At 37.7% G+C, this 120,589-nt stretch overlaps 1 protein-coding gene across 3 annotated transcripts; it reads left to right on the plus strand.

Moving 5' to 3' along the window:
- The first annotated feature begins 10,899 nt into the window (after positions 1 to 10,899).
- creb5b (cAMP responsive element binding protein 5b) lies at positions 10,900 to 118,178 on the plus strand. Of its 3 annotated transcripts, none has more exons than XM_049480423.1 (12): positions 10,900 to 10,972; positions 24,896 to 24,973; positions 26,017 to 26,052; positions 27,236 to 27,329; positions 31,538 to 31,659; positions 38,398 to 38,555; positions 64,280 to 64,406; positions 68,436 to 68,546; positions 99,954 to 100,268; positions 103,954 to 104,181; positions 110,557 to 110,665; positions 111,984 to 118,178. In XM_049480423.1, exons 2-12 carry the CDS (start codon positions 24,920 to 24,922, stop codon positions 112,106 to 112,108), a joined length of 1,479 nt encoding a protein of 492 aa, XP_049336380.1. In that variant the 5' UTR covers positions 10,900 to 10,972; positions 24,896 to 24,919; the 3' UTR covers positions 112,109 to 118,178. The 3 variants fall into 3 exon arrangements, with proteins under 3 accessions (XP_049336380.1, XP_049336382.1, XP_049336381.1); XM_049480425.1 differs by having other exon boundaries at positions 110,557 to 110,697; positions 111,984 to 112,072; XM_049480424.1 differs by lacking the exon at positions 26,017 to 26,052.
- Positions 118,179 to 120,589: the final 2,411 nt, after the last annotated feature.

Consider the following 120,589-nt stretch of genomic DNA (forward strand, 5'->3'; position numbering starts at 1 on the left):
TAAGTAAATCTTTTTAGCATTCCAACTAAATTATTGCGATAAACAAAATTATTTTATAAATTTTAAGACCATTAAATGACACTAACAGTATGAGAATAAAATTGCATTACAACATACTTTTAAAGAAAAAAAATGTAATTAATCATAGTTTGAGAAATATATTCTTTTTTCTTTGACTACTGCATGGAGTCACAGTTATTAAAGCACGGGTCATTGCACAACTAGCTAAAATATTGTTTACTGTTATATATGTCAACAAACATCAAACATCATGATTGTCAAATATTATTAAGGTCATGTCCATTTATTGTATGATAAATCGATAAATGCCTGACATAGATATAGTCAACATTCCTTAACTTGTCGTGGTAACTCATAGTAATCATTTCAGAAATTACCTTAGACTCTGCGCCTTAAAAATCACAACCTAAATTTGTATGTCTGTGTGTGCCTGAAAGATTTAAAGGCAGAGGCCATACTAACATATATGGTCATGTTTGTGTCACACCAACAAGTCTCTGACAAGTATCATACAAATTTTTGAGTTGCTCACAGTAGATTTATTCACTTCATTCCTTAAAAACATAAAATATGTGATCAAACCACAAGATTTTCTGTTTTTCACAAAGCTATGTACACTGCATATCCAAAGATATCATAATATCTTTTATAAGTAGTCAATTCAGCTACTTTAAGGTGCACTCTCTGCTGACACATGCTCTCAGCTGTGTAATCACAGCATGTATAACCTCCCTAGAAAAGCATTACTAGAATGTGATGCTCTGGAACAGCCGCACATGAGTATAAAATCACAATGCCAGTTGCCAAACATTAGCTAAGGGGGTGTAAAGCCTTCCCACACTCTAGACAAAAAAGGTTCCATACAGTATTTGACTACTGAACCGGTGGTAGAAACCTTTTGATGGCATATAAAACCAAATCTCATATTTTATGCGCACCATATGAACAAAAGTATTGGGACACCAGTTAATGTGTTGTTTCATTGTTCCATTGCCTTATACTTCAATGCTGGCTGTTCTTTATACCCCTTTAGCTCAAGTCATTGCTGAGTTCATTTATTCGAAGCAATGCCAACAAACATTAGGACAAATATTGTTGAAATACTACCTTTATCTTTGATTGTCCTTACTAAAGGACCCAGAGGAACTACTTTTTGATTGTTGCAGCACTGTGATGTGTCCAGCCAAGAGTGACTGAGCTTCATCCAATAGCTTGTCATGTATTGGAATGCTGTGTGTGATGCAGAACTAATCATCCAACATTAATACATGACTTCATTACTGCTCATGTGGCTAATTGCAATTGAATCCAGAGAGCGATGGTTCAACATTTGTGTATTTGCTGTAAAAGCAGAAGAGAGGGTGGCAGACTCTTTATTTACACTTGGTTTCTGTTACCCCAGGAAAGCTTGAGAATGGCCACATCTCTATAAGTTGTGAGGTGTTATCTTTTGAGTCAGGATAAGCTCTGGCCATGGATGGACAGAGGGATGGATGTTATTGTTTCTATATATGTTATATGTTTTTATTTATAAAGTTGCAGTGTAAGGCTGTTTTGTGCTTCTATATCAAGTCAACCTGTTGTCTGCGGGGCGCGTTTATACTTCTGTGTTTGTGTGTCTGCAACATTGCGTCATTCTGCAGTTTAAACAGTGAAGGCGGGAGTGTGTAGGCGGGAACAAAAGGCTCAGCGGACCTATCACAGCAGAGGCCAAATTCTATCTGTATACAACACAAGTTAAATATTGTAGTTTTGTCCCATTTTCTCCTTAATTTATATGGGCAATTACCCAACCCAGTCATTAGGACTCCATTTATCACTAGTGATGCCCCTACACCAGGAGGGTGAAGACCAGCACAAACCTCCTCTGATACATGTGAAGTCAGCCACCGCCTCTTTTCGAACTGCTGCTGATGCAGCATTGCTGAGTAGCATCATAGCGCGCTCAGAGAACACCGCAGCGGTTCTGATATATCAGCTCACAGACAGCTCATGCTGATCGACATCACCCTTTGGAATGATGTGGGGAGAAAGCACCATCTACCCACCCAGAGAGGGCAAGGCCAATTGTGCTCTCTCAGGGCTCCAGTAGCCGATGGCAAGCTACATAAACAGGATTCGAACCAATGATCTCCTGATCATGATGGCAGTTTTGTCAAAAAATATATATATATATATTTTACATTTTTGCTTTTATCCCTGCAATCAGCAGTTCTACTGTTCATGCTGTATAATAATATTCTATTAAATACTAGTCAGGTTAAGTACAAATGCCAGTTTCAGAGTGTTAAAAACACATGAGTAATCACCATACTTATTCAGCTCTGGATTCTCTTTAGTGTATTAGCTCTAATCTGCCCAGCGGCCACAGAGAGCTGGAGTTTGTGCTGAGCTGAGTGATAGCAGAAAGATATTGGGCTTAAATCCTGAACGTGTTAAAGAGGTCCACTGGTGCAATCTGATCCTTCAGCACAGCCAAAAGCAAACCCTCAGACCCCATTAAGGACTTAAATGACTTCATAATGTTCGTTCACACAACCATTACACGCACTGGTCCTCCTTCTCTGGCTGTGTGGAGGGATTCATGCCCCCACCATGTTAAATACTCATACTTCAATCTCTCAGAGCTCTCAGAGTAAAATGCTGTCACTTATTTTTTTATGCTTTGAGTCTGCCTGTTTAATAATTGTTCCACACTTTACAACTTTCACAATCGTAATGACCTGCTGGTGGAAATCTGGTGGGATGGGAGAGTTTTCCTAAGCACCGGCGAGCACTACCCTTTTGGGATCATGTTTATTTTGGAAAAACTAACCCTTGGATTTTGTTTTGGCTAAGAACTGTTTGCTTATGGAATTTAAGGCTGCATGGAATTTGAGCTTGTACAAATGCTGTAGGTGGCTCACTCATATGTGAATAGTGCACTTGTTTCACTATTACACCACAGTTTATTTTCCGGTTTATATTTTTGTAAAAGACTAGTGTTTGTCTTGTTGCCATTATCCTTGATCATTTCAATAACTGAGTGGAAGGTGGAGGATCTTGTCTCTGGTGAACTGTTTGCTGTTTTTCAATTTTGATATAAGACCTGAGCAACTTTATCTTTACTATTATTATAGTCAGGCGACTGGTTCAGAGCATTTTAAAATGGTAAGACTTGTGCTATGTTTCCTGGAAGCTTTGGTGTGTTTCTACGAATGCTGTTTTTTTTTTCAGTTTTTGACATAATTCAAAATCTGGCAGTTGTTCTTTACATTTTCCCTAAATTTTATGCTAAATTGACCAATAGAAATTCTCCTAAATTAATTGAAACAAAATCTTTTTACCTTAATATTATTAACAGTAAAGAATAAGTTTACCTTGTCTTGGAAAGCTGCCATTTAAGAAAAACTATACATGGTGTGTGTACTTCAATCAAACGCATGTATCTTTGGCTTTCTTATGATATGCTGTGGAGAAAGGGCATGTAGCATTACATAAATCCTTGCCCTTTCAACATTTCCATTCCTGCAGGCATTTCAAGACATGGAAATAAATCCAGAGAGTGAGAGTGGAACATTCCGTTAACAAGATCAAACAGACAGACAGACAGACAGACTATCAGCTGCTCTACCCTCAAACCACTCTCTGCTGGAAACATCCAGTAGACCTAATCCACAAACCCAAAGTTAAGTATAAGGTGTTAATAGACTGAGTCAAGAACTCATTGGAGCATTGTCAAAATTTGTCCTAGTTCTATAGAACTCTTTAGAATTACTATTTATTTTACAAAAGAACCCTGGTGAACTCTTTTTTTAAAGAGTGGAGCAATGGAATGTGTTCTCTGTCAGCGACCTCTCTAATGCTTTTGTGATTGAATGCAATCAAATCCATACTGTGATTTTCCAACATCTACTGTATATATATATATATATATATATATATATATATATATATATATATATATATATATATAGTTATATAAGGTGTACACTGTTACCATCTTTTTCATTTACAATATTACATTGTTTAAACAGACCAGCTGCAATTGATATTGTAGGAACATTGAGTTCTATTTATAAAAAATTTGAACGTTTTTGTCTTCTGCTGTAAGTGTTTTCTGAGCGACAATAATATACATTATTACATATGATAAGCTGAAACATTGGGACTTCTCACAGATAAGGTAAAAACAATGGCACATGTACAGGTCTGGGATCTTTCATCATCTTAATTATTTTCTTTTCTGTTTGGTCCAAATCAGGGTTGTGTTTATAATAGGGTTAGCACAGAAGCATATGTGTCCCTGTCCTTAACACATTCCATCAGCTACTGCTGGTAGATACCTAAGCACTCCCAGACCAGCTGGAGGGAGATAGAATCCCTCCAGCAGGGTCTTGGGTGTTCCCCTGGGTCTTCTCCCAGTTGCTCATGCCTGGTACACCTCCAAAGGGAAGTGTCATCTTTATCAGAAGCCTGAACCGCCTCAGCTGCCTCCTCTCTATTAAAAAAGAACATTGGCTTACTCTGATGCTCCCAAAGAAAGATAACAGAGTTCCTTACTCTATCAAGAAGATTGAGCCCATGTACTAGACGGAGAAAACTCATTTCAGTCACTTGTATCTCATATGTTTAGTTAGTACCCACACTACCTGAACGTAGGTGAGGGTAGAGATGTAGATTGATGGATAAATGCCAAACCTTTCTATATGCCTTAGCTTGCCTTGCTTCAACACTGCGCTCAGGTGCAGTGACAGAATCATCTGGCCTTTATTATCTCTGTAGTCTCAGCAAGCTTCTCCGAGACACGCTAACCTCTCCTGTGCATTAGAGACGAAATTCTCTAAAGTGTGGGGTCAGTGACCCACCACTGCCTGTGCACTTATGCCACTTATCGCACAGCTCTCCCGCCAAATGATGTTTGGATCGGTGGGGGAAATATATAGGCCATAAAGGCACAAAAGACTGTCATAAAGCTTTGATTAAGGCCTGGGTTAAAAGACAGAGGCAAGGGAGGAGGCTGAGTTATGGCAGAGGATGGGGCCGCTGTTATTGTTCCCGTGACGGGGCTCTTAGCGCGGACGGCTCGCTGTAAACAGCCCCCCTCTCCTCTGGAGCAGACAGTCATTAATTGCTGCAGCCGTCCTAGACTCCTCCAACGAGCCTCCAGCCTCAGAAATCACCCGCGCTGCCACCAGCAGAGCCACTAAAGCGCTAAAGGGCAGCGACTCTGTCTCCTGCCTCATGGGTGGGCCTCTTCTTCATTTTTTACCTGCAAATGGCTGGAGTATCCGTTTTATAGCTGTGATGAGCCACATGGCCATTGTCTCTGTTCTTGCATGCTAGGCTAAATTCTGCTCAAGTAAATATGCACAAGACATGGGAGAATATGACCTAGGACAGTATCTCACATTTACTTTGATATAATCACAGACAGTGAAGCATTTACCACTTGCATTGTTGCCCTTTCTTGCTCATTGTCACTGATGATACCAAGCGATAAAGTGTTTCACATGTTATTTTGTCCCATTCTTCCTGCAAGCACCTCTTAAAATGTACAGGGTTATCACTGTCGCATTTTTGTCTTTCAGAAATCTTCAAATCTTCTCTATTAGTGACGTTGGGACTGCAAGCAGACTAGTCAGTATCCATATAGCATTCGCTTCTTCCACATTCATGCCTCTGTAATGTGTACTGCATGTGGTTTTGCATTTGTCTTGTTGAAAAATGCATGGTAGTCCCTGTAAAAAGTATCACATTGAAGGCATCATATGTTGCTTTAAGATATCAATGTACATTTCCACATTAGTGCTGCATCACAGAAGTCCACTGAGCTTGGGCTTGTTGCTGATAACAGTCTGGATGGTTCTCAGAGCCTAGAGAATTTGAGGCCGCTTCTAAACATGGTTAACATAAATCTTCTGGTTTGCACAGTATGGTTTAAAGTGCCTTTTGGGAACATGTAACTCTGTATTGTATTGCTTCACAACGAGTTGTCTAAGCAATACCTTGACATTGCATGACTATTGTTGTTCATTTACAATTCTGGATGCAGTGCCATCTGAGGGATCAAAGCTCAGTTAGATTCAGTATAGACTTGTGCCCTTGCCCTTTACACATTGAAATTTCTCATGATTGATTGAATCATGCAATGGTATTATGCACTGCAGAGGAAGAAATCTTCAGATCTCTTCCAGTATGTCTAGGGAAATGTTGTTTTTAAACATTTCAATACTCTTTTTATGCATTTGTTACAATTTGGAGATCCTTTGCCTATATTTGCTCCTCAAAGAGCAAACAGCTCTTTGTGGATACTGCTTTCCTACTAAATCTTGATTATAATCTCCTGTTTACATCACCTGATTGAAACCACATAATTAGTTAGTTTTTCTTCTTTACTATACCCCAATTTCTCCGGTTCCAACTTTTTTTGGAGTGTGTTTCAGGCCTAAAGAGCAGGAAGGGGTGTATATTAACAAATAAAATGAAGCTGAACAGACAAAATAAAAGTAAGATAAAAACTGTAAATGTGCAATTTTATTAGAACTGTTCATAGTTAACGTTCTCAATGCATTTAAGCAGGACCCTGAATCCACTGTTGAATGGTGAAGGGTGAAGATTTTGCCTTTTTTATTCCACGGTAACAGTGATATCCTTTCTTTAACCTTGTGCAAAGCAAACCTGTGCCAGTTAAAAAGAGCTACAGACTGTTTTTTACATTATCAAGTTACAGCAGTATCACTATTGCGGTGACCTTGAAGATCAGTATCAAAACTTGCCATATTACTTTACCTCTCTACACTATGGGTATTTAGACCTTTGTGTAATATGAATAAGGTAAGAAATGTATCATTATTTTATTTATTAACATTGGTTCTACTGTCAGCTTCAGGTGCGTGCTCTATTCATATTTATTTATTGTTATATATTGTATTTTAATTAGCACAGATTATCTTCATACATCTTCAGCTCAGCACATAATATATTTAACATATACAACAGGTAAATTAGATGTGGTATAGTTCTGTGATTAAATGTTTATTAATTATTTTAAAAGTGTAACTGTCATAATTTGTCTAATAACGTAGATGTGTACACTGTATGTATAGTGCAGTGTATAGTGATTAATAAACATTATTATTGGGTATTCTTACCTTTAAACAGAGAACACATGTTTTTAAAGGTATGATAAAGCACTTCCTTTTCATAAATAAGGTACCGTGTGGTACGACTGTGTTACGATGTTACCTGCATCATATTACGTCTGCTTGGAAATTATCTCAGGGCAAAGAAGTCACAGCTTTGATTCTGTAACACCATCTTCTAAATCCAACACTTGCGGGCAGACATAATCCTGCCAATAATTTATTTACCCACTGGCACTTCCATTATTTAGTATGAACTGAGACACTGGTGAGCCTGGCACAATTAGTCACGCTGGCCTGCTGACCAGGGGATGAAACCAAAAATGCCCCAAGTGCAAGAGTGTACCAGTGTGTGTGTGTGTGTGTGTGTGTGTGTGTGTGTGTGTGTGTGTGTGTCAGATAAACTGGAGACAGCATCATTTAAAGTAATTCTAGTACTATTGCTGCATAACACACTATAACAGTGGTCCTCCTTACAGATAAAAAGATGATGTTTTCTACAAGTAGAGCAATGATCCTAAATGACCTAAACCCTATTTTTTTTTCTCTTGTTCTTGTGGTCAGAACTTGATCATCAATAGAAGGACTAAAAGTTGTGCATGGCAACACATGGGTTAGAATTTATAAATCTCGCAGCATCTACTTTTTGTTCTGACAGTCAATCCCAAAAAAGTTTTTCAATTAAAAAAATCAAGACATAGGAAAGAATCACAGTTCATGTCAGTTATGTAGTTCTCTTTGAAAGTTTTCTTGCTCTTCCATACTTGTACTTTTTGGTGTTTTTATATATTTATAATCCTTTTCTAGTTTTGTGTACATATTTCCATCATCATATTTCCATCATTGTCATATTTCCAACAGTTATTGTGTATAAACCACCACTCTTAACAAGTTAACCCACATGGTGCTCCTTTCTTATAATAAAAGTAATGAACAAATCTTATTAAAAATGTCAAGAAGAATATTTCTTCGCAATCTTTATGCTATTTGGAGATCAGCTCACCTTTATGTCACTGAATTATTTCCAGTAACTCGAATTTTGACCATGGGGAGTCCAAATATTTGCAGACCATTGTGGCTAGACTGCGTCTAATACTTCTGTCAGTTCCTTTAGAAGAGTAAACGTTTCAGCACTTGTGACATTATATTGTTAGCCACTGTTGTACTTTTATGCTCTGCCCAAGGTTAAATATAGCCAATTTATTGATATGTGTGTTGTGGAAGGACGCGTTTTCAGACAGGCTGTCTAGACAGTGGCAGTGAAAACGGCTCTGTGTGTGAGTACAGCTCTCTTGGTGGAATCGTGTTTAAAGCTCTAGAGTTGAATGTCGATTCCCAAATGCCTGGAATCAAAGAACTGGCTTTTTGGTGAATTTGTTCCCAGCCCATTAAATTGATAGGACATTATAACAACTACAGTAGTTAACTACACAAACAAACCAGTTAGCCATAATATTAAAACCACTACTTAGTATGTGTTTGTCACTTTTTTTGGGTAGTGTGAACACTGCATACAGGGATCAGCCCACAAGACCTGCCTGGTGTTTTGGAGATGCTCTAACCAAGTTTTGTAGCCATCACAATAAATGCACAGTGGCTCAGATCATTATGATGATCCTTATGATTGCCCTGCTTCTAACACAACTACCTAATATATCCCTCCCCTAGAAAGGTACAGCAATAAAATCCATTTATTCATCTGTAATCAGACTAAGACAGTACTGGAATATAATTATCTATTATAATATTGTAAATCAAATGTATTATATACTTATATATTTTATTAAATACTTATCTCATTACTACATGGTTTAGAGTTCCAGTGACAGAAATATGTGCTTTAACAGGAATGCAGTTGGAGGTGTATGACTATTGTATTAATTTGCTATGTCTTTCAATTTTTTTTTTGATTAGTGCTCAAAATGTGCCGGTACTAACCAGTTAATAATAGGCATCTCTTGCTTAGATGACAACTTTGCACATCTTGATATTTTCTCAGTCAGGTTTATGAGGTTGTCACCTGGAATGGCTTTCAGGTAACAGCTGTGCTTTGTCAAGGGTTAATTATATTAACTCTTTAGGTAATTTAAATAACTACTTGAGGAGGCCACATAAAAGCTTCACAGAGTATTTGGTTTTGTTTAACACATTAAGTTTGCTACATGGTTCATTATGTGTTCCTTCATAGTATGGATGAGTTTAATATTAATTTACAATGTAGGAAAAAAAACATTGAATAAGAAGGTGTGGAAACTTTTGACTTGTACTGTACATAAGTTTATAATAAAACATAGCACAAAATTAAGGAAATTTGTGTTTGTTAGATTATTTCTTTGTTGTAACAATGCTTCTTATGCTTCTTCCATATCATTGAAAATACTGTTAATTATAAATTTAAATGCTGCCACATTTGTAAGAAACATGCATTTGTGAGATGAACAGCAGAGCTGAGTATGTGGGTTTGAGATTAAGAAAAATTTGCCAAATCTTCTCTGCCATTGCCAAACAGCTTATATTGCTGTTGCTTTTGACACTTATTTTGAGCTTCTGGTACAGCCTGATTGGCACCTTATTGGCAGCACCAGTGAGCCTGGGCACTGCTATAGTGGTCAGTAGGTATCTGCTCCAAGAATCAGCTTGCTACGTTTGACAGATGTGGATAGGACCAGTGCAATAGGGCTTCAACTTCAAACTGGTGTTCCGCAAAAACAAGTTGCAGCATTATTTGAAGTGATCCCTGGTAGCATTTTCAAACTGAAGGCCAGGTTCCATATAATAAGGGGTTTCAGGGACAGACAGAAAAGTTTGCATCCCAAGTAGAGACTAACATGCATGAAATTAACATGCTTTCCAATGAAATAATCTACCAAACACAAATTTTCTCACTTTTTATGCTATGATTATATTATTTTGCTCTGGTTTAAATCACTTGATAATTTGGTGTCACGGTTGGGAGCAGGAATGAGACATGCAAGTATTTATTAAAATCAAAGGAATAAAGAAATAAAAAAACAGAAACTAAAGGAAACACTGATCACATAGATAACATAGGACCACGAAACCTGAATGACATTAGATGTACAACCAAAGACAAATAACACTGGGACAAGGGAGACTATAAATGCAAATGGACAAAAAATACAAATAAAAAACACCTGGGACCGGGTAACAAGGGGGCAGAGCTAAAAAACGAAAAATGAACATGTGAGCAACAGGGGCGGAGACACAGAATAAAGACAGGGCATGTGCAGAGGAGGGTAAATAAACCAGAGAGACGCAAAACCAGACGAGAAGGTGACACTTGGAGCATTTTGGAGTCCAGTTAAACTTGAGTAAAAAGTGCTAACACCCATTACAGACAGTACAGGTCCTAATGACAATAATACAAACTTTAATGTTTTTTTTAATGTAAAAATGTTTGCAGTATTTGCATTAAGACATTTTATTATAATTATTATTCTTTCTTTATTTTTTATCATTTAATTAATTGTTTGATCCGTAAGTGATATGAGTCGTCTATTTTTCACTTTAAAGTACTTTAAAACTCAATGTCCTGCAAGAAGTATCCTACTATCTCCAGCCTGAACTCAGCCAGCTGTGAGCTGTGAGTGTTGCGGCTCCTCCTCGACCCCGCCCACATCCCTCAACCCCCGCCCCGTTTCCACGAAGCCCCTCCTCGCGGACCGCAATGATTTAGAAGTTCAGGAATCCCACGTGACGTCACCGGAGGGTGATGTAATGCTTCTGTAAATAGCTCGTATTGTAATCTCTCCTCAGTCCAGCGTGGTTCCTTCAGAAAGGCGCTGCATCTTCTCCGCGCTGCTGTGGTAAGTCTCCAGGCTGCTGCTGTGAACTGTGTGTAGACTTTTCTGCTGCAGGAGAAACAGAGAGAAAGAGAGAAAGAAAGAGGGGAAAGAAAAGAAGAGAAAAAACAAACGCACGCTCGCGGGCTGCGTGAACTTGAGCTCGTGCCGTTGGCGGTGATGATGGCCGTCCGTGCTCTGGAGCTCGAGCGCGGGTGACAAGTTGCTTTTGTGCTTTGATGCGTCCCGGGGATGTTTTTTTCCCTGACGTTGTCGTTTGGTGCTCCGAGTTTTTTGAACGTTTGAAAACGTTCCTTTGTGAAGTTTAGCTGCAAGTAACAGGTTTGTGTTCGCTCGCGCGTGTTTGTTTGCATGAGGAGCAACAGCAGAAACAGCAGGAGCTCGTGCCGTGATCTCCAACCGGCATTTCTGCGTTTATCAACGTTGAATAAACGTCAGCGTCATATTAAGTTCATATCACCGTTTTGATTCTGAAACATAAATCAGTGTTGGTGCTGAAACATTGTTTTGACATCTTATCTTTTTTTTTAAACATTAACTAAACTCTAGCCAAAAAAAACTTTCCCTATTCTTTCCAAAAGTATGGTGGTTCGATAGAAGGTTTACTAAAAACAGTAGTTCTGTATGTACAGAACAATGAACACCATGAAAAACTGTGCATGTTGATGAAAAGGTTCCTCAGATGGAAGCAGAACAAGTAAAAAAAAACGTTGACAAGTTTGTTCACACACTTTATTTACTTTCTAGTTGGAGTTTAAATATTTTATCTTGTGATCAAAATGTAATAAAGTGGTGATACAGTCATAATAATGATCATATTTACAAGATACATACATCACGTTGAGTGATGTTCCAAGTTAAAATTTCAACATTGATTTATGTCACTTATTAACCTTTTCATAGAAATTATTTTAAACATGTTCTCTATTTTTTAAAACTCTTGAATGTAGATATTTTCTTTCTATTAAGTCATACAGTCAAAATATAACAATAAGATGTTAAAAACATAATAATGATCATATTGATACGACAAAAACATTCCACTAATAACAAGTTGATACAGCTGACATTATTTTAACTATTTCAACTTTGAAGGTCGGTCATGTGCCAGCTGGCTAAACTTTGCTTTGTTGTTTTGAAGTTTATGTCACTGAAGTTCTTGCTGCTGCCCTCGTCAGAGAACCGGTGCCCAGATAGTTAACATGCATATGTGGTGGTCTGTATGGGTAGCTTAATGGACCCGGCAAGTTTTGTTCGTAGGCTTTTTTTTTTCATACTGGCTCATGAACATTGGATGTGGATGTCAGTGATGGGACCTGTAGGGGTTGGTTAAACGTGGGCTTAATCTGGGTTGTACATTGGGTTGCATGCACATGGAGCGTGGATGAGACCCATATGACACTAAGGTGGTCGGACTGTGTGATATGGCCCATTTGGGAACAAAGTAGCCCAAAACACGTGCTGCTACAAACTTATTTCTAGCCCATGCCCACATGAAAGCCACCTAGCCCATGTTGCACCAATATGAGCACGCTCACTCGCGTGCTTGTTTGTTTGTGTCTGTCCCGGTCGGCCGGGCTCGCGCTCTTGCTCTTTTCCTGCGCGCGCGTGGTGACAGCAGCTGCATGCACGCTTCTGCCGCTGCTGCTGCATATTGTGGTGTTCCGTGCAGGCACATGCAACTGGTGCGCGCGGGTTCTCTGGGACCTGTACCCATTCATTGATCCGCGCCGCGCGTGCACATGCTTCCTTGCCTTCACTGTGTGCTCGTGCCGCCTTTGATATGAAAGACCCCCCGGGTTTTGCTGCTCTGTCCCGCAGGAGGGGCAGACACAGCGCGAGCTGACAGCCAGCAGTCTAGCAACCCACTGTCTGTCTGTCTGTTTGTCTGCATGCATGCATGTCTTCCTGTCTGTCCCACTGCGTTTAGATCTGCGTCGCTTTGAATCTCGCTCGCTCTACAGTATAGTTATCTTATCGCGTTTGTAAATTTCTTTGTTTTTTTTTCAGTAAAAACACGCGCTCTGCAACAGAGCATGACGTCATGCTGCAGGCCAGCCCGTGTGTTTGATTAAGCGCTGAGATACTGAAGGATTGAGGGTCTTTAGTGCTGAGCCAGCACACCGGGGGGTTTCAAAAGCCCACAGGCTGAAACACTGTTTATAATCTACAGTCCCACTCACTAATGACGTCTAGACTCACTAGCACGAGCAACAAATCAAGTGACTAATTAATGGTATTAACACTATTATTGTTGATTTCAGCTCTTATCATAATTAACCAATAAGAGCCCAGACCCATTTCTGAATATTGATGCCAAATTCAAAATTAAATCAGATAAATTCAGTGAGCAGCTCATTCATGTTTTTTCTTATGGTGGCCACATAACATGACTGTTAATATTTTAAGCTTAAAACCTTGATGTTGCACAAATTACACTTAACAGCATTTTCATAACTTTTTATTTTAACATTTTGTTCTAGCAAGCATATCAGAACTAGTTATACGAAACATAAAACTAACATTCATTTAAAACATTTGTATTGTTAAATGTTTAGAACAGATCAGTAACAATAAAAAGTACACTTTAAAAAAAGAGAGCTACTTTTATCTCAAATACTAACCAGGCACACCTACATTTTGTAGCTAACTAAATAAGGTCAGATAAATGAACGCACATTAACACACTGCCCTGTAGTGATGCTGTCAGGATGTTCAGTAGCTATATGTCGCTTAGAAACTTCATGAGTTCAAAGTGAAGGACCTTAGCTTTTAAAGGGTGTTAAATTAACAGCGTTTATGTTCATTTCACACTGCGGGTGTTAAATTGTAAGAACCACAGTGTTAATCTAACACGAACAGTATTAATTTAACACTAGCAAATTAACCGTGTGCTACTGGCAACTACTACTATGTTTATAATATCTGTGCATATCAGATTTTTTATTTACAGCTGTATTAACTTATTAAAACTACTAAATGTAAAATTAAGATTTTTTATTATAAAATTTTGGATTTTGTTTAAAAGGAGCATCACATCATTCATTTCTAGTCTAAATTGCTCTAAGACAATATGCTATTTTTTAGAGTATAGTAAGTATACAAAAAAATAATAATACAGACAGTAGATTATTTTATTTTATTATTAGGTTACATCATGTTTAAAATAAAGGGTATTTATGACATATCTCTTTTAGAGTTTAGTCATTGTGTAAATACAATTTTGTTTCTTCAATTTCTTAAATCTTATATTTGTTTGTATTTTTATTAATTTTATCACCTACAAATGACTGTAAAAAGTTGAAAAAATAGATTATCCTCATTCTCTTACAAAAACCTCACATCTCCAAAACAGCAGCTTTACAGGAGGAGAACAAAAAACCTTCATAAATTTCAGTTAATACCAAAAAATATAATAAAAAAAAATGGAAATAATATGAGAAAAAATACAAAACATAAATACCACATGCAGAGTATCATTAGATTTTAAACAAATGTCAGATGTCAAACATTTCTTTACTTGGTAAGGCTACATGTTTTTCATGTTTTTATAAGGTGTCATTATGTGACAGTTTTTAAGATTTATGTATGCATAACATCATTATGATAATAAATAAAAAAGTATTGCTGCCAACCACATGCAGTAAGACACAGATGTGACTAATGGACAATAAATATTAGGGAATACTTGGCAGCTGAAAATATTCAACAGAAAATTGCAAAAGAGATCTAACCATACAGGTGATAATTGCATTTTCTTTGACAAAAATATATATTTAGGCAGTTTTATAAATGCAATGGTGAAAAAAGTGTCAACATTAATCAGGACCTGAGAAAGCTGTGTTTGGCCTTTGGCCAAATGTTTAATTTTGTTCGGCTTGATTTTGGCCAAACATTTTAATTTCCGTGCTTCACTAATAAATATACTGTAAATATCACAATTGCACAAATCAAATTTTTTTTTCTAAACTAAAGTTTTAGAAATTTTGTAAAAGTAATAAAACCGAACAGGGCCTCATTCTTTCTGTCTTGCTCGCTGCTGCATGCTGTAGTTGTAGCTGAACTGGAAGTGTAACTGCCTTCAGCTGTAGAAGAGTGACATCTTTCAACATCAGCACTGTAGCCGAAGGCCGCTCTCACACATTCCTCCTCCAGCTTCGCCTTAAAACTGTGCAGATCGTGATTTTCTGCAGCTGTGTTCAAACATAATGCTGTAATGCTGTGAGTATTTACAGCTCTGTAAACTGTAAAGTCTGTCCGGTTTGTCCTGCAGACTTTTGTGCTAATTTTTAGTTCCAGGTTCCACTTGTTCTCATTAGGTAAAAGCTTCAGGACTGATACGAGTTCTCTGCATTAAGACTTTAAGTTTGCCTGTGAGCAGGAGGTGCTGTGATTGGCAATAGTTGAAGGTTGCCTGTGCGGGGCCCCCTCGTCTGTTCATTATGAGGGGTTCATGACATTCAGTGCATTGTCTGTTTGAGCCTTATTCCTCGCCTCGGGCCTGCACTGATCCAACCTTGAACTTGTGCTGTCAAGGGCCCAGGGATCAGTGTGTGTGTGTATATGTGTATGTGTGTGTGAGTGTGTTGGGGGGACTTGAATTGCAGCGCAAGTTTGTGCTTGCCGTAACCTCCGCTCGCCTCCTCCCTTACCATACTGTTTGAATTCTCTGCCGAAGCTGGAGAGACATGAGTTCCTGATGAAACTGTACTCTGCTCCTCTAACCCTCGCGCGCTCGAACACATCGGGACCCACTTACTGCCAAATGTAACCGAATTTCCTCTGTTAAATGAAAACATATCAGCGAAAGGAAAGTCAAGTGCTCTTTTTTTTTGTTCTGATCGGTGCAGTCGAGCCGCCAGCGTCCGTGCATCACTTACAGACCTGTGCTGTGCTGTGCTGAGGTCAGACTGTCTAGACTCCTAAAGAATTGAGATTGTTAGCCTATAAAGGAAGTTTCTCACTATCATGCAGAAATCTTAAATTATATATATTTTTTTTACTTTTTGAGAATGAGAATGTGAATCTGGTGGATTTTTCTTTTTATATTGTGTAAAATTTTAATGATAAATACATAAATGGATTAAAAAAATACAAAAATTCTCAAAAATTACTTGAGAAAAATGTTTTTAAGTAAAGAATTTTTTCCCCTTTATTTTTAAGTTGACATTTTGGAGATCCGAAGTTTTTGCATGACAGCGATGGCTTGGTATTTGGTCAGCATCAAACTTTAACCTCTTTTCACATTCACACATCACACATTTATGTAGACTATAGGCTGCATTATTATGTTTACTTTATTACATGTTAACGAATATGCCAGTTATGATGTAACTTTAATGTGTCTTTCACTTTCACTAAATTGTCTTTTTTATTTTTTTAGTATTTTTAGTGTTCATTATTTAATCTGGTATAAATATTAAAAATACTTAAATAATAATAAAGCTGAAATTTAAAATACTACATTTTAGACAGTGTTGTTCAACATACTTATTTTTAACCCTTGTGTGGTGTTCATATTTTTGTTACTCATTTACTTTGTTACTTGTATTTAATTCAGCAAAATTAAGCAGTTTTACATTAAAATGCTTTACACATGCTTGCTTCACCTAAATTGCAAGCAATATAAACAGCTTACATGGTTAATATTTGCCCTTTACCTTTCTTATGTTACATTTCTTTCAGAAAGTGCTACTCTTTTTTTATTAGTTTTTAATAAAATGTAAAAGAAAATGAATTAAACTCAAGATATGAGTAGAAAATTTGTTTAGTTTCAAATTTTCAAATGAAGCAATGTTTATTAGCCCTTGGCCAAACATACTGCATGTAATATAAATGTGTAGGGGGGTGTACAGTGTGTGTTTATTGAAAATGTGTTTTGATATATGTTTCTCACAAAAAATGAGCCAATGCCAATGAGTTTGAGTAATAAAAAATATTTTTTTAGTATCATTTGATGAAAAATGAAAACGGGTCCCACAGACCTGAACACCACACAAGGGTTAAATAGATGCTCAGTTGCTCTGTAATATTTATTATACATTGTGAGTAAGCCATACAAAATGAAATGGATTGGCATGTTAGTGTAAAATAAACTTATCTGACACAGAGAGAGTTGGCTAAGTTTGATTCTCAATTTCAGAATCATCTCTGTACTAAAATGCTTTCAGGAATCTCAGCCATGGTAGTTTTAATGTTTTACACATTTAGTTTAGTGTTAACTAATAAACAATGGCAGATTGAGAGGCAAGTTAGGATGAAAATGTTGCAGTTGCAGTTTATTTTTTTTTTGTTATTAAAGTTTCTGCGAACTTTTTTTATACGTTTTAAAAGTCTCTTCTTCTTTCATTATTATGTTTTATTTTGTGCACTTCAAAAATGAAATATTGAACTTGCATAAAAGAAGTTCCACACAGCTGTTAAGCAGCTTTTGAGATACTGTAATCTAAAACATTATTTATGGCATTTGTAAATAAAATCTAATATGGAAAGTTAATTAAACATAAAAAAAATAGTTTGTGAACTTTATTTCAAATGATGAATTAATCCAAATTAAAACAGGTTTGTACTTTATGAAAGTATACTTTTGCATCAGTGCAAAACACCGGAAACTTTCTGAGCCGTGAGAACAAAGACAGGGTCTATACCGGGCCTTTAAAAAAGGATTTTGCATACAAATCTTTTACTGTTAGACTAACTGTAGTCACGCTTAACTGTACACATCTTTAAGTTGAGACAATTTGGCAGTCAGTCTGTCACCATTGTCAAATTGAAAGTGATTCGAATGATGTGGCCTTTCATTAAAGCTTCGTTAAAGTGTTGAAATCATCGTAGTGGAGTAGAGAGAGTGTTTGGTTTAAAGCTCACTCGCTCATTTAAGACTCATCTGTGTACTATGATGCTGTGATGCTGTCAGGAAACTGAGTGCTGGTGCTTTTTATGTCTTACATGTTCAGCTTAATACAGATGTGTTCCACTAATAACAGTGGAAGAAGATGCTGCTGTACAAGTCAAATAATTTAAGTTCGATTAAAATAATTTAGTTCATTAGCATCATTTAATATACATGCAGCAACAAAACACATGTGAGCTGGTTATTATACATATAGTGAATGTTATGTCTTGGTAGAAAGTTACCCAAAAAGTAAATGAAACACACACACATAAAAACACACACAAAAGAAATTAGTCAGAGGAGAAAAAACTGCACATAAAGGGTTAAATAAGTCAAATGATCTGGTGGTAGATGGATTCAGGAGCCAATGGGATTTAATTTTTTGGTGTATAGGGTCAGTTCCCTCGGACAGTGATTAACTCTAGTCATATATTATGTTTTTCTTTTAATGAAGACTCTCTATCTGTAGTAAAACACTAGGCCTAATCCATTTCTAAAAACCTGACCATAGAGTTTTCTATTTATATTCAAATAAAATGTTCCTTCCATTAACAGAACTATAAGTTAACTGCTTCTGTAGGGAACCAAAGTGGCTCCTCAGCCAGTTCTAGTACCCCTTTTTCGGGTAAGAGAATTTGTAAAATATGTAAAAGAAGAGCGCCTTCATTTCAGAGGATAAATAATAGTAACATAGCACACACTCATACGCCAGCCTGAGCAGCTGTGATGACAGGCTTCGGAGTGTATGCAGGATGTGCTGGGTTTGTGGCCACACACACGAGAGAGTGCAAGGGCATGTGAACCGTGTGTGTGTGTGAGTGTGTATGTGTGGTGTGGACCGCAGGGGTCTGATCAGGTTGCGCTCTGAGTTCTGCTGTTTGAATTAGGCCGGCCGTGATATATCAGCACCAGAATAACCAGCAGAGGCTCCTTTACGTCACCTCAGAACGCTTTGGACCACATTCTACGGTATGCTTGATTGTGGTTGTGTTTGTGTATTTGCTGATGAATTAATATTAACATACTGATTGTTATACAAGCAGCCGTGAAACATATTTAGAGACCACTTACGTTTCTGAATGAGTTTCTCTGATTTTGCTATTTACAGGTATATGTTTGAGTAAAATGAACATTGTTGTTTTATTCTATAAATTACGGACAACATTTCTCACAAATTCCAAATAATAATATGGTCATTTAGAGCATTTAGTTGCAGAAAATGAGAAATGGACCTCAAATAATGCAAAGAAAACAAGTTAATATTCATAAAGTTTTAAGAGTTCAGGAATCAATATTTGGTGGAATAACGCTGGTTTTTAATCACAGTTTTCATGCATCTTGGCATGATCTCCTCCACCAGTCTTACACACTGCTTTTGGATCACTTTATTTCACTCCTGTTGCAAAAAATGAAGCAGTTCAGCTTGGTTTGATGGCTTGTGATCATCTTTATTCCTCTTGATTATATTCCAGAGGTTTTCAGTTTGGTAAAATCAAAGAAACTCATAATTTTTAGGTGGTCTCTTATATTTTTTCCAGAGCTGTAGATGTAATAAAACAACACCTTAATTCATAGTTAATTACACTCAGTTTTTCTACTTTCTATTAAAAATCTACATAAAATGCTGCATAGTCCAAGACTAGGCCTAATCCCTAGGTTTGGGAAAACGCTCTATAGATGTATAAGTTTAAGTGTGTGAAGAAGCTTTTAGAAGCTAAGATAAACAGCAATTCTATGTCGCTGTTAAGTAGCTTTTTAGATACTATACTTAGGTACATACATAAAACTTAAGGTCAATTTGTGAGTCCAACCAAATAAAAAAATATATATTTTAAATAGATGCACCATTTTATGTTTACTGAATGCATGATTTGGCATCATCTCAACCACAGACACATTCTGAATTTGTGTCAGTGACAATGTTTGAGCCCTCAGAACAAACAAAGGAAGTATACTAGATCTACGTAAAAAATATGTTATTATGTGCATGCATCTTTTTAAGTAATTCTAACTAGAATGCTGTCAAGTAAAAGATATGATGCATTCATTGTTAGACACACTCTGCCTCTGTCTGCACCTTTGAGTTAAATCAGCTTATAACATTTGAGTTAAGTCTGATTTCTAGATGTAAAGTTTCTGTAAAAAAATGTAAGGTTCTTTACACGAGAGATGTAAAAAGTACCAGAGATCCAGACTTGAGTAAAAGTTGAGGAACTTGAGTAACGTGAGTAAAGGTCTCTATCAAAAAGTGATTTGAGTAGTAACTAAGTACATAACTATTCAAAATGTATTGTACCTAAGTATATAAATAGTTTATTGTAAATTTATTACTGAAGTATTGGAAGTAAAAGTTCAGAACTGTTTTGTGTTGTTATTACAGAAAGCAGTGAAAAGTTCTGGTGAGAGTGCATAGCATCTACCGCTCTAGCTTTAGTGATAATGTGGGTTTGGAATGATTCCTAACATTTTCATAATTGTAAAGAGTAATGATGCAGAACATAAATAATTTAGTGAAGTAAAAGTGGAAGTAGAAAACTAAGCTCTACTTCATTACTATACATCTCTGCTTTACACTCACATCTCTATAACATAAAATATCTTTATGAGAACCGAATATGTTTTTTTATTTGGCATCACTCAAAAACGTTTTGTGGCACTTTTGTTTTTAGAAATGTATGAATGATCTTCAGTGTAAAATTTGTCTCTGACCACCTCCTTACATTTAAAACATTTAAAACTCGTGAGAGATGAGTTCACTGCTAAAGCTTCTAATAAGAATAATGCTGCATTGAGTGGAAGGATATATATTAATAGACACATACAGACACATACGTGTCTCATCATCTCTATCACCAGTAATAAACTGATAATAACCGAATGCCTTGCAAGTGTTCTCTGCTAGCTATCTAATCTAATCTGACCTAACATTAGCTTATCAGCTAAGCCCTTGTCAAGACTGCATGGGTTTGCCAAAATGTTTGCCAAAAAGCTGCGTTTTCCCACATGTAGAATAGCTGGACCTGCTGCGTATCAGACGTGTTCTCACTACAGAAAATATTTTGTGTGGTTTAGGCAAGAGATGGTTCCTGTGTAGCACATACAGGAGTTACAGCCAGACCCATTATGACCCATTATGAATTCTCAAAAAAATACCTGCACAATTCAAAGTCCAGGTAATGTACAGTACAAATGATTTAAGCCATTGCTTATCTGGATAATAGAAAAGTGCATGTGTAAAAGGGCGTTTAGACCACACATCTTTCAGCCTAAAGGCATGATAAAAAATGATGCTTATTGATTATTAAATTGATTACTCTAGGGTTTGGCTAGTTTAATAACTCTGTAGCTGTAAAACTGCACATTACTAATCAAAGCAACAACACAATACAACTACTGGTGATGTATTTGCTCTTACAATTGATTTTAGAAGTACAACCTTTGTAAATGTGCTTGTTATTTTTATTTCTGTAATTCAGATTATTAATGTGTTATAATTCTGTAACACAAGAATGTCTGATTAGTCTGATCACTTTCTCTGGTTATTTGGTTGTACATGTGTTACAACAAAGTTATTAAAGGCACAGATAAAATAATAATAAAAATATTCACTTAATTTTAGAGCATATTTTTGGGTATATTTGGCTGCCCCAGAACAGTCACCAAGGTCACCTACAGTATATGTTATATCAGGCCATGTTTCTTGGCAAGTGATAGACAAGTGCATGAAAGAGCCGTAGTGGGTGAAGATGTACAGTCAGTCAGACATAAGAGCAAGTGCATAATGGGTTGGTACTCTGCCAAAGGAGTAATTAGAAAGGATGACATGGTGTAGAGGTTCAGGCAGGAGAAGATACAGGGAACTCCTGAAAGAGGCGAGAGAATAAGAGTTTTTTTTTTCTTATTGCTGGTTCTCATTGCTCTGGTTCTCTGCTGGAGTCGCCCTGTCCAGACCAGACCAATGTGTCCCAGAAGGCCGTGTGCTGGGGCCTGGCTGGAGGCCTTCTGCCCAATGGCCTGTCAGTGGGGAAAAAGTGCTCTGGCTAACGTAACGCCAAATTTGAATGTTTTGACTGCACGAGAGGAAACAGTTGGCTAGACCGAATCCTGAGGGGGGAAAAATATTGCATGCAAATTGTGTATGAAAGCGTTCATGCAGTGGAGCTTGTGTGCCTCTAGAGAGAGCTAACCTGAAGAGGTCTGAAGAGAGCTCTATGTGCCTCGTTTTTCATCTCTCAAAGCTCCTAATATGTTTATTTTCCACGTTTTTTGGAAAGGGAGGTGTTTGTTAGCTGTCTAACCAGCGTGTCAATACATACCGTAGCCCATGGCCATTAGTCTGGCTGCGCTGCTGTTGTATATGGAGGACTCGACTCGGGCTTTCATGCGCTATTAAGCCAGCTACTCATTAAGACTTGTAGACCGCAGGACTTTCGTACTTTTGCATTTTTACAGTGACATGGGGCTAAAAGAACTCCATTATAATGCCTGGACTGCAACAGTATTGCAACAGTAACTTTATTTTTGTCTTTTTTATGGGTCTGACAATACTGTGTGAATAAGTGACATTATGTGTCACACTGCAGTGTGACATCAGGAACTCTATGGTGGGTTGGGATTCTAAAACTCCTTAAAAGTACTGGTGGTTTCTGCTTCGTTCCCTTATCATCATAACTAGAAAAACTCAGTTCTTAGCAGGTCTTAGCATTGCTGCAAGTAATTACTGTTTAGTAATCACAATCACATTATGATAGCAGCATTTTCTACTATGTAATCTAAATTATCAAAAGTTACAGATTTATGTTTATAGGTTTACTTTGCAGCAGTAACTTTATTTTAGCTTTTTTTATTAGACCTGACATTACTGTGTGAATAAGTGCCATTAAATATCACACTGCAGCGTGATTAATTCATATTCACATCCAGGAACTGTATAATGGGTTGGGCTACCTCAGCTCAACCCCAGCATGAACTTAACCTCAGGATCTAATCATAGATGTGTAGTCACTGAGTTACATAAGGCCGCACAGGCCTGAACTGGGCCAGGCAATCGGAGATACACACCAAGTGCCTTTGATATCATCATCTCTGGAAATAGAAGTAACCTCTGGAGCCATGTGCACATGCTGGCGGGCCTGGATGTATGTTCCACAGCCTGCGGGCCTGATCCCCAAACATGACAGCTGTGGAAAACTAGCAAACTGCAAACCAGCTCCCATCAACACCAGTGCCAAGGCCCAGTTACACAGTGCGTGAGGGGAAACGGAATAGCTGGCATACCATTCCATTGTCGGGCTGTCACTAGTGGCATTTAGCAGCATCATGGCACTGAGCAAGGGATCTCGCTGGAAAGAAAGAGAGAGATAGTTACAGATAAAGAGAGAGCTGGAAAGAGAGAGAGAGATTCTTCACCATTGATGAGAAGGAAACATATTGACTACTTGTGAGATGAACACTAGAAATAGTTGGAAGTTTTGCCAGTGTTTTGAGACATGTTTTGCCTCCATGTCCCGGGTTATAAATTATTGCTGTGTCCATCTGATGCTCGCCCGCTCGTTATCATCCTCATAAACATAGCCTCTATTATTTGCCATTATTAGCAGTGCATCTCAAAACTGACCTCATCCTGCGGCTAGAACCATAGCCCTTTCTCAGTGTGTGATCTTGGGTGTTTTTGCAGCCTTTTTGCTTGATGTTCTTGGATGTGATCTTACTCTGCCCTAAAAACTGAGGATTCATTGGTTGGTGATCTACCGAGGAAAACAAGTGGAAATACCCAGAATTCATTGTAAATTGAACATTGATGTGATGATTTTTTTAGTAGAAATAGGTTGTGGAGTTGTCAAATCTTAATTCATTTGATATAAAGAATTATTGTTTATTCTGTTATTTTGTGAGGTTTGTATACCCTGCTGTGTTAGCATTAGCTTGCTCAGCTGGTTAACTCCATATAGTATTCACTAAACTGATAAGTGGATTTTATAATCTACAAATCTACATTTAATATAATAAGAGGGCAAATACTCCTCAATAGGTCTTCCATTCTTGCTAGCTGCCAAGTACATTTGTCCATCTTGGTATTGAGATTATAATGTAATATAAAAATTTATTATTTTGTTACTTGTAAGTTAAGTACAACATTTGGGATCACTTTTTGGTCATCTTTAAATCCACTAGTCTATTCCCATTGGCAGTTTAGTTTTGGCTGCCGGCATAATCTCTTAGCACAATGGAGGTGTCCTCAATACACTGACACTCACTGTCAGTGTGTAGTCATTCTCCCCCAGGCTACATTTAGTAAACTTATAGGCCATATTTAGTGGTTAACTGCTTGGCTGTAAAAGCAAATCATGATTTTCTAAGCTGCTAACTCATGCTAATTCAACATTTTCTGTCTTGTAACAGAATTATGCCCCCAATAGTTGACTCTTATTATTAAGAATAAAATTTTGTTTGTAGGTAAAATTACTGTAAAATAATTGTGCAAAGAAAGTAATATAAAACAGTTCTGGGTAAACACGACTCAATAATTTTGATCAAATTATTTAAGTGAATTCAGCTCACTCAGGCTTACAGTGCGTGATTGGCTGGATACTGGGAGGACAGCAGGGTTGAGGGGTCAAGGCAGTGGCCGGTGAATGGCAGTTTGTTGACTCCCAGCCTGTTCAACCGTCACCCTGTTGTGTGCTGGAGAGCTAGTGGGTAATTTACACCTCGCACTGTGGTCAGCGGCAGCACCATGGAGACACAGAGGCAGGGTGACACCTCAGGCCAGTAAATACACCCCATCCCACACACACCTCCTCTCAGTGCTACCCCAACACAAACTTAACCCCAGCCGCTCCCACAGAGTACCAGCGACTGAACACCCAGCCCCTCTCCCTGAGATTCCAAAACAGTCTCGCCACAGGTAGCCCTTCTGAGCATCAGCGGCACACGATCCAGACGCAACACAATGCCAAACAGAACATCTGCCCTCGTGTCCTGCAGGCGAAGCAGTCAGGAATTCTCTGTCTGTGTGTCTTTGTGTGCAGGTTTATGAGGAGCCGGTGACAGTGATGAACTCCGAGCAGGAACGGCCGTTCGTGTGCAGCGCTCCGGGCTGCTCTCAGGTGAGTCCAGCAAGACAAAGGCGGGGATGAACGCATCGGTAACTCGAGAGAAACGCTCTCAAAGGGAAACGCTGCTGCACAGAAAACAGTGAAATGGTACCCTGCTAAGAAAACTGTTAGCCCTCTGGGACTGCAGTCCACAAAAGCTTTCCAAAGACAGAAAAGATGATCATACAAATGATCATACGACAAAGTCTGAGCACACAGGAATGTTCAAAAACTGAACAAAATCTCTACGAAATTCAAAACTCTAACTCTTCGGAACCACCGATAGTTCCTGATTTTTTCCCTCATGCTGGTTATATATAAGTACAATCAAAATGGTTTGCATTGCTATGCATGTAGTTACCAATTAGTAATCCTTAATCATGGAACAAAATTGGTTAAGAAAGTCTTATCAAATTGTGAAAGCTGTAGGTCATTTTCATTCTAAACAACTAGAATGAAATTAATTGGTCAGTCTTCAAAGAACTGATGAGATGTTTTTTCTCCTTTTCTGGCCCAATGAGGACAAATTAGTTTAAATGATTAGAAGCTACAGCTTGAGAGGTTTCATCTCGTCCTACCAGGTATGTGCTTGCATATGACATGTTTGTTCCTAAAATGAGATTAAGAAGAATATCGAAATTATGTGTTAAAAACAGTTCTTAAATAGTAAATAGTGACGGTAGTGAATAGTGAGGAAAATAGTGAGAAAACATTTTTTTTAGGAAGAAGAATGTGTTGTTCTTATTTCTGTCCATCATTTCTTTCTATTAAGTAATTTTACACATATATAACATGACATTCCTACTTTATATAAATGCATTTGATGAGCATCAGAATAAATCTATTTATAGACATTTACACACACAATTAGTTATAATATTAAAATATTATATTATTATATTATATTTAATTAAAACATGTTTATTCATTATTTATAATGGCACTTGTGAGATGGGATATAAATATTAGGCAGCAAGTAAACTGTCAGTTCTTGTTGAGGTGCTCAGAACTGAAAAAACAAGAAACATTGACAAGAACCAAATTGTGTTGTTTAGATGGCTGGGTTGGAGCATCTTCAAAATGAAAGGCAGGTCAGTACCTCCACAATATTAGGAATGTGCTTTTAATGTTTTGGCTAAAGTATTTTTTTAAGTAGTTAAAAACCTTCAAAAATATTTAAAACATGTTTCAAACATAATTTACATTGTTTAATATATGTATAACTTCAAAACGAAATCTAAAAGACTGCTTGAATGCTGGAAGAAACATTAGACAGGGTATTGTATCACAAATAAGACCCAAATGACCTTCATGGGACATGAACAGCAAGGCTAGCAGACCTTTCACAAAGTTTTTAAGGCCGTGGTCAGTTTGGGTCAGCTTACCAAGTCAGGTGGTGTGACCGCAGAAAGACCATTAAATGTGTTTTTTATAATGGTGATGCTATTATGTTTGTTTGATTTTAAATTGCTGTCTGTTCATAAGTTAATGCATGCAAGTTTCTGTATAATTCTTTTGATATTTAAAATGTGTTTATTTAATTAAGAACTAATAATCATATAGAAATCATAATTTGGAAACTTTTGGCCAAATTTAAAATATGTTAAAAAGCATATTTAAGAAGATTTTACTTGGGTTATTTATAGTTTGTAAAGCTGTCTCCTGGTCTTTGCATGTTTTGAATCCACTTGGTCACTGTGTTCTTTTTACTTAAAGATGTTTAACATGCTAAAAATGTCACGTAGCAGTAGTTCATGCGCTGTGTACTGTGCTTTTTGCAGTTCATGTTTTGTGCATGTTTACTTTACTTTACTAAAAGTATTACATTAATATAAAGAGCTGTGCATTAGGCAAGTCTAATGGGATTGTCAGCTTTTAGAATTAAAGCCGGCTCTAAATGTTATCTGCTGCAGTTAACAAGGCGTTGCGTCCTACAGGCACATTCTAGTGCTATAGATGATAGTGCGTGATAAGAACAGAGCGAAACCATCTGCCTTCAATTTACTGAGACTGTATCAGCTAGAAGTGAGATTGGATGTTTGCACATTGACCAGTCTGAGACCCTTTGCACACTGAAGTTTCAGATCGTTCGTACTCTGCGCTCTCTGAAGCTCAAGCAATGTTTTGAATGTTCCTTTTTAAGAATCCGTAGCGTTTCCGGTTATTGCGATGGCTTCGGCCAAACTATAAAAAAGCAAACAAAACCTGCTTGCTGTTTTTAATCATGACTCTGACCACAACTGCTCTCAGATCCACTGTTTCTGTGTCCAACAGCGTTTCCCCACAGAGGACCATTTAATGATTCACCGCCACAAGCATGAGATGACCCTTAAATTCCCCTCCATTAAAAACGACAACATGCTCTCAGGTGAGCGGGGTCTGTGACCCATCACACATGCATGGATAAAGACACACTGACACGTAGTACAGTCTTTATACATAGCATATTGCTTTAAATGGTTGTCAAACCCATTTTTGACAGTAATTCTATGAGATTCAATCTGTGGTATGGGTATCGCCGGTGGTATGAGGAAAAACTCAAGGGGGTATGTCCATTTCCATAAAAAAAATCTTTATTTACAATACTGTCTAGCACAGCGCTAGGCTTAATCCCTGTGTGGGAAACTACTAAAATATTTGTTTGTATTTAGAACGTAGCCCAATAGACCCTCTATATAAGCAAAGGAACTGAGGAACTGCACAATTCCACAACACTTCTGCTTTGTGATTAATTGTTGAATAATTAACCAAGATTTCAAGAGAATTACTTATAAAAGTTAGGTTGTCAGTTCTTAGGTTCTTCACACTCACTAATCTCTATTATTATTTATAATATCATATATTGATATAAACAGTATAAAAGCCACCCTCTGTGGTGTATGTAATCTCACATTTATAGAGTTTTTCATGATATACTGTTTATAGCAATATTTTAGCATACAAAAAAATGTCTTAAAGTCTTAAAAAACTGCTATTGAAATACTCTCATTTATAGCACAGTTTTTTATTCGTTTTTTTGCTGCAAATTACCCAATTAAAAATATACTTTTTACCCTCCCTGTAATGAAATATACAGTTGGATCAGTGTTCTTTAAGAACCGATGATATATTTTTTAAGCTAAAAAAACATATTGTCAATGCAAAAATATTGCCCACCTCTAAGTCAAAAGTGGTTCTTTTGGCAGTAGTCTTTAAATCTGGACTTAAATCCAGTTTTCGCTCCAGGAATGTGTAGTCCTTAGGTGGGGTGATACTACTGGTGATACTATTGATTTGTAAAAAGCTGCGTGACAGAAACTGCTATCTGATGACTAATGTTCCATGACTTTTGTCACATCCTATGGAAGCTAAAAATGCTGCACTGTCCGTCTTATAGGGATATGAATGTAGGGTCTGCATTGGTTATATGGAATGTGTGACGCTCTAGCCAGACTTCCTTGGTAGCAATCATGTTTATCCACTGTGCTGTCCACTGCATGTGGTAATTACTTGTATGATGTATTCCTTGTATACGCATGGTACTGTGTAAATGGCAAAGGAAATGATATTAGCTGTTCCTTTCAGTGATTTCTGGTAATTACAAAAAAAGAGGACTGAAAACTGATTTAATCTAAATTTTTAGACCTGGGGTTTGTGGCATTGGCCAAAGGATCGTATAAATCATATTTTGAAGAGTGCTTAAAAATAAAGGTGTTATTGTCTCTATGGGGGGGGGGGGGGGGTTTCCAGTGAGCTGTTTTTATTTAGGTGTTCTCTTATGACTATATCTGACTCTAACCCAAACCCTCGCCTTCGTGACCAGAAGGAAGTTCTTGGCTTAGTTGGTTTTTCAAAATAAAGCCATTTCTGTGGAAGGATGAGTTTGACGTGGACACTAGCAGCATTTCCAGCTCATTGTGTCACTTAGGGGATATTTTTGGTTCTTCATGGAGATACACGCAGTGTATGAAAAGTGGATGTTTTTATTAAAAGTATATATAAAAGTATATAATAAATATTTGAAGGTAGAACATTGTGTTGTATATTATTGACATAATCTACAATATTGATAGATTGTATATTAGTGACATACAATGATGTGACACGTTATTGTAACATGCCTAACCTTATGTGAATTTTTTATATAATGTTTTTTTTAATTGCAAAATTTGTTATTTGTTATATATAAAGCATTCAATTTAGCCCCTTATTGATTTAAGAATAAGATCAATTCTTAAGGTTACTGAAGTTTTGCTGTTGTTTTTAATGCATACAAGCACCCAAAGCTCCAGAGACCATCTGAGTCTAAGGCATCTGAGGTCTGTCTTTGATTAGAAAGCATTAGACTGGCCATTATGGGCTGGGAGTGTGTAGATGAAGTTTAAAACGCAGAACTTTGTGGTTAAAATAATATTTGCGCTGCCCTCTAGCTCACTCCTCTAATCCCCCATATCACTCGTGCTCACTCGGCCCCATATCAATTAGAGGGCTGGCCGTCTCCGGACAAAACCAAACAAACCCCAAAACCACAATCGGCACGATGAAAACGGGGAGAACTCCAGAGTGCAAATTTAGAGGCAGATTCCACATCGGACGCCAACCATGCACACATTACGCTGTTTTAGCAGAAGAAATGCAAACACTGTGCATGAGCAGTTCCCAACACTCACCTTAGATAACTTTGTGGAATTTCAGAATTGCAAAAGTGAAAATATTTGTCATGCAGTTTTGAAAAGCTGTAGAGACTGCAGTATCAGAGAGAGAGAGAGAGAATGAGAGAGAGTGGGGTATTAAAGCGTGTCTCTTTGAGATCTGTCTGCATTTAAGGGTATTAAAAGTGAGTAAATTATTTGAGGTGGTGTAAGAGGACTGGATGGTGTGCTGCAGTAAAATGTGTATGATTGTGTGTGTGTGTGTGTGTGTGTGTGTGTGTGTGCGTGGGTGGGTTAGACGTGTGTGTGTGTGTGTGTGTGTCTGCAGCAGCGCAGTGATTCTCTCCTTTTCATTATTTACCCTTGTCAGGGTAGCGGATCGTGTTTCTGGGCAGAGCAGCCGTGTAGCTTTAGGTTTCTCACTGGGAGCACATTCATTTACACTCCCTCCATCTCTTCAGTCCCATACTTACACACTCCTTCACTCGCTCGCTTACTCACTCAGTCCCTCTATTCCACACTCCCTTACTCACTTATTAACAGGCTTTCATTTACAACCTCACATACTCACAGTTCTTCACTTTTTCACTCCCCCAACCCCTCATGGGCTCACATCCTCAGTTACTTACTAACTCATCCGCTTACTCCCTCCCTTATTTTCACACAAACTCACTTATTCACTCACTTTCACGCTGTCATTCACTCACTTCCGCACTTGTTTACTTACTCACTCACTCCCTCCTCCCTAACTGCCACACCAACTCACTTACTTACTTCTTCACTCCATCACATATGCGTTCCTTCACTCACTCTCTCACCAATTCACTCACTTGCTCACTCACATACCCCTCCCTCACTTTCACTCTAACTCACTCATTTACACATTCTTTCACTGAGTCACTACTTTACTCCTCTGCCCTAAGCCCTTCTTGAAGTGCACACTTGTGGTGTTGTAAAGGGACCCCAGACTTCAAGTAATGGAAGCGAGCCTCTCACTCCCTTACTCACCCCACTTCTTCACTAATTCACTCACTCATTCACTCCCTCTTTTACTCACTTCCTCATTCACACCGTCCCTCACTCAGGCATTTATCCACTCTTTTCCTCACTTACTCATATTATTCTATCCCTTGCTCACTTACACTCACTAGCTTTATAATTCCTTTAGTTCTCATTCCTCATGGCTTTATTCATTCCCTGTTTTACTCACTCACTCACTTACACACTCATTTACTCCCTTTCTCACTTACACACTCACTCATATTCACTCATTCAATCACTTTCTATTATACTCACAGTCAGACGATCAGACATAAACACCTAAAAATCAACATCAGCCTCTTTGAGCTTGTTAAAGATTTCTAACCACCATCAAAACCACACAGGTGATTATCATACACTTTAACTTTCCCACAATGAAAATTACAGTCTCAGCCTCACCGCATTTTAAGGGCTCATTGAGTTTGATAATGGTTTAGATTAAGAGATTTCTTCTGACTTCTGAGTCATAACATCCACATTTCTGTAAGATATTTGAGCATTGGAAACATTTAGAGTATAATCTAAGTATTATGGTAAAATAAAAGATTTTGTTGCAAATTTATTCATTTACACAATTAATAATATTAAAGTTGATTAATGGTTGTGAAATTTATTCTAACAGAAGTTCACAAACATGCCTGACAATTTTTTTTCTAGGAGAGTGAATGCATAAATTAATCTGTAGATGATGATTCAACATTAACTGAATCATTAGAAATGTTTTTAACTATATAATGTTATTTAATCAAGTATGTGCTCATTTTAGCTATTTACCAAATTAAAATCCCAACAAACGTGCTTAGAGAATTGTACCCAGAGAATGGTGTGGTAAATCATTTTATAAATAATTCCATTGAAGTGAAACCCTTGCGATGTCACGTATTTAAATGCCTGTTGTCTGCAGACCAGACGCCGACGCCGACACGTTTCCTGAAGAACTGTGAGGAGGTGGGACTTTTCAGTGAGCTGGACTGTTCCATCGAGCAGGAGTTCTGCAAAGCTCAGGAGGAGGAGGACAGTAAACAGGTCAGTGAATAGGGCCTGTTGTGCAGCTGCACCATGGGACTCATCCCACAATAACCACTATCACCACATCTATAACTCCAAAACAGATCTGAATCTGAAGCACTTACACAAACACACGCACAGACACGCACAGACACTTAAAACCAGGATATTACCTTATCTTATCTGTACCAGTAATTTGGGGTTTTACTCACCACTGAATGTACTGTTGATAAACAACATGACGATAGGAAGCAGGTTGAATCTCCTTAATTAAGCTTTCTTTCCTATCTGGTATTCATGTTGCCAGTGATTATTTAGGCCATGGCCAGGCAAACTCAGTGGTTGCAGATAATACTTTTCATATAAGCATTTGTACATAGCCAAGAACAGAACTTCACCACCTCGTTCAGAAGATTCATTTTTAAGGAGATTCATTTTTGTGTAAAGTGGCAGTTGCTGGGACACTGATCTGTCATAGGCAGCAGTGATGGGTGGAAAGAGTTAATGTCATCTGTATAAGTTATGATGACACAACTGAGGGCTGATAAAGAATGTTGCATTTTTTTTGTTGTTTTCAAAATTATGTTTCTTATAAAATATAAATTATTAAAAAAATACACTACTGCACGATACTATATGTATCCAGGATTAAAGTTTAAATGAACAATAAGGGACAGATATAATCTGTCTCTAGTAGATATATAATGTAAAAGGAGACAAGTGTGATTTTTTTCTTTTGCTAAGAATATTCAAAATGTTGACAATATTTTTGCATACGTTAGGATTTGGCTCACCTTTAATTTACTCCCACTATACGTTTCCTTGTCAAAAGGAAAACAAAAGCGTTTCAAAAATGTTACACACTGAAGAAAATGTACGTTTTAAATCAACATGATTAAAACAACAATAACAATTTGCGACAATTAAACAAATGTTCATGTTCATTCAAAGGAACGCGTTTTAGTGCAGTTTGTGCCCTCACTGTAATTCCTGGTAATGTATCTGCTTCTCTTTATACATGAGCTCTCCCTGCAATTACTCAGGTGTTGTAGTAGATCTTGTGCAGGTAAATTGTCGGGTCAACTGAACAAGGATTTCCACTCTGGGTTGTGTTCACACTTAACCCCATCTGGTTTAATTACAGTTACAATCAAACAGTTGGAAATTGTTAAGGTGTTTGTAATTTATATAAATTTACCACATTGCCATATAATCTACTAATCATTGTTTCTTCTGAAATCAAGGCTATTAAAAATAGTTATGCTTTTGTCAATCATGCTTCCGTTGAAGTAAGTGTCTCTGCTGTCCAGGAAATGTTTTGTTCTAGATTAAAGAGCATTGCTGTGAGGATTTGATTGCATTTAGTGAAAAGAGCATTAGCTTTTGACAGACACCAGTATCTGTTTTAATCAAAGAACACTAGGAGTTGAAGTAGAGAAGCATACAATAAAGGGGTTATTTGAGTTTTCTTTTAATAAAGGCAACAACTCTATACACTATAGATGACCACCATGACTGATAGTGGATGCCAGATGAATGGAACGTTCCATTTCAGTAGTTTTAACATTCTTTGATCTAGTCTCATGTGTGTGACATGAATACATAATCAAAGCATTACCACCTACCGTGGACAGCATCTGATTGGTGGCATCAGGCTAGAATTGTCTGTGTAAAAAGAATCACATCCTAAATTAATGCAAGAAGCTCCAAAAATATTTCCCACAGGTCAGTGCAGCAACCTTTAGCTCCCGTTACATGGCAAAAGTTATGAGACACGATACTAGTTCCTGTCTCAAAATATGTGGCATGTCAGTATAACACCAAAAACTGTTTAACTATTTTTTGTAGTCAAAAAACAATTTAAAAGGGGCAAGTACAAAGTTGTGTGCTCGTCAGGCACAACAGCAACGGCTGCCCACTGCTCCAGGCACATGTGCTCACAATATCCCTGTATGTGTCTTCTGACTGTGCTCACAAGTGTGTATGGGGGTGTGTGTGTTTGCCTTGTCTTACACTGCTATATAAAATCAATTTTTTACCATTGCTGTCACTCAGAAATGAGATTTTTTCAGGACAAGGTAAAAAAATCAACTGCAGTGGATGTCAATGGAATTTCATGTAATTTCAGATCATTTCCATTGGTCTATTGGTCCTTTCCTCATAAAATTATGACCTAATGTAAAGAACAAATTAAAGATTATGAAAAAAAAAAGAAAACTGAAATGTGGATAGGTTTTTGCGTAACAGCAAGATTATAGGTTTAATATAGTATTCTTTGAAATGCCACAACCAGTTGTATTATAAGCACTTGAGGTTTTCAAAAGGTGGTCACACTCACACTCTACACCTAAACTTTAAATAGTTGACCAACCTCAGTGGTGCACACACACACACCCACACCCACACACACTCTTATTCAAGCGCTCACACGATTTATAGCTGGAAGCAATGGCTGCCAGCTTGCAAAAGCAGACAACCAGATCAATACAGTCTGTCTGAGTGTGGCGCATGCCAAGACACAGAGTTTGTTCACTAAATTAGATTTAGTGTGGCATTTAAACCACAGCGTGGATCCCTCACACTCAGGCATATTTCATCATCGTCTGTGTCTCACACGCTGCAAAGTGATTATTTTGATGTCTGTAGAATAATCGCACACTTGTGGTCAAGAGTCGTGTCTGCTTCACACCGTTAGCATTCTGTGGACAAGACTAGCATTAGCTGAACCCAGTGTGCTCCCATCACCCAGAGCCTGTAGCCACAGCAGGGGCTGGCCAACTCCTCGGCTGTCTTCCTCTCCGGCTTGCTGGTAGATCAGCTGATGTCTGGGTGGTGTTGTGGGAAGTTTACCTATGTGGTTGACAGTTAGCGCTCCATGCTGAGTCAGCAGTCCGCTTGTAGCAGGTTGTAGCAGGATTCTGCTGAGCTAAGTAAAGTCTTGGAGCTATATGTTAAGAACTGAGACTTATGAAACAGCTCAGCTATTGCCCATGGCTGTGGAGGGGAATATAAAGTGTGGACTCCACGCTTATCTGGATTCCCCTAATCTAAAACAGCAGGAAAAAGCTTTTCTCAGGTAATTTAGGAGCACAACTTCAGTAAATCACCCAGAAAGTAGAAGATCTAGTCTGCTTGAGCAATCATTTCCAAGATATTAGTTGTTTTTTTCTCTAGAAGGCTCAGGGGTGTTGTATGAGTGCATACAGTGTATTATCATCATAGATTGTAGATTGTAGAAAATACAGGATTACTATACAGTAAATTGAAATATCCACTGATAAAGCAGTATGGACAGTGATAAGACTTGTTGATATGTTTCAAAGGAAGCTGTACTTGCTTTACCTGAATGCTGTAAAAACTGACCACTTTTCTTAATAACTTAAAGCTGATGTTGGTACATTTTAGGGCCCTTTCTGGTGAGAATGGGTTATTGCACCGAGCATGCGGGAGATTAATTTAAAACTGGGTGGGTACGTCCGATTCCAAGTTATGTTCAGTCAGAAAGCTTAGTCAGAAAATTCACTCCTTCGCTTCTTTGGTTTTACTGAATGAGCTACTGAGGCCTGGGTTTCCTCTTCCGATGTCTCCATTGCTCCACCAACCACTCACATTCAGTAATACTGAGGCAGATCCTCTTTTAGAGGCTGTACGTGTAATGTAAGTACGTAAAGACACGGGATGTGGCCAGAAGAACCCCTTGCAAAAAGCGACCCAACAGCTTAGCAGAGAAGGTCGTACTGGTACCATTAAACACAATATTTTGTGCCTTCTCCAGGAATGCTTCGGCTTTCAGTTTAGAAACAAAATAACATGGACTGCCACTTTAATAATCAATTGAGTTCACATGAGCTGATTAAATGATTAAGCCCAAATAAAACTTATTGTTGAGATGCACACTTAGCTAATTTGTGTGTGATAAACTTCATGGCTTATACTGACTGAGTAGTATGTGACCTTTAGGCAGTGCGTAATCATTCCACACAGGCTACCCTCTCATGAGTGTATTTTTTTTCTTGGTTAATTTTTTTGATCTCAAGTACTTATGTACTGCTCAGTGTGACTTTCTACTAGTTAGATCCTGCAGTGTTAATTCTTGCATTGCTATAGGTTTAACATACCAGTGGTTATGGCAGAATAATAATATTCATTTAAGAAATGAAAGATCAAAACATTATTTGTAAAACCAATAACTACATAAAAAATAGTTAAGGTTTTGTGTTAAGTCAATTCAAATGGTGCAATTAAAGTTTTAATTCTTTAACCTAATATATTGGAGTTCATATGACATACAGTGTTTGGTATCTTTGGTAAATTCAACTTTAACATAACTTAATCCCTGTCAGGGAAATTGCCCCTGTAAATTACAATGTAGATTATCTTAAGTTTTTGATGCAGAGCTGAGATTTGAAGAAGCAGCCTCTTCTTTCCATGGGAGTGTCCCTCTGTGGACCACAGCTCTGCTAACTTCTCTATTCCCACTCCCACTTCTCAGATTGATGCTGTAGCGAGAAATAAAAACTCTGTGCTACTTCTCAGGAAAGGGGAAAGATTTAAGTTCTACATTTATCTATGACGTCAATTAAAAACTATCACAAAATGATTTAATGTATACATAAATGTTTAATGTATACATAAAACATGTATAACATTATAATTTTTGATTGGTTATATGCATATTTAGCAGCATTTATGTTTATTGTGGGTGCTACCAAAATAAGTTGTATCTATTTGTCAAGAAATGTGCTAATATTATATGTGTATGACATATTAAAAGGAAGCCCATGAGATAGAAAGATAAAAGAGTAAAATAAAAAGGCAGTTATGGAAGTTTTTTGGTTCCTTTTGAAAAAAGGAAATACATATGCACTACGCATGAAAAGATTTTCAGGAGAATCTAAAACCTGCTGTATTAAAGAGTGTCTGTGTGTACACATCTGACCAGACATGATGTAATCATCAACATTAATCATTCTTCAGATAATCTGTCAGTCAATTCAAGATGAGTGTAGACATGTTCATAACAATAAATGAAAGAAACCAAGTTCTTAGTTTGCTTCATTTAGTTCAGTTTAAAAGTACTGTTGGAGAAGTATTGTTCAGTATCATATTGTAACATTTTGGGACAGTATTAGTTTGATATTTTTTCTGTTTATTTCACCAATAAAAAAGTCATGTGCCACATTGACCTTTGTAAAACAGACACACCCACACATTTCTTATGAACTTCAAAATGATCCAAATGTTTGTGGGCACTATTTCTCTAGTAACTGCATTTTATGCAAATGATCACACACAGCTTGTTTAATCCCTGTATTGTAAAAAATAGTATTTTGTGGAGCAGATAAACTTAAAGATTTTTTTTTCTGCATAACATTTTTAATACCTGTGATTTTGGTAGGAACAACAAATGAGCAGGTGTCCATACAGAGTAAGTTTATTTTGTAGCAAGGAACTCACCTCTCTGATAGAAATCCATAGGTTTGGACACCTGTTTAAGTCCACTGGTCCAATTATCCTGACAATTACAGGCATCAGCATTAAACTGCCATAAAAATATATATATATAGTTTGGTTGTTTTTAATGTTTTTAACTTAATGTGAATGTGTCGTATTTGTATTTATATTGTCTCAGAATGTTATGAGAAGTGGTCCTATAGAAATGCTCCAAATTACTCTTTTACACTGACTTCACAGATTTTATCTTTTACTGTAACGTTGTATCATTCTAATGATATGAGGTCTTGAGCGACCTCATTTCGTTCTAGCGAGTAGCAATACACATTTATATAAAACTATATATATATATATATGTATATATATATATATATATATATATATATATACATATATATATATATATATATATATATATATATATATATATATATATATATATATAAGAGCGAGAGAGAAGAAGTAGCCAGGGAAGTGCCAGAAGGAAGTTGGTTTTGGTGTGCTAGTGTTATTTGGGGGATTGTTCTTTTTTAAAAGGTGGTTTGAAACCATTTTACATATTTAGAGACATGTATTATATATAAAATGTTTCTCAATCCAGTCTAAACCCAACTGTTAGATACAGTTATCATTATTTAGATAATCTGTCAGTCAATTCAAAGCTAAACTTAATACATTCATAAGCATCTTTAATGGAATATATAATCCTAATATGTAATCCTGTAAAGACCATTACTATTCGAAAATATTTAATACCATCTTGTAAAGTATATGACAATATTTTGCAATTATTTACTATTAAAATAAGGAATAATTTTTATTTTATTTTAACCCTTTTCAGTTGTTAGTTTGCTTTTTTCAGTTCAATTAAAATTACTATTGACATATGATGTGTGTTACCATATCATAACATTTGTGACAGTAATTTTCTCTTATTTTCTATTGAAAAAGAACAAAAAATATAGATATGTTTAAATAATTTCATTTGTTACCAAATACAGATTGCCACACTGTTCCTTGATGAATTACACACCCACACACACTTCTTGTGAACACTGTTAAATATAGCCATACTGTATAACCAGTTCAACCATGTTTATCTCTACAACTTTTAGAATGTTCTGCTTTGTTTTCTATAAAATACATGATTTACTTTACAACTTTCAGAATTTTTACCTCACAAAAACTTATATTTTCCCTTTAAGATATAGATATTTTTATGTTGAGCAACTCTCGTGTGTTAATTCTATGCTGAAACTTTAGCTGCGGATTAATGAGCCTTTTTTCTTCTCTTCTTTACAGAATATCGCTCTTCACGGACAGCAAGGCCCCAACCAGCACCAGCAATCACACCCCAGAATGGCCAACCATGAGAACAGCATAGTGATCCAGCAGGCCCTGCCCTCACCCCAGTCCAGCTCAGTCATCACTCAGGCGCCCTCCACCAACAGACAGATCGGGTGAGTGGGACACAAGTGCATTCTCATTCCAGAGCCTCCGCTGCTGCTCTGCCTGAGGCTACTCACTGATCACTGATACTTGCTTTGTGCTCTGTCACAAAGATCTGACTTAGCACTTAGTGCAGCCTGGTCTCAAGTGGAATTCATACATATGGGGCTATGTGACCCTTTCAGGGTTCAAACACTGTATATTAAATATAGATCAACCCTCATATATATATACACATATCACTGGGACAACCTAGACAAGCAAAAAAAAAAAATAACATATTAGAACTGAGAATGTTACAAAACAAAAAGTGTAAATTTATTAGCTGAACCTAAACCTCAGCCTAAATTTAAGTTGACCTATTAGATCTACATTAAACCCAAAATTCTTCCTAAACCTAAACTTTACCTACACCAAAACTTAAACCCACACTTAATATACACCTCAATGTTAAGATAAACTTAACCTACACCTAAACTTAACCAACACCTCAACTTAAACCCAAGCTAACCTATACCTCAATATTAAGATAAACTTAACCTACACCTAAACTTAACCAACACCTCAACTTAAACCCAAACTTAACCTACACCTCAATTTAACCCAAGCTTTACCTATACCTCAATGTTAAGATAAACTTAACCTACACCTAAACTTAACCTGCATCTCAACTTAATCCCACAACTTAACTGACACCTTAACTTAAAACTAAATGTAACCTACACCTCATTATTAAGATATTCTTAACCTACTCCTAAACTTAACCTGCATCTCAACTTAAACTCAAACCTAACCTACACCTCAATTTAAACCCAAGCTTAACCTATACCTCAATGTTAAGATAAAGTTAACCTACATCTCAACTTGAACCTAAACCTAACCTACACCTTAAACCTAAACCTAGGCTTAACCTACATCTCAACCTAAACATATATTTAACCCATTTCTCTTCCTCAGGCTAAATTTAACCTACAAATACTTCAGTTGGTTTTAATGTAATAGCTGATCAGTGTATCATTTAAACAGTGAAGATGTGACTATGTCCTGACGCTACTACTGGAGTAAAGCGCAGTAGTTACACAGGCGTGACTGTGTTAGAGGCTATTACAGGCATCCCTGGATATCCTTTGGCTGGATTCCATTTACACTTTAAAATGTGTTAAATGTGGTGAGATGTCTCTGACCACCTCCTAATGTGGTTTAAGTGATCCAATCATAATCATCTACCTAATATAGATACACAATATATCCTGGGTGTGTGTGGTTTTTTGTGGCTAAGTTTAACACATTAATGTGATCCGATCTCCAACAATGCATGTTAAAGGTTGAAATGTTATACTGTTATACTGACTACAAAGCATTTTTTAGTTACCTCAACTTAGCTTGGTAAAAAAATCAATCAAATCCAACATCAGTAATGTTTTGTATGTGTGATTGCTTAAATATATTATAATCCTGTTAGCCTGGCTCCTCCCCACATTATTTATTTTATTATTATTTATTATTACATTATTATTTATTTCAGTGAAGGCAGTGTTAGTGAGACCATTGTGCCACTTTCTATCTAGAGCTGTGAAATTACGCCAAATAAAAGCATTTTTGTTTAAATTAGATAAATAACAAATAGTGGCATAGTTCTTTTTTTTTAACTGATGTTGTTGGAAAGCAGTTTTACAGAAACTACTAATGAGGAAATAAATGATCAGAGTACGGCTAATGACTCCAGCAGGACTGACTTGAACAGTCTAAATAAAAAGAGAGAGCCAGAAGGTAACATAGACACAGGAGTATTCTAAGAAAGCATATTACATCCCAAAGCAAACAAAAAATTGCATTTTTTTTTACTCCAGATAGCTGGAGCGATTGTTTTCTCTTGATGCTAATATCTCATGTAATAGACTTTAAGGTACTGATGCTCTTTTGACAGACTGCAGGGAAATCTATATTTTATTTAACTCTTCTGGTCGTCATGGCTATTGCACGTTGTTCTGCACTTCCTCATGTGTTGTGGAAGGGTTCAACCTCAGTTTGTCAATGAAAGCCTTTGAGGAATCTCCAAGAAGCGTTTGTCTTTTCTCAGTGTTGTTGTGACACTGATTTTTTCCAGTTGTGTTTTCTGTCAGCACATCACATTCTGTATTAATTGGGCCTCTGTAGCAGTAGTGGGGCAGTGTGTGTGTGTCTGTGTGTGTTAGGGAGATTGAACCTTATGCATTGTTTTCTGTTGTGTGAGGTAATCCTTGCACCACTGTGCGTGCTATATATGTGTGTGCATGTGTGAGTGAGTGAGTGTCTTGTGGTAGCAAGCCATTGTCACACAGCGCTGCATGTCAGGGGTCTCCCTGGTGAAAGGTTTAGGTCACTGTGAAGATGTTAAGCACACATTCACAATACACTCACACACAGTGCACAGCAATGTTTTATGGCCCAAACAGAAGAAAACATGTAGCTTTAGTCTGCATGACACAAAGTTAATCAAATACACTAAAATAGTATGCATTTAGAGGATTTATTATGATGACATATAAAGATGCACCAAATATTTTGCAAATATTGTGCCAAAAATGGCCAGAAAAACATTTTATACAGAACAATGACTAATTTATTCTGCAATAAATCAGATTGCAGTGTTTCCCATTTTTTTAGTAACTGTATGAGAAGAATAGCAGTACTAAAGAAAAAGTATGGCTATGAAAGCAATGCTGATGTAAGTGTATGATTAAAATTGCATTGCAAAAGAGATCTAGCTAAATGTATGACTAAATAGCATAGCAAAATTAATTAAATTAATTATTAAGTCATTTTATAATTGAAATAGCACTCCTAAAGTAAATGTGTTCTGTTTTGCTGGTTTGTCTGCCGGGACATTAAAAATATAAAGTGCTCAATAAAAATAAATAAAATAAAATTGAAATAAAAAAGTTCAAAAAGTAGAATTGTTTTAGTAGTTTTCAGTTGGCTTTGCTTTCATTTTTAGGCTATTTAATTCATTAATTGCTGAAAAATACTACCAAATTACTTGTAAACCTGTAGAAAATGAATTTGGTGTTTTGACCAGCATTTGACCAAGTGTTTCATTTTGTTTTGTTTCAGTTTCGGCCAAAACATTTAATTCTGGTGTAATGCTGACATATAGAATTGGACAAATCAGACCAAATAATTTATACAGAACAATGACTAATTTATTGTAAATTGTAAATTGCAGTGTTCCCCTAACTTTATTTAAAAAAAAAGTAGTTTTGTAATTCGTTTTTGCTTTTAAAAGCAAGACAAAATATATTTAGGTTATTTAATTCATTACATGCTAAAAATAAATGCAAAATTATATGCAAACCAATTAAAAAAAATTATTTGGTTTTCATGATATCATTTATACAGAACATCATTTATACAAAACAATGACTAATTTATTGTAAATTGTAAATTGCAGTGTTCCCCTTCATTTCATTCATTTTTATTCATTTATTCATTTATTTTGAGCAGAAGATATACAATACAGCTACTCAAAAAGGAGTGGGAAGAAGAAAAAACTTATTTAAACCCACCTCTTTCTTCAAAATTAACATAACTTACATAGCTTACATAGCCACTTTCCATTGACTTACATTAGATGAATTTAACAACAGAGAAAATTAAATTTACAAATACTTAGAATCCTCTAACCTAGATACCAACGAAGGTAGTAAAGAAAGTTCTAATACTATAAACAAGCAGCCCTCATACCAACAATGGAGGGCAAACCATACTAGTTACAGTAACAAAGAAAAAAATAAAACAAGAACAAAACAAACATACAAAGCACATACCAACAGTGATAAGAGAACAACAAAACACGCAATGGTAAGGAAAGGAAACAATCATAATAGACAGATACCCACAATAACTTTTTTTGTTAAGTCCCAATCACTCTATACTGATCCCAAACCATCTTTTTATAATGTGACTTAAATTTATGAATACTTTGGCATTGCTTGCCCTTAACTTTTTTCTGTAACTTTCCAGTAAATTACTTGTAAAATTACTTGTAAACCAATGGAAAAACGTATTTGATGTTCAGAATTTGGCAGAGTGTTTCATTTTTATGTTTCAGTTTTAGCCAAAACATTTAATTTTGGTGTAACCCTGACATATAGATACTTACATGTATAATTTAAGAGTACTGACATATATACTGTAGTTCATATGAGCTGCATGATAACATGATAATGTGTGTGTGTGTGTGTGTGTGTGTATGGGGTGTGGGAGCGCTCGGTTGTCAGTGCACTGGCTCTTGAAGGGCCTGTGTCGTGTGGCCAGCTCGGGTGTGTCCCACACTTATGACATCAATCGTTGTCCTCTGGTGGGGATATCGACTTTTTGGGGCTGACGCCCTTCTTGCGCAAGCACACTCTCCCCACTGCTGATCTCTCTCTTTCTCTCTCTCTCACTCTCTCTCTCCTTCTCTCTCACTCTGTCTCTCTCTGTGTGCGTCAGAATATACCCTGTCTGCAACATAATCATCACCTGAGTACACACACACACACAGTACTTACACAAACACGCAAGTAATGTGCAGCAGGAAAAGTACAGTGTTACTTCCAGCTCAGTGTGTGTGGTTTAGGGTTTGTGAGTGGGATTAGAGGGGCAGGTCTGAGGACGTGAGGCAGCCGTCTGCTTTCATAATTAAAAAAATTGTTTATACAAATAAATACAATATAGATTATACTATAAATAATAAACTCTAATAAACACTATAATAATAATAAACTTGGAAAACTTGGAAGTGTAGATGTAATCATAGAAACAAAAAAAGGAGAAATAATACTGATGCAATTTAAGCATCATGGTAATAATGGAAACAACAGTAATATTTGGGGTGGTAATATTTTGTATGTTGGTAAAATTGCATTAAAAAAATAGTGATAATAATTTTGGTAAGGTGGTAAGGACCATGGTAACAATTTAAGTGGTTATAATGGAAGTAGTAGAAATGGAGGCTGTGATATTGGAAGCACCATAATAATGATGGAAGTGATAATACTAAAATGTTATTTCACTAATTGAAAGCAGTAATAATGGAAGCAGCAATAATGAAAGCTTCATAACAAAGACAGAAGTGTCAGTTATAATGGAAAGGATAATAATTAGGATAATACTATAATATTTTTTTGCAGTGGGGCAAAACACTTATTTACACACTTATTTAGTGTTTGCAACATGTTTGTCATTTTTTCTCAAATCTAATCAAATATAATGTACATATTTTACTACATTCTAAAATAATGTTAAAACAATTGAAAAAGAATACTTACAGCTGTTCTGAGCTGTGAAATGGTAATGGAAATGGTCATATCTGACTTGTGTGTAAAATTAGTGTGAAAAACTTTATTCAAAAAGTGAGCAAGGAAAAAATAAAATGAGTATGTGAGATGTTTAAAAACAATTTACCAGAGGAATACCTTGAATACTGAATGATTAAATATTTTATTGTAAAGATGAAAAATGAAAACTCAGCTGGGTCTTTTTTGAACCATTTTGTGCATCAAAGAGTTAACCTGTGAAACTAATCAGCATATATTTCAATATATTTGATTATGTCTTCAACCTAATTGAGTGTATGTGACTGAAAGCAGTGATTACAAACCTTTGAAAGGTGGTTAATGATATTTCCTGTCTCTTGATTTACCTACAGTATGGGTGGCTCCCTTTAAACACAGCAGTGAAGAGAGTCTGTGCAGATTTAAAGCCACGACAGAATGTGTTTTCAGTACAACCATAACAGATGAGTTTTACTCAGCACTCAGTGAACTAGCGAGGCCCCATGAAGTACTCTGTAGCCTGTACATATCTGTCAAACAGGCCATCCTCCTCCATCCTTACCACTCCCCAACAATCACTGTCTCTCACACACACACATGCACAAACACACACACACACACACACACATGCAGGAACACAAAGGCTTTGGGGGAGGGTCGGTGTTACAGTTAGTGATTGTGGTGCGTGTGTGTTGCAGCGTGTCAGGCCGTTTTGAGAGGTTAGCGGACAGCACAATGCATTCTCTATGTTAGTGTCGAGACATCACGGGGGCAGATGCCCAGATGGGACAGCTTGTGAATATTGGATGGGAGGTCTGTCAGTCAGCCTGATTGACGGGCCGACAGTGGCTTTTGTTCGCTGGGAGGGATGGAATTTCACCCAGAGAGAAGAACAGAACGGGAGAAAGAGGCAGAATGCAGCCACAGCGGCAATACTAATGTTGTTTGTTAGCTCCATTTTAATATACAGCTTAATTCAACCCCCACATCTGTCTCCTCATTCACTGTGGACACATAGTAATAATATTACAAGCTATTATACAAGTCCCAAGGAAATAATTGAGTTAGTCACTGACTGTTTTGTGGAAACGAAAAGCCTCTGCGTGTTCTCATAACGAATGTTATGAACCTTTTCAACCATAGACAAGACAAATGGATCTGTCACTGTGCTTTCACTTCATGTCTGTCTTAAAAAAAACATTAATTGAATTTTGGCGTTATACTTCTTGAATAATTGATTATGTAAAAAAAAATGATCAAGAAAAGACTTGAAAAAGACAAGAAAATAGAGCAGAAAACCTTTTGACACAGACCAGGACTTCTGGAACAGTGTGCTTTTTTGACAGAATAATTTATTGACAGCGAAGGTTTCCGCCCTGAAACACCTCCCATAATAAATCAAACAATAGTGGACACTGTACTTTGATATCAACTGAGGTGAGAGCTACCTGTAGGCTCAGTAGAGACGCATAAAGTTTGTTGGAGACTTCTTGCAGTCTACGCTTAGGCTCAATTTGCTCATCCTTTTTCCGACTCATTCCTTTGCACCTACAACCTTCTTCTGATCTCTTGAATTCTGGCTGTACTCTTACCACTGACTTCACCAAACCAATCAAATCAAACCAAACTATTAGCTGAGGTTTAAATAAGACAGACTCCTTCAAAATCCTTTCTAACAGTGTTCAATTCATCTGCAGCTGATGTGCAGCTAATGTGATGCACCTAATTCTAATTTGGGACATTTAATAGCAATACATATGGGGGTGTCCCAATGTTTTCATCACAATAAAACTGCATTTCTATAAATGACAATTTACAAACAATTTCTTCAGCTTCATTAGTTTATTTAAATTAACCTTAAGTTTTAAGATTCAAACACAATACAGGCCACACCTTCTCTTTTTCAATGTGTTTTCTTTATTTTCATGACTTAAGTTTTATACTTAACAAAAAAAGGTGAAATAACAAAAAAAAATGATATTCTAGTTTCTTCAAAATAGCCACCCTTTGCTCTGATTACTGCTTTGCACACTCTTGGCATCATTCTCTCAATGAGCTTCAAGAGGTGTTCACCTGAAATGGTTTTCCAACAGTCTTGAAGGAAGGAGTTCCCAGAGGTGTTTAGCAATTCACTCTGTGGTCCAGCTCACCCCAAACCATCTGGATTGGGTTCAGGTCTGGTGACTGTGGAGGTCAGATCATTTTTTGTTAAGTACATAACTCTACGTGTGTTTATTCATAGTTTTGATGCCTTCAGTGAGAATCTATAATGTAACTATTCATGAAAATAAAGAAAATGCATTGAGTGAGAAGGTGTTCAAACTTTTGGCCTGTAATTAATTATGGATTGTGTCAAAAACATACCATAAAAGGCATTACCATCCACATTGAAGTGTAAAGTGAGTGGTAAATTTTTATCTTGCAGGTTAGTGAAGCATTTTTTAGCTTTCATGTGACAAGGCAAAGGTCATGGGAAAAAAAATATGTCTTGCATTTGTATCTCTTTTTATCTATTAATGTTTAGTTCATTTACACCTTTAAAACAGCGATAGATTAAATTCACAATATTATGCTGATCAGTCTTGTGTTCTAAGACAGTTTTAGTCACAGATGTTTCTTAATCTTAAGTTCAGTAAGAACTTCTCGTACAGCTCTACATCTTTTTAAACCCTTATGTGTGTTTTTAGATCTGAAGTAAGTGTGAAAATTGATTTCCTCCTTTTCTCACAAACGAGGACTGTGAGAAATAGTGTTTATCTGATTAGAGGGCAGAATTAGCGCATGATTATTAGAGGTCCTATTTGATCTGTACCTTGTAGTCGTTTGTTGCACATTGAGTTTTTATTTTTATTTTTGATAAAATGTTTGATTGAATGTTGAATGTCCTTGGCATGTTATGTTCAGTTAATGAACAGAGCAGTAACCTTCAGCTGAAGCAGTTGTGAGTGAAGCAGTTCCAGCAGTGGCTGAGAGGTCATGGAGAGTGTGACCCTGGCAGTGGGCTGCTGTTCTGATCAGCAGGAAGAGCCTGAGAGCAGGCAGTGATCGGGGATGCTAACTGACCCCCTGGCTTCCTGCAGGACGGGCCTTTAGGTCACAGGAAGTAGCGTTACAGTGCCGAGGGGTTTCCTTGCTTGGCTTTTCCCGCTGAGGTGGACGTTTCCACATGCGTATATGTCCGCCTTCTCAGGATGACCGTAGACCTCCATTGCCCCTTTGTAAATAATAAGGCTTGTATTCCTGTGATTTTAGCACTTTCCCACTCACACACATATACTGACATATACTTTCTCACTAGATAGCTTGGATCTTTGGCTAAACATATAGATATATGACAATATATGACAAAAAATCACAAACATATTGTGGGCCAGTAGTGTTTTATTTACCCCTGAATGTTCACTAGTATTCATAAGGCAAGATGATAAGTAATCATGTATATTAGGTTGCAAATAAGAAGGAGCTTACCAACTTTATAAGTCTTTGACTTATATTTTCATATCAGTGCAACTGTAATTTAACATAATATCTACATTACCATCACATGCCACAAGTCATGGGATAGCACTATGCTAGTTGACCATGACCTTAGGGAACGACTTAGGAATGCCTAGATCTGTATAAGTTGTGAGTATAAGTATTAGTGTATAAGTGTACTATCTTGTGAGATATGTCGAACCCTGGCAAACATGCTCATGGCAAGGTGACATGAATTGTCAGAGTTCAAACCATGTCTGAGATTTGGTGCCACATGGATGCAGGCATTTCACATTTCTGGACCCACAGTGTCACATGTGGGCATTACCATCTACAATGGACTGCACAGTGGATAGTAATGATCGTGTCCAACAGCATCTGGCTAGTATGCTTCTAAATGGTAGCAGTCAAGAGCCATCAACAGTCATCCATATTCAATACAGGAGGACTCAAATGCATGTCCCACAAGTGCAATGTTCTTTAGCTTCCATGAGACATGGCAAACAAGTCATGGGAAGCAACTTTAGTTATTGTATACATATTGTCAATGTATACATATGCAGAGAATGAAGAAGGACTGAATTTGGAAAATATTTGAGTTGAAGAAGGCTTGATATTGCCATGCAAAGGGTCTGAGACCAAAATTGTTCTAGGCTATATATGTCATTTAAAATAGGTTCAATGAATGGTGCTTTATAGAACCCTAAATAGAATAATTTACAAATGTTTTCATGGTTCTATAAGATCCATATTTCTTTGCTAAAGAGCTCTTGAATAACACATTTAACAGTCTAACGGTTATTTTCATTGAAAATGTTTACATGCCCCCTAATAATCCTGTAATACTGTGACTAATAGATCATGCAGAATAACAAATCTTAATTGAACACCTAAACTGGATTAGGGTAATCCATCTGAGCCTAATCCATGAAATTCCTATCCAATTGAAAGAGACAATTATACCATAAATACTTCATTAACTGGAAGAATTATTACTGAATACAGTAAGCATCTGAATCTGTAGTGTCTTTGCATGTAAGTCCTGGGCATGTAATTGCATACATTCTCACAATGAATGACCATGTGGTTGACACTAAATGCCACTGCATGCATGAACATACATTTTGTCTTAATTAAAATGGTGACTTTACAGAAAAAGCTTTTGGATTCCATGTATTTTAGAGCATATTTGTTGGTATTTTCATCCAGAAATAATTATGTAGTGTACATACAGCTAGAAGATTTAAATGATGGATTATAGATGGATATTTTTATAAAGATATGAAAAAAGTTGTGGCTCGTATCAAGTGTTTCATCCTTTTTTAATACTAAGAAGATAATGGTCCATACAGTCGTTGCTAACGGTTTGTGGACTAATCCTTACTCCATCTGGTTTTGGCTTTTCTGGACTGTGAAGACAGAGGGAGGGGAAAGAGCCTCCATTGAATTAGGAGAACAAGTCATTTTCATTGCTCCGCTGTGTTTACTAAAGAGTTTTCAAGGCTTGGATTCAATTAAAATTGGCTTTACTCGAAGCGGCCTGCTTAGGTGGGAGGCCCGCAGCTGTTAAACCAAGGCCCCCCCCCTCCCATCCCCTCCCCCACTCGTATGAGGTTCTCCATGATGTTCACCTATGTTCCCCCAGCGGTTCCCCTCTCAGCATACAGCGGCGTTGTCCCTGAACAAGAGAGCCCTCAGAGACGCCCTGACGCAAACCAGCAGAAGAAACAGGAAAATGGTAGGGAGAAAGGACACAAAACAGAGGATCTGAGCATCATGGCTATCATTATCACCCCGCGTGGGGGGAGAGGGTGTCCGAATGATTTGAATGCTCTCGGTTTTTCGAATTGCAAACATCTGTTGCTGAGTTATGTCAGCGCTAAATGTGTTAGACATAGCCGGTCAACCGCATCAGATGAAACACTGTACAAGGCCCTCAGCCTCTTTTGCTGCTGCTGCAGGTGGGGGGGGTTGCACTGTATGGAAGCATGAAAGCCTGAACCATTACCATATGCAGCTCCATGCACAGGAGTTTTGGACAAAGCGAATGAATGGCTCGTAATGAGCTGAGAGTGTATGATTAATGCTCTAAAACAGCCCAAGTTAAGGAGGCTATGACAGCTTACTCATACTCATGGGTAAGACGTATCCAACCACTTGTTAGCACTCTCAATAGTAGCAAAATGAATAGTGACTGTACCGTGACGACCCTCTTACCCAATCACAGACTGTATGCTGCTAGCTTGTAACAGCCTGTATGCTAGTGGACTGAACATGGTTTTTATGTGCTAGTGCCACGGTAGATGCTGCAGCTTCGCACTCCACTAAATAGCAGCTGAAGTATGACTCGAGAGTGCCTGACATTTCTGAAATGTTTGCTTTGGTATTTGTTCAGTTGTGCTTCGAATTCATGAGTTGCTTCATCAGAAGTAAAGTTCTTTCATTCCACCTCTAACCTGAGTTGACCCTGTGACACTGCAAAACGACTCTACACTGTACTGGCACTATAAAGAACCCTATAAGGTCTGAAACCAGTCTACTTGTGATTTTATATATCAAAAATATTACTGATTTCAGTCTTTCATTATTCCATCATGATGTTTGTTCTAATTGGATGTTCAGTTTTGTGCTCCATTAAACAAGCAAAATGATCAAACACTCACACACACACACAAACTTGACACATGATATGAACAGGAACTAGGATTGTATCTTATGACTTTTGCCATCTCCCATAAAAGCCAAACATAAGACAGCTGCACTGACCTTCTGTTTCTTTATCAACTTCACTTTTTACTAAGTGCTAGTAATGCCTCCTATGATGTATTTCTGGTACACATGTGACACTATAGATCGAGGAATAATAGGTGCCTGCACCATGAACTAAAGTAAACTAATTGTTTGACTCTTCAGTTGAATGGGGTCTACTGAGCAATTCTGCAGGGGTTTTCACCTGACGTAGGTCATGCAGCTATTTGCATATTGGGCATGTGCTCCTATTTCGCACTTACCATCAGGCTGCCTTATTTTGGGATTCATATATATGTGTGTATTATAGGTGTATATTAAACTGCCTGGGCTCAGTGTTGAAGGCTATTAGAGCATGTTGCTGTGTTTTGTGTTGCTAACCATAAGCTGGCTTGCTAAATTGTTAAATTAACAAAGGTTTGCGCCCTCTACATGATTTTTTAAAAGATGTCCTTGACACAGCTTTTTATTAGTTTATCCTAAAGGATAGTCAGTAGAACTTTTTAAATGAGATTTGTTTAATTAGTGAGACTTAATATTTTAAGTTTTTATTCATATGGGAAAATAATTATTTAAATTATTTAACAGTTGGCTTCATTTTAAATGTTTGAGTTGGCCTGAAACTCAAAAATCGAGTGGAGAAAGTTGCCTTGAATTTTTTTTGTTTTCTCAACTTTTTTTTTTACAACTTTTTTTATTTAATTTAATCCAAGCCTTGAAAACTCTTTAGTAAACACAGTGGAGCAATGAAAATGACTTGTTCTGCTAATTCAATGGAGGCTCTTTCCCCTCCCCCTGTCTTCACAGTATCATGCCCCGCTCTAGTTCTGATGATTTATGTCACCTTCCCATGAGCACGCTCACAAGATAACACCTCACAACATATACAGATGTAGCGGCTCCAATTCTGAGATAACTCTCATGATAAATTGACCTATTGCAATCCCATGACTTTCGGTATATCAGTGTATATCTCTGTTTGTCATTTAATATTTAAAAAAAATGTGAATCTGACTACTGTTGTTTACATTGTGCTCATATTTCTTGATGAACACTAGTAAATGCTCCAAAATTACATTGGCCGCACAATCCTTTAACATTGATATCAATTTATAGTTAGAAGGGGTTTTTCCTAATCCTGTACAGTTACAATTGTAGGTTTAAATCTGAAAGCAGCAATGTACAGATATGTTGGATACCATGACATTCAGTATATATAGATTCAGTATATGGATTGTTTAGACTGGTGAGCTGTGAGCAGTTTGGACCGCCACTGCTGCAGCGCAGGCAGTTTAGACGGCAAGGGTCAGGGGTGACGGTCAGGTCAGATTAGCGTGGGTGGTAAGGTTACCTCTGCAAGTGTGTGTGTGTGTGTTCTTTTTTTAAGTGCTGAACTGTAAATCTCTACGGGTGGGTTTTTCACTCTACTATATGATGTGAAAATACTATGAAAATAGTGCAGTAACACAATAAGTGTGATTGCTGATTGCATGCTGCATACAATCAGCAATCACACTTATTGTGTTACTGCACTATTTCTATAGTGTTTCACAGTATATAGAATGAATAAAGCAGTGTAAGGCAGTGTGTACAGCAGGTTGAGTGACACCCTTAAGGAAGATTTACTTAAGTGAAGTGACACAGTGTGTCAAAATTGTACAAGAAGAGCTCTTAATTATCACTCACTCACTCACAGAAAGTGCACAATTGATTCTTTGTGTGTGAAAATGCACGCGCGAGAGAGAGAGAGAGAGAGAGAGAGAGAGAGAGAGAGTGCACACATAGCACTGCTGGCATGCTTGTTTTCACACCTCCAGAGAACAGAAAACATCCTGGGGTGCTTTATATGAGTCAAGAGGAAGCTGAGGGCTTAAATAGTGCAGCAGAGAGAGAGAGAGAGAGCGCTCAGCAGACTGCTGACCGGAGAGGGATAGACAGACGCATGTGTGTCATCTTCAGAAGTCAAATCTCCCACGCTTCCACTCCATACTGACTGTATTAGAAAACTGTTATTTAATGCTCTCTAATGTCTCTTGCTCCTAACGTTTCTATTTATAATCATACATTGTCAATAGGGCCTCAAAAGTAGTCTTGAAATATGCTCTGAGAATTATTTGCTTTATTCAGTTATCATTCCTTTATTCACAACCATAAGAAAAGTTGTAACAAGCAGCAATAATGAACAAGACTAGATCAAGCTAAATATATATATATAGTATATGTATGTAATTATATATGTATATGTAATTATGGATGGTGGGCGGTCTTGAAATTTGTAAGTAATGAATTGATTCATGGTCATGATTAAACGTATGTGACATATATATATATATATATATATATATATATATATATATATATATATATATATATATATATATATATACATTGATTTATTTATGTATTTTTAAATTAAAATTAACAAACAAATATTTAAAGTTTTTTGTATGTTTTCTGTTAACCCAAAGTTGTACTTGATAAGATTTTGATAAGTGCTTTTAAATGAGCAAAAGTAAAATTGCAATTTTTTGTGATGTATTTTTGCGATATTAAATTACAGGAATTTTCACCAAAATCACATGGGAAGAGTCCACATTTTTTCTATTGTATCAAACAAGCTGTTGTGTTTCATTTCATTAAGATTGGGCTAAAACAACTTTTTGTGCAGCACTGCGGTAAATGACAGTTTACAGACATCCATAATGCAATACAATACAAACTACATAACAAAAAACTTCAAACTTCTGATTATGGGCCAGAAAATTTCAGCAAAAATATTATGAAGACTTTGATGAAGTGTGTTTATATAGCAGGTTTACCTGAGCTAAAAAATGAACTGTGTTTATTTGCATGGTTAATATGGTAATCCTATGCTGATGATTATAATGGCTCAGGATTAAGAAGGACTGTCCGCATTCCTGGGGATTTCAGGTGCACAATTGCATGTCTTGAACATAGCTTTTGGGAGAGAAAGAGAGAGAGAGAGAGAGAGAATAAGAAAAAGAAGAAGAAGAAGAAGAGATGGCAGGCGGGCAGGATGTACATCTGAGCTGAATTAGAGTGAGCTCATTGTGTACAGCGCAGGCTTTAATAGTGCGTTTGGAGAGGAACGCCCAGGCCCTGCTCCATTCATTCCTCCACTGCTGTGTCATCCACAGCCCTGGGGCCGCCCGCCATGGGAGAGAGAAAAGGGGGAGAGAGAGAGAGAGAGAGGGAGAAAGAGACAGAGAGTGAGGGAGAGAGAGAGAGAGAGAGAGAGAGAGAGAGAGGAAGAGAGGGATCAAAGTGGATTGGAAGAAGGGATCACAGGTTGGGAAGTCAGGAAGAGAGTTCTGCAGACGTAAATGGGATGAGGGCATGAAGAAAAGAGTGGATGGAGGAAGAAAAGGAATGAGAGACTGATGAAAGAAAGGAATGGGTCTGATTAAGGTGACTGGAGAAGATGAGTAAAACAGATAATAGGTAAAAAGTGTCCACATACCCCTTCTAATTAGTGCATTAGGTCGGTTTAGGCTGCACTCATTACTAACACAAGTACAATCTCTGAAGAACAGCATTGCTATTAGGATGGGACACATGGGCCTACAAAAAGACCCCCAGCACTTTGTGATGATTGGACTCCATCAGTCTTATGAGAGTCTTATTAAAGTAAGTATAATAGAAAATGTTAATTCTTTAATAAAACATGGCCACTGGAACACAGTACCCTTCAAAATTACTGAGACTCGTGGTACAGATTCAAAAATTTGGCACAACACCTTTGTTGTGTAATCTATGTAGCCCATGTAGTTGATGATAACAGGGCATAATAAAGTTCTTTAGTGTGTTCACTATGCAGTTTAAAACCAAAACAAACCGGACCAAACATATATAATGTAACAAAAACAGGATCTTTGTATTACTCTAGACTTTTAGGTGTGAAAAAAATTCTTTGTAGACTCCAAATGTCAGTCTTCTCTTCATTAAGACTAGTCTAATGTTAAGCTGAGTTAAAGGCATTGCCATGTGGGTCAGCCAAATTTGACTCCTCCTGGACAAGTTTTCGAAAGTCTTTTGAAAGTGTAAAAAACAATACTGACCAGATTCTGGCTTTATTTTTTATTTATAGTTCATAAAATAGTTGACATAGTTCATACTTTTAATAGTTAATAATATTTGTTTTTACAATATAATTTATTTTCAGTTTTTAGTTAATTTTTAAAGTCCTGGCATTGTACTGCTAAATTTGTGGCATTTTTTAGTTTAATGAATTTTGCACCATTTCAGGTTGTTCACTAGACCTGATGTGAAAAGATTTTTTTTAAACATTTTTGAAACATTTGACTGGTAGTCTATACATTTTTTCTTCTCACAAATTTATTTTATAAAACACCATGATGAACAGCATTTTTTTTTTATTTTTACTTCGCCTTCATTATAATTCTAAGAGTTAGTGTATTTATTATTTCTGCAAGACAATACATACAAGAATGCATGCTTATGTAATGAAACTAACAGTACACCCTGCTGTTTGTTTTGATATCCCAGCTGAGAGTGCAGGTGAGGAATTGGCCAATAATACAGAGAGAAGAACATGTCCTTGTTATTGAAAGTGTCACTAAATGAAACTGAGAAACAGGTTTTGGACATCTGCAGTGAACTGCACTCTGTTTCCAGCAACACTGCAACATTTCGCTCCATGGGCTGCCCTGTCCCAGACTTTGCATCTGCCATTGTCTTATTGGCTCTGATTACAATCAAGAGAACTGGTGGGTGGGCTTTAGTCAGAACGATGAGTGATGCTTTCAGGGAGATATACGGGCTAAAGGTTTGATTGACAGGTCAGGGCAGGGCTCCTGGGCCAGTTTCAGTCACATGAGGACTGAGAGACTGGCGCTGTGCCGGATCATTCTTTCATTCTTTCAGTGTGGAGTGTCCTCCAGCTCAGACAGCTGTGCAGAGGTATGTATCAGACTGTAATTAGGGGTTTGTCGTAGACTTGAGCAACTGTAGGACAGTGCGTTTGCCTCACGGAAAGCATGAAAGAAGAAATGTACTGGATTTACTTGATTCTGAGGTTTGCAAAAGTTTAATTTCCATTTGAATGAAACAATATACAGTATCAATTACCAAAAGCCAGGGTAAATTGGAGGACAAACTAGTGTTGATGCTTTATATTATTCATGTGGAAATACTGTACACATTTAAATTAGGTAAATTGACCTATCTGTTCCTTGTTGTATACTTTTGTAGCACTTGTGGACAGCAGTGGTAAGAGTGGACAAAATCCTATTTAACCTGATGAGAACTATGTGGAACTGCTAATAAGAACTACACTATATGTCTATAAAAATCCCTTTATTAATTATTTTCAGCCACTTTAAATTGAACCCACTGTTGACACAGCTTAAGTAGTCTCTGTAAAAAAGTATTGCCATTAGAATAAAACTCCATTATCAAGCCTTGCTCCAACTACAACAATGTAATAATCATTTACATCATCTTGTTGTGGGCACACTGATTATTGTTCAGTGTCACTAACAAAGCAACACTTCACAAACTATACTAATGTGGATGTTAGTTACTGTAGCCAAGATTAAACCCAACCACCTCCACCATCTACCACCATTATACTGTAATTGTCTTCTCCTTTATTAAGACTCTCTCACAGGCCATTAGGACATGATTTATTTGATCAGATTCTTATGACCCCCCCCCCATCCCGTCAAGCCCACCACCTACAGCACTATACCAGGAACTGTGGTCCTCTCCGTAGGTCTACTCTACTCTTTATATTGTGCTCTCTCTCTCCCTCTCTCCCTCTCTCTCTCTCTTTCTGTGATTAAAGTGGTAAATCAGGAGCAGGTCCTGTGCTGTGTTTACTCGGAGCACCAGGCAGCTGCAAGCTGTTTGGACTCTCTCTGTTTCTCGGGCTGTTTAGGCCCGTTGCCTTGGACACCGCACCACCGTCTCCCAGCGGCTGGAAGCAGGCCCGGGGCTGTTTTGGTTACATTCACACAGAGTGAAAAAGAGAGAGAGAGAGAGAGACAGAGGGAGAGAGAGAGAAAAGTTTCTTGCACTGCTAGAGCTGCTGTCGTGTCTGCTCGAGTTAGCGCTGACCTCACCAGCACAGCATGGAGAAAGAGAGAGAGAGAGAAGGAGAGAGTTTATAATACAGAGAGTAGCAAAGGATTGGGGAGAGCTCCAACTGAAGAAAGAGGGAAAAAAGGTATGAGAGCAAGAGAGATAGAGAGAGAGAGAGAGAGAGAGAGAGAGAGAGGGAGAGAGCAAGATTGCAAGGCAGGCAGGCAGGCAGGGGGTGGGGGGAGGGCAAGAAGCCAACAGCATTACATCATTGCTAGAAGGAGGGAAGAAGGGAAGGATATGAGTCAGTGGGTTGACTGTGCCTCTCTCTCTCTCTTTCTCTCTCTCTCTTTCTCTCTCTCTGTCTTTCTCTCTCTTGCTCTCCCTCCATGGCCTGCAGCCAGACCCCTAGCGTTGAACTCACTGAGCCTGAGCCTGTTTATAAGTGCCAAGATGCCACTACTGACAGTTTGTACAGTACATACAGTGCTTCCTACAGATTATGTCAAAATGCCCTTACCTTCTGCCATACTTATATATTTAGCTCATAGCCGACATACGCAGAGAAATGCTGACATCATGGTCAACATTCACTGTATGTCTAAATGTTGGTTGAGACCTTTTCCAATTAATGTATTCAGCTTCTTTTAGTTGCACCCATTTCTGATACAGACACACAGCTTATCTAATCACTGTAGAGAAGTAATGAGAACAAGTAACAAGAATATAGGACTAAAAGCACTATCTCGAAGGGTATGTGACTCTGGAATAATCAGGCTCCATCCAATACGTTTAGAACGAGTTAGGGAGTTGCTGATGCTGCAGTTCAACTGGAGCCTGTACTTTTATACGAAATATATATTTCAATGTATTTGGTAATTTGCACATTTTTAGAAAGAGAAGTTTCATCCGTCTGGCACACACTATTAGGCCTCGTTTGAAGTCCAATAGGTCACGTCACCATGTACAATATACATGCTGCTATCCCATGACTTTTAGCATGTCAGTGTACATACACTCATTTACAAACCAGTGCATTTATATGGTAACTAATTTATCTGATTGCCATGTTTTTAGACTGAGGAAAAAAATGGAAGTTCAAGAACATGGAAACTCTCCTCTGGTTGGCTAGGATGTCCCTTCAACTCACATCATCACAAAGTGCTAGCCAGTGCAGGCGTCTGTTAGCCTATGATAGATTGACAGTTAGTGTTCTTCACCAAGCTCGTTCAGCTGTCCAGTGACGTTGCATTAGCAGCAAGATGCGGGTAGCTGGTTTATGTGATGCTGAGACATGCCAGCTCTCACCCTCCCAGCACTGGAAGCATCATATTGAAAGGGGGCGTCCAAGATAGCAGGTGGGGACTGGGAATTACTTTTTTTGGAAAATCCAAGAACAAAACCTTAAAGTGGCAGTATTATTTTGTATTTATGTCACATGTACAGCCTCTGAAAGAGGATCTAGCTCAGTTTTACTGAACACGAGCGGCTGGTGGAGCAATGGAGACTTCAGAAGGGGAAACTCAGAGCTCAGTAGCTCGTTCATTTGCACTGACAAAACAAAACCTTACAGTTATTACCATATATAATACAGTTATTACCATATATAATAACTCTCTTAAATCCTCTGAAGACATTTCCATTAGCATTTTCTGACTGAGCTCTTTCTCTCTGACTAAACATAACCTTAAAATGATTCTTCTGCATACTCCATGCAATTGCCCATTTTCATGAGAGAATGCCCGAAATCCCAAAACTTACCAACATCAGCTTTAATATTCAGTAGTACTTAAATGTGCCAACATTGTGTGTGTGTTTTGTTTAAATTGTTTCCTTTTTGTAATTGAAACATTGTATCAGAATTTGATAATAAATGTTCCAATAGAAATACTTCTGAATGGGCTGTAATTAAAGATTTTAAATGCCTTCCATTAAAGATAAAGAATAAAGAAAAAAAGGCGACGTGATGTGAGTGAATATGAGAGAGGCCTTGGGAGGCTGCATATGTAATCTGAGCAGCGAGGGTCATGGCTGCAGCGTCTGTCTGTATGGACCCTGATTATCACCATCCAAATCTGCACACTGTCATTTTAGACATACAGTACACACACAAACCAGTACACACACATGCTTACGCACACACATACGCACATAAATGCATGGGACCACTTTTCTAGACCTTTCAAGGGGAACTTCTCAGTGTGTGTTAAATAGTTTCTGTCTGTGGCCCTCCCCCCGGCTCTCTCTGGAGCAGGTGAGTGGTGCTGACAGCAGGACCTGTACAGCTTCAAAAGCTGCTTTCTTTCTCTGCAGCCAAGCTCAGCTGCAATTAGGAGCCCTTCCTGCCCTGGGCGCCTTCATAAGCGCAGAGACGGGCCCGTTGAGAGCTGTCTCTAAGTCTCTTTTCCTTGCACCCCCCTCCTTTCTCCACCCTATGGCTTAGCTAGGTGGCCAGCCTTGTTTTTTCAGCCCCGTGTTGCCTGGGTGGAGGCCCAGACTCGAGCTGCACTGTTTTATACGGCTGCTCTTTGCCATGCTAATGCTAATGGTAGTTATCCTACTGCTAAATTCCTCCTATTTCATTATGGTTCAGGATGAGCACTGATGAAGTGCTGGTTTGCTATCTGTCTGTGATCTGTCTGGTGAGTCATGGGACAGAACAGTGGACAGTCAAACGCTGTACACTGAAAAGCTAAATATTTAGTGCAGCCAAATTTTGTGGTAGCCATATTTAGTTTGTTATAAAATGGTTGAGCGACTGTAGCAATGTGTATGTTTGCGGGTGGAATGGAGCTTTCTGTATCTTTAATCTGGTTAACTGCTTTTGCACATTAATAAAACCTACTATTTAAGTATTTACTAAGAATAATAAATACATTTAAGAGCCAATATGGTCACACTGTTTTCTGTTTTTTTTTTTAATCACATCAATATGACAGCAATTTTTTTTTACATGTTTCAGCAATATGGATTACATTACTATGTGATTCATCTTTCACATTTGTATCAAAGCCAAGAAAGAAAAAAAAGAAAAAAATAACTATGAGGACAACCAGATCTTGAACAGAACATGGGGTGCAGTTAAAAATTATACAAATAGGCATTTCTGGGAAATATACTTTGTCCACTTATTCCAAATTCCTTCAAATTTATCATTCTAAAGCCTAACGGAGAAGGTTATTCTTTCTATTATATAGATGTTGTCAATTATATCACACACTGTTTTATTAATGATATAAAGAATATATCAATGAAAAGTCTTTTCTCTAATGTTGTATATATCTGTGCAATTTTGTCTATATTTTTGGATTCACTGTCCTAAACTTTAAACTGTAATTTTGCTGTTGTTCACACATGACGTCATTTAATTCTGACAGTTGTTCTTTATGTTGTATCTAGTTTCATGATGAGTTGACCATCATGAAATCATTCTACACTTCTCCTGTAAAGTTGCAAATATAGAAATATGAGGTAAATTATCATATCCTTTCTGTCATTTTCTTTCTCTCTCTCTCTCTCTCTCTCTCTCTTTGTCTTAAGCAGATTGTTACTATAAAGAGGTGGTGGTGGAATTTCAAAAGAAATTAAAGATAAAGTATTTAAAGCTATAAAATGACATACACCAAATATGACACAATGTTGGAAAGACTAAAATGCACATAAAATTAAAGCTAATTCCTGGACATTTTACACAATTTACACTTTCCAAAGAGACATTTTCGAGATCCTAAACAAGGAATTTACAGAAATGCCTTTATCAAATTTCCAAAGATTTTTTTTCAAAAACTTACACCTTATACCAGCTCTACGTATGATTTTATTGTAATGATTTCATACACATAACTGTGAAAAAGTTCATATGAGGCAAACAAATCTTCAAGCCTCTTTTGTTAACATTGAATCATTGACTTATGCTAGATAAAGACTATTTCTCCCATTGTCTTTACTATTGTAAGTTCTAAAAAAAGACTAACGTAAGTTAACTGTTCAATTAAGTGTTCAATTAAGAAAAAAAGAATAAATGATAAAAAAGAGAGAAGTTTTTGATATATGGTTAATCACTGAAAGGGCTCCAATGTGGCAGTGAGAAGACAGGACTTCAACAAGTGTGTTTAAAGCATAATCTGTATGTGACAGAAGTCACTGACATATTGATTTCTTTCCCTGTGTTTATAGTGGGGTTTAGCAACGTTTTGGGGGCACGTGCTCCGGCAAATTGGGTACTGACTGAGGTACGAGTGTGTTCATGTGTGTGTTTGAGAGACAGATGCAGAAAGAGGTGGGGGAAGCTGTTTCACTTGTGTAGTTAGCATGTCACACTAGTTTGTAAAGGGGCCCTAGCATGGATTGTGATGGATTAGAGTGTTGGACACAAATGACAATATGTCAGAATGCTAATGACTGTGTGTGTCTGTGCATGCGTGGTTGTGTGTATGGCACGTATGTATGTGTGTGCTCACGTCAGCAGTGCAATTGCTGCTATTTAGCCTGTATAAATACATATATTTGTTCAGGTGAGGAAAGTTTTCCCCCTTCCCCTCATCTTTCTCCCCCTCCTCCTCCTCCCAGCTGTCCATCACCCCTCTACTTTAGCCTTAATGGCATTTGACGTCTCCAGACGTGGATTATTCGGGCTTGTTAAACACGTCGCTGTTATGAAATTAGCATGCACGCTAAAATGTAAGCATCCACGCACTCTGTTGCTGAAAGAGCTGTAATTGTTTAGCCTGTAGCAGGGCAGCAGTAAAGCTTTGGTCTTACCAGCCAAATAATTGATGGCAGTTGCTTTAAAATGACATCATCTGAGTGGCTGTAGTATACAGTGCAGCTTAAGCTTAAGCGGGGCAAGAAGTGCTAGAAGGATTCGATGTGATTGACTCTAAAGTATAGGCTGCGTAGAAGTCGGCTCTCAGCGACTTATTGATGTGGGGAGCTAAGTGGAATGTTCTGCCAGTCACATCGAGAGAGAAAGAGCGAGAGAAGGAGGTGATAGTATTGTGCGGTTATAGCCTAATGCTTTACATTTCTGCGGGATCACAATGAAAACATCATTTCCGACGATTAAAACTGAAATGTATCTGCTCAGCACATTGGCATATTGTAGAAACACACTCATAACTCTTTACAATAGGTGGGTACAAGAAAGGGGGAGTTTCGCCCTTAGAGTAATACAGTAATAACTAAAAGTGCATGAAGTATAAGGCTCTGATTTGTTTTTTTTTATGTTGTAGATTTGGTCCCACTTTATAATACGTGCCTTTAATAACTGTGTAGTTACACATGAACAGTCCATGTCATAACAGTGTATTAATACATTACAGTTGTACAGGTTGTGTAAGTACACACGTGTCAGCATCAATTATGACTTGTGTTTAATAGCGCATAGTGTATGTGAATGTTTACATGTAATAGTGTGTATAGAATAAGTTGTTTATAAATGTAAAATTTTCCAACAGCTTTTGCGTGGTATGTAATTATGGCTATAATTGTTTTGAATTCTAAAAATCATAAAACAGATTTCATTATGGGGGATAGACACAATATTTTGCTGTGTCTGAATGGCCTCTATACATATGTATAATTATAACTGCAATTAATCTGTAGCAATGTGTACTTCATCAGTAGTTACACTGTTAATAAATGGATTGTTAATGTGTAACTACATAGTTATTAAGGACATTTTAAAAAAGTTGAAGCATATATTTTATATATGTATTGCAGCTGTTGTACAGTAGGTTTGTGTATTGGCAAGAACATGATGGTATGAAACATTATTATCCTGGAATTCCGATCAAATATACCATTATTGCAATGATTTGTGATACTTTAAGCAAAGTAATTAATTGTGATTATGTTTTATTAAACTGTATTGGCTTAAAAACACAGTATCATATTTATAAAATGTAAGTAAAAGTAAACTTCACTTTGTATACAATCAAAACAGTGGAATATAACGACAGAGTAAAACACTAGAACACATGTTCTCGGTCAGATTCATGCGGTATCACCTAGAACTGTTCTCCAACAGCCTTGAAGGAGTCCCCAGAGGTGCTGAGCATTTGTTGGCTGCTTTTCATGAGTCCAGCTCATCCCAAACAATCTCAGTTAGGATTTAGCTTGGGTGATTGGGGAAACCAAACATGTCTGTATATATAAAAGGAAAAGGTGTTTACTTCTAAAGTATAAAACTTACTGTGGTGTTCACAAAGTTGGTCTGCCAGTCTTTAGTTAATGTTAAACAGACAAAGCGGTTATGTTAATTGTGGATTTGTGTCTTGGTCAAACCATCTCTAGCTTTTGTTACGGTGAGCATTCAGTGTAGCATTGTTTCCACAAGCTTCTACAATGTCACAATATTTTAGTTTTATTTATTTTTCCATAAGATCTTGTATAAATTCTAAGAGATTTGGAGCACTCCTTATAAGCCACGATAAGTTGTTTTTAAGGCTACACAACTGTTTAGTCCCAATCCCTTGAATTTCCTTTTGATTGTACTAATAAACATATCAATGAGATTTTAATTTTAGGCAGAAGTCCTTATTTGAACATCAGCATCTGAAACGCATGCTTAAGAATGTGTGTGGACATAAAAGGCAATATCAAAATGAATGGTCATTGTGAAACTTTCTCATACGCGTGGAGCACGATGATGTGATATCATTTTTAACACCTAAAAACCACACAACCTAATCCACACCCAAACCTTTTCTGAGCTAAAGATAAGAGGTGATAGACCAAATAACCAAACCATCAAAGCCAAATAAGTCCATTCTGCCAACACCTAGTCAGAACAGCTCCACAAACAACAGTCAGATTTTATTTATATAGTGCTTCACTAAATGTGGTACGTGTACCACTGGTGGTACAGAAAACAACCCAAATATTCCATGCACTTAAAAATTTAACTTAACTCCGCTGAAGTAGCTAAACTGAATATTGAGCTAGTGGACAGAGACAACACAAAATGAAAAATTAAAAGCATTTTTTTTTTAAGAAAAATCTACTCCATGCCGAGTCAAACCGGAAGTCCTCAACCATATTTTTATAACTTTAGATTTGTTTATGTGGATGTGCTTAACCCTGTATACGAGCCCACACATCATAATTATTTCATTATTAACAATTATTAACAACAACATCAGTTTGATAGACCTTAAAATAGAATCATGTGGATTTTCACAAAGATGCTAAACCAAATACCAATTAATTCACAATATAGATATAGCTTTATAATGAATATCTAAATAAATAACCTAGGGTTTGCTATTGAGGGGGTGCTATGTAGACTCTGTAGCTAACTTGCAGATCGAAAAAAACTATAACCTGAAGAATAGTTGGCAAAAGAGACGGCATGTATGCTATCTCAGCCACACCTAGCCTATCGTGCATAAGTGTATTGAATATAGCACCATTTTGAGCTATCAAATATGCAAACAATTGTTTATTTTACATTTATTACCAAGGGATTTTACTTGTAAGCTTGTAATAAAAAGCTTGTAATAAACCAATATAAAAACAGATCTCATTTAGCTGTATTTTAAAGAGTATTTAAAAGCAGCTTTTACTGTATATTAAACAAAATGTACAAATCACCTCCTTATTTTAGATAATGTGCAAAATATGATACTGACTGCCATATAAAAGAGTTCTTATAGGTTTTTTGACAGAAGTATGAGCCTATCTACTGAGATGCCCAAATGAAATTCATTTGATTAAGCTTCTATAATTTTCTATTATATATATATTTTCTATAAAAGTCTATTATCTTGGAAGTTTTAATTTTGAATAATTATTATAGGTATTGGAAGTACCTGGTCTAAAATGTTTGAGAATCACAGACTCCCTGAAGCTTCTGTGTCTGAGTTGAAGTGGTAGTGCCGTCTCCAGGACACTCCACTGTAAAGCTGTGTTTATCATCACAGCTCACTGATCACAGAGACATAACTGTGTCTTAGTAAGACAGTGGAAGTTGGGGGAGTAAGTTCCTAGAAAGATCACCAAGAATAGGAACTCAAGCTACTCTGGAAATACATAGTAAACTTCTTGGTATTAAAGTATGTTTGGAACACTGATGTCAGCCAAGACACAAATATGTGTTTCTCTGCATTATCTCACACGGCTGTCCGTCCGTATGTCTGTGTGTCTTTCAGGCCAGTCCCCGGTTCCCTGTCATCACTGCTGCACTTGAGGAACAGACAGCGACAGCCTCTGCCTGCCTCCATGCCTGGCACTCTGCCAGACCCCACCATGCAGGGATCGTCCGCCGTGCTCATGCCTGTCAGTACGCACGCACACATACACACACACACACACACACACGCACGCACGCACGCACGCACATATTCATTCACACTTCACCCAAATCTCACATTAACCACAGTGTTGTTTTATATTGTATATATAATACATATATTTATATGTATACATAAAATGATGAACACTTCAAATCTCCAATACCAATACCAAAAAACTTGATGTAAGAGGTGGAAAAACTTTTCAAAATGTCTTTTGCAAATGTTTAATGGAAGTCCAATTGGTCCAATCTTAAAACAATGTACTAAATAACAGCTGCAAGATTCAAATTATGTCAAACAAGAGGATCTTTTATTTAGATTATTTTTCAGTACATGCAGTTTATAAATTATTTTTATACAATTGTTATTATTAATTTTTTTTTATTAGTTAACATGTTAATATTTTTTATTTATAAATGTTTGAACACCGGAATATTGCAATTTTCATGCAAAAATCCTTTCTTTTTTTGCCATGTTTGTTTTTTAACCAGGGGTGTCAACGTTAAAGCGTTAAAGCGTCAAAGCGTTAACGTGTGCTGTTAATTTGGAATCAGTATTGCGTTACTATTTTTTTAACGCAAGTTAATTAAGGCACCAAGTTTAACCCCTACTTCTGCCGTAATCTGCCCCGCCACCTCCCAACGCACTGATCTATTTTCTGGCTGAACGACAAAACGGCACGTGTCCAGCAGTAACACTCCAGTTCAGACTTCCAGCTCAGAATCAGTTAGAGTTCTCTCTCTCTCCTACTCATACAAGCGCACGCACACACACACACACACACACACACACACACACACACACACACACACACACACGCACTCCTGCATTGCACTGCTCCTCATCTCTGATATTTTTTAAATATTCAAATTAAGTTCGAATTCAGAAATCCTCACAACCAATTTTACATTTTTACATTATTTTACATTATTTACCATGCATTCTTTATTGATTTTATCTCCTCTCAAACATACAAGTATATACTACTTTAATTGACACCACTAATATACAAACATACATAATTGCATTTTACATTCCTTACAGTCATTCTTTTATTTACATTTAAACATCCACTATAATAATTTATGTCTGAAGAAAAACAACTGCGATTAATCGCAGTTAATCACAGAATTGTTTTGTGATTAATCGGATTAAATTTTTTTATCAATTGATACCACTATTTTTAACATAATTTAAGTTTCATTAAGAATATACCAATAGAAATGCTTTAAAAGACCTTTTAAAAGTTCCATTACAAGTTTAGAACATTACTTGTAAACTTGCCATTTTGGAGATACAAGGTTCTTCCGTGAGAGAGGCAATATGTTAACTTGTATGATATGTCAAACTGTGGTGTGTTCAATCTCACCTACTGACCTCAAACCAGAATATCACTCCAGCAGTGTGCAAAAGGTAACAAGGGAAGAAATTAAAAATAAAAAAGCAGTAAGAGCATGTTTTGTTTAAACTGTGTATATTATTAGACATAAACACAGTCAGTAAATAGTCAGAGTGTGTTTGCAGAAAATGTTAGCTAGAAATATATATAATTTTAGCTAGAAATATACAGTGGCTTCTTGATTTACATCTTCACTGTATTATTTTTTATGTTCTTGTTTAAAGTGTAATCTGACGTATGTATAGTAATACAGTTTTTGAAATTTGGACAAGTGTAATTGGAATTAAAATGCTGAATTTAAACTTTTTTTTCAGAAATATAAACACACACACAGACAGGGCTTAGACTTATACAACGCTCTTTCAGTCTTTTTTTCCCAGGTTGTAAAAAAGTCAAGTAATTTTCCCAGGAACCTTCACATATCAGTGACTGTTTTTAAGAGGAAGTCTTCCTGGAGTATAGATTTCTACCACAGCATCCCCTATATTAATTCTGTTGTAGTAAAGTCAATAAAAGCTGGATGTACATATAGAACTAGAGTGGGAGTCTGTGTGTGAACGTGCTGAAAGAGCCTGTATCACACTTCTAATGACACATGTTCTCACTGTAATTTAAGACAGTTCGTTTTGACGGAGGTGGGGGATAGAAAGCTGGAGGTAATTGAATTAAAGCAGGACAGTTTTTTGGCCTGAAACTGATGTCCCAGGAAAGGGGTGAAGTGCAGGGAAGATATTTTTATACCAAATATTCCTCAGGTCATTACAGCAGGCCATCGTTCTTTCACCTAGGCTGGTCTAATAAGGACCAGTAGAGGTGATGAGGGCGGTTTTAGAATTGGTGTTTTTTTTACTTTTAAAAAATAAAGCATACCTTTTAGTGAAAAGTGTTTGACAAAGTTTTTTTGGTCCGGTAGTTTTAAATCAAATGAAATATATTAAAATGAGAGTTCATATGTCACATAAATCGTCATATATGGTACACCTAGTCTAAAGAATGAGATAAAAAGATAGAATCGATAAAGTATAAACAGTATAAACAAGTAAAAACAAATATCTCAAAAAGAAAATGCATGTTTGTTTGATAACTTAAATAATTCTTACTTCAAGGCAATTCAAGGCAGTAGTTTGTGGTTGTTATGGTATCCCATGTGGTTATTATGCTAATTGAGTGCTAGGTGGTTGCTAAGCTCTTCCAAGTGATTGCCTTGGTGTTGCTTAGTTAGTGCTAGATGGCTTTTATTGCATTCCATGTGGTTGCTGTGGTGGTGCTAGATGGTTTCTAGCCGATTGCTGAGGTATGTCAGTTTGTTATTATGGTGTTGCTTTGAGTGCGAAGAGTTTTGCACCCCATTCATATATATGTGAAACCGAGCATCAGGTCAGAAAGCTGTATACAAGCCTGGATTACACAATCAGAGCGCGTAATCGTAAATCTTAAGTTCGTAAAGTTGGAACAATACATATAATGTACGTATAACACATATAATAATACAAATCATAATATATCCATTCTAAAATTATGTTACATGTATGAAACAAAGCAGATACACACACCCACACCACACACCAGCACATGCATACTCCTTTGGACTGCGCTGTTCACACCTGTAAACCATTCAGCCCCACCACCAAACCATTTCATGTCCTTTTTTTTTGCCTTGCAGCTCTGCAGCTTTAAACTTCCTGTGTTAGTTTCCACTGACCACTGCTTTGCTCACATGACTGAAGGGTGTGAAATCAAGAACACGCCAGACACGCATTTCTCACCCGCACATATCTGTTCAGACGCAAAACGCAAGTGATGCATTGCATTTGATTCAAATGTACAATAGAATTATGTAGATCCTCGCAGTTTTGTGATATATGGTAACAGAATATTTTTTAAATAAAAGTAGCTCTGCACAATTTACACTGACATGCCACATGTCATGTGAAAGAAACTAATATCATTTCTCCTGATAATATTTTATCTCATGACTTTGCTATGTGCCATGACTTCTGCACTGAATGTAGATATAATTTCTGCATGTCGAGTCAGTGTGTGCTGTGTGTGGTAATGCCTTCTGTGATGTACAGTATTGTACAGTATTGCACTGTATTGCACATGTGGTACAATGTAAACTAAGGAATGTTAAATACTCACACAACTTTGGAAATGGAATATCTCATTCGTCCAGCAACCAATAATTTCTGTCACCTTGCCATTAGCACATTAGGCCAGTGTTCAACCTCACTCGACAGATAACACCTCACAACTTATAGTGGTGTCGGCATTCCCGAGCCAACTTCTGAAGTAACACTGATCAATTTACTCACTTCTAGCCCATGAATTTTTCTTATATTAGTGTATACTTATTCTGCACATATCATACAGCCTTAACTCTCTATGGCATAACTTGTACGCCTCATTGTATATGCCTTGTATCATTATATTAAAAACAAAATTAATAATCTCTTATAATAACAGATTTATGGTTTTATTCATTTCAGTGCTGTTGCTAATGAATATTTAAATTTTTCTTGGATAGATATAAGATGACAGCTGACGAGTGTTATGGATGTGGCTTCGGCTCATGTTCAGGTTTACTGTATTTGTTTTTCTTCTCTTACACAGATGGAGAGACAAATGTCCATGGCATCCAACATGATGGGCATGCAAGTCCCCCCTCACAGCGGCTCCTGCTCCTCCCCTCACGTCCCATCCATGCACTCAGAGGCAAAGCTGGTCAGTCGGTTCACATGCACTCATTCCTGTAAAACATGCAAAACAAATAGATCATTAATATGAAAATTTAATTGAATGGAAGTAAATTTAACAGTAAATTTTACGTGTTGAATTGAAGTTAAGGTCTGACGAGGCTTTGGTTTCTCTGTCCATGTCTATACATACGGTTTGTGCTTTGTGGGCCATACAGGCTGATGTGTATCTTCATGCAAAGACTGCATACCAATGTTTCTGCAACTTGTTAGCACTAGTTTAACGGTGTGGTGATCTAATCTGCAGCCAGTCAGAGTGCAGCAGATCTGACGGATGGAGTGTAAGTGATACGTGCTCAAGTTTTGTAACACTGTTTTTTTCTTTAGCTTGGTTCTTGACAGTTCCAGTGACTATGATATGATGGTAAATAAGTTGTGTGTTGTGTGTCATTCTTACTATATCGACAAATGCATTGGGACACCTGCTCATTCATTGTTTCTATCAAAATCAAGGGTATAAAAAATGTTTTTCCAGCTTTTGTTGGAGTAACTGTCTTGACTGTCCAGATAAGGCTTTCTCTCAGATTTTTTAATGTATGCATTACTGTGAGGATTTGATTGCATTCAGCAACAATAGTGTTAGTAAGGTCAGAATTGATGGTTCTCCGTTTGTTGGATTTGGGGAACTGGGCATGAGACACTGTTGCACTATGGCATATATCACTATTGGTGATAAAATTCTCAGAGTAAAGCTCTTTAATCTATCATAATCATTTTTTGTACTGCTGAGGCAGTAGCAGAATAAATAAATAAATAAATAAATACTCTTTATTTCCTAAAAAATGAGCAGGTGGATTTTCTATGTATGTATGCATGTGTATCTGCAAGTAATTCAGAATTTTTTAAAACACATCATGGTGTGTGACTGTGAAAAACATTTTAAAGTTCTTTACAGAACTGAGGTGCCAAGTGGTTCAGTGGTCTAAAGCAATGCCACTATGTTAGGGAGATCGCTAGTCCAAATCCCGGTCATGCAGCTTGCCATCAGCTGGAGAAGCCCTGAAAGAAGCTCCATCTATCTCTGGGTGGGTAGATGGCACTCTTTCCATCTTTTCATCACTCCACGGTAATGTCAATCAGCACAAGATGTTTTTGAGCTGATGTATTAGAACTGAGTCGCTGCGCTTTCCTCCGAGTGAGCTGTAATACTATTCGACAATACTGCATCAGCAGCATCATTCTGAATCTTGCATGTGCTAGTCTTCACCTTCCTGGTGTTGGGGCATTACTAGTGATGGGGGATATACAGCAGCTGTATGGGTGGGACAATTGGCCTAGCTAAATTGGGAGAAAAAATGAAATAAATTTAAAAAAAAAAGTTTTTTACCGTTACACATTGCTGTCACAGACATGATTCTTGATGAAACTGAAAGTGGTTTTCATGGCCTCCATCCAAAACCATTTGACACTCCTTTATTTTTTTTAGAGTTAAGGATTAAACTCTCCTAAATATACAGACCTTTACACATTAAAGCCCAGTATTCACCTGTGCATTCAGGTTCATTCATATTCTCACAGAGTACATTGATAAACCCCAGCCTGCCCTAAAGGCAAAACGTGTGCACCTGTAATTTCCATTCACACACATTCATCTCTGTATATCATTGTCTGAGGCAGCCATGGAAGTGGTCCAGGTTTTAATTTCAGTATCACAGGGGGAACAGCAAATATAAGGGGCTCATTCATTACCAGCGTAATGAAGGGGTCCTTTATAATTTTATCCTCTAAACTAAGCTCTGTCACTGTCGCGTGCCAGACTACTCCTAAAACATACATGTGGAACGTTCAGGTGCAAAGTAATTAGTGCAGATTTCCAAATCAAACTACATTAGACAGTTGTTTTCCTTAAACCAAGTAGCCTGTACAGTTTTTCAGGTTCAGTTAATGTTAAATCCAACCTTGCTCGTCTATACAAAAAATTGACCTCATGTTGCATCAGTTAAAGTTTTATTTTATAGTATAATAAATATTAAGTTGGGCTGTAATCATGGGGGCTACCCTTTTAGGTTGAACTGACAAACCACACAACATTGTAAGTGTTGTAACAAATTGTGTTTTTCTACTGTTTGGTACCAAACTCAGCTCTTACTAATTATTGCTTTTCCATTTGCCAAATTTAGTACCTGAGACTGGGTACTTTAGTACCTGCTCAATTGTAGTTCCAAGCAACGTGTGATGGGTAAACCTTGAGTTCTGATTCTTTTTGCCACTGATAATAACCTAAGAAACAATTTAAGCTGCAGTTCAGTTACATCATGCCTTTTTTTTAGTTGAAATTCAAATTAAATTTAATTCAACATGAATTACAACATGAAAAGACTAGGGCCTAGAAATTAGAGAAATATATAATTAGAGCAATGTAAGAGAAATGTAATTTAATATTCTTGCAAATCTGGATTTTGAAATGTGGCACAAAAGAAGAGATAATTACTTTCCACAGTCAGGAAAAGTAATGTGTGTTTGTGTGTGTGTGTGTTTGGGGTGGGGGTGTGAAATAGAGACAACGAATAAAAGATAAGAGAGAAATAAACATAAAAAAAGGGGAACAAAAACAGAAAGACTGAGAAAAGGCCTGTATATAGGTGTGTGTGTGTTTGTGGTTGAGAGAGTGTGTGTGAGAGGTTAGAATGTACGTGATTAGTGGTCGAGATATCAGAGAGGAAATGTACACCCTTCTCTCTTTCACTTGCTCTCTGTCTCTCTCTCACAGACTTTGCTCTATCTCTTTTTGTCTCTTTTACTCAATCTTTCTTTCTGTCTGTCTCTCTGACTCTCTCACTCCATCTCTCTCTGTCTCTCTCCCTTATTCTCTCCCACTCTCTCTTTCACTCCATCTCTCTCTGTCTTTATCTGCCTCTCTACCTCATTCTCTCCCACTCTCTTTCACTTCATCTCTCTGTCTTTCTCTGCCTCTCTGCCTCATTCTCTCCCACTCTCTCTTTCACTTAGTCTCTCTCTGTCTTTCTCTGCCTCTCTCACTTCTTTTCTCTGTCTCTCTCTTTCTCTGTCTCTCTCTTTCTCTGTCTCTCTTTCTCACTCAATCGCTCCTTCTGTCTGTCTCAGTCTGTTTCTATCTCTCTCTGCCTTTCTCCCTCATTCCTTCCCACTCTGTTTCTTTCACTCAATCTCTCTCTATCTCTCTCTGCCTCTCTTCCTCATTCTCTCCCACTCCCTGTCTCTTTTACTCCATCTCTGTATATTTCTCTCCGCCTGTCTCCCTCATTCTCTCTCTCCCTCATTCTCTCTCTCTGTCTTTCTTTCACTCACTCTCTCTCTGTCTCTCTCTGTCTGTCTCTCTCTCTCCCTCATTCTCTCTGTCTCTCTGTTACTAACATGCTCTCTCTGTCTCTCTCTGTCTCTTACTCACTCCCTCGCTCTCTCTCTCTCTCTCTTTGTCTCTCTCTCACTTAATTGCTCTCTCTGTCTTTCACTCTGTCTCTCTCACTCAATCTCTCTGTCTCTCTTTTTCTTTCGCTCACTTGTTCACTCCATGTCTCTCTCTCCTTTTCTCTCTCTCTCTCTCTCTCTCTCTCTCTCTCTCTCTCTCTCTCTCTCTCTCTCGCTCTCTCTCTCTCTCGCTCATCTGCTGAAGATTGATGGTCCTGTGTATTTTTTAAACCCTTCTCCTGTCCCCATGGTAACAGGCAGGGGAACATAATATTAGTCTAATGTGCGGTCTTATCGCTCTGCTGGCTCAGTGCCAGGCACATCCTCTCAGAGCTCCCCTCTGATTGTAATTCAATTAGAAACGTACATTTCTTTCTCCAGCACACACACACAAACACACACAGAAACACACAGCCGTGCCATCAGAGCACAGGCCTAAAGATTCGCTCTGAAAGCGTTTGGTCGTTCAGTGTATAAACTCGCTGCACTGGACATGGAACAATCTAAATGTCCTGTAATGTCCATTAGTCCCAGCTCTTCTGCTTTGATGCCCCATTAGTAGCCCCCATATTCATTAATAGTAGATTACCTAATCATCTGTAAACAGCACATGCAATATGCATTGTGTAGAGTCAGTTTCCAGACACAGCTTGGATGTCTTTAAACCTGACTGACAGAGTAATGTAGTCCAACACTAGCGTTAATCTGTCTCTACAGTGGCAGAGGCAAAAGTTTCATAACCAGCATCACTGGTTATGATTTATTTTACTCTGAAAAGCTGAGAAAAGATGGCCTGATTTTCAAAGTATACTTTTTAAAGTAATATTTTAAGTAATATTTCCATCTTTTATAGTTCCATCATAACAAAAAAAGGAAAAGTGTCCATATCAAACATTGCTACAGACATTTTTTTTTTCTGATGACTCCTCCATTAAGATTAAATGTGTGCAGGTGAACAGTAGAACAGTGTAATGTTTAGATGATGGGATTAGAACATCCCCAAAATATCAGGCAGGTCTTGTGAAGTTTGTCTGGTATACAATGGGCAGTAGCTACCAAAAAGTACTAAAATGCAGGACAACCGATGAAGCGATGACAGGGTCATGGTCAGCTAAGGCTTACAGACTTAGGATCTGCTGCTAACATCTTGGTTGCAGATTTGATAGTACACCTTCAGTGGCCTTTAGAGGATTCAGAGCCTGGAATGATGGTCAGATCAGTTTTGACAGGACAATTTACAGTACAGTTTATGTGGTTAATAATAAACACTAACTGTTTACACAGCTGTATATTTGATCTCTTTTAATATGTGGTATTATTTAGTTTTCTGTAGGACCTGATTAGATCCACTGTATACTCAAAAAAAGAGAATTATCACATTATTTATCCCAATAATGATAACATATCTTTATATTTCCTATATCAGAATTACTCCTGTATTATCTACGCTGTTTAACATGCCACTAAAATGATTTCAAAGGGGAAATGCTATCACATCTGGCTGCTCCAACTAGGCTTTAACTGAGTTCATGAACTTGAATGTGTAGAAGAACACACACAATAGCCCTTTTTAACTTTAAACATGTTTATACACATACACACGTGCACACACACACCCACACACGCACACATACACACAGCACTGTGCAATTCCACTGTGCAACGGAAAGAAGCATACTGTCAGTAACTATTTAAACCTGAATTTAAATCCATTCCTTTTCTAATGAACAAGCTTTCCACACCCATCCGGGTTGGATGATGGCTGTGGGTCCTATCGGATGACCCCCGCGCTGATCAGAGCCATGTGTCCCCCCACAGCCCAGCCCAGCCCAATCCAACCGAGCACCGCGCACAGCCCAGATCTGCCTTAATCTCATTATCCAGAGATGTTGACTTACTCCAAATGGGAAATATCTCCCCCACTGTAACCCCATACCCTGCCCCCTAGCCACCAGTGAGAGAGAGAGAGAGAGAGAGAGAGATTGAGTCAGAAGAGCTAAAATGTAGGAGAAGTGAAAGTTAGAAAGGAAAGAGCACAAACTGGAGCCAAACCAGTGTTCTTCTAACTGTAGAGGATATACCATACATATACAGCATATGTACAGTATATATGTCTATATCATTGCTGTTAGACAAAAAACTTGTTCCTTTTTGCTATTTTTCACTTATTGAAAAAGTATGAATCTGGCATTTGTTTTCTTTTTTTAACTATGTGTTAAACTTTTGTGATGAACTGATCAGTAGAAATTATCCTGAATAAGTTGGAATTAAATCTTTTAATGTCAGTGTAAATCATTTAATGTTAAAAATGTATATTCTTCTCTTCTGTATTGTTATCATTATGGGATAAAATGTTTGTGTGACAGCAATGATGTACAATATTTAAGAACATATTGCTAGAGGCATAGTGGCAATTACATACATCATAATGTATATGAGACCCCCAGTTTGATATTATATGGGAACAGATGTAGTGTGTGTGTGTGTGTGTGTGTGTGTGCTGCATCTAGGGCTGTACAGTGAGCTTTGCTTCAGGGTTGATGAGGCCAAATTGATTTTGCGGTGGGCCGGGGGGTTTCAGGCCTTAATACTGCATGAGCTATCAGAGCATCACACACACACACACACACTCTCTCTCTCTCTCTCTCTCTCTCTCTCTCTCTCTCTCTCTTACCCTCATTCTATTGCACAAATGCACACACACTAGCATATGCATGCGAAACATGGGGTGTGTATTTGTGTGCGAATGCAGAACCAGGCACTGTAACGTGTGTTACAACAACAAAAACATGTGTGTCCCTACACACACACACACACACACACACACACACACACACAGATATATACACACACAGTATACACACACACTCATGTTCATGTCAACATAGCCATAACACTCAGAAAACCCAGTGGAGGTCATGTGTGTTGGTGGTGGTGATGTAATATTGGCATGTTACTGTGTGTGTTAGAGTGTGTGTGTGTGTTAAAGTGTGTGTGTGTGGGAGTGTGTTTTGTTTCTGAGGAATCTGAGTCCAGAGAGGAAGTGTAGTACGGAATACTCCATTCAGCTCCAAACATGACATCACACGCCGGGCCATCTAACACTCCTCTGTGTCTCTGTGTGTATTCAAAACTCAATATCACCTCACAGTGAGACACACACACACACACAGACACACTCACTTACACATTTGTACAGTTTGAACAATCACTATGCAATGTTTTTTCCAAAGTCTGTGTGTACTGTGAGAGTGTGTTTGTAGCTAGTGGTGTGTGTGTGTGTGTGTGTGTGTGTGTGTTTGAGGGTGTGAGTAGTGTTTTCTTCACTCAGGCTCAGTCTGGCTTGTTTGGAGAAATGAAAGCCTTTCTGCATTTCTGTGGAGGGGGAAGCCCAAACACTCTTATCTGTGGGAGTACAAGCCTGTGTGTGTGCGTGTGTGTGTGTGTGTGATTGCGATTGTGTGTGAGTGTGTGTGTGTGTGAGCTGTATAGTGTCAAGCTCCAGGCAGATCATGTTTCTCCTCTTCTTCTCTCAGAAGCTATCTCTGCTCTGAACCACAATCACTGCAGTTCTTACATACTGGATGCAGTGATAGTGAGGAACGGCTGATGTCACAGTGCACAACATGCATGTCTTTTAACCCTAAATCAGATCAGCTGATAGTCCACATTTATACTGTCCAACAGATGATTAATAGCTTAGTAATTTTGCCTTGTTTCTGTATACATTTTCAGTTATAAGCCATAGAATTCAGTCACTAGCTCTGTTCTATTCATTCTAACAATGAATTTAGGTTAATTTGTTCATTGTTTCATTCTAATACAATGCAAAGGTTTAAAAGTTAGGTAAAAAATGAAAATAAATATTTTTGGAAGAGTATGGCTGTCAGTGAATGTTCTCATGATTTAGTTGTTAAATAAGAAAAATACACAGTTTTTTGCTTTTATGTTAGTGTAGTTAGCACACGTAGTATCTCATTTAAAGATTATACATTCTAAAAAATGCCCAGTAAGATAATATATGTCCCAAATTAAATAAATAAGCAATCTCTGTTGTTAATTTAAAAAAAAAGGATGCACAGAGGTTTATATCTCCCAAAGTAAAATATTATAAAGGTGACGCTGTTTTCAAATGCTGTACAAAAATACATTGGAGATATATGTTTTTCGTGGGCATTGACATTTTTCTATTTTACAGTCCTGCATTTTAGTTTGGTCTTGAAACAAATGGGATTTTCAACCCAATATTTGTTGTTTACTACACTGAGGTACTGCGATGTAAATGGTGTTAGGAGAACATTTTACTAATCTGAATAGAGTTACCTCAAAAATGCTAAAATAAAAAAAATATTTACTTTATGTTTTAAGTTGGCCTGACGTCATTTTAACACCATTGGCATACAAAAAGATGTTTCTAAAGAATACATATTTATTTCTGCATTGCAGTTCAGCTGTATATTAGAATGATTCACTGAGAAAGGAAAGAGTATAGGAGTTAAAAGTATGAAAATATGCTTAGTTCTTTAAGAATGTAACAGATTGTTACAGATTCTAGTCTAGCATTGTGGATATGGAGCACACACACACACACACACACACACACACACACACACACACACACACACACACACACACATTTATGGCTCTTTTTCCATGAAGTTTCTTTTAAACAGAGCTCTGCTGGAACGCCGGCCGTGATAGTTATGTCAGTGCCGACACTCTGAAAATGTGTTATTTGTTATCAGGGGGTAATTATCTCTTGTTTACATTGTTACTAGGGACAATAAATTTGTCACTAAGCATCATACTAGGAGGTGAGCTTTTCTTTTTTACGAGGTAAACAATGCTATATGTTCCTGCACCATTCCTCCACTGGCTCCAGAGCTGGCACATGCCGCGCTGGGTGACATCATTCTTGGCATGCTGTAAATGTACTCCTTTTTACTTGGAGAGAAGAGAAAAAAAGCAACCTCTCTTAAAGAAACATTTCACTGAGGGATTCTGCCATCAAAGTGATGTAAAGGCTTTAGATGAGAGCTGGAGCTTTCGCCTTACGTAATCGCACCCGCATTCAGCCGTGGAAGATCAGGGCTGGCCTGAGATCGCTTCAGAAGCAGGCGTGAAGGCCTGCGCCATTTCAGAAAGTTTTCTTTGCACATTATCTGTGTTTGTTGTTTGTTTACGGGTTTTTCAACTTTATTTTTGAGTCTGTTGTAATTCTAAAGGTATGATGTAATTGGCTTTGATGTGATTTGAATTAAAACTACAGTAATAGATCACATCAAAACCAATTACATCATACCTTTAGAATTACAACAGACAAGTTTATTGGTGACAGATGATTAGACACAATCATATATACTACTTATATTTGTCCAATATTGTATAGAACGGTATCAATAATGTTCTTATTTCATTTTAAAGAGATCTTTTTAAAGAGATCATTAAAAAGAGACTTGAAAAACATCCCTGTACACATTAGCCTTTGAGTGTGGACATTGTTGCTGTTTTTTGTTCTCCTCATGGAGGGGGTTACTTTTATGATTTTATGGTGAAAGTATTTTGTTTTATTATTTTATGCTTATTGTATTGCATGTGAATCACTTTGTAGCTTTTCTTAGAAAAGTGCTATTCATTATGACTATTCGTTATGACTATTGTAACATATAAAAAACATCCCAAAATAATATAACCGTAAATAAATACATAAATATAAATAAACAAAACAATAATGCAACTGCTGTTTCTAAGCAGAGTTCCCATATCTGCTCATTGATATTTTGAGGCCTCCATGCATGTGTAGTATTGAGGTCAGCAAAAATGATTATACTTTTAGTCAATACCAAAATTATCTTGACAGGTCTAATTATATATAAAACGTACATAAGATAAGGTAAAAAAAACATTTAAAATCAAAAAAATATATAGAGATAAAAATCTGTACTGAAATATGTAGAAGATTTGATTGCATTCAGTGACAAGAACTTGAATGAGGTCAGTATGTTTGATGATTACACTCTGCCCCATTATTAGACATTAGACATAGTGTCAATAGGTTAATGTTTATTTGCTCTATAGAGTTATATTTTATTGCCAGTACTTCTCTGCAGGGACTAGACAGTGTCTAGTAGAATGTAAAATGTGTGCATTTGCACATACGTCAACAATAGGTGCAGCTTTAAGTAGCTGAATGTATTTATTAGAAGAGGTGTATACAAACATATGGACATTTGGAGACAGACAACAACACTGAAATCCTATTGATTTCAAAATAAACAGTGAATACTTTTGTCCACATATTGGATCACCATTGATATTTTACTTTATGCACCATTAATTTGGGCTAAAAATACCAACAGTTTGACCAACGGCCACACTGGAACCGCACCTGCGGCTGGAGGACAAATTGTGTGTGTGTGTGTGTGTGTGTGTGTGTACGATGGTGGTTGGAATTCAGGTTTTGGAGCAACATCTGTATGAATAGTGGCATTGTCAGGGGGTGATGTCATTCAAGAGTGACGATGAGCTCAAGCACAGCTGAAATGCGCAGCTAAACACATATAGTTAACTTTACAGACTGAACACACAGTTAATATTACAGACTGAGCACACACACAGTTAATGTGGCAGACTAAGCACACACAGTTAATGTTGCAGACTGAGCTCACACACAGTTAATATTACAGACCAAACACACACAATTAATGTTACAGGCTGAGCACACCGTTAATGTTATAGACTGAGCACACACAGTTAATGTGGCAGACTAAGCACACACCGTTAATGTTATAGACTGAACACACAGTTAATATTACAGACTGAACCAACACAGTTAATGTTACAGACTGAACACACACAGTTAATGTGGGAGACTAAGCACACACCGTTAATATTACAGACTGAGCTCACACACAGTTAAGATTACAGACCAAACACACACACACACACTTAATGTTACAGACTGAGCACATCGTTAATGTTACAGACTGAGCACACAGTTAATATTATATACTGAGCACACACAGTTAATATTATAGACTGAGCACACACAGTTAATATTATAGACTGAGCACACACAGTTAATATTACAAACTGAGCTCACACACAGTTAATATTACAGACTAAAACACACACTTAATGTTACAGACTGAGCACATAGTTAGTTTTACATAATGAAAACATTGTTAATGTTGCAGACTGAGTATATACAGTTAAAACACAGACAGAGCACACATAGTTGATATTACAGACTGAGCACACACACAGTTAATATTACAGACTGAACACACACAGTTAGCTTTACATTGACTGAAACACACACACAGTTAAAATTACAGACAAAGTTATCGTTGTAATATTAGGTAAGCTGAGTCATATGGATGAGTTTGGTGGAGTTTCATAATCAGCATAGTTCTGTTTCTGTTTAATTCATTGTAAGGAACAGCTTTATTACTGAGTATTGGGCAGTAAGGATGTTGCAGGTCACTAGTAAGGAAGTTGTCCTTAGGTGGCCTGCTCATAATATTTTTTGATGGACAGCTTCTTGAACATACTGTATTACTTTTACTGTCTGGTGTGAGATTTAGTAGACAGACTTCAAAAATGTATTTAAGATTATTAAGTTCATGCCCTACTTGTACACATTAGAGAGGACAATTAAGGACAAGTAAATGAGGACAAAAGAAGAAAGAATATTTTATTATTATTTTATTATGAACCAAATAATGGAAAACCTGAATAATGTGTGTAATAAAGTATTGTTTCAGGGCTGACAGGATTTACATGATTCATATTACTTTTTGGAGATGGCCTGTATTCTCAGCTTGAGTCACTCATTTTGTAACTGGCTGTAGGTTTATTTATTGAATGGAGTAGGGACTGAGAGAGCCTGCCATGTGTTTGTCTTAATGTGGCAGCTTGTTGTTTTAGCTGCAATAGCCGGCTGCATGGGCGTCCCACTTTCAGGCTCACTTAACAGGCTGTCAGTATATTCAGCCTCTATAGGATCTGGCCTGGGTTAGTCTTTGTGATATTGTGGAATGACTATAGATTCACTGTCCAGCTTAAAATATGACCTTTAGTAACGTGTCTGTAAAAATATATGTAAAAAAGCATGAAGCTTTTACTCAAACACCATTTTTCCATAAAGTATTCCATAAAGTGACAGATACTTATATAAATAAAACAGAAAATGTTCTTTGGTACAAAAAGCTGTTATTAGCTATCATGAACAAAATATATTCCCCACATGTTTGTAAAATACATTTATACCATTTCTTTCTTAGTCAGGTGGTAGAGCAGCTCAAGGCAGCAATGTTATAACTATTCTTGACAAAGTATTAGAGTTAGGAAGTTTATCACTACACATTTAAAACAGCATTGTTCAAGCTCCCTCTACAGTTGGGGAGTGTAATCCCCTTTTGCATACATCCATACATGTTGATATCAGAGAATCATATAATAACATTTAGCAACTTGAAAAAGTTCCAGAAACATTAGCCTGCACAGAAATAATGTTTCAGGAATGTTCTGAAAATTAAATAAAAACTTAATAATTGTTTGCATCACAACTTTATTAAAACATTTCTTACATAATGTTCTCAGCTGGATGAAAACTAACAGTATGGAAATGTTATAAGTAACATCCCCAAACCTAAACACTAAAAATTGACACAATTGACATTCTACGAAGATTTACAATACATCACAGATTGAATGTTCTAAGATTGTTAACTGTAACATTCAAAATTGTTAACTATGGTGTTATTAGCTCACCTTTATATATATATATATACATATATAAATATGCATGTGTTTTTGACATGCTGAGAGATGCAGAATTAACATCAGAAGTGAAAAAGCATGTGGACTGAGGCTGTAGAGTAATTTTACACCATTTTTCTTCAGGAACCTCACATACTGTGTTGTATATGGACAGCAAGTGTGGGGCCTGCCCTATTGGGCAACCGAGCTGGGACTAAAAAGGTAGCGATGGGGAGACGGCAGGAAATTACTAAATTTTGGCATCTGAAAGCAAGAAAGCAGGTAAATAGGTCTAGGTAAATTTTAAAACTGCTGGAACCTAGTGTTTGGTCGGAGTACTGGGTGTTGTAGTTCCACTGTAGAACTTGCTTTAAGTCTTGTGCAGCTTCTTGTGCAGTCACCATAGCTTGCATAGTGCAGTAGCTGCACTCCAGGACTGGAGTTACAATGCCATTACAAGTCAATGAAGCATCATCAATGAAGCATGATCTTAAACCTGATATTTTGAGTTAAGATTGCTGCTTTATGATACTTTAGAAAATTGTAAATTAAAGATCTGTGTTTAGTACCTTTAAAAGTGCCTCTTAGTGTTTTTGCTGTTTTGAAAGTATTCAAAGGACACACAAGCTAGTGCAGAGAGACATCCTAATACACTGCACAGCTCATTTTTAGTTCAAAAAGCCACTCAAACTTTGTGTTTAAGTAGAGCTATTCATTTACCTTTAAGTCTCTTCCACAGACAAATAAACTTTTCGGGCCAACTTGTCTAAGTTAACTAACTCAGGGACAAACCTAACTGTTTATAGATCAGTCCCCAATTGTGACCTCCACAATCACAGGCAAACTAAACCATTGATTGGACTTCTCCTTAGTCTTTGAAGTCTTACATTTTTTCAATTACAATGTCACAGCAAAGCTGGCAACGATGGGTACAATCAGCCTTGTTTTTACAGTTATGTGATCCAGGTGGTATTGAGCCGAGAGGTTCTGTTAAACCCTCACTTGTAACTAATGCGGATGGACTGCGAGGTCCTGAACTTCTCCAATGTCTTGCGCTGCAGCATCTACATTGTAAAGTGATGGATGATTGTGTCTATAGTGAGAGCAGCCCTGATTACAGCTGCTTACCCTCAGTTAGTTCTGGAGCTCTGTGTGTTTGTGCTTTGTGTTAACTGAGCCTGATTAGGCCTCTCCTGCATTAGCAGCCCTGCCACCCTCAGGCACAGACCCTTCTTTTTGTTGTTGTTGTGGAGGGGAAATTATTTTGTGCAGATTCCATTCAGAACACATTCCAAGAGTGAAGAAAAGAACCGTCATAGAAGTTTTATAAAAAGCAATGTAGCAATGTCCTGATTGTAGCGTGATTTGTATAATAGACTTTAAGTCTGTGTTTAAGTTTTTTGTCATCAATCACTGTCCATAATTGTATCGCATTTGGTTTATCTTGATCTTTTCTGTTTAACACTTATTCACAGTTAGTAAGTGGAGAGTGTCTCTGTATAGTTCAGTTCAGTATTTTAGTTCATATTTATCAAAATAATTATTAATACAATGTCAATGAATAGGTCTGACAGTGTGTTCTTACACAATCTAAAATGCAGCTGTTCACGTCCTGTATGTTAAATTCAGTGGCAATAAAGCAACTTCAGGATTTCAACCATTGACTGCATACATCATATGTCATATAAATTATCTATACAGTTATTAGGTAGCCTTTAGGGCTACACGATATTGGAAAAAAATACACTGTGATTGTTGTTATTCAATGATACATGTATATATTACCATATAAAAGTAAATGCACAAAAGTTTACTACTCTCAGTGTTGTGGCATACAAAAAGAAAATCCACAAGAGATAGCGTGGTTCTTTTAAGAAAGCTTTTTATTTAGGCTTATCACACAATATTTGTGATTAAAATCACACTACATTCCATACAGGGAAAACCCCAGAGAGGTGATTGCAACCAAAACAAGCCATATAGCTAACAAAACTCAGCGTAACAGTACCACATGGCATAAGAGTTAGTAATTAAACACAATTAAACAACTTTTTAGATTCTGAACAGCATTTACTACTGTAAGCTGCAGTTTAGCTAGACGAGTGGCCCAGCAGTGCATCATAGGATAAAAATCCACGCTGCAACTCTTACCTGCATCTGGAAGTCTATAGCAGCAGTGGTCACAATATTATGTGTATCCAGGTTTAGAGTAAAATAAATTGTATAACCTGTTTCCATATACACATATATATGTTTTCCATAGCAAAGTTAAAGAACTATAGCAATCAAGCCATTCTAATGTAGATTTTAGGGAAAGGCTTGCCTCTAAGAAATAGTTCACATGGCTTCACTGCACTAGTTTTTCTTTACTAAACAACACAATGAGCAAAATGGCAGATTCAATTTCAGCCATCATTTCACTTTAAATAATAACAATGGGAGTGAACAGGGATTTTGCACACACATTAAACATCCATTAAGGAATTAGATACCACACCTTTGACAAAAACTCATTTTGTTTTGATTAATATCAAATTACAACATGATTTCATTAGCACAGGCGATATCTGGGACATTGAAGGGTTAAAATAACCTGTGGCCATTCTCATTAGCTTAGAACCGCTTTTATACCTGTTTTATAACGGCTCTGCAAATGAAATTAGTTCCAGTAATTGGACAAGGCACACATGGTCTTGTTAGCGAGATATGCGGTCTAGGCTGCAGCACTACCAGATTTTGTGCCTCTCCCTCCATAAGAAATCAGTTAAGTGGTCCCTAGCTTGCAGCTGCTGGCAGAGGTTGGCTAAAGGGGGTGGTGGTGGGGGAGCTCGTAAAATGAGCTAATGGGGGTGTGGTGGAGAGGCCGGGCATGCGTACTGGGCAGAGTCGAGCCGGGATGAGGAGGGTTGAGAGAGACCCTCTCTGTGTCTGGCAGGGAGGTTTGAGGGGTGGTGGGGAACCAGATGGGCATTGCGTCCCCCGGAGCCCACAGAGAGCTGGATCCAGTGCCAGGAAAGTCGGGGCTCAGATTTATGCAATGAGGAATAATATGTATATAAAGCACAGCGTGCTCTCCAAGGGCCTGGAATGGTTATGAGGCTGTGAGTCAAACATCAAAACTGCAGGACTCAATGTGTTCTTGCAGCACTCCTTAACCCAGTCATTATAGCTGTTCTTTATACATTACATTAAATAACTGTTTACATGCACTGTTAGGGAAAAAAAAATGACAGAAGACATAAAACTCTTTCAACTTTCTCTGGAAGTCAGTGTAAAACAATTTGGAGCACTTCTATTGGTTTATTTATCATAGAATTTTGATACAGTATAAAATAATGCACTTCTGAAATTTTTGATTCTCTGTAAAATAAATACAATACAAATGTGGCATTATAAGATTATTTGCATCAGATTTGATTAGAGTTTAACTGTGCAGTTTAGGCATTTGTCATTTTTAAATATTCCTGTTGAATTCTTCTGTCATCAAGGTTTATTTATCATGAAATATGTGATGCATTAAATTTACTTAAATTAGGTACTAGGTAGATAATTACACATAATTCATATACAGTACCAATCAAAAGTTTGGACACACCTTAAATTCTGTGTTTTTTTGTTATTTAAACATGCCTGCTTTGCAGATAATACAAAATCATCCAGACTATGAAGAAAATCATTGAATTATTTAGTAAACAGAAAAAGTGTTAAACAAATCAGAAAATATGGTTTATATTATAGATTCTTCAAAGTAGCACCTCTTGCTTAGATGACAGCTTTGCACATCTTGGCTGGATTTTCTCAGTCAGCTTTATGAGGTAGAGTCTCCTGGAATGACTTTTAGTTAACAGCTGTGCTTGTGAAGAGGTAGAGCTGGTATGATTCCTTATGTGTTCCTTCATAGTCTGGATTACTTCAGTATATGCAACACACTTTAACATGGAGACTAAAAGCACAGTTTTTAGATATAATCAGAGAGCAGCGGTTGGAGGAATTAGAGTGGAAGAGAAGGTACAGATTAGTGAGTGTAGGGGACTGGGGAAGACGTCAGGAGTAAGAGCTGCAGTAACAGGCAATGTACTCTGTGCTCTGTGGTAGGCCTCAGACAAAGTGTAGACAGGAGAGCAGTGAGGTCTGGCAGACAGTAGACTGCCCTCAACCACTCCTGTGCACACACACACACACACACACACACACACACACACACTTTCACTGTCTGCCCTGCTCCACTTCTACCCAGGGGCTCCCTTTTCCCTCTGACCTCATTCGGTCTGATTTATTCCTCCAGCAGCGGGCGGGGCGCTCCCTCTCTCTTTACACTCTTTTATTGATATGAAGTCATCCCTCCATCCAGCGGAACCTGAGACTGTTGGCAGGATGCGCCCCAAAGCACTCACTGCAACATCACTCAAAAGACACCTTGTCACAGTGGAAGTGCCAATAAATACCATTAAAGTGCCATTATACACCTGCACCACGACTCCATCACAGAGACAGCCAGAGAAGGAGGAGCCAGAGAGGTCAGAGGCTAAAGGGGAGGGAGAAAAAATATACTATAGACACTATTTCTACCTTAAACCATCACACTGGCTTATATTTAGGTGAGAGTTTAACAGTAATGGTGATTACACTATTAAAAATTAAGATGCCTAAATGAATTGGGTTAACAGTGTCCAATTAAAAACACGCATCTCCATTTTTGTCGATTTTTAGTTTACTGCATAATTTGAACAGACAAACTGTCTCTAACACTCTGCCAAAATTTCTTAATGAACTCTTTAAAATTACCTGAAATAAACTCTTTTTACGTTGACTTCCATTGAAAGTTTACATGTTTTTTTCTCTCTCCTGTAAAGCTGCTGTTTTGGAGATAAGTGTTTTTCATTGAACAGCGACAATAGAACAGTTTGTGAACATTAAGGTGAATTAAGTAAAATATTATGTTTAATATACATACAGACACTGTTATAAATCATTCTTGTTTCTTCCTGTATCACCATTTCTGCCACGTTGTTCTTCCGTCTAACTGAATAAATAGAAAAATCTAAAGTATAAAACATATTCTGTTTAACAACTTTTGTTTACTTCATAATTGCATATGTGTTCCTTCATAGTTTTGATGTCTTCATTACATTACAATCTACAATAGAAACCTAGTCCAATATGACCTGAAGTAACATCTTTTCAAATTGACTTCCATTAAATAAATTTTGGCCTTTCCTCAATCAGAGAAAACATCTAAAGAGATTATTGAAACTACTAAAATCAGGTGAAGAACTGTCTAACGCATTAATAAAGAGTGGAAAGACTTCGAGAGACTTCATCTTCGGGAATGAAATGTGGTTGGAGAAAAATCTTAAATGATCACATTCCGAGAACACTTAAACGTTTGGTGAAATCCAATCTAGAACTGAACACTAGCACTGAGGCATATGTTTAATAGTGAAAGTAAGAGCATTTCTACATGCATAATGCACAATGAGGGCAGTGCAACAATCTGGGCTTGCTGCAGTTGGTCAGGTCTAAGTTCAACAGCAGTATGTGCCCAAAGAATGAGGTCAGCTGACTACCTGATTATACTGCACCACCAGGATCTTTTCCAAGATGACAATGACAGGATTCATGGGGCTCAGATTGTGAAAGCGCAGGGTTCAGGGAGCATGAGCATTATTTTCACAGTCCAGTCCTGAAACCCTCTGAGAGTCTTTGGGATGTGCTGGAGAAGACTGTGCGCAGTGCTTCAAACCTCCCATCATCAATAGAAGATCTTGTGGAAAAATTCATGCAGCTTGTGGAAACAATTCCACAGCAAATGTATGTCGTAATTAAAGCTGAAGACGGTCCAACAAAATATGACAGTGCGACCTTTTTTGGCCGGACATTGTATATAAATACAAAACCAGTCAGACGTTTGGACTTACATTCTCTTTAATGTTTATTATTTATTTATATTATTAGCTAAGTTGTAGTAATATTAAAGACTTCTAGACAATAAAGGAACACATGAAATTAGGTAGTAGAAAAAAAGTGTTACAGTTAACAAGATACAGGTAACAGCAACAGTTATCAAGTGCTCAGCACCTCTAAGTTGGCATCAAAGCAAAAAGAATGTAAAGTTGAAAACATATTCTGGTTTGTTTGCTTCAGAACTGCATATGTATTCCTTTATAGTTTCAGTGCATTCAATATTACACCACAATTTACAAAGTAGAAAATAGTAACATTAAAGGAAAAACATTAAAGTTGAAGGGGTGTACCCACATATTAAAAATGTACTGTATATAGATAATTAGTAGTTCTATTATGTTTATATATATGCAACCCTTTAAATACATTTTGGATTATAATTAAACATATACTGAGATATAAAATTTATGACAGACAAAATAGATAAGGTCTACAGTGTTTCTAGAAATATCAGTCCAAAAATAGGGCCTGTTTAACATTATTCTTGAATGCTGGTTCTTTTAGAGAATATTCTAATGCGAGATGTATTATATTCTCACCCGACATATTATTCAAAATATAAATCATATTATTAGAATAATATTTTGAAATGAATGAAGACTGTTGAACATTTATAACATGTCTTTTTGTAAAAATGTTAGCGCCTAAACAAATGTGTTGCATTTTATTGCATGACATTGCAAAAAGTGAGCAACAATAAGATAAAGAAGCAGCAGAGGTGAAGCGTCTGTGCCCCCGCAGGTCTCCACCTGCAGCAGAATAATGAGTGTTTAGCCGTGACTCTGCCGTGACAGGGAGAGGCTGGACTGTCATTAGAGGCTCAGGCAGCTGCTGGTTCAGGTCTGAGTGAGCGGCCCAGTCGGCCTGGTCTGCTCTAATGTCTGTTTACACCTCATCATCACGCCTGATGATCCTGCTGCGCACTCTCTCAGCCGTGCTGAGCTAGCCTCTCGGCTAACGTCATAGAGGCTTTGGACGTACGTAATGTGCACCGGATATATTAGAAGTTGTCCAGTGAAGTTCAGTATTACCAGACAGGGCTGGAAAAGAAAGCTGTTCTGCACCCAAATGTTGCTATTGGCCTGAGGTTGGACGTGGTGAGCACCTTTGATTTTCTTGTTTATGGCTCTGGGAGTATTGAGTGTATGTAACTTTTCTTTCTACAGAAGATTGTTTCTTAGTCATAGATTTCCATTGCTGGCATTCAGATTTAGACGGATTCGTGTGTGAGTGAGTGCAGAGCCAGTTCAGTCAGTGCAACTGGCAAGACTGCAACTTTTGGTTTTGCCTGATGGCATTCAGCATTTAAACCTGCAACCCTGTTACTGTCATTGTTATTTTCTGTATGGTCTTTTGGGGAACAGGATCACAAACCTTTACAATGATTATATGATTGCATTACATTACATGATTAATTCTAGCTCAAAACATTTGTTCCTTTTATTACAATAGACAATCGGCATCGTTATTACTACTGTATAGCAATTATATACTGTATTTTCTATTACATTTTCTGCAGCTGTAAGATGTTAATTATGTACCTTTCGTTTATAAATAAGTTATTTATTGTTACGAATGTGTTATTAAGTGCCAAAATAATGGGTTAGCAATATTTAAAATTCAAATGGGGGACTGCTTGGGAACATCCACACCTGTATGAGGTGTTTTCTTGTGAGAGAGGTTGAACACTGGCCAGCATGCTCATGGCAAGGTTACCTGAATGATTGGAATTGGAGAATTGACTGATAGTGGGACTATCAGTGAAATGGATGGGACATTCCATTTCTGAAAATGTGCAGGCATTTACCATTCCTCAATCAACAGTGTCAAGTCTACACCAAGAATACATCATAGAAGGCATTACCACCCCGAGTGGACAGTGCAGTGGGTGGTAATGATTGTGACCGGTGGCATCTGGCTTGAATTGACCTGATTCCATGAGTTTAAATCTGAATGTTTATTAATTTAATTAGAACCCATTGCTGAGACAGATATGCAAATGCTCACTTACAGCTTGTCTAGTGAGTCTAAAGAAGTATTGTCAATAGAATAGTACTCTTTGTAACATGAACCTATTGGCACCATGCCTAATGCCAGCAAGTATAGGCTTGAGAAGTATAGAAGTCTCCAGTACTAAGCTGTGGAACACTGAAACTGTGTAATCTAGAATGATGGTGCTACTTAAGTTTAGAAGTTGAGGATGAGATGGGGTGGTAATCATCCGACATCCTTATATCATTAATGCTCTTGTTGGTAAATGCAATCAAATCCTTACAGCATTGCTTTAAAATTTAGCAGAATGCTTTTTTCTGAACATTTAGGAAAGCAGGATAAAGTCCCTTTGAAAAATCCTTAAAAAAAAAGAAATCGTTCCACAGATGTCCCAATACTTTTGTCCACAAAGTGTATAGCAGGTTTTCAGTCTCTAATCTCTGATTTACAGAGTGTGCATTGTAGTGTGAATGTGTGTGTGGTCTATGTCCTTGCACACTGCCTGTTGGGAGACCGAAGCTCACGTGGGTCCTGTCCCCTGGGCAGTGCTGTGGGGGTCTGCTCTGGAGCTGGAGTGATTGGTGATTGCATTAGCACACTGATAGCACCCACTGTTCCAGCGCTGCTCAGAATGATGAATGGATGGCTCTTCCGAGGAGGGAAGAGAGAGACACTACAGTACTCCCCACCTCTTACCTCTCTTCCTTTCCCCCTTCATGGCCTGGCCCACAGCCAAGCTGAGGCTATAAGCACCACTCTAGCCGATGCTAGCCCGATGCTAGCCACCCGAGCTGGGCCCCAGACAGTGGCATTCCAGCTCGTGGGAACTGAAGGAAGCCTGCAGTGGGATTGGGGGAGGGAGAGATAGGTGCACAGCTGTGCTGGTCCAATTGCTGTAAGCTCACTGCTGATTGACGGGTGGTCCAATCAGTCAGGGGTGTTTTCGTGCCCTCTGACCCCAATATGTCTGCTGCTGGGATGGATGAATGATGGTCACTCAACTTTGGTGGTTCTGACACTCTCCAGCTTGTTTCAGCCATAAGAGCGCGATAGAAGACCTTACCTGCACTCGCATTTACCCTGTCCGAGCTATCAAACTATCAGTGATACACTCTGAAATGTAAAAGAATTAAACTGAACCTAAGTATGATAAAACACTTTTTGTTTCTCTAAAGAAAAAGCTAAAGGTAGACTAGAATAGTATAGATTTTGAAAAATTTCCTTAATTTTCCCTAAATTAACTAAATACAGTATCTTTCAACATACTGTGATAAAAAATGAAACATGCTTATACCTACATTGCTATATATTCAAGATTGTGAAATTAAATAATAATACAATAAAAAAGAAACAGCGTGTAAGACTGGTGGAGTAGAACATACCAAGATACATACAAACTGTTAAATATTAATCTCTAAACTCTTAAAACTTTATGAATATGAACTTGTTTTCTTTGCATTATTTAAAGGGTCTGAAAGCTCTGCATTTTTTGTTCTTTCAGCCATTTCTCATTTTCCGAAAATAAATGCTCTAAATAATTTATTTTTTAATTTGCGGGAAATGTTGTCCATAGTTTATAGAATAAAACAGCTGTGTTAATTTTACTCAAACACATACCTATAAACAGCAAAATCAGAGAAACAGATTCAGAAACTGAAGTAGTCTCTTAATTTTCTAGAGCTGTGTATACAGTACTAGACAATAAAATGTTAAACAAACCAAAATACTCTGTAAAGCATTTAGGTGGAATTCTATCTGGGGAGCTGTAAATTACAGATGCAATGCTTGGTCTTCCTTTCCTGGGGTGGTCCTGATGAAAGTTTCATCATAAAGTGTTTCACTGTCTTTGTGAGAACGCTTGAAGATGCTTGCAAAGTTCTTGATTTTTTTTAAAATATGGATTTCTAAAGGCCTGAATTCCAGGTGACTCTACCTCATAAAGCTGACTGAGAAAATGTTAAGATGTGCACAGTTGTCATCTTAGCAACTGGTGTCTACTTTTAAGAATCTAAAACATATTCTGGTTTGTTTAACACTTTTTCAGTAAAAAATTTCGTATGTTTGTCTTCAGAGTTGGGATGACTTTAGTTTTCATCTACAATGCAGAATGAAAAGACACTGAATTTAAGGTGTGTCCAAACTTTTGACTGGTATATATATATATATATCATGTTGTTGGACATTAGGCTGCATTCACCTTATAAGCCCCTTTAATCACTTTAGATTTTTTCTCATGTCGGATTAGGCTAACTTGACCTTCACATTAATAAGTTTAAGTGAAATGTGTCTGTGTGTAACATGAAGAAATCTGTCTCTTATATGGCACACATGCATACGGGTATTTTTGCGCATGTCACAGCTACACTTCCTGAAATATATGTAGGAATTTTCATAATGCCCAACACGCTGTCTGTTTACAGATTCAGCACCTTTGTACACACTTTTAAGGAAATGACACACAGCTTTAATGTTAACAGTTGCGTGCTGTCATTGTTTACTTGAACATGGTCATATTCATTGTTAACACTTCAGCTCTAAACCAAGCTTCATTTAGCTCTGATGCTTTCACACATTGACACCCATAAGTAAGTGGTCAGCCACAGTTAAAAAAAACTCTGTCTTAAAAAAGCTTTCAGTAGGTGAACTATTTCTGATGTGCGATAACACAATGTAAAGGTTCAAGAATGTTAGATGTAAAGGTTCAAATGAAAATATACACTGAGTGATTTTAGCATTCTGTTTCTTACTCTTTAAATCCTTTCCTTTGATGAGATGCATGTTAATGCATGTTAAAAGAGCACTTAAATGCATCAGAAGATTGTAGAGAACTGTATCTTTCCACATGCTGTAGTGTTATCTCTTACTATATATAGGACACATGCAGCCTTCATCATTAGAGAGTGTCTACAGATTTAAAATGATAAAGGCGCAGAGTGGTCCAGAGGTCTAAAGCGCTGCCACTATGAGCGGGAGGTCGCAGGTTCGAACCCCTGCTCATGCAGCTTTGCCATCAAGCTGCCGGCGCTCAGAGGGAGCACAATTGGCCTTGCTCCCTCTGGGTGGGTAGATGGCGCTGTCTCCCCACATCACTAAAGGGTGATGTCCACAGCACAGGACGTCTGTGAGCTGATGTATCAGAACCGAGTTGCTGCGCTTTCCTCCAAGCGGCTGTGCTACTTGGCAATGCTGCATCAGCAGCAGCTCGAAAAGAAGCGATGGCTGACTTCACATGTATTGGAGGAGGCATGTGTAAGTCTTCACCTTCCTGGTGTGTTGGGGCATTACTAGTGATAGGGGGAGTCCTAGTGAGTGGGTAGGGTAATTGGCTGTGCTAAATTGGGGAGAAAATGGGAAAAATTTGAAATAAAAATTATAACAAAAAATGATAAAAAAAAAAGTAAAAGGTGCCTAAGTTGTGCAGCAATCATCTGTTTACGGCTGTATGCAAAAGTTTAAATATCCCTGTTCAAATAGAGGAGTTCTAGTGAGTGGGTGAAGTAAGTGGCTCAGGTAAATTGGGTAGAGAAAATACATTTAAATATAACATTGATTCTACAAATTGTTGAACACATTTCTGTTTATAGTATATTGGAGAAAATAATACATAGGAAAGGGGTCGCGCAGCAACAAGGTAACTAGAAATCTCAGCAGACATACCTGTTGATACCTGGATATAAGGCCATGGTGAGCAGAACACCATTGTAACACCTTTGTTAAAGAGTTACTGGTCAGCTATGCTGTAAAAGAGAAAATAGAACACTTTTCATCAGAAGTTACTTATTTCAGTTCCCTCTTGTATCAGAGGCCTGTTTGTTAAGTTGATTAAGTTGTCAGTTAGATCTACCTGTGCTTTGTTTGAGCCACGCTTTGTGGTGCCTTTCCCGCCTTTTTCTCTTATTACTCAAAGTGGTGTAATCCAGTTATTACATGTCCTAGTTGGTGGCGCAGTAGTAATGTGTTTGCCCAGTTCTGACAAGACTGTTGAAAATCACTCACTGTCCCTTCCTCATTTATTATAACGTTAATTCATACCCCATATATATTTGTATACATTAAGTACTGTGCAAATGTTTTAGGCACCTGTGGGAATTTCAGTAAAGAAAAAGTGTCTTATCTGTAAAGTAAGTGTTCATTAGCTCAGTAAAACACATTACAGCGTTACAGTAAATACAAACAGCAATTTTACAAAAAAACATTTATGTTTAAAATCACTGTTTTCCTTAAAACATCTCCTAATCTCTCCTTGTCTGAGTTTAATAGTGTTATTTCTAGTTCTCATCATATATCAACAACTGGTTTGGTAAATTGGTAAATTTGGTAAATCAGGTGAGCTGCTGATGGAACTGAACATATACACATGCTGGCTGAGGAGCATCCAGGGGAAATCTGGAACTACACTTTGTTCTTCAGCTTGGCTCACAGGATTTTACATACTTAGTTAAAAATGAGAATTCCTTCTCACGTTTTACTGTATGTATATTTATTTGCATCTGTTCAAATCACATGTGGTACTTTTTTCAGGTTAAAACACTCATATTGCTAAAACAAATAGATTAGTGTAACTTGCTTTGGTGCCTAAAACTTTTGCACAGTACTGTACATTGCATTGCACTGTACCTATCTTCACATCATTTTCCTCTCTGTGCTTGTGTCCAATCCCTGATCATTCTGTGTTGCAAAAATGATCACAACCTTTAAGAGGAACTTTTTTTTACACTATAAATAAATAAGCAAACATAAAAAACAAGTTATAAATTATTGTTTGTTTGGCAACTTTGTCTGGGTTTGAAACAGTGTAGAGTTCCCAACTGTTCTTCTCTATTTAAATCTCAGTATAGAATTGTTAATACTTTGGATCATCTATTTCAGAAGGTAGTGTTCTAGAGTAGTCTAGCATAACAACTGAGTGGACTTATGATTCTATTGCTATGGAAAATCTTAAATGATCTTTCAAGTTGGATTTTTTTATTTCTGTATTTACATACATTTGAGGTCATGCTTTTAGTGAGATGGCCTACATGTTCACAAACAGACATTTTAAACAACTTTGGCCTGCTCTAGATTCGAGCAGTTATTGGTCAGAGGAACTATCCAATTTGTGCAGTTTTATTCCAAGGAAGTGAGCTTAAAGAAACCTCTAACTCCAGCTCTGTTTATTGTAGCCCAGAGTCCTTGATTCACAGAGAACAAACATCTCGGGGATATTTAACCAAGATGTAAACAAATCAATGAAATCAGGGAAATGGTAAACAGAGAGGAAACTATATTGGTCACTGTTCAGTAAAAAAACCCAAAGTGGTCTCTTTGGTGACCAAATAAACCAAAAAATCAACACACACACACACACAGAGACATGTATCAGCGAGAGCGAGAAGTGGAGGGATTGTGGGACTGCGCTGAATCATTGGCTCAGTTTTAAAGGGCTGCTGAGGGAACTGAATGTTTGTTGTTGGGTTTATTACTGTGGAGTAGTGGGGTTATCTGGGATGTGTACTTTTCTGGATACTCTCATTAGTTATTACATGGTTAAATGGTGGCTTCTGGGTGGAGACGGGCCTGGATCCTTTAGATGTTGGTGGTTATTCAGGAGTGATACTGATTGTGATACAGGGGTAGTTACAGAATTAGGAAGAAGTTGCAATGCCAGCAATAAAAGCAATTCGAAAAAGATTTACATACTTATTTACCTAGTTATATTTCATGTAAACTTCAATATAGTTGGTAATAGATGGTAAGCAACTACTATGGTGACATAGACTGCACGGTGTATCACTGCAAAAAATCCATTGGCAAAAAATAAATTAAATATTTAGATTTCAAATTACTTAAAATAAGGTTAAAACTCTAAGTAACACTGAGTAAGATCATTATTTATAAAATCAGTAAAACAGTCTTACACTTAAAAATATTTATTGCCTTAAAATGAGATCATTTTACTTGGTAAGATCTGCACTGCAAAAAAACATTTTTTTGCAGTGTAGCATCACATGTTTGATAAAAGAGCTATAGTAGAGTGCTACGGTAAAGGGTTATAGGTTTCAGTTCTCAAAAGATGCAGTAGAAAGTAGATTCAATTATGTTTTCTTGTATTACAGTAGTGTAACACATTAGACACAGATTTGAAGATCTGTCCAATCAATATACCATGGGGCTGATTTTTTATGTTTATTTATGTAGCCTTTATGTTCATACAACAGTTTTTTGGACAGCTTGGTTTTTGTTGGGTTTGCCTTTACTATTTAGTAATTGAAAGCAATTTATTAAGATTATTTTTGAGTACTTAACATGTATAGTAATCGTAGTGCGGTTTTAATTAATCAGTGATTTGTAACAGGTTACTTTTTTAGAAAATACTACAGAAATGTACTACTTATGGTTCACACATGGTTCCATAGTTCCATCTCATTTCTGTGGACTGCAAATCTTTCTAAACTTTGGAAACATCTCCCACTGAACCTTTGAACCGTGGAACTTAATACTTAATTCTAGTTTTAGTCCACTGCTTTATAAAATCTGAAAACTTCATTTGATCCAATAGAAGATTTAAAGACTCTCAAAATGGTCTTCAAATCTGGACCTTAAATCCAGTTTCCAGTCCTGGACTGGATTGGGATTTCTGGTAGGTGTGACACTGCGTGGCCAATCAATTACATTAACTATTCCCTTAACTTCCAGTGGAAACAAAATCCTGGACTGGAAACTGGGTTCAAGGTCCAGATTTGAAGACTGCTTATCCATGCACACACATATTTAGGCACTCACTACTTATAGTCATACGAAAATAGGAATATTTCTGCAAACTTAAGGGTAAAGCTTAAATGTTAATTATTATCAAAAATGTAACATGTATAAAAAGTAGTAACTATACAGAAGATTAGCTGCATGTAATTTCATGCCGTTTACAAACATGAGCATTTCTGTTTTTCAATGTTTTTTAAAGTAGGCCGATCATTCATCCAGATGAGGTGCGCTAAGCCCCTGCACACACTCTTTCACCTCATTTCTGTTGACTGTCTAGTGAAGGCCTGGCAGTATAGTGTAGGAAAAGTAAATAGAAAACAGGTATAAATAAATTATACACTAACTGTGAACAACCCATCTATAGAAAACTTTAAAACACCTCCTTACGAGGGTGTTCACTAACCCATTTCCAAAAAGCTCTACTTGAGAAAACACATGCATCCAGTACCTATTTTATCTATTCATTCTTTTATTAAAGTTAATCCTGTGAGGATTTTAGTGTTATATAATATATTACTATAGTGTTAGAAATATTACTACTTGATATATACATTTCGAGGTAGTTTTCCCGATAGAAGACAAGGCCTAATCCCTATCCAGGAAACTGCCTCTAAGTGCCCAATTTTTTGTGTTCCTTAATAAATGCATTCAGCTACTCTAAGTAGCACCGATGTGCAAATGCAAACAAACAGCTCGTCCAGTACCTTTAGAGAAGTATCTCTAAGACCATTGGCACTGTGAGATGTGGTGTATAGCATTGAGCAGTGCAGCTGTGTTCAATAATTTTTAGACACCTTCCTACAGTCTTCCAAAGCATTTGTAGAGAGACTTCTCTGGACAGTAGAGACAGTTACTCTAACAAAAGCAGAATAAACTCTTTTTAATACTCTTGACTTTAGATTAATGAGCAGGTTTCCTAAAAACGTTAGTCTCTGTGGTAAAGCTTTAGTTGTGGCTGTTTGCTGTTGGTGGTGTTTGATGGATGCAGTGTGTTCAGTGTTTAGTCAGAGCCGCCAGTGGAAGGTGTGAGACGTTCAGCAGGTGTGGTTCCACTTAGGGGCCCTTAGGGGTTTTGTGAAATTGTCCATTCCAAGTCTACTGTGTGGTTATGGTGAATGGTAATGTTTGGTTGTGGCTGCTTGCTTCAGTGTCAGTGGTTTTGGTGGGTCCAGTGTTAAGGACGAGTGCCAGGCAGGAGCAAGGGTGAAGCGTGGGTGGGTAGGTGGTTATGCAGATGGCAGATGTATATGTGGAGGCAGTGATGGTGGCTGGCAGCTCCAAAAAGCGTGGGAATGGAAAGAGCTTGGGAGGGACTGGGTGGCTTTCCTTGGCTGGCAGTGAAGAGCATTTCAGCAGGCGGAATTAGAGGCCCTGCAAATTATCAAATTAAAAAATCGATTCAGGGATTATTATGGTAAATAGCAACCATGACGCGTCTGAGAAACAAAAAAAGGAGTGCAAGGGTGGGTGACAAACGGTCAGTACAGACTTTGATTCTGTGCTGTTGATTCATATCCTGTCCAAAGTGGGATCATGTGCTTTGACTCTAAAGCCTTGGATAAGAAACACTGCAGTCCTTTATGAGCAGAACAGTCACTTTGGGTGTCATTTAAAAAAGGCATCTGCCAGATTCTGTTTTTCATCTCGACTGGAGTCGTGAGAGGAGTGAGAGTAGGAGAGAGCGGGAGTGATACAGGGTAGAGGAGAGGAAAAAGAAGGGAAGGGCGGTGGGGAGGATGGATGGACGAGGCCGTACTCTGAGGCAGGCCAGCTGGCTGTAGCTCTTGGCTGGAGGAGTGAATGTGCTGCCTGTTGCAGACACCCAGCTTCAGACACGGCCTCTGATTGACAGCAGCTGGAGTGACAGAGAGAGGGATAGAGAGAGGGGTGGTTTTCTCTTTTCTCTAGCTGCTGTAATGATTGAGAATAAAAAGAAAACATAAATTTTACGGAAAGTTATTATAATATAATTTTTCAGTGTTTAGCATGTCCTCCCTATCTTCTATTCTTTTTGGCAGACTTGTTTTTAGACTATATTCAGGCTGTATGTGACAAAGATCCGATTTCTTTCATATGTGGTCCGAATTCGAATGATAAACATTTTTGGGGTATGCAACATGAATGTCAACAGTAAGATTAGAGTTTCTGTTTTTTTTTTTTTTTTTTTTTTGCTTGCCTGCATACGCTAAGTACTGTTGGTGATGGAGGCCTTATAGGAAAATCTTTCACTATTGGCCTCTTTTATTATTTCCATTCATAAAAGACCAGGCTCGGATCTCTATGAATGAAGAGTGATCAAAATACATGAAAATGTAGATCAAGTTGCTGTTTCAAAAAACACTAAATAAAATAAAATCTTGTGTAGTTCATGGCATTTAGCTTATGAAAGCACCAAAAACGCTTTGTGCTTTGGCTTCTGAACTTGTGATCAGATCTCCACATTGAGCTCAGGCTTCTCCACTGGGTGTCTATAAACTTTATCCATTCACAGAAACCATGTTGAGTTTTACTTATTTGTAACATCTCTATGGAAGCAATGTGTGCATAATTATGTCAGTATGTTTATCCATGTCATTTTAGAGATATATTATTTTCAAGACATTAAAGATACAGGATGGACACAAGCATCTGTAGGTGTTTTCAGATATATGTGTGAGAAGGGAGCTCAATTTTATTCTCTCTCTCTCTCTCTCTCTCTCTCTCTCACTCTCTCTCTCATTCTCTCTTTCTCAAAGATAAAAGCTTTTTACATATTGCAGACAGTTGATAGGGACAGTTTTGGTGGTCTACCATATCTTGCACAGTTGATATGAGTGCAAGTACAGAATTTCTCTGTATCTTAATAGTTGTTTGAACTGGAAATAAAATAAAAGTTGATAAAGGTTGGTGTCTGACATTTGCACAGTAGTGTAGGGATTAATCATAGACCCACTTTGTAGTCCTAAATTATAAAAAGAATATACTTATTTTTATTTTACTTAGAGTTCTGTTTTTTCAACAGGCTTCATAAGCATTTTCTGTTAAAACAACTCTACCTGTGCAAATGGAAATACTGTATATGCTGTAGACTCAACACAGTCTAAAAATATTGTTTCTTTCCAGCGCAAGACTAAAAAGTCAGAGTGAATGGGCACAGACGTAGGCTTTGCCCTTTTTTTGTTTTGCCTCTGTTTGCTGTCAGGCAGATCACACTAGCGGCCACATTTTGGCAGAGAAGCACTGGGTTTGTGGGTTTGTTAATAGTCCTCGGTTGTCTTATAGAGCTGCCCAGAAAAACAGCTCAGGGAGAGAGAGCGCAGGCAGGTAAACACACACCGAACACAGACACTTTGACTTAATGTCTCAAGGGCCAAGCGCTCCCTTAAGTAGACCACACGGCTAAAGCAACAGAGAGGAGACAGAATGGAAGTGGTGTACAGCCCACACGGGCCCATTAGTGCCAGAGCATGCACCGAACTGAGCCCTGTCGGGACGGTCTTTTGTGAGCGTGATGACTGACAGTGGAAGAGTGTGTTTATGTGCATGTAAGAAGCAGTGTAAATAGTGGAGAAGAGCATTGTGTATCAGCGTGCCTCTGAATGTAAATATTAGTGAGCGACTCAACCGAAGAATTACGGCCATATTTGTATCCTCAGTTTTATGTGCATTTACAAGGGAAGAAGAGTTCCATTTACTCACCTATCATGAGTCATGGCTGCACCCTCTGGCAGCTGGAAAGGCAGTTTTGGTCATGCATCATTAAAGGGTTTATGTGTAGCAGCTCAGGTGCAGCCTCCTAGCGTTTTGATAAAAAGTGGTATTCATTAGTGAGTGAACTTTTATTCTCATTAATTTCTGTGAAACAAACTGGCAGCAAGCAAAGCCAAACACAAGGTGTTTTCTGATCTAAATATCTTTTTCCATGATCCTAACTGGGGTGAGAAATGATTTGTAGTATTGCAGTATTTTGTGTATAAATATATGTAGTGCTCATTCATGGAAACAGTTAGCTTTTTTGTTTAATTAAAATAAAATAAAAATAATTTGCATGTTTTTTTCCAAATGTGATTCAAAATCCATTATCCATCTTAGTCTATATAGTATATATAAAAATGTTTTTTTAAATGTTGCTTTCTCAGCTGTATCTACAAATAAAATTAAGGCATACAGTGTCATTGATGCATAGCAGCAAAAGGCTATAAGCTGTATGAGTACTAATAGCACCACATTTTAAAAAATGTGCATATATTAGAAAAAAAAAACATTTGTTCACTACAGTTCAGTGAAATAACCTATACCAAAAGTTGGAACTGAATATTGAAGAACAATCTGACTGTATCTATTAATATGACTAGAGCTGAAAGAATGAAGAAGTGTAATACTTTGACGGTTATGTCCAAACTTTGTTTTTTTCTAACAATGCAAATGTTTTAATTACCATAATCAACACAATGCCTCCACTCTCCATAATTTTTGCATCATGGTTTCGGGAATGGACCAATAAATGATTCCAATCACTAATTTCTCCTTTATCTCCTGCGCTTTATAGAGACTGAAAGCTGCTCTGGCTCACCATCCGGGCCCCATCGCCAATGGAAACATGAACACGATGGGTCACATGATGGAGATGATGTCTTCGCGGCAGGAGCAGGGCAACCACCATCACATGCACTCACACCCTCACCAGCACATGCAGGCCCCCCCTCATGGCTATCCTCACCACCCCCACCACCACAGCCACGGCCAGAGTGGCCACCATCACCCACAGAGCCACGGGCACCACAACTCTCACCCGGTTCACCTCCACCCCGCACACGGGCACCAGACGTCACCTCACCAGCAAATGCACTCCGCTGCCTCTCAGGTAGGAGGGCTGTGGGAGGATCTGGGCTGATTTAGCTGGGTTTTGATGGGTTGAGTGGAATAGGATGTTGTATGATTCAGGCTAACTTTCAGCAGAGCTAAAATCGCACAGCATGAAAATACTGTAGTTCAATGTCAATAGTAATTGCTAGAAATACACAGATTTATTAAGACAAGCCTTTTATTGAGATAAGCTTCAAAAGTAAGTGGGGATATAACTGTATTATAACTGTAGAAAGTAGTTATTCATGCAGTTTAGTTAGGGGAGCAGTGTCAAAAGTGAATATTGTGCTGATATGTATTCTAATGATGTTAGAATGGCAAAAAAGCATGAATTGTGAACATAGGATAATTTGGCCTGAGAGAAAGCATGCAAATGATAGATAAAAATTAGGTGGCCAAAAATGGATCACTAAAGGACCACTTGAGTAACAGGTGCAATGGGTTTACCAATACCAACAAAGTGCTTTCTGTCCATGATGCTGGAGTGAAAGCAATCTAAGAGAAGTACATCATCATTTATTGTGTCAAAAATGGAACCAACATCAATGAAGAGGAGATTGTATTATGCACTCTTAATAGAGCAGATTAAGTGCTATTCTATGCACAGACTTTTTTTGAAACACAGAGTTAAGAAAACAAATAACTCTAGAAAATAAAAATATGTAGGGTTGGTCTGGACTTTGGTAGGCACATTGGGTCTAGACCAGACGTCTTCCAGGTTTCAGTGGAGACAAAGCTGGACAGCAAAGATGCTGTGTTTATTAAAATTAATAGGTACCACTTTAAAATATAACTACCTTTATAAAGGGTTTATAAATTGTTTGCAATAAGTTTATTAATGGTTACTAATTAGGTTGTAAATGCCTTAAAAATCATTAATAATCAGTTATAACATACGTCGAAAGGGCAACAATATAGATGGCTGTGAGTTCACTATTTAACAAACAACAGGTCATTGTTGCCCTTTCTATGTATGTGTTATAACTGATTATTAATGATTTTTAAGGCATTTACAACCTAATTAGTAACCATTAATAAACTAATTGTAAACCATTTATAAACCCTTTATAAAGGTAGTCTTATTTTAAAGTGGTATCAATTAATATAGGAGAAGAAATTACAAAGTGATAGAACAGCCTAAAATCTCATGCTTAATTATGTGGTGAAAAATGATGAACTGAGCCATTGGTTTAAAAAATATATATTGTTAATAATGTCTGATCTAGTGTCAATTAAACAAAAATATACGTGAGGGAGTGCTATAACCTATCATACTGTACAAACCTTAAGTTGCAATCCTAACACAGTTTCATTATCGCTGTTTGTTGAAATATTTTGAGTTAAAGAGGACAAAAGAACAATCTGTTTGGTTATAAACACTCCACAAGTTAAACTCTTTTTTTTGCTGCGCTGTTTGGCTTGCAAGCGCTGAATCTTTGCTAGGATGGCTACAAGCAGTTAAAGAATAGGTCTGTTTTAATGAAGAAGTGCATTTAATGTTCAAAAAAGCATACAATTTATTGTCATTATTTCAGCAGTGATTTTAAATGTCTGTTCTGAACATTAGCTGTTGGCTGTCAGTTTCCATTTTGATTGGTCTCTCTCCATTCAAAAATATGAGCCTGTTTTTTTGTGACTGGAAGTTACTGCTTGGGGATATTGCCAACATGAATAGATAGATAGATGTACCTGTAGGACTGGGCAATATAGATATATAATCGAAACCTTACTACTTTATATAAGATATAAATGACAGTATTGTAAGATGGCACCTGCTACATAAAGAGTAACATGCATGGGTTTTATTTGTGTGGAAATGGTTTGGATCTTCTGATGCATATTACATTATAGAAATATTGTAATTATTCTTAAAAACTTGCATAATTTGGGTTTACTAATTACCTGTACAAAAATGTATTTGTTTTGGTTGGTTTTGGTTTGAGTTGAGTTAACATTTACTAAGATATATTTGGTTGTTCTGAGTTGGGTTATACTCTGCACTGTTTCATTTTCTATGGTTTAAAGGGAAATATTATAAACTTAAGATTGTATTTTAAAAAGCTGTAGTGGAAAACTGCAATATTTAATGTCTCTAAATCTTAAACAATTATAGTAAATAATTTAATTTATTCAAGATGTTCCGTTTTAAACTAGAAGAGTAATATATTCTATATATTCTAAATGTATTTTTTCAGGTGTAAAGTTAAGAAAAATCTAAGAACTTCAAGTCCAGACCTCTGTACTGATCTTTTTGCAGAGCTTTCTGACTCAGTCTGTCATTGTGAATCAGAAATTCTGCCTCCACTGTATTATTAAACCAAACAAGTGGCCCTGTATTCACACCGACCATCAAAGCCGCTGCATTTTCCATCACCCTAAAACAACCTGCAACGATCTGAAGACTGTGAGGAACTGCGAGTACCAGCCACAGCCAGGTTCACGTCAAAGAGGCTTTTTTGTGGCCATCCTGCGCTGGTCGCAGGCCTGTTTCGCCGGATGTCTGAGGGTGTTAGTGTGAGCGGAGCTGGGCAGTGGAAAAGTGAGGTGTGACACCTCTTTATGAGGGCGGGGCAGCCTGTAAATCAGAGCGTTTCTCATACGCACACGTCCATCACAGGGCCAAGGGGGCACACGGACAGAGCAGATGTTGTTGTAAAGGAACCTCCCAGACACGCCGCTGCTGTCTGAGCGCGGGGGTGCCTGTCTGCAGAAGGCAGGGGCTGGTGGCTGGGGGATTTCATAAACTCGATGGGCCGGCTGCCAGGATGTCTGGAGCGGAGGGATAGAACTGTGGTGATGGATGGCTGGTTTTATGATGTTAAGAGAAATTGTTGCACTGATCCTCAAAGCTGGAACACTGTCTCTCTCTCTTTCTCTCTCTCTGGTGTTATTTATTTTATACATGATTGTGTTTATTATTTATTATTTTCAGGAATACAAAATTCATTTTATTTAAAAATGCTAATCACATGCAGAAATTACATATGCTATTAAGGTGTAAAAATCTTTTTGTTGGGTCCAAAGCAGAAAAAAAGGCTGTAATTTAAAAAAAAGTAAAAAAAATAAAAAATATTAAATGAATGAAAAGTTTGTATTAATATATTATTTGATTTATTTATTTAATAATAAATGGTTTTAATTGTATTTATAATTTTATTTTTTATATATTTCTATTTTTCCCAGAACACTTGAAAACAGAACATCATTTATTTTTTTTTTTTTTTTTTATTGTTTTTTAACAAAGTATAGAGAAAAAAGAGAAATAACAACGTAGGCAGATGCAAATATAAAGTATAAACAATCTCAATTTCACACCAAATAAGTAGAAAAAAAATGTAAAAGGTGAGTGTAAAATATTGGATAATGAGATAAAAGCAAATCCTAAAGAGTTGATCTAATGGTATCCCACCCCATAAGTGGAACTGCTTTAGCTTTATTTATCATTGCAAAACAGAACATCAATTATTATAATAATAATAAGAAAATATACATATACATTTTAGGGTATTATTGAATATAGTATATGTATTGTATAGATACTTATAAAGATAGTAATCTTGTTTTTTGTAAGTTTTAAATGCTTTATGATGGATGTGGTTCATTTAATAGACACTAGATCATGTATTTGTGTATTTTTTCTTGTGGATTAATTTTTAATACATTTCTCTGTTTGTTCTTTACAGTTATCCCCAGCTGCACAGCAAATGCAGCCAACGCAGACGATGCAGTCTCCGCCGCCCAGTGGAGGCAGGCGCAGGCGGGTAGTGGACGAGGACCCTGATGAGCGACGGAGGAAGTTCCTGGAGAGGAACCGGGCGGCTGCTACGCGCTGCAGGCAGAAGAGGAAAGTGTGGGTGATGTCTCTGGAGAAGAAAGCTGAGGAGCTCACTCAGACCAACATGCAGCTACAGGTACCTGCTGTGTTCCCAATTAACTGTTCCAAATTCACATACACAGTTTTTAAAATAATTCTTATCTTGGAGATTCTTTATCCTGCACATTTTACAGCTGTTTTTACAGCTTTCACAAGAAATGTGATTAAAGACACTACTAAACCAGGGTTTGATTCTGGGATGGCGCACCACACTACACTAACAAGAGTCCTAGGGAAAGACTCCCAACACTACCGTATGGTTTCAGGATTCAAACGTTACTCATTCTGAATGAGAGCATTAAACAACTACCATAATTCAAATTGTATATTTTTAGGCTTATATTATCTGTAAATACCGTGACTATTGCTGCACTGGTAAAAAACATAAAAATATGAGGATAAATAAGATTTAAAAAATATGAATATTAAGATCTAAATCTAAAAGGTTATGAAAAACAAAAACAAACAGAGAATGTATAATAGTATTCCCTATTATTTTAATGCTTGGTACTCTAACAAAAGCAATATTTACAACTAAATTATTTGGTAAAGAAGTAAAAACACTAAAAGGTGCAGGTCAGGGTTACTTTAGGACCAGTAATGGAAACTCATTACCTACATTATATGTCCAGATGTCTGTGGACACTCCTTCTAGTGAATGCATTAAAGTTGCAGTTGTTGCTGACACAGATGCACAAATTCTAACAAATAGCTAACCATGAACATGTTGGCACCATGCCTATTGCAAGGAGTGGGATTGGATAGATGCAATCAAAATCCATGCAATGCAATCAAATCCTCACAACAGCTTAATTCTTAAATCAAGTAGAAAGTCTTCCCTGGATGGTAGAGACAGTTACTCTCATTAAAAGTAATACAGTAATACTTGTTAATTCTAAAAAAATAAAATAAAAAATAAAAAACTATGAATAAGTAGGTGTCCTAATACTTCAGTCTGAATTGTCCGGAAAGCCTTTGAGTGCTCTTTACTGAGAAAGCTATTCTTGCTGAAATTCCCCCAGTGGTTTCCATTAATCCCTTGTATTTCACGAAGTATTAGTTTGGGGAAGCTACAGTAGCCCGTAAATGCTGCTGAAGATGACAGCTGATGCTACTGAAGACAAAGAGCAGATGGAGCTCAGACAGGACCGGGTCTGAGAGGGGAAAGGGCACAGACTAACCGAGGCCTGCTGGACAACTAGAGAGAACCAGTTGCTGCAGAGAATGAAGTTTGTAGAGCTGTAAAACCAAACACCATGGGATCCAAGTCAGTACACTGTAGAGGCTGTGACATTTAGCACAAGTGTATTTTACACTGGGATTTTACACGAAAGCAAAAAAAGGAAAAGGAGTTCAGCTGTAGGTTCAACTGCAAAAAAAAGATACTCTAAAAAGATTTGTTATATAACCATACACAACATTTTCTGTTGTGAAGAAGAACCATTTGGCAAATCAGGCCAAAAAATCATTCAAGCAATCAAATAATCCTCAGATTAGTTTCTGTGATTCAATATAATTGCTGTCAATTAAAAAATGTATTTCTCCCTTTTTTTGTTAAGTTTTATTGACTTTTTGTACAATTAACATTCTCTGCTTACCAATAGCACAAAAGGATTAAACATTTACAAACACAAATAAGTAAAGGATTACACAATATATAAAGGTAGACAGCATATACATTATGTCAGTATTTAGTCTTAACTTGTATATCAGCCCACAAACAAATCTGTGCTGCTTCTGCATTATGTAATCAGGTTTTTGCTCACCTAATTCTCCAGCATAATTTGAATTTAGCAGTTGTTTTTTTTTTTCTATCAGTCCGTTCATCATTTCATGATGAACGGACTGATAGAAAGGCTGCAAAATATTTTTCTTTATAAACTGATAGGTAAGGATTTTCTTGGAAAGTATCCATGGTTAACTCTATGGTTATTGACAATTATTGCCATTGACTATACTAAACAACCCATGTAGTTAATTAAAATTACATTTCATTCTGTTATGTGTCACGCCTGGCCCTGTTTCCTGTCTGTCCTCGTGCCTGTGTTGTCCCACGTGACCCGTGCCCCTGTGTTCTGTCAGTGTTTTTCCACTCACCTATGTCCATTTGTAGCTCCGCCCCTCATTAGTCTGTCCCCAGGTGTTACCTGTTCTCCTTCCCGCCTTGTGTGTATATTTAAGCATCTCAGTCATTAGTGTTTCTGTCGGTTCTTGTGCGTTTATACGTCTGTCACGGCTGTGTTTAATCCTGTCTGTCAGTTAGTCTCCTGTTTCTCCTGTTTCTGTTTGTTTTATGTTTTGTTTTCTGTTCTTTAATAAATGATACTTGCGTTAGCGTCCGCTCTCCTCGTCCAGTCCTTCACACAGCGTTACAGAAGAACCGACCAAAAATATGGACGCTGCAAGTAATCCTTTTTTTGGATCCAGGCTGGCTATCCGACCCACTCCCTTCTCTCGCGGCGTTCAGGAGGAGTATGCGGCTGAAAACTCCTCCACTTCCCGGCGCCGGAGGAGAAGAGGTGGGCGGCGGCGCTCTCAGCGCTCCCTTTCACCGGTGGAAGATTTCCGGAGCGGAGAAAATTTTGGGGGGGCGATACGGGTTGGTGCGGTTAGCCTCGGTACTCTTTACAGAGGAGGCCAGGCTACCCGGGAGCCGTGGGACTTTCTTGGCTGTGCTCCCAGCAGCTCCGAGGACGAGGAGCCTTTCCCCGCACCAACCCGCCTTCCGCTGCCTGATCCCGCACCTGTTTACTGGCCGCCTCCTGTTTCCACGCCGCGCTCTGTGAGGCCCGTGGATGGGACGCCACGCTCCGTGACTCCCGTGGCTCATCCGCGCTCCTTGACTCTCCCGGCTGAGACGGCGTACTCCGTGAAGCCAGCGGATGGGACGCTACGCTGTGTGATTCCCGTGGCTCATCCGCGCTCCGAGAAGCCGCTCTCTGAAGCTCCGGCTAAGCTAGCTAGCCTGCTAGCTCCACCGCGCTCTCAAGCTCCACCTACTTCCAGTTCTCCAGCCCGGCCGGATTCCAGCTCTGCGAATCCTGATCCAGAAGCAAGCTCCGGTCCGGTCTTTACAGCCTCGCCTACTGCTCCAGTCCTGTTAGCGGCCGCCGCGCCTGCTCAAGCTGCACCCGCCGCGCCTGCTCAAGCTGCACCCGCCGCGCCTGCTCAAGCTGCACCCGCCGTGTCTGCTGAAGCTGCTCCAGTCTTCGTGTCTGCTCCAGCTGTTCAAGCCTCCGTGTCTGCTCCAGCACCAGCAGTGCCTGCCACCAATGTGGTACCCACTGTCCCTGACCCTGTACCCGCGGCTCCGTCCGCCTCTGTACCTGCTCCGAGACCAAAGTTTGGCCCTAGGCCCTGTGTCCCTAAGCCAGCGAGGTCTCCTGCTCCAGCCCCTCGAACTCTGCCCAGGCTGGCCCCTCAGACATTGACTTTTCCCAGCCCTGGGCTTCCGTCTATGTTTGTATTTTTGTACCTGTGTCTGTTCCTGTTTTAGTTCCAGTTTCTGTCTGCGTCCCAGTACTCGTTTCCAGTAATGTCTCAGTTCCTGTCCCCGTCACTGTGCTAGTTTCTGTCCCAGTAAATGTTTTTGTCCCTGTTCCCCTGTCCAGTCCTGTCCTGTCTGCATCCCTGTCTAGTGTCCAGTCTCAGTCTCCTGTCCAGTTCCCCGTCCAGTCTCCGTCACCCGTCCAGTTCCCCGTCCAGTCTCCGTCACCCGTCCAGTTCCCCGTCCAGTCTCAGTCTCCTGTCCAGTTCCCCGTCCAGTCTCAGTCTCCTGTCCAGTTCCCCGTCCAGTCTCAGTCTCCTGTCCAGTTCCCCGTCCAGTCTCAGTCTCCTGTCCAGTTCCCCGTCCAGTCTCCGTCACCCGTCCAGTTCCCCGTCCAGTCTCAGGCTCCCGTCCAGTCTCAGTCTTTCGTCCAGTCTCTGTCCTCTGTCCTGTGTCCGTTTCAGTCCCCGGTTTCGTCTCGTGTTTTCCCCGGCCTCTCCCCGCCGCCAGCCCCCGGGGTTCGTTTTTACGCGCCTCGGGAGCTGCGCGTTTAGGGGGAGGCTTCTGTCACGCCTGGCCCTGTTTCCTGTCTGTCCTCGTGCCTGTGTTGTCCCACGTGACCCGTGCCCCTGTGTTCTGTCAGTGTTTTTCCACTCACCTATGTCCATTTGTAGCTCCGCCCCTCATTAGTCTGTCCCCAGGTGTTACCTGTTCTCCTTCCCGCCTTGTGTGTATATTTAAGCATCTCAGTCATTAGTGTTTCTGTCGGTTCTTGTGCGTTTATACGTCTGTCACGGCTGTGTTTAATCCTGTCTGTCAGTTAGTCTCCTGTTTCTCCTGTTTCTGTTTGTTTTATGTTTTGTTTTCTGTTCTTTAATAAATGATACTTGCGTTAGCGTCCGCTCTCCTCGTCCAGTCCTTCACACAGCGTTACATTATGACTGTTTTAATTATACAGTATATTTTCTATTTCAATTTCAATGTAAAGAATAAGACAGAAAAAAATAAAACATATTCGCTTTTAACAAACACAAATGTGCTACTCTAGTGTTTCTTAATGCTGATGCTGGTGGCACTTTGCCCTGCACTTTTTAGTGCTTTTCCTTCTCCAAACAAACCTGATTCAACAATTCAGCTCATTAATAAACCATTTCAGAGTTTCGAGGATGAATGATAAAGCAAGACTCCAATAAAATGTGCAGTGTAGGATGCTTGCTTTCTGTACCAGGCTCGAGAATTACAGCTATAATCACTAAGAGTTTAGAATTCATAACAAAATAATGTTTGTGAAATAAAATGAAAAAAGGAGATTTCATTTCAGAAACTGTGTGGCTTAATCTCACTACTTTACTAATTAAATTCTCTTTATATACTATTTGCCGCTTCTTTTCAAGTCAAATGACCTGTGATGAACTCTAGCCTGGCAGTAAATAAGATGAACACTCTTTAAGAATTAACTGTGATTTACTGTGCTCTTCCTCCTAATCCTGCTTCCCCACAGTGCCATCCTCATGCTAATTATCCTTCCTTATCTAAAGTTTCCACAGACAATATGAAAAAAAAACATGCTTAAGTTGTTTGTTTTCCTTCTTTGCTGCATAGTTGAGTGGGGTGGGACCAAAATACATTCCCAGCACCCTGGCACTCCCATACACACCCATTGTTCAGGCTTGCTTAGGTTTTCACACACCATTCTCTGTATCCCAGCGCTCCAAGATGTGGCGGCTGTCAAACAGAGGATTTCTTACAGCCAGGCATCCCTGAAGTGGTTCTGTCTCTTCATAAACTAACCGCTAAAGATGTTGCTGAACGTCACATGTTCAGATTCTCGCACTGATAAGACGCTGGCACTGGCTGTAGCTGTAATTGCAGGCAGTGTTCTGTATGCTCATTATGAGGTTTTATAATGAGCTCCCAACCACAGACAGTTAGGCCTTTTATGAAGTGTGTCTGCTATGAGGTTCACTAGCCACCCACTAAAGTTCATTTTTTTAGACCTTGTTTATGATGATTATCATGGGAAATGGAATCAAGAACCATAATGATACCTTTCTGTACTAAACGCTATACCTAGTAAACATCAAAACATTATTATTCAAAGCTACAGCTGTAGTATTTTTTTTTTTTTACAACCTCAATTCCAAAACAGTTGGGACGCTGTGCAGAATGTACATAAAAACAGAATGCAATGATGTGCAAATACCTTTAAGTTAATTATAAATTAATGAAAAAAGTTGGGACAGGGTCTTCTCTATCTTTGTGTAGCATCTCCTCTTCTTCTACCAACAGTCTGTAAACTTCTGGAAAGTGAGGAGATCTGTTGTTTTAAGAGTTTTAAGAGAGGAATATGGTCCTATTCATGTCTAGTGTTGGTAGACATAGATAAAACTTCCATTTCATGAAACACACCCAGACTCTGCCTTTGTGTTGGATGCAGCATGTGGTTTAGTATTGTCTTGCTGACATTTGCTAGCCTGTCCCCAAGAGAGAGACGTTGTCTGGATGGGAACAAATGTTATTCTAAAACCTCTATGCTCTTTTCAGCATTGATTGCACTTTTTTATATGTGTTAGCTGCTCACACAATCAACACTAATGCAGCCTAATACCAATACAGACATAGACTTTTGAATTATGCACTGACAACAATCTGGATGGTCCTCTTCTCTTGAGTCCACAGAATACAGCAGCCATGTTTTCTAAAAAATCATTTTACATTTTTATTAATCTGAGCTTAAATCAGCTTTCGGGGAGAGAATACTTTGGCGTTATTGGATGGTGTTGCATGACACAGCTTTAACATGCATTTGTGGATTCTGCAGTTATTTAAGTTCCTTAATGTCTATTTAATAAGTAACTTTTAATTTTGCTTTCAGCATATGAGAGATGTTTAAAGTGTCTATTTTGATGTTTGTGTTCCTCACAGAATGAGGTAACCATGCTGAAAAACGAGGTGACCCAGCTCAAGCAGCTCCTGCTGACCCATAAAGACTGTCCCATCACGGCTATGCAGAAAGAGTCGCAAGGTTACCTCAGTGAGTCCAGCAACTAACACACATGGCCAGAGGTGACACCACATAATGGATGATGTATATTGTATATGAGTCTATTTTTGGTGCAGAACACACACATATGCACGGACGCACCCAGTGATATGGATACTTGTGACATTTCCACATGCGTGCAGACGGCCCCTCCCTGCTTTCTTTCAGTATAGGAAAAACATGCTCATGTTCAATGATTGAAAGACATAATTACGTCTGGAGTCTCTGAAAAACAGATTTATAACAAACGCTGGCTTTTTTTAAAGGCAGTTTGGGGAAGACAGTTGATGATGAGAGTTTCCCTAATGGGAATTCTCACTGACATCTAATGCCAGTATATGGACCAGTCCTAAAACATTAAATTTCCCAAGGGATGGGACGGTCATGAACCCATCAATATTGAAGTATTCACTGAAGTATTGCACCAATACGTTTAAGGATATTTTTCCAAATAAGCTATTTTTATTTCAATGATTTTGTTTGGCTAGCTCAAACTATGAATCAAGAACTGACTTACCTATATTAGGTAACCTATATTGCTAGTGATAAAAGGCATTACAGGAATCCTAATTTTGCTGTGCACACTGTATAGACAAAAGCAGCTTTTATAAACTCCCACTTTAAATTAATAGAGACTACCGGTAATATGGAGTTGGTCCCTTTTCCAGCTTTAACAGCAGGTGTGGCGCTCTGCATTTACTGAATCATCAGAATTTTGGTGACTTTGCTGCACTTTACTTCTCAGCATTCAAACACCACACTGTCAGAACTGGTTCTGTTCAGGCTTATAAAAATCTGGGTTTTTATTTTTTCAATGAAGCAGCTCGCATGTGCAACAATTTTAGTGGAACTAAGTTTATGAAATTAGTTGGGAAAGTGCCTAGTTCAAGCCCATTGGGCATAATTGTACTTTTCCTGCACTGTTGTTGTCGTTTCTCCTGTATTTACTATATTTGATGTATTGTACATAAGTAAAATGAATAAGTAAAATAAATAACCAAGCATACGTCACAGAATGTAATCACTTTTTTGGTTCCAAAACCTACTCATAATCTGTAAATGTATGTGATCTGTCTGAGTTGGCTGATATATAGGTAAATATACAATATTGTGTGTGCTGATTTATTCAGAAAATTAGATATTCTGACAATTTTAAAGAACCATAAGCAAATCAAAATTTAAAAAAAAATTGATTTGCTTGCTTATTTTTAAAATCAAAATAAGCAAGTCAAAATTTAACAACTTGGTGATTATATACATACACTCATTTATTCACACATTTAACTCATTTCCCTCTTCTGCTCCTCAGGTCCAGAGAGCAGTCCGGCAGGAAGTCCTACTCCTGTCACCCAGCAGCAGGTCATCCAGCACAACACCATCACCACCTCCAGCACGGCGCCCAATCACCGCACAGACATCAACCCCATCCACTAGAGACTGACCACATCCTGGACAAGCCCCAGAAGTGGACACTCTCACAGCTGCACCATGAGCTCCACAAGCAGACGCACAAGTCTGTGCCTCTGTGGCAACTCTTTCTTCCATTTGTATTTAGTTCTTGTAAAATCTTATGAGTTTATTTTGTCTTTTTTTTCTGTTTGGTTTTGTCATTTGGAACTAGCTTAAAAAAAACGAAAGCCTTCCAAATTCATCCAGTGCTGATCTGAGTATCATGACTGGTTTCACACATTAGGTACAGCTTCGAGGGGTTGCCGTGGTCTCACAGAACAAGATGGAGCTCGGAGGCTCTTGCAATTTCTGTACGTTTAACTGATTCACTGACTGGCCCTTCGTCAAATACTACTGCCTTCACACTTATGCAACACGGTCCGATTGTAGCCATGATGTGTGCTTTCTCTTTACTCTGAACTGTAATGCCAAAAGAAAGTTGTTGCTGTGTTCTTTTCTACTAAGGATTCATGAAATGAATTCTTCTATCCCCTTTTGATCTTTACTTCTATCCTCCTTGATCCTCCTGATCTCCAAAGTGAAGAGCTAAAGGCCTCAGCATACTTCCTGCAGAGTTGAGGTTCACTTGGCTTTGCTTGTCATGTAGTGCACGTAGAAGCTAGTTGAACTCTACAGATTAATAAAAAGAGCCACAACACCTGTGATTCATCGTCAACAAAAAGTTAAAAATAAAAGTTTAAAAAAATGCAAGCTCATAAGCTCTTGAAGGTGCATCTGGCTTAGTGCAATGCTCACAGGACGTATGCTGATGCTTTAAGAAAGTTGTCTGACTAATAAGCCATGTCGCATTGATAGCAATGCTAGGTGCAAGCAATATACTGTACATCTCATTGACGTATGCTCAGCAATGTGCCTGTTTTTTACGTTTCCTAAAATGTAGTCACAAACTCACTGCATTTATTTGGCTCTGCTGCTTTCAGCTTTGATAAGCCCTTAAGAAATGCAGCAGGCCTCTATCATTAACAGGATTTTTTAATAGAATTACATTGGTGTGTTCAGTCATTCGTCAGTCGCTGAAGTCTAAGCACTTGCCTCGTTGATCATGTGTCAGATTTCTGGTCATGCCCAGAGTGAATGAGCCTCTTGCGCTGTCCCCTGGAGACGTCTCTGCTTTCCGAGACCTCAAGGCCTTCCTATAATCCAGCATCTTGCCATAGCCATCTACAGCCATGAGGCTAAAAGGAAAGAGGGGGAGAAAACTGGACAAAAATAATAACCAAGTTAAATAAATAGTCTGTATAGTAACAAAATAATATCCAGTAACCAACGTCTGTGTATTTAAGACTGCTTGGTCATCATCCTGTTAGTTTAATACCACTAAGCACTCTACAAAATCTATGTATGGATTTACAGCTCTGAGCATGGCCAGAAGACTCTGTCTCTGAGCTGCCCGTTCCTGGTCTTGCGCCACCATCCAGAATGGCCTGTGTGAGGAAGGGGAGACCTATCTGAATTAACAAGAAAAAAATATATATATTTTTTATCTTTAAGGGTCCATATCATACAACTGCACTGCACTGTCCTCAGTTTTATTTAAAAATAAACATCTGTAGTAGCTACACTATTTAGAATGAATTGTTTTATGTTCATGAATCATTAATATACAAATTATTTAATTTTGTGCTTCATACATACATTTTAAATGAATATTCTGCCTTCAGCTGTTCAGCCTGCTTCTGCCAAAATTTAAAGTTCTAGGTTATAATTTTTAACATAATCCCAGGTTAGCAAAACCACTAGATATATAGCTATTGGGAAAAATAAGAGACCACTTAAAGCTAAACTGCTTGAATTTTTGCACCAAGAGTGTCATAAAGTTCTCCAAAAGCAGTGTGTAAGACTGGTGGAGGAGAACATGCCAAGATTCCACCAAATATGTTTTTTCTGAACTTTATGAATATGAGCTTTTTTTCTTTGCGTTATTTGAGGTCTGAAATCTTTTTTTGTTATTTCTGCCATTTCTCATTTTCAGCAATTAAATGCTCTATATGACAATATTTTTATTTGGAATTTGGGAGAAATGTTGTCTGTAGTTTATAGAATAAAACAACAATGTTCATTTTAGTCAAACATATACCTATAAATAGCAAAATCAGCGAAACTGATTCAAAAACTGAAGTGGTCTCTTATTTTTTTCCAGAGCTGTATGTATTGTTGCACAATTGAAACACCATTAAACCCTGTGCAACTGCTTTAATGACATTAAAAAGGAAAGTGCTTGGTGAAACTCTTCTGACCATCAGAATAGAAAATCTGACTTGTGGAGATGTTCCAGTTAACATTTCTTACATTATTAGAACCACAGCATTAAAACATTCCGCTTCATTACAGATGGAAAATGGTTAAGGCCATTTAGCCAGTTTAATTATTGATATTTAATGATTACTGTTATTGAAAAATGTAATGCAATAAATAGCAGGATATGGGCCCTTTAAGGTTCACTCTCTTCAATTTAAGTCTCCCTCTGTAGATCATTCAATACAGCTATTTAACAGCAGGCAATTTGTTATCTGGATTGTAACACCTAATTGTGTGCAGGACAGTGGATGGGCAGCTCTGCTTTACATGGACCAAGCAAAAAAAACCTCCGTAGAAGTCTGTAGACGATTCTGTTGAGTATGTAAAAGAATACACTACAGATTCTACAGAGGTCTATGGGAGGTTCTGGAAATGTGCTGCCATACTGGAAATCTTTGTATAAACAGGCAGCCCATTATTAGCCTGAGGACATTCCAATATCAAATCTTTCACTTTGCCCGTTCTTGTGTTCATATTTTGGGTTGTTTGTGCAAACGACCTCTTTACCTCAGGATTGCTTAGTCAAAGACTTTGACCCGAAACTGGCCACAGTGGATTTACAGTAAGTGGCTCAGTAGGGCTGAGTGAGGCCCTGATGAGGTTGTGGCTATTAGCTGGCCTTTAGCATCGGTTTAACTTTGACTTACAATCTATTACTTTATGTTCAGCTGTCTGCCTTTAAGAGGATGTAGCCTTTTACTATTTCTAAGTAGGTACCTAATCTATCTGAACTATGCTTTCCAAATCTCACAACGTGCCTGAACTATTCTGTGTCTTACCCATATGCAGAAGAATGTCAGTCATTATTAACACGTTTGTTCAGTGATTGTATTTTTTTTTCTTTCTTTTGTTTGTTATTTTCAATTCAGGTAGTAGTGATGAAGCTTTTGTGTCTTTTTTAGGCTCTTTTGTAAATGTCTAGAACTAATCGCTTGGTTGCTTTAAGGGGTTTTGTCGTGGATTCATTTTGGTGTTGATGGACAGTGACGTGGGGCTGAGCGTGGAGGCCTGCGATGAGATAAAAGCACCTTGAAGTTCTTCTTGGACGTATGGATGTTTTTTCAGACCTCCTTTGGCTTCCGTGGCTTGATTGTCGTTCTAAGGAAGAAGGAGAAATGCACCAAAATGTTTCCCACCCAAAGGATAAAAAAGGGCCTTTCTTCCAGCAGCTAAGCTCTGAACTCTGTTTCACGTATCTCACAGATCACTGAGGACTTCTCACCCCTCTTAAATGGAACATATTGATTCCCTTCGCCTTTCCACACAGCGCTTTGTCCGGAACGGGAGCGTGCTAAACAACCTCCACATTGAGAGGAGAAATCATGTAGCTGTCTATGCACTTTGACCTCTGCCAGTCCAGCAGAGGATGGAATAGCCATATTATTGAAGACTCAGCGATTATTCTGTTCCCACACCAGCGAGAGATAGCCACTGTTATCGTCTAGAGACAATGGCGCCCACAGCCTTTTGTAACCCACTCCCCTTTAAAGAAGAAGAAAAAAAAAAACAGGATCGACTCTCTCGTAATGGGTCTTCCTACTGTACTGGAATACAAAAAAAAACATCCAGTGTCTCTCCCAGCCTTCAGCCTCATATCAGGACTTTGGGATAGACTGGCTCAGACAGATGCTTTAAATAGATAGCTTTAAAACATTTCAGAAGTCTGTCTCTCTATCTGCAAACGTTTGTGGGTAGCTTGTTTTTTCACACTGTGAAGGTTGCTGATGGTATTAAGGTATCAAGAAATGGAGCAGCAGTTTTATTTGTATTGAGTGTTAGTCCTCATCCGTCATGTTTGATCAGATTCCAGCAGCAGTTTCCCAAGTCTAACCATGCATGTATCAATGGCAACACTATTGGCCAGTTTCTGAGATAGAGATTAAGCCTAGTCCTGAGCAGTTTTCTGCAAAGAAATGAATCACCTAAAAATATATATTCTATTTTCTATTTTTTATTTTAAATAGAAATCTTCCATTGAAAATAAAATAGGCTTAATCCTTGTACTGGATTACGCTGCATCTTTCACTGAAAAAAGTAATCTATGACTAAATTTAAGCCTTTTCATGGAATACACAGCATTGTGAATGTAAAATATTCCAATAACAGCAACAAATAGCCCATGATTAGGGTTAATATTTGTCCTAGACCATTTAATTGGAAATCTTTCACTGAAACGAAAATGGATATTATTGGACTAGACTTTATCCTTGTCCTGTACTAAGCAACAGTTTAAATAGAAATGTTCCACTGAAACAACTTAGCTTAATTCTTGTTCTGCATTTTGAAGAGAAATCTTCTATAATATTGAAAACATAGATATGGTAATTTTTCCAGACAGGGATTAAACCTAGTTGGAGACTCTATTTTGCTTTTAATGAAAACTCTCCATTCAAAATGCTAGGTTCATACCCTGTCTGAGAAACTGACCCATATAGTCTTATACTAGGCGTAATCCTTATTATAGAGAATTCTAGGTAGAATTTTCTTTCACTGAAAATAAATATATAATCCTGAACTAGGCTTAATCCTGTTGAGGAAACTGGATAATAGTACTTTAAACCAGCACATGCTAAATGTTAGCTTTGGGAAAAAAATGAGTTTTAGCTGTCTTTCAGTGTTTCAGTGTTGAATGGTCTGTTACAGTTTAATCTGATAACATGTATTTGACAGCAGTATGTTGGTGTCATCTCCGTGGTTAATTTCTGGATGGCAAACTAGTTAATTCAACCAGTGTGAGGTGATCACTACTGCTGCCATACGACAGATTAAAAATACAAGTGTTCTTACTCTCAGTCTTTACATTCTCATTCTCCTGGACGTTCAGCAATGCATGTGCATTTATTACAGGCTGATCTGGAGAGTCTGGATTTAAATCAGTCTTTATGGAGGACTATATGGTTGTTGTTGGGTACAATTAACATTGCTTGGATCTCAAGCTATCCTGGAGTTGCAAAGTTAAGTTAAACAACCATCGGACGTCCTGCCAGGTTTCATCTTCTCTGTCTTTTCTCTGTCTTTTAAATGATACCAGATTGGGTTAAAGTCTGCTTAGGACGGGGACGTCACCTCTGAACTGATTGAGGCAGAGGAGCAAAACACACTTAAATCAACTGGAATAATCTGTAAAAGTGCTCTCTTTCTCTCAAAAAGGAAACAAATATATGTGTTTAATCTCAAACTTGTTGGTTTGCCCGTGTGGACGTTGGTCCTTTTGTCCTTTTTAAAATGAGCGGATAGGTTTGTCTTTTGTATCAGCGTTCTAAGGCAACAGAGGGAAATGTGTGTGTATGTCTGTGCGTGTGAATGTTTGTATGTGTGTGTGTTTTGTTTGTGAGGTGGAGGAATGAGTATGCATTAATAAAACTATAAATGTATCATTTGAAACATAAAACTATAAATATTGTATAGATTCTCATTAATTTCTGTAATCTTGCTCATGTAATGCAACCACCTTTCTTTTTGAAAGGAGTCAATGTTTGGTACATGTTTGTAAATAATGTCTGCGTAGCACTTGCGGTTTTTAAATGTACGTCTGTTCATTTCTGTGCTTAAATCTCCCATTGTTTATTACAAGTCATGAATTCAGACATGCCTGCATAACTTTGTACATTTTATATATGTTCATTAATGCCTTGAATGTTTGTGTTTGCTCATTTGTTTGTTTATGCATATGTACAGATGTGAGATCACAGCAGCTATATTACAGTATGGAAATAAAGCACTTGTTGGGTAACAATGCAAGTCCTTCAGATGTTTATTTACTTTAGTTTTAGTCACCTTTTTTTGATCACCTTTTTATTTTATTATTGATTACTGTGACAATTGTTGACCATGGAAAAATAATATAAGATTTATATATAGTGATATTTAAACACACAAATATGGCACAGTCAATTTTGTCTAATTAATATAAATCTTCATATGAATGAAATATTCTTTTATCTGTTATTTGAGAAATATGAGAAATATATTATTTATATGTTTATATATTATTAGATATATTACTATTTTTTCAACGTAACACATATTTAGGTTTGCAAATGATGTGTTAGACATGATGCTTATGTGCAGTATGAATTAATTAAACACTCACAACATAAACAAAAAATTAACTATATTTATTTATTTTATTTTTTTAACATATTTGTTCATTATTCTATTCTAAAATCATGAAGCTAATTTGAAACCCATTAAGAGCCATCAGTGTAATTCACAAAAACTGCACTTTACCATTTTCTGATTCTCTTTTTTGATTCACAACACAAGTGGAATCCTTTTAATCCATTTAAAAGGTTAAATATTTCAAGTATTTAAATATTCTGAAGAGCCACGTCTTTATTTTTGTAAAAAACAAAGTATTATAGTTAAGGCTGTAATGTATGTAATTTATGTGGATCTAAAATAATGTACACGCCAATGTTCTGACTGATTAGATTTTTTTTAAAAGATTGTCTAGAGAGACTCGATTTTTTTCTGTGTTTAAACGTAATGTAAACACAGATATATTTATATTTTAAACGGTCTCTCTGTGTCTCTGTTCACGCAGTGGATTACCTACCCTCAGATTTAGAACTGTATATTACTGCCCTCTTCTGGAATAACACGTGGGATGCAGGGAATCACTTAGTTTTTATGATTTTTAATTTCTGTTTTCCAGCCAACATGCAACATGTATGTAACAGAGTTAAGAAAATAAAATGCATACAATAATATGATATGCCCTATTGCATTTATTATTAAGAGTAGTTGTAGTGTACTGTTTTTCTCAAAATATCACAAGAAAAAAAAAACGTATTGTTTTGTTCGTGTATTTTTGTGTATTTTTGTGTTGGACTACAATTCCCTGCAAAAATTAAACCACACGTGTTGTGTTCTCCCCGCGTTTCCCGCACAGATTCTCAGGTGAGTAGAGCTGAGGGGCTCTGTATACAAACGGGGAATTATTTGTTTTATCTGAGATACATTATTGCAAATATGAACTGTAATCTGGGTCAAAATCTCCCTTTAGCGTGTTTTTAAACGGATGTTAGGTCATATATTGCATACCTGTCAAGTTTTGGACTAAAAATTAATATGTATATATATATATATATATATATATATATATATATATATATATATATATATATATATATATATATATATATACATATTATTTTTTATTTATTTAATAGATTTAAAATTGAAATTGAAGGGTGCACAAATTTACAAAAAGGACATGGATCAGATATATTCCATAAGTAAATAATAGTCCTAATGGGCCTACACAATTAATAATCTTTCATTAATACTTCTTTCTATCGTTCAGTCCACTCCTGATCAGTTCAGTTAATTTCAGCCCTCTCCACATTTTCTCTCTCTCCAGCTCAACCATCTCTTCTACCCCTTCTAAATAATACATTACACCACAATACTTGAGATTTAAACAAATTCTAACAAACCCTAAAACTAGCCCTGAACTAATAGAGTTTGGAAATTATAGGTTTTGGCTGATCAGGCACATCAGGGCAGGGCATTATATGTATGTAGATTTTTCTCAAACCCTGAATATCTATCTAGCTAATTCAAAAGTTAAGCTAACTGAGTCACAAGCTGGATTTTATTAAACACACAATGGGTTTAATTTATGTTTTGATTCAGAGAAGAGTCTTTTTAACCAGCTATCAGAAACAATCTCATCACAGTTTACATGGTTAGTTACCTTTCTTTTAGAAAAATCTCCGTATATCCAGATTAGTTTTAACGACAGCTGCTCCGACTAGCTGCCTGAACTCACAGCGAGGGGAGGGGCGGGGCTTCCCCCACACTAAACTGCGCTCCGCAAAACCAGCAAGCTGATTGGCTGTTTCTCCTGAAAGGCGGGACTTTCTCCTTGAACCGGCAACACGATTGGTTAAGAGACACACAGTGCATTGTCGCCTGTGGCCTATATTTTTTTTAATTTAGTATAATACGGGAAATTTACGGGAAAATACTAATACGGGAGGACGGCGGGAAAGAGGAGTAAAATACGGTAGTTTCCCGGCCAAAACGGGAGACTTGACAGGTATGATATTGTTTAAAATATTCATGTCTTTCCCGGATGAGTTTCCTCGGCGTTTCTGTAGCTCCTTAAACATGTTAAAAGTCTTCTAAAACTATTTTTTA

Source organism: Astyanax mexicanus, chromosome 6, assembly GCF_023375975.1.
Source record: "Astyanax mexicanus isolate ESR-SI-001 chromosome 6, AstMex3_surface, whole genome shotgun sequence".
NCBI lineage: Eukaryota > Metazoa > Chordata > Actinopteri > Characiformes > Acestrorhamphidae > Astyanax > Astyanax mexicanus.

Excerpts from the sequence above, each read along its gene's own strand:
- creb5b (XM_049480423.1), top strand. The coding sequence starts at position 24,920 with ATGAACTCCGAGCAGGAACGGCCGTTCGTGTGCAGCGCTCCGGGCTGC. Across the intron at positions 24,974-26,016 it reads GCGCTCCGGGCTGCTCTCAG|ATGGCTGGGTTGGAGCATCT; the intron begins GTGAGTCCAGCA and ends TGTGTTGTTTAG. Across the intron at positions 38,556-64,279 it reads TCCACCAACAGACAGATCGG|GCCAGTCCCCGGTTCCCTGT; the intron begins GTGAGTGGGACA and ends TGTGTCTTTCAG.